Below are 144,179 nucleotides of genomic sequence, written 5' to 3'. Positions count from 1 at the left end.
TATCTACAAGAAGGAAATCTTTGGTGAAATTAACCCCCCCAAAAATGCTGATAGATGCAGAATCCAACATGGTGGAGGCTGGGAAGTCTGGTCACAAAAAATATCAGATCATAGAATACAGAACGCATCACCAATTTGGAGAAGACCCAGATACAGGCAAGAATATTCACACCAAAAAATCTATCACTGTAACATGTCTGTTAACACAACAAAATCAAACTACTTTACACACATTTTGAGAATTAAAGAAAGATTCTGAAATATTTCTAGTGTGTTAAAAAGAATAAATGGAAATTAAAAGCCTAACATTAATTAGTGTTAATTTAAGGTTTGGGTATTACCAACCATGTCATTATTTACTGTGCTATCATTATTATTTTATTGTAGTTAAGTACATTTTTTGAGGGCTTTCAGGGATTTATTCCAGTTTTATTGTTCATGTCAATCATAGATTATTTAACCACCAAATTTTCCACTATGGGAAGTTTATGGAATCTAATCCCCATTGTCAAGGAAAAGCTATAATACCTTAAATTTTCTGTTAGGGGTTGATATCACAGGCTGGGAATATATGATCTCAGTATGAAAGTCCCTCTTATACCGAAAAACATCTTTCTGAGCTCACCTTAATATTATCTCTTCAGGCAATATAATCTCTCCTTTTCTCTAACTTTACCCACAGGTTTGTTTTCTGCTATTATAACCATAATTATTAGCATCACTAAACCATTTATTGGCTCTTACATCTCTCTCAGATTGTGAAACACAACAAATACTTGTAATAATGTGGCCAGGGTTGGTCACTGATCATTGAAATGAAGGGCTGTTCTTGCAGATTTTACATGTCCTCCTGGCAAGGGCTCTCTTTATTTTTGAAAATATTTTTTTCTTATTATTACAAAGGTTCTTTAGAAATTTCATTAAGAAATTTCTTATAATTACAAAGGTTCTCAAGACATTTGGAAATTTTTTAATTTCTAAAATTACCTTCAATCCCACCACTAAGAGGTGTTTGACTACAAACATTACTTCTACCCACATATACCCTCAATATTCTTTCTTCCAGCTGAAGGAGAAGAAAATTGGTTTTCAAATAGGTCATCTCAGAATATCAGTACAAGCTGAAAATGAAAGGGAATTACAGACAGAAAAAGAATAGGGTAGATGGCGAAATAATAATGAAAAAAATAGAAGGAAATTTCCCTGACGTGAAGAAAAAAAGTGAGTCTTCAGATTAAAAAACTCACCAAGTTCCTGGAGAAAAGAAGAACAAAAGGAAATAGAATTAAATCTAACCATATTTTGATGAAAATTAAGAATCTGAAGAACAAAGAAAAAATGTTATTAACATTAGCACAGAAAAAGCAAGATTACAGAAAAAGGGCAAAGAGATAAATTTTGGCATAAACTTCTCCTTTACATAAATTCTTCTGCTTTGAGGATCAAAAATTATGATCCAAGATTTCTACATGTAAGAAAAAACTATGACTCCTTCAAACATGAGGGATAAATGATGCTGTCAGACCCACAGGGTTTCAGAAATCATTTGAAACTTTTGTGAAAAAGAAAATTACTTAAGGACATATTCCAACCAAATGGGAAATGAATCAAAATAACAGACACAGAACTGAGAGAATACAATATAAAAGAAGGAGTAGAAAGAAATGAAACTCATAAACCTTAGGAGTCTTTTCAAATATGCATTGTAAAATATAGCTGTTGAGTATAATGATCATGTTACAAATAATTCTTGAAAGAGAAGATAAATAAAATAAAAATAATTTACCAGTACTAATGTAGATTTCAAATCTGAAATTATCAAGAAGTACAAAGGAAGGAGGAAAATAAAAGCAAGATAGACAAGTGGCACATTTTGGGGCATAAATATTGTTTCAGGATTGATGCTAGTAGGGAATACGCAGGATGTATAGCCTTCTAATTACTGAAGAGCACAAGAAACAGAAAAATGTGTACGTTTCACTAACAAATTTTGATGATTTTTTTCAACATGTATAGATATTCTCTTTGATAATACCACAGAACATTCTATTGAATAGCTACCCCACAGTTTTGTAACCAACATTCTATACTTAATGTAATGAATATGCAGCCAAGTGATAGACCGGAGAATTTCTATTATGTTCCAGCCCCACCAGCAATTAATGACAGCGCTTGCCACCTACAATGCTAGAGAACGTGCTGTTAAAAATAAAAATACATCAGTAGGCTCATTTTAACTCAGCCACTAAATATTTCATTCACACAGGAAGTTTTTCTTGTCCTGAAATAAAATGTTTAATTTTGCTTAAAAATGAGTTAGTGATATGTTTATACACAAAGTGTATTTTTTCCCACAAAATAATTTAAGATCTGTCTTTCAGAATAGAACCAACTGCTAAGTGCTTTCTGGTTTTAGCAAATATTTTGTTTTGGGCCAGAATTATAGTCAAGTACCTTCAAAATACTTGGTAATAATTAGCATCATTCCATTTGATAAGATAAGAGCCCTTTGATAAGAACACTTACAAAAATTAATTGTGATTATGATTAGGTTTGGAGAATGGCTTTGCAAGTGGTATTTCTTAGGTCAATATATAGAGTTCAGATGTTCATTTTTATTTGTACCTCTCCATAGGAAGGAATATAATCATGAATTACTGTATTTTCAAAAGATTTCTTTCTTTTCTTTTTTTTTTTTGGTAATACTTCTGCCATTATTCTACCACTATATTCCCTTTTTTAAAATGGGAAATGTTATAAAATATATGACAGACATGTCAAGAATTGTCAAGAAAAACTTAAGGATCTCAAGTAAAAACTGACTAACCATCCAGCATGAGTGGTGGAATAAAATATAATTTAAGAATCTTTAATATCACAAGAGAATGTAAAATTGTGGATAATTTTTGATTGTATATAAATTTATATCCATGAAATATTAATATAAAATGCACTTTTACTAAACATCACAGATGGAACTGTACTTTGGTGGGCAGTTCAGCAATATTGATTCAAAGAAACCAATGAGCAAAAAATATGTACACATTGATCTAGCAACTCCAAGGTATTGATAATAAAGTCTGAAAAAGTCATGTGAACCATCATTTTTGCATACCGGTTAAATAAGTTGAAGTGTATTCGTCTGATGTGACATTATTTAGCCATTAAGAATAACCAAGTGAAAAGATTATATTTTTATACCACATAGACTCCATATAGGTAACATATATGTTCTATAATAAATATATGAAAGGTAAAACTAAAATTAATGAAAGAAAATATGAGAATCTTTGTGACTCAGAGATATGGAATAACTTTTAAACAAAACATTGAAATCAAGAAGTATGAGAAAAAAATGGATTAGGTACAAGAAAAATAAAGATTTGAAATTACAAAACAGTAACATGCATAAAGATAAGGGATAGGTAACAACATAAGAGAAGATATTTACAATATTACAAACTCACAAAAATAGTACCTTGAATATACAAGGAGCTCCTGCAAATCAACAAGATACTTCAACCCCAAGATTCAGATAGACCATGATCTAGATAGGCAAATTATCTAAGAGGAAATCTAAAAATTTACAAGATAAGGAAATTCAAATTAAAGCAACAATGACATATCACTTGACCTACTCAATCATTGAAGTGTAGAAAGCTGGATGATATTAAGTATGAAGGGCAATGCAGGGATATGGAAACCCTCGTGACCTGCAGGTGGGAACGTAGCCTGAGGATACTGCCATTCTGCAAAGCAATCTGATGTCATGTAGATAAATTAAATATATTCATTCCACATAAACCGGTGGTTCTGCTCTTGGCACTTATACTAAAAAAAATTCTCATTCAGGTCCATATGAGGACATGCATGAGTGTGTTTCTTTCATTGTTATTTGTGGTGTGAGAAGTTGGAGGCAGTCTCTGGCTGCCTCTCACTGAAATGGTGAATAGGTAAGATGTGGTGGATGTATGCCAAGGAGTGCCATGTAAAAACAAAAGAGAGAACATGCAGAAACATGATGCCAAACAAGCACAGAGGTGAAAAAGTAAGGTGTTGAATGGGATGTATAACAAACATTATTTATGTAAATTAAAAATGCATGTAAATCTTAAATACGTTGTTGGCATGCAGCAGTACCAATTTTGCTATAAACTTTCAAACAAAAAGAATGGTTGTTTATGGTTAGAAGGGAGGGTGTGAGACCAGGGGAGGAACTGGAGATGAATGGGATTAAATACACAACTAAAGACAGCCAGTGACTGTTGTGGACCGGCCACTGAGGAAGATATTTAAAGTCCCACCACCTCAGGAAAATAGATCAGTAAAAGTGAAAATGAAGGGTGTCTCAATCAGTTGACAAGAACAATTTTAAAAGAATTTGTTTAGTGAAAATTACAAGTTGCAAAAAAGAATATGGCATGTTCCAGTACCATTTGCACATACAGTTTTGAGTTTATATGTATGGATACATATACAGTACATATCATATGCATATGTATACATTCATATAAATATATAAATATACATATATAATGCATGCATATACATAATTTTGGATTATGTAAATTTTTTACCATTATCATATATTGCATTTCTTTAAAAATAATGAAAAAATAGCAAATATGGGAATATTTAAAAATATTTGGGGAACATTGTTTCCTATAATAGCAATTGTAATGATGCTTTACTTGGCTTTAAAATTGTACTTATAATGTTGTTTGGAAACAATTCAAATGATGGTTTGGAGTGTGAATTGAAGTGGAATTTTGCCAAATAGATTCTGTACATTTTTTTCTTATTTTTTAACAATGAAAGTTATCATCTCACACTGTTAAAATGAAATTAAAATTCTGGATCTGTTTTCTTGAAGTTTTTTCTTTCTTGAAGTCTTTCTTAAATTCATATAAATCCCCAAATTATAAGTGATTACATGGGTAAATTTTTGCAAAAATCACTCATGTAACCATCACCCAGATCAAGACATAGAACATTCCCAGCAGGCAATGCAGGGATATGGAAACCCTCATGACCTGCTGGTGGGAACATAGGAATATTCCTCCTATTAGGATATTTCTTATATGTCATTTAATTATCTTTTTTGTGGTTATCTAGACATACCAACATACATTTTTAATACAAATAGTACTTTTAACAATTTTTGAACCACTCAAGAAACTTAGAATATTTCAACTTAAAATACCTAAAATTTGTAAAATAGGTGACATGTATTTAAATTAGGCCTATATTTTTAATCCAACAAGACATTATTATAATTATTTTATGTAGTTCGTAATCATTTCTGTTTACCCACATATTATCCTTTTTTGTTGTCTTTTTTCTGTATTTCAATGCTCCCATCTAGGCTCATTTTTCTTCTGTCTGAAGAACTTTCCTTTGTATTTCCTTTAGGGCACACATGCTGGCAATGAATTTTCTGTTTTTGTTTGAGATTGTCTTTATTTTGTTTTCAATGGTAAAGTACAGTTCACTGGGTGTGAAATTTTATGTTGTCACTTGAAATATTACTATAGCAATTTGGAGATCTGAGTCCATTGTTTTGTGGATGTCATTGTTTCTGTGGAGAAGTCTGTTCTCAGGCTTATTGTTGCTTCTTTAAAGATGTATGTCCTTTTACTGGCATCTCTTAAGATTATTTATTTGCTTTGGACTTTCAGAAGTTTTGTGATGTACCAAAGTGACATTTCTTTGTATTTATCATGTCTTAGTTTGATTTATTTAATCACATTTGAAAAATTATTAGGCATTATCTCTTCAATTATGGTTTCTGCCCCATTCTGGCACTTCAATTACATATGTGGTAAACATATTTATGTGCTCCATATCTTTTTCACATTAGTTTTCTTTTTGGTTTTATATTTTTTATTCTTTTCCTCTTTTGTGTTCCAATCTAGATATTTTCTTCTAATCTAGCTTCTGGTTCACTAATCTTCTTTTCATCTGTATTCAATTTGTTGACAAACCAATCATTGGAGTCTTAATTCTAGTTATCTTATCCTTTGCTTATAGAATTTATATTGATTCTTTCTTTATCTAATTTTATTTAGCTTTTATCTAATATCTTGACCATATTAATATTAAACATATTAACAGTTACAAGTAGTTATTTTAAAGTTCATGATTGATAACTCCATTATCTGAATCTCCTAGGTTCTGTTGCTATTGTATGTTGTTTTTTCTGTTGGATTTTGGTAAGTTCTTCTCTCTTTGTGCACCTAATAAATTTTTTTATTGAATGCTTAATGTCATGTATAAAAAACTTGGACACAATCTGAAACTTTGGAAGGTGTCGTCTTCTTTCTGTGCACTGTTATCTTCTTTCTTTTGCTCTAGCAAGCAGTTTAAGAAGTGGAATATTTATTACCTTCATTCAATCCAATCATCAATTGTGCAGCTTTAAAGCTGGGCTTAAGTCTTTGTAAGAAATAGTTCCTTTCCAGTTCCTCACTAATGATAGGACTTCTATTTTTTGAGGTCTTAATTGAGAACCCTGGCTGTTAATCACAGCCTGTTTACCTGATGGTCTCTGAACTTCAATAACGTCACCCCAGCTACTAAAGACTGTGGGAAGTTTTGCTCAGCTTCTCAGGTTCTCAGCCTCTCAGTTGTCTTTCTGCTCTGCTTATCAACTGTTCTTGGGAATCAGAAATTGCCTGAAGGAGAAAAGTGATGTCAAATGAGAGGCTGATTTTTCTGTGGTTCCCTTACCTCTGGAATTCTAGCCTTTTTATCTTTGCTGCCTAGACGACTGTTGGATGCTTGGATTATGTGTGTGTGTGTGTGTGTGTGTGTGTGTGTGTGTGTGTGTGTGTGTGTGTGTGTGAGAGAGAGAGAGAGAGAGAGGGAGAGATTCACACTCAAGTAGTTTGGTGTTGGCACACAAGTTCTTCACCCATATATGCATTGCTTCTCAGATCATCACTGGATCAAAGAAATCTTTGACGAGGTATATGGACATTTTTTGTCAATTTTTCTAATGACTTCATTTAAAAATCTAAATTTGAATTTCATTTCATAGCCAACTGAGTTGAAATACACCTATTCCAATTTTTTATGGTTACCGTAGTTTTAAATTCTGCCTCAAAAGAATATTTTACCACTATTTCTTTCAAAAGTGTGATTCCCAAAGTAAGAAATATTAGTGAGAAGAATTTTTAAAAATTTGAAAAAATAATTGATTTTTAGAAAAATTGTCTAATTTATATCGCACCTAATGGTTGATTTAAATATTCTATTAAGCTATAAAATAACTAGATATTACCTATGTAATTTTGTAGTACATCTATAAAATTATCAGTTGGAACTATATTAACATAGCATTTGTCGATTAAATCTCAACTTTTTCCCATATTTTAAAGATATTTTTCCCAACCTATGAGGACATTATTGGTACTTAGGTTCACTAAGTAAAGTTTTGTTCAATCAAGGTAAGTTATTGAAATGTCTATGGAGTCCCACCCTAAATTTATTATCACTTATTTGGCTATAACATTTTTAACTTTTGAGAGTTAAAAGAAAACAATATTAAAATCTGAATTTGATTAAATTAGCCTAATAAGTTTTTTCTTAAAGTAAATAAAAAGTAAAAATTAAAATTAAATAAAAAGTAACTTGGCTTTCAAAAGAATGGATTTACTATTTCCTACAATGCAGTTGAGTTATTGGTGATAGTGGTGTTTCATGGCTGTGTCACTAAACTTGAGTAGCAAGAAAAGTGAATGAGCAGATAATTATGCCTTAAAAATAAAGTGTTTTAGCTATTGGCAGATGTCAAGCCAACCTGAGACTTAATGAATACTAAGCCACATACCTGCCATCCTTATCTGTCTCTAGCACAGTTGACAAAACAAGGTAGTCTTGATGTCAAAACAGATTGGAAAGGAAGAAAGAAAGACAAAAACTTGGGCAAGAGTTAAGAATTCTAGCTTTTTCATTTCAAGTTTTTTTTAATTCTAAATTATCTCTTAAACAAACTCTTAGGGACACCCAAAATAAAGCATCTACTAAACCACTGAAAACTAACCAAAAAGTATTTTGTACTACTAGCTTCAACAATTTGGTAGATAATATCCTATTGACCTACTTTTTGTTCTTGTTAAAACCATGGATTTTTGTAGTCCTTGTTTGAGAGCCAACTCTTCATATGGTGATTGTGATCATCTCTCTCCTTACTGAAATACTCTTCCTTTGACTACTGGTTTTCTTGGCTTTGTGTCTTGTTTTTGTTTTGTTGGTTTTACCTTTGGGACTCATTGCATGTTGGGATCACCCAGGGTTTCATCTTTGGCTTATTCTTCTATACTCTCTTTCTTTCATAGGTGATTATGGTTTCCATGATAATCTATATAGCTATTTATATCCAGTCTAGATTCTTTTTTGAGTGTCAGGTTAAAAAGTTCAATCATACAATAATCATTTTCTTTCTATTTCGATGACTGGCTTATACTCATCTACCCAAGTTAGCAAACTGAAAGTCATCTTAATTCTTCTTTGATCTGAACCCTTCTCTCAGCGCCCACCTCTTTAGTAGGTTTTGTGCTTCTAATCTTTACTTCTTTAAATACCTTCTTCATAAAGAAGCTGCAATGAGCTGATTTAAACATACATCTATGTCTCTATCCATCTCAAGGTGCTTGAGTTGGTCATCACTCACAGGATAAAGGACAAATTCCTTCACAGGATGTTTGAGGCCTTTCCGTGAGCTCATCCACCACCAACTCTCCAACCACCTCTCTCCAGTCTGTGCTGTTTTCCTCTATTCAACAGAGGTTTACTAAATGCTTCTTATGTGCTATTGTGAGCAAAGGCTGACATGATCCCTTCTTCAGGAAGCTTAGATTCTATTGGCAGAGAGCTACTAAATAAATGAAAGCACAATTATAAACCAAGGTGAATAAAATGTAAAAATATCATGAAGAAACCTGACCTGGTCTGGGGAACTATTTAGGTGAGTAAATGTCATCTGATCTGATATCCAAGGGATGTATAGGTGTTATGGAGAAGGAAAAGAAATGGAAACTGGGCAAGGAACATTCAAAGTTTGGGCACAGCCAGTGTTTGCAAAGGCTCTGCTACAGGAGTGACTTGTATTTAAAGAACTGAAAGGAGGCTGATGTGCCTGGAATAGAGAGAAGGAAGGAATATGAAGACATAAAAAGGTGACACGAAGAGGTAAATAAGGACCAGACCTCTACCTTGACCTCATGGGCTCTCTTAAAAATGTAGTGCTTTTCTCTGAGAACAACAAGAAGCCATTGAAATCTTGTACAGCTGTTAAATAACATGATATATTTGAATTTTGAAAAAAGCCCTCTGGCAACAGTGAGAAGTAAAAACTGGAGAGGGAGATGTTACACACATTGTTGATGGAAATAAAACATGGTATGGCCATTGTATAGTTGGCAGTGTCTTAAATTTACATTATGACCCAGAAATTTCACTCCCACGTATCTAAGGCAAAAAAATAAAAAATTAAAAACATATGACTACACAGAAACTTGTATATCAATGCCTATGGTAGTGTTATTTATAATAGCCAAAAGTAGAAACAACCCAAATGTTCATCAGCTGATGAATGGATAAATAAAATATGATATATCCATACAATCAAATATTATACTGTAGTTAAAAAGAATGAAGTACTTATACATACTCTGACATGGATGAACTTCAAAAACACTATGCTAAGTCAAAGAAGGAAAACACTAAATACCACTTATAGTGTGTGTTCATGTATATGAACTATCTAGAAAGGCCAATCTGTGGAGACAAAGACTACTTGTGCTTGTGACTACTTGAACACTCCGCGCTCCTTCCCACCTTTCTGCTTGTGTATCTATTACTGGGGCTCCTCCGGAGTGGCTTTTGCACCATCATCTACCTGGTGTAAACCTGATGGCCCTTAGAGACTCAGATCACATGTCATCTCCCCTTTAGAGCCTTCCCTGCCCCACCTCACCTCTGGTGTGTCCCCGCAGCACTTCGTGCGGATTGCTATATTAACATTTATCCTACACCTTTGTTTACATGTCTATCACTCCCTCTTGATCAAACACCTGGGACTTGGGTCTTCACTTCCGTGACTGCACCCCTGCCAGGCATGACTAGTTGATCACAGCACCTCCTGCTGAGAACAGTGGGTACTGTGGCTACCACAGTACTCAGGATACCTCTCAAAATAGTGCCACGGGTAGCCTCTTCTAACCAGTTGGCATTGACACATCTATAACATCTATTTGCCATATCTGCTCCAGACTGCAATGTCACTGATAATAGACATACCTTATCATGTGTCCCCTGCACTAGGTAATAGAACGGACACAACAAATGGATAAAACCCCTTTTAGGAAGATGGTTACATATATATAAATATCTATACTTGGTATGCAAAATAATTTATTCCTACCTACCATATCTTTTTCATGGAAATGGCTTCTGATTTTTACCCTTGGGCAACAACAAATTGGCTGAATATCATCATAGCTTCTTTCCATTTTTTTATTTCTAAATGCTATGTTTTGTTAAGCTTAGGCACAGTCTGTAGTCTTCCATCATAAACTACCAAACTACAGTCCATAATGGGACTTGGGGTTTACACAATAGTCTTTATATTTTAGACATTATGCCTTTGAGAGCTAAAGCTTCCTAAGTCAGGCATCAAGATAATGATTTTGCTATTTATTCCTTTGAACCAGCTACTTTGGTGACTCATTTTTCTCCCTAACCCATGCTATTATACACTAATCCATACATAACTTCCCTTCAATACAGATGACACAGACTGTTTACTTAGGATGATTTTGCAATATGCACATTAACAAAGACTTTGTGAGCAGGAAGAATACCAGTTATTCAACCAACTTTAAGAAAACAGCTGAGTGGTAGACCAGCTTAGCAGGGTGTTAAACATCCATTAATAATGGCAGAGTGACAAACTTGAAGGTTTTGATTTTAGTTCAGATAAGCACTCCAAATTCAGGGCTCAGCCAAGTATATTTTTGGGTTTCTGTTAGAGAAAACCTGGCCTGAATATGGATGTATGTTCAGCTGCATGGATGTTATAAGGCAGATATTTTCAAAGTGGCATATGTAGTGATTACTATGGTGTAACACATATTAAAATTATAAATGTTGAACCTTGTAGGAGAGTCCAGATTTCAAATATTTGACCTTGTTTTTTTTCCCCATGCCTGCTTTTCTCAGAGTATATGTATTGACTTTTGTTTCAGAAAATACCATCATTATAGTCTAAAGCTTTTCTTCCCATTTAGAAACGTTCACCAGTTTCTTGTTCCATTCTCATTGGCAAATTCACTATTTTCCTGCAATTTTCATCAATTCCCACATTGTTATATGTACCCATGTGTCTCCTCCACCAACCTGTAAGTTCTTTCAAAAAACAAGGACCATGCTGTTTATCTTACATTCCATTAGCACCTCTCCATTTTAAGTGCTCAACTAGTGTTAAACTAAAAATCTGTTATGGAAACCAAAAAATTTATATGTTAACGTTAGGATCATTTCTTCATAGTTTATGGGAAATCACGTCACTGTCAAATGGTTCATTTTCTCTAGTTTCACATAAAATCAGTGTGTTTTTCTGATACATGCTGAGTGGTGGTCACTTTACACGGATTTTCTCAATTAGTACTCACAGCCCCTCTATAAAGTAAACATTATTATTATCACCACTTATAGATAAGAAAATTGAACACAGTTAAATCACGCTTCCATGGTCATGCATGCCACTGAGTAAGTGGTAGAGCTCAGATTCAAAACATTTCAAAATAACTAGAAGAGTAATTCAAATGCTCCTAGTGTAAAGAAAAGACAAATATTTAAAATGATGGGTATCCCAATCACCCTGATTGGATTATATGATTGTACTGAATTATCAAATGTATCCCCAAAATGTGTACATCTAATATGTATCAACAAAACTGAAAGAAAGAAAGAAAATGGCTCTGGACCCTGAAGCCCAGAACCTCCATATTATTTTTATTTCTCTGAAGATATCTATTTTCTTGATTCACTTCCCAAGAAGAGAAAATAAAAATTTTGTTTTGTTTTGGTTTGCTTTTTATGCATCACTTTTTTTCCCAAGAAAAATTAAGCATATTGACTGGTTGCTGAGATCAAAATCCTAGTGTTTTCTCTGTGTCTAATTTTGTTGATGTCAGCAAATCCTATCATTTCCACCTTTAAAATCTATCCAGAATCTCACCACTTCTCATGACTTCGACTGTGACTACACTACCTGGTCCCATCCACCAGTAACTCTCACCTGATTGCTGCAATCCCACTGCCCCTCACCCCCTACCACTCTCTCTCTTGCACCTCCACAGACAATTCTCAAAACAGCAGTCAGAGTGTTCTCTCAAAAACCAAGTCAGGTCATGTCAGTCATTGTCTCTGATGCCATGACTTCCCGTGACTTCCCATCTTACTCATAGTGAAAAAGCAAGTCTTTCAGATGGCTTTATATACAATTTGCCATCCCTATCTATACTCACCTTTCTGATGTAGTTCCTTACTATTCTGTCTAGCATGCACTCTGCCTCAGCCATGCCATCTCCTCTCTGTACCTCCAACTCATGATGTGCTTCCGCCCCAGGGCCTTTGCACTCGCCATGGCCTGTAATTGGAATATTCTTCTTCAGAACAACTGAATGGTTTTCTTCCTCATTTCCTTCAGGTCTTTGATTAAATCTCTCCTTTCCAATGAAGCCTCCTAGGTCTGTGATATTTAAAATTATTAATTATATACCCTTGTTTCATTTTTCTCCATAGCTCTTGTGAACATCTAATGTGCTACAGATTTTTATTATCTATTTGTTTGATGTTGTCTTGTCTCTGTAGAATGTGAGCCCCCTTAGGGCAGAAATCTGTGCTGGTTCCATTCACAGCAGCATCTCTAGGGCTGTATCATTGCTTTGCACCTAGTAGACATTTGATAAATATTGTGGAATCAGTAATTCTTATATATCTCCACATCTAACAGTTTCATACCTATGTCCTTCAAACAATATGAAAAATAAATTTTAAAATATATTGGGATTGTTAATTATTGCTTTAAGTAATAAGGGAGTATGGGTGATTTCCTGTGATTGATTGGTTGATCGTCTGCTGGTGTTGGGTAACTCAGATTTTCTTATAACCCATCCACCAGTCACTTTATAAGACTTAGAAAGAGCCCCCCTCTCCACCAATTGCTTTCAACCTTCTGAGATACAGATTTGAGCTCCAACAAATCTTAGCATAGCCTTAGACTCTAATTATGGCTTTCTCAGAGACATTTACCCTCAGTGTCAGGCAAACTCAATTTTACTATTGTAAAAATAAACTTCACAATAAGGAGAAAACCAATTTCAGTTTTCCTTTAATTTCTACCAAAGGCAGGGTGTAAATTTTTAAAAGAAAGTAACAAAAAGATGTTTATGTTTTTACTGTATATTACGTTGTAGTAATTCAGATGTTGAAGTAGTTCCTTGTGAATTTCACATAAAATTTTTCAAACTTGCAACTTTTTAGTGGATTCCAAAGTATGCATTTTTAAAAGCATAAAATGAGTGATAATTTAGAATACTTTATTAAATATGAAATGATAAAGCCAAATACAAAAGAAATGCCAAAATGTAAATCCTATATACATGTTTCTCCAAGTAAAGCTATTGTCAGTAAGGATCATTTTTTTTTGCTGTTATTTAAAAATTAATTAATTAATTTGTGCATTCATTCAAGCACAAATCTATTTCACAAATACTATATTCAGCACATAATTTGCTCTAAGAGTATATAAAGCATAAAAATCCAGAAATTGCAAGAATTGCAATGGTTTTATAAACTAGAAAGAAAGATAAGTCATTTTCATTATTATTTCCCACTTCTTGCACTAGACATCCAGTACAAAAAAACATTACTGGGGCAAACTGTGAAGGCAAGGAAAGGAATGAGGTGATGCCTTTAAAATAGATGTCTCGATGACCGAAACACACGTGAAGATAGGACACTTAAATGGTGTAAGCTTCACTCAGAAAATTGACTTATCCTCAGCAACATTGTATAAATGAGGTTACAGGTAGATGCATTGGAACTCAGCAACCCTTATTCTGTCTTCCTTTCTTTAGTATCTTTCAAAATCCTTCCTAGCCTTTCTCCATCGTGCATAGCTGATCAGGCTGCACCAAGGTGCTCTGTTCTTCCTCTGAAACACATTGTAAACATTGTAACCCTTTCGCTTAAGCAGAGGCATCATTTCCTTCAGGAAGCCTTCTTGTCTGGTCTAGGAGATGGATCTCAGCAAGCAATCCTGAGACTTCCCTCCACACGTCTTTCCTTCTCCTGTTATAGCATGTATGTACCCTAAATTATTACAGCTACGTGCTTACTTGGCCAGTTTCCCTACTAAAATTGTAAACACAGGAAAAAAAGTCTTCTGGTATTATGGCTACCTTTCCTCCTCTGAGACACCCCGTTAGCATAGTACTTGCATTTAAGTAGCTGTTTCATAAATATTAATTGAATAAATAAGTTGCTTTATATCAAATTATACCTTAAATATTTGATTTAGAGTATTCATCTGCAATGATTAAGAATGTAGTTAAGGCAGTAGTTAATTTTTAATAATTCACTAATGCTTAGGTGAACAGGTTTAGACAGTTTCAAAATATCTTAGTTGAGTAGGGGGTGGGGGCAAGTTAATGCACGCCCAAGACACACGAGGTTTCCAAAGGATTTTGCAGAAATAAGTAATTTATTTTATAATTATTGCTTGTATTGTTGCTCTCCAAATCTCCAACAAGGTGGGCTGAAAGACCTTGAAGAGAATTCAAATTGAGAAGAATTAAAAATATGAACCAAGAACGATGGAAGAAGGGAAGTATGTAAAAATGTACTTGTTCAGTCTTGCTACTATTTCCTGGAGTCAATCTTGGTTTAAAACATAATAAGCAGACCTCAGCTTGTCATACTTACTTTCTCCCAGGGATTTGAAACTGTAATGAAAGCATTTTAACTCAGTGGTAACTGGATTAGAGTAATGCAAGAACCTGCCACCTTGGGACCTCCTGCTTGTGCCTCGGCCTGAATAAATGTGCATGGAAATTGTTTTAAACTGATGGCTGTGCAAGATCACAAGTTAGAGTAATGTTGACAGTCTCAGCTTGGAACCTGGCAAAATAGCAAAAAATGTGGAACAGGGATTGAAAACAGCTCATTTGCTGACATGAAAGCAGCGTGCAAAAGGTTTAGATGTACAACCTTTGCAGGTCAATGGTGACAATATTTGCAAAGTGCCACCAGCATCTCTACTGCAAATTGAAGCAACTTAATACAAATCCTTGCTGCAAATCTAAAGCAACTCGATTTCTTTTCCAGCCTCCAGTACTCATAAGAAGCCATCAGGAGAAGTTTCTCCGACTTAAAGTGTGTGAAAGGATACTAAATCTTCCATCTCCTGGAGGCCGGATAGGAAATGAAAAGGTATAGTTGTCACATTCTGTCACAGCCGAATATCTTGAAAGTAATCCAATCAGTTTGTTCCCTTCAAAAGTAGCCGGTGTTTCACTGTGTTCCACCTTCATTATTTCACCGGTCTGTTGTACTCTGTCACAGAGGCAAAACATCTGTTGGCGAAGACAAGGGAAGAGAAGGAGATTCTCCATCTTCCATATGAACATTCACAAAGAACTCCTCGTGAATTTACTGCCAGGGAAAAGTGGCAGCTTGTCAGTTTCCAATATCCCAGCTGTGGGAGACACCAAATGGTTCCTAAGGGCAAACAAAGAGTCCCTTTTCTACACTGTGTAACTGCACTTTAGTGTCAAATTTGGCAAAGTGGACACACTAGGGATGATTCAGAAGGGACCTAAAATTAGTTTGGGTTCCCCATAACTCAGTGCAACCACAGAAGTCCGTCTCTGCTTCCTGTAAAGCAGGTTGTTTCCTCAAGGAGATTCAATACGAGTCCATCTTTTCATAGAATGTTATTTGGGTAAAGGACGAGCAAAATAGCTCACATCATAAAGCTATCTATTTCAGCGAGAACTCCAAAATACTATGTGGTTCTGTTTTCTGCCTTTAAGTAGGATAGGTAGTAGGATCTCCGTTTTACACATCAGGTAAGTGAGGTTCAGAGATCAGATGAGTTTTACATACGGCACGTGGTGACGTGATTCTAAATTGTAGATCAGGATTATGCCTGACTCGTCTCTCCAAGAGCCAGTTCTCAGGAGAGGGTCCGGTGTATGGTAGTTGTTTCGCTTCATAACTGCTTGTTGAATTGGATCTTACTAGATCAAAAACCAGCTTGAAAAATTCACCTTCCCATAACCCTTAGAAAAGGAGTGTCATTGTCTACAACTACTTCACACATTCATTTATTTGTTTATGAGTTTGTACCTCCCCTCCTTGCACAAGGACTGTGAGACTTTCAGAATCCACACGTTGCACGGCTTCAGGTAGTTTGGAGCTTCAGCCAGCTTTTTCACGTATTGATAGAACTTGATTTTGAATTTTCCTTAATTTTAAAATTGGGATTGAAATAAGTCTAGTACTCAATGTCAAATTGGGAAAGCATGCTAAAAAACCATCAATGTTATTCAGTTTTTAAACAGAGATGATGGCTTGCTTTTGAGTGAAATGAAAAAAAGCAAGAAAGCAACCTTAGGAGTACATCACTTCTATCCTCTTTATTTCTGTTTTGCCATTTTTGTGTGTGTATGTGTGTGTGTCTTCATTATGTTTTTTTCTTCCCTGTTTTACACCTTGTACACCTTATCTGTCTTCTTTTCTATAAAGAAATCAGAGGCTATGATACTAAACCTCTAAATTGGATGCATGGATCTAACCCTTAAAACTTCCCAAATATGCCAAGAATAGGCAACTATTTCAAAATCGTATAATGGACACAGGCAGCTGGTATATTTAGTATCTAAGAAGCAGCTTTTCCTTTTCTTTCTATTTTTTTTTTCCTCTTCCCTCAGTAGAAGCTAAAACTTTATTATAAAACCACAGATAAGTATATCAACTGCTAGGAGGCTGGCACAGCAGAATACAAGGAAATAAGAGATAAGGGAATTTGGTCAAATACAAAAAGTACTGTGGAATTTAAACCAAATGACAGCAGATAAGGCTTTCTCTGAGGTTCTATTAAAAATGTAATAAATAAGAAATCCAAAAAATTTCTTTCCAGCGCTAGCACTTTTGTTCCTATATTGCTCTTCCTAAATGTATAGAATCTTCATCAAGGCAGCTGGTCTATGCACACTTGCAAAAACACACTTTGCTGAGGTCATGTTAAAGATATGACAGCTTCAGGTGGATGCCCCGGTGAGTCTTTCAGGAAAGTTCATCATTTGAATAGACTTTATTTACACCACTTAAGGATAATTCTCTAAGGATCCCAAGGTACTGTGAGTAATGGGTCTTACTGGTATTTCATGTGCTGCTGTGGAATTTAAATCAACCTAAATCAGATAGGTCTTATTAAAGGGAAGCCCCTCCCCCTAAATAAATTTGCATAGATTTATGTAGATCATCTCAGTGCCTTTGGCCCTTCTGACCTCAGGGAAGGGACAGAGATTGAGATCTGGACAAAAAGGGGCTCTAGTGGTTCCCTGGGATGACAGCACCTCTGGGGCCTGCAACTTGAGTGTGATCTGTGGCCTCAGGTGAAGTGGTCCATGGTGTCTGCTCCATCTCTAGAGGGCAATAGCCCTAAGTCATAAACTGTCTCCCTGCATAATACAGAGCATCTGTCAGCCTCAGCATCCCTCAAGCTCAGTTTATATCTGTCTTGGGATGGTCTACGGAAGGAAAAGATCACCCCCTTTGGATAGTAGGTATTCAAGCCATTTTATTTCATTCTGTCTTTTGTTCTTATGTGATATGCATATATATACCTTTCATCTAGTTGAATTTATGTTTTAAAGCATTTATTTGTAGGTAATTTCATAGCATCGTAACTATGTATCTCGATAGACTGAAAAAACATAAACCAAACCTTATATTAACACAATTGTTTATACTGGGGTTTCTGCCAGGTTGGGGGGGGAGTGCAATATTAGAACAATATTATCAACTTTCAGGAATAATATCTATTCAGTGTGGCAACAGCTCCTTCTGGGGCATAGCAAATTTAGTGCCATAAACAGGTCACATTTTACTAACAGCTCTGGGTATCAAACACTGAGTGAATATAGCTATTAACAAGCAAAACCAGAGTCTATCAGGAATAGATTATGTGGATAATTTGACATTTATAATGTCATAATACAATACATATTTAAAAAAATAATTCAAGTTTTGAATATTCTGTTACTTTGTATTATTACATCATAGATTTTCTGGGCCTAAGAAGATGCTGGTGTTCAGAAGGTATCGAAAAATCCAGGCTTGTGTGGAACATGGAAGATGAGAGTCAAATATCCCCAAATTAACTATTAAGATGGTTAGAGAATCATTACTAAGCTAGAAAATCTAACTCTGACCACTTAAAAAAATTGGCCACTTTTTAAACTATCAAGTTCTCTTACTGAAAATAATTTAAGATTTAGTATCTACAGAACATTTCCACTCATTTATAAACAGGATTCTCATAAATCTTTGTGGCTTCCATGCTATGACCCAGAATAAGAAATGAATATGGGCTTGGATAAAGGCTGAACACCTTGCTCTCCGTGTTTGCTACTATTTATGTAAAAAAATCTACTTCAGCATTATCTTTGAATACTCCCATATAGTTCCTTCCCACCCAGTGCAAAAATACTTGATTAATAAGGAACTACAAATAAATTACCACGCGTAAGGTGTTTAGGATAGTATCTGGAACATAGTGCTATTTAAGTGCGAATTATCATACGTATTGTTAATTTATTATTTTTATTTGTCAATTAAGATTTCTAGATTCAAACACAGTTATTAGGGTCATCTAATTTGTCAGGGCCTCCTAGCGAAAGAAGTCTAGAAAACCCAAGACTATTGGTCGAGTATGGACATAGTCCTTACGCTTTCTTTACTTAATTTTAAAATGTGACCATTAGTGTTAAATTTTAAAAATTATTTGTATGTTTTGTATATTTACAACTTTATATTATGTGAGACATTTTCTTTTTACTAAAGAAACTCCTATCACTATGAGAATTAATTTAAAAATAATTTCTTTTACTATATGGATTAATGAAACTGTGCTATAACTTGATGACATCTTGAGTTTTACTTACAGCTATAAACCTCATTTGTGGGTGAGTTTATATGCGTGCATATGGGTGGAATTATGTGGCCAGCTTCTATGTTTGTGAATCTAGAATGCCCTGTGGGCAAACTTGAGCTCTTCCTTCCTGTTTCATAAATTCTGAGTACTATTCACATCTATGAGATTCTCTGTGCAAAAAAAAAAAAATAAAAAAAGATAAGAGAGAGAGAGAAAGAGAATTTTTGTCTTAAACTTTTAGTTATTGAAAGGTAAGTTGTCTAGATGCCTTTTCACATAAATATATGAAAATACCATGTATTGATCCATCTAATTTATTCTGTGGTTATTTAAAAAGCACTTTCAGGGCCAGTTTTAGTTGTGCTAGATAAAACAAAAAATAGGCTTTGCACTCTTTCAAAATGGAAGTATTTTTTCAAATATTTTTGGACTTGAGCATGCTTTTAACTAATTATTCAGGATAATGATGTCTCAGAAAATAATGGTATAAATATTTATTTTTTAAGATAAAAGTAGCATGAATGAACATTTCCTGCTTTAATTTTCAGATTTATTAATATCTACAAGGACATCCTTGTTAAGGTAGTTCAAAATCTACCATGTAGTAAAATAATAATTATGGAATATATGGACAAGGATATAATTGATTTTAAATCTAATTAATTAGTAAATAAAAATTAATTTAATTTTTTCTTCTTACTAACAACATCTTTAGTTTCATATACAAATCATACCTAAAGTCTTGATCATAATCGTATTAAATATAATAGATCAATTTTTTGGTAATTGGCTTTTTACAATAGCTTTAAAAAATTAAATGGTTACCTAAAACAAATAAATTAACAAAATTTTTGTTTGCTTTTATGTCATTAAATTATCTTAATGACATAGTGGAAAGGTTATCATCAAGCACTTAATCTATTATAAAATTGTTAAGAAATATTTCACAGAATTAGTGACATCTTACTGTTCTTTTTTTTGCCTTAATTGCTTCCATATTTAAGTATTTCTGCATTTATTTAAAAAATTCTGTTTTAATTATAGAAGAATGTAGGTATATGATATTGTTTCATAAGAATTCTGCTCAATGAAAACTTACAATAGGCTGTTTGAACTGCTGTCATATCAGAGCTAAAGACACACACACAAATGCTCATTTCATCAGGCTGTTAGATTGTCAATGGACATGTGTGTGTCTTTGTGTATGTCACACCCTCTAAATTCAGGTGGCCTCAAGCTGTGCCATATAATTCCAGCCTCAATTAAACTTTCCAAGGTCAGCAGTGCTGCACAGGTCAGACATAAATAAGGCAGAGGATAGTCCTAGTGTACAGCAAAGCCATATTTATTCTTTACCCGCAGTTCAAGGCTATCAGATGAAGCCTCGCCGAGAGAAAAGACAGAGGAAGAAAGGAGAATGCTCAAAAGGTACTTTCCACCTAAGTGTAACCTTTATTAAAAAAATAAAATCAGTGTATGTATAATTCAAGACCCAGTGTATTAGTGGGGGGTGTATGTATCTTTTTTTTTCTCTATGAATGCAACTTTAACCAGAGCTCAGTGGAGAATATGTTGGTACAATTCCCAATCATTAATGCAGAAATCAAGAGACCAAATTTTTTATTTTCTTTGTGCCACTAACCAGTAAGGTAAACTTAGATACACATCTTATCACTCTCAGTTTCCTCTTCATAAAATCAGGAGTTCAAAGTAGATAAATCTAGTGAGTTTTCAAGTTCTAAATTCTACTTGAGTCTGAATTCCGTTTAAATAGTATTAGTAAACAAAGACTTAATAACCTAAGTTAAAGATAAGAAATAGATTGAGAGAATATATTTGATCATATATAAGATACAGGGATTAGTTTTTAGAATATATAAAGAGCTCCTTTAATGAGAAAAAGACAAACTCAAAAAAATGTGCAAATAAAATTAACAGGTAGTTCACTGAAGAAGAAATCAGGTTGGCCAATAATTACTTGAAAAGATGGTCAACCTCTTTAATAATTTGGGAAATACAAACTAAACTACAATGTCATACCATTTTACATTTGCTGGTTTGGCAAAATTAAAAAGTCTCCACATGTTGAGGATGTGTTAAGGGTGAGAATCCAAAATTGTGCACAAAGATCTGCCAGAGCACTGCAGAAAAATCTCAGGGGCTCCATAGCATATTTTTAAAATTTGAGGAAACCACAGCAAAAACGATAGAGGAGTGTGTTTGACCTATAGGCTTGAGGGAGCTCATAGTTTCAACTTTAGATTGTACTATAGCCCCTTCAATGATGTCAGATCTTTGTGAATCTTTTCAGAGCTTGCTGTAATAAAAAAGAAAGAACTGTGTGACCAATACACAATTGTGGACATTGTTATGAAGAAATCTAGTTTACTGTTCTCCACTGGGATCTAAGCACAATAATCTCTCAGTTGGGTGGAGTCTGATCCTTAATTTAAGCATGGGGCAATGGACTCATTTGTAGCATATGCTAGCACATGACTTCTGTTATTTCTTACAAGCTAAATAATAAATGCTAAATGGAGTTAAATACATTAGATAAGAAATAAAGGAGAGGAACAAGAGAGAAAACAAGGCTGTGAAAGATGGATGGAGAAAAGTAATAGACTTCTGGGTAGATGGCACAGATTTCCTTTGGAAGTAAGACTGACAGATTTACATAAAACAGAAACAAAAACAAAACAAAACAAAACAAAAAAAGAGCACATACTTAATCTAAAAAATTGCTAATTGTTTATCTGAAATTCAAATTTAACCAGGCATCCTGTATTTTATTTGATAGTTCCTAATGAAAATGATCACTAAGTAACAGGGAAAGCAGACAGTAGCAAAGTTAGGGAACTTCTATCTCCATAGCAGGAGTTTTGAAGACTTTCTGTAGGTAGAGGGCAAATGATACCAGAATGAAGCACTTAGGAGAGAGTCAAAGAGCTGAATCACAGTTGTTCTCCCATGAGAAAGGAAGATGCCTCAAGAAAATGCTGCAGTCCCCGTGGGAAAACAAAGAAACAAACACAAGTTCTTGATTCAGACAGGTGTAGTCTGTGAGGCAGACAGTGATCACAAGCAGAAAACTGTGCGTGAAGAGTAGGGAAGCAGTAAAGAAAAATGTCTCAGTTTTACAAACTGAAAACTCAAGTGGAAGAAGCACATTGCCATGATGAAATCAGCAATTAATTTGGTGGAAGAAAAGATAAACTTGAGAGGTAGCTCAGATGACCCAGAGATAAATAAAAATAAAGATCACAATGGGAATTTTTAGACATTAAAAAGATTTCCACTGAATGAGCGAGCATCCATGCCAGAAAACATTTGAAAATATGAAGTATATAAGTCATGTGAAAGTTATGATTTCTTAATTATAAGTTGGGTAAAACTGAAGATTATGTGACTAAAAAGGGATAAGTGGGAAGAGGAATGGGAAAAAGATATGCAGGCATACTGAATTTTTGAATATGTACTCCATGACATGCATAATTAGAGAAAAATACATTCAGGTAGATTTGGGGTGATCGTAATGGTAACCACTAAAAATAACATGACACCACTCTGAACCAGCCAACTGTGTGGACATAAAAAAGAAAAAAGACATAGAAAAAGCAGAATGTTTAACAAACTATAATAAGAACAAATATAATAATGTGACAAATATGACTTCCTTAAACTTTTCCATTAAATGACAAATACTTTACATTTTGAATCAAAGAACAATATTAAATTTTATGTTATCTATAAGGGATAGTGCTAAAATAAAAAAAGAAGTTAAAAATAAAGGAAGACCAAAAATATGTCACATAAACAAGTATAAACACACAAAAGAAAGCAAGTGGAATGGAAAAATGAAATTCAAGACACAATATTACGCAGGTAATTTCATATTACTAAAAATCATAGAGCCAAACGACAAAGTGTGAAAGTCTAGGAAAAAAAATCTGATACATATGTAACAAAAATACAACTGTAGTGGAAGAATTTAACAAATTAATGTCAATTCTTTAGTAGTATATTGAGACTTACTCTGCAAAACCAGAGAGTACCTATTGTTTTTATGTGTCTTGGAAAATTTGCCAAAATGTATCATATTGACTACAAAATACCTCAAAATTCTAAAAAATACAAATTTCAGAGGTCATAGCCTTTGATCATTATGCTGTAAAAGACTCTGCAGAAATTAGAATTAAAAAATGAAAAGTTAAAATACATAAAGTTATATATGGAAAGGGGCTCTGAAAACAGATACTGGGGAAATTTAAAAAAATTTAATTTTCAGTAGTCAATATTATTATATTTGAAAACCTCAATATGACACTTTTATAAGAAAGTAAAAATTACCAAAATTGCAATTGTAAACTTTAACATACCAATAACTTTAGAACAATGTAACAGTCACTCCAAAAAATGCACTTGGTCAAAATAGTTTGAATGGCAAATTCCTTCTATTTATCAGGAAAAATGCAAATGTCATATTATAAAAGAGAGTGTAGCAATTATAGAAAAAGATGAAAAATTCTCAACACATTTTCAAATATAGATAATTCTGATAATGCCAAATTCAGCATGCACATACGTGCACATGCATACTCACACGGAGGATATTAACACTTTCAATATCATACTTGAAAGTTTACTGTATGCCTTTTATTTCATTAATAACATTTTTGAAATGCACACGAGGGTCAATAAATATTTCATTAATTTTATTAGCAGAATTCTGAAATACAATCCTAGTGTATTACATTTACCAATATGAATGAAACACTGATATAATATATCTAGGTGGAATTTAATTAAAAATGCACTTACCTAGTAGAAATCTGCTAATATGATCTGCAAAATTGGTGGCTAAAATAAGAAAAATATGTATACCTGAACATATTGATTAAAGCCAAAAGATAAAAACATTGCATATCACTTACCATATACTTTTTATAAAACTCTTGGCAAATTTGAAGTAGAGAGAATTTTAGAAGTATCATTAAGAATATCAGCTGGGCTCAGTGGCTCACACCTGTAATCCCAGCACTTTGGGAGGATCACTTGGTAAGGAGTTAAGACCAGCCTGGGCAACATAGCAAGACCCCATCTCTATAAGAAATAAAAACACTAACTGGGCATGATGGTACACACCTGTAGTCCCAGCTACTTGGCAGGCTGAGGCAAGAGGATCACTGGAGCCTAGGAGTTTGAGGTTGTAGTGCGCTATGATGACATGACTGCACTCTAGCCCAGACGATAGAGTGAGATTCTGTCTCAAAAAAAAAAAAAAAAAGTAAAAGAAAAAACATCTTTGTCAGGCCCTAAACATATAGATACTTAAGGATAACACACTAAAACAGAGTAGGGCATTACCATCTGTATGGGTCCCCTAGAATTGTGAAAGGCAGTGTACAATCAGGCAGGACTTATAACTGATGGTGATACATGAAGCTCTGTCTCAAAAGTCTTTACATTTGGCTGATGTCACCTACTCATATTGTCCGGGGTCCATTATAGTTTTTGAGTTTTCCAATTAGAGTTTTCCGATACAGTTTGCAGCAAGATAAGAAGAATTACTATTAGCACTTTAAAAATAAAATATTAGCGATCTAATAAACAACATGAGGTCTATAGTTAATAATATTGTATTATAATCAGAATTTTTACTAAATGGGTAGATTTTAGCTGCTCTTGCCACACACACAGAGACACACACACACACACACACACAATGGGTAACTATGTGAGATGACAGATATGTTAATTTGCTTCACTACAGAAACCATTTTAGCATGTATATGTATCCCATAACATTATGTTTTATACCTTAAATGCACACAACAAACTTTATGTAGGAAAAGTATTTCCAGTCAATATTATATAACAAAAAAAATAATTTTTTTAACAAAATTTTAGCAATGGGAAGACAAATATCACTATTTGCAGATAATTTTTGACCATGTAAAGAAAAGAAAATCAACTAAATGACATTTTATGAAATGTATAGTTATATAAAATATAACTAAAACCATAATTTCCTTATATCTTAAAAAATAAGCAGTCAGAAACCCCCAGAACGAAAAGAGCCTATTTATAAAAGATATCAAAATGTAAAAAAAAAATTAAGAACAAGCCTATCAAACATGCACAAGACCAAGACATACAATATTATAAATTTTTTTCAGGAAAATGAAATTTTTAAAAAACCTTAGGTAAATGGATAGTTAGCAAGATCCCTGGGTTGGAAGAATCAATACTGTAAACAGATCAATGATTTGTTTGCTCATTCATTCACTCATTCCCTTCAGATTACTTATTGAATACCTCCTCTTGGCCATACGACAAACTCAGAGTCAGAGACACAGTGGTAAATATTGCAATTGGAGTTTTGGAAATGGAAAACAAACACTTCTGAAATATGAAGGGAAGCATGCATGTGTGTGCTTGCTCTACCAGTAGGATACTAGCAATCATTAAATGAGTGTGACACAGTGCAAGATGACAGAGAGTATAGTAGGAAAAGATGAAAAAGCTCTAAGATAAAAAATGCCCCAAAATTAATGTCTGGTGATGCCAGGTGGTGGCAAAGATTTGTGGGAAGGAAGAACTCATGCTTTGTTTGGCAGAGTGTAAATTGGCACACTTGATTTAAAAAGCCTTTTAATAATACCTATCAAACTTGAAGGTGAACATACTTCATTCACTGCTTTACATTGTGTCTTCTTGGTGCCTTCTCTTTAGAAATGTTCACATTTAGGCACAAAAAAGCTGACAAATGTTCACATTATATGTCATAGGAAAAAAGTGGACAGTGGGGGAAAGGATATGCTTATTTATATAATAGCATAAATGTCTCAGAAATTATTAAATGAATTAAATGTGTCAACATGTATTGAAATACACAAATATTTTAAAAATTGCCCAAAAGAAAGGATACGTACAATATGACAATATTTGTATGATTTTTTAAAAAATCTAAAATAATAGTATATGTGTTTTACGGATACAACCGTGTATATAAAAGCCCAGGAAACAGACATGGACTGATCGCTATCAACTTCAACATGGTAGTTATCTTTAATAAAGGACAGAGGAAGAAAGACTAGGGCTAACAGGCTTTTGGGTATAGTTGTAATATTTTATTTTTATTGATATTTAATATGTGCTTAAGATTGGTATCAATATTTAGGTAACTATTATAAAGGAGGTTACATTTATCCATGTTTGAAATCTTTGATAATTAGGAAGTAAGAAAGTGAAATCTTCCCAGCCACAAAATGTAGTGCTTGACAATTCATGAAAAAAAAAAGAAAGCCCTAACATTAAATTTTATGGGAAAAATAGGATAACGTGCTGATATTAACAATCACCCTACAGAAAATCATTTAATGACATGGATTAATATCTATGGCATATCAAATAAAAATAGCCACATGTAAAAGAGAATGTGTAGTAGGTATGACCCTAGTTTTGTGGTTTAAATCGCATATACATAAACTAAAATTGAAGAGTATACAAGAAAATTAATATGGTGTTTCTCAGAGTCAGAATTATACATTTTTCTTCTGATTCAAGCTTTTTTTTCCAATTTATCAAAATGTGTATGTATATTTATAATCCACATTTTTAAGGTGGGCAGATGAAATTGTAGAAGAGAAACATTATAATATTTGCTAATTACCGACTGTGCTCCAGGAACATTACTGTGTAAATTAGCCCACTTCATACCACAGTCCAAGGTACAAGCCAATTGCTAAGGAGATGCATTTAAAGAATCAAGAAGAGGATTGTGCCTCTAGAACAAACTTAATCATATTGAACAGAATGGTTTGTTCAGTACTTTGGGTCTTCCTTTATTTAGCATGTGTTTCCTCGGACTGCTAATAAACACAATCAAGGACATAGTTGTGACTGGAAACAAATGAGCTAATTCTGCAGAGAAAGCAGGAGTTAGCCAAAAAGTGCTAGACGCTGCATCACAAGGCACAGGTTTTTGTTGTTTCCTTGTTTTGCTTGATAGGTTTCCCTATTGGGGCTTCCGTGTGTCATCTAGAACCTGAGAATAACAATGCCTATTTCACAGGATTCGCTTTAATTTTACACCAGAAATCATTAACAAAATCATTTAGCTCATGACAGGCACTCAATAAATGTTAATCTGATGCTCCAAACATGGCTTTAAAGAGGAAATTTTCTTTTAAAAATACAGCTTCCACAGTTTATTCTTCATGAACGTGTGCTTTTTTTTTATTCTTTTCTCAGGCCTATTTAAAATAACTTGCATCAAGCTATGATTCTTTTCCCCTTGTTTCTCAAAGAAGTTCAGCAACATGCCTTGGAGGCTCAGCCTGATACCGTGAAATCCACCTCTAAGCCCAGTGGATGTAACCTGTCCTCTCCTAAGTATTCAATCTTTAATATTGGAAGGTTAACCTGACATAAAAAACACCCATGTTACTGGTCCCTGTTTCCTCTTAAAGTCATTGTGTTTGCAATCATCTCAAAGGCAGTAAAAATATTAATTAAGGAATAGAAATCCAGTACTTTCCCAAGTCCAAGTTCAATTAGTTACATTTACTGAGTTATTAATTACCTTATAAAGAAAAGAAGATGTGTTCTGGGCTTTGTTTTTTGATGTGGCTCCAGTCTGCTTGAATTTTCCAGTTGATCATCCAGAACTTAGATTATATGTGTGAGAGAACTCAACAGCAGGGGTGTGGCAGGGCCCCTTTTCCCAGGGCTGACTGGGGACTCTGAAGAACAAAAGGACCCACATTCTCCTTGGCAAATTCACATGCAGCATAAAGATTGACACAGATTTCTCAACAATCCTTACATTAGGGTACAGAAGCACAAAGAGGCAAGTAGGAAAGGGGGTTACTTCCAATAATGCCAAAGATATTGTCAGTAACAATCAGGGCTTTTCAGTTGATGAAATTCTTTCTTACATTAAGTACTTTATTTAATTTGATTATTATAATAACATGGTGAGTTCAGGGATAGGACGGCTACAATTTCTTATGGCTGTGCCATTGCCAGATATTCGACTGGGCACTTCACGTGCATTAATCCATTTAAAACCGTGCATGTTATAATTCTTGCTTTCTAGGCAAAGAGACTGATACCTGGATCAGAGAGGTGATGTGACAAAGGCCACAAAGCCACAGAGTGGCTGAGCCAGGACTCAAACCTAGAGTAATAAAGTGGACGTCGTGTTAATATTTTAAGAGCTGGCACTGAAATTCTTTCCAGGGAGAGAATGGGTATAAGGATCTTTTGCTAAATATTTGATACAATAGCTTTTCATCATACCAGAGAAGGATTTAGACTTCTTGATGCCATGGAGTAGGTGGGGCAGTTGATAATGGCATGAGAGAGAAGAGACAATGAGTAAGTTAACCTGAAAAGCTGCTGCATATGGGATGGACATCCCCACCCTAATTCACTATTGTCTATACAACTTAGAAATGTAGATTTTGTTTGCTCATTTCCTTTTGTGGTGGATATTGAACAGCAAATTTTATGTTGGCATAGAGGTGGTAGGAAGAGAGAACAGTGCTTAGAAAGATTAGGGAGACTCAGGATGGAGGCCATTCTAAAGCCAGGATGATGTGAAATAGTTATAAAATGAATTTAATTTGGCAATTAAAGAAACTAAATCACAAAGAGAACTATCCCAAGACTAACAAACCACTCAGTATTTCAACCAGGCTTTGAAGCCATGGAGTCTGAGTCCTAAGTTTGCATTTTAAGTAGTTATAAAATTCAAAATGGTGGGATTCTCATTACTTTTAAGAATTTGAAGAATTTTTGTGCATAAATAGAATAATTTTGGACACAAGAATGAGAAGTCCTAGGCCTCTTCCAAAAAGATGGTTTTCCCTGTCACAAAGAGAATTGTAGTTAAAATTTGGGACCTTAGGATTTGAATTTAAGGTAAGGTAAAAAAGAAATGACTCCAAGAGAATAATTTTCTTTTTAAGAAATATTATTTTTATAGGTTCCAAGGGTACATGTGCAGATTTGTTACATGCAGATTTGTTACATACATTGTTATATGCAGATATATTGCATAGTGGTGAAGTTTGAGCTTTTTGTGTAAACCTCACCTGACTGTTGTATGAAGTACCCATTAGGTAGTTTCTCATCCCATAACCCTCTCCCACTCTTCTAAGCCTCCAATGTCTGTTATTTCACTCTCTATGTCCATATGTACTCATTACTTAGCACCTGCTTATAAGTGAGAACATGAGGCATTTGACTTTCTGTTTCTGAGTTATTTCACTTAAGTTAATGGCCTCCAATTCCATTGATGTTGCTGCAAAAGACATAATTTCATTCCTTTTTGTGGCTGAGTAGTACTCTATGGTATATATATACATATCACATTTTCTTTATCCAGTCGTTGGTTAATGGGCCCTTGTGTTGATTCTATATCTTTGTGAATAGTGTTGTGATAAATATAAGAGTACAAGTATCTTTTTGATATAATGATTTCTTTTTCTTTTGGTAGATACCCAGTAGTGGAATTGATAGAATGATAGATCTGTTTTTAGTTCTTTGATAAATCTCCATACTGTTTTCCATAGAAGTTGTACTAATTTACATTCCTACTAGTGGTGTATAAGCGTTCCCTTTTCACTGCATCCTTGCCAACACCTATTGTTTATTTACTGTTTAATAATGGACATTCTGACTGGTGTAAGATGGTATCTCATTATGGTTTTAATTTGCATTTCCAAGAGAATAATGTTCATAAAACTACAATAAAACAATTATAGCAAAATGAAAAATAACCTGGCTGATACATATTTTCCTAGCATAAGATCTTTAAAAAATTTCTTGAGTGAAATCTACATTTAAGCAGTTGGCTACACATGTTGACTAGACTGGATGCAGCAGAAAAGAGATGGAGGGGCAAGTAGAATACTACGGGGGAGAATTCTTTGCTTCTTGCAATCTTGGCATTCAAAGGCATCCAACAGTCCAGGACGACAGAGTAGGATTTGGTGACTAAATCTATTTTGGAGGATGAGCTCAGCATCCATTGTGAGCAGAATTCTTCATAATGACATTTGGTGTCTGCAACACTGATACATTAATCAGAGGCTATAATTACTGAGAATAGACACTAGAAACTCTAGACAATAAACATAGTATCTCTAAGAAAGTCAGAACGGAACTACTCATAGCCAACATGTGGCAAGACACATCCTTCTAGTGAAGTAGGAAACACCTAAGTATTTCATAACGTTCAAAAGTTTCCTTGATGAGTATTTCTTATTGCTCTGCCCCAGAGGTATGCCATCATATGACCTTCTGCCTACCCCAATCACAATTTAAACTCATTTATCCATGTTCTATTACAAAATAATAAAAAAAAAAGCTAGAAACATCCATTCTTATGATAATTCCACACATTCTTTAAGAGCATTCTAAAACTACCCCTCAGTTTTTGGGTTTTTTTCTGAAGAACAAATAATCTCATGTTCTTTTATCTTTCCTCAGAGGTTCCATTTTCCCATGCTTTAATCATTTTTATTGTTTCCATCTGTACCTACTTTTATTTTTCCTTTCCCTTTAAAAATGTATATCTGTAAATTACATACAGTACTGTTAAAATTGGAATAGGTCTAAAATACCTATCAATCTGTTGTTGGAATTACTCTCCTATTTGGATAAGGCCACATATAGAAAGTAGTGATAAGAACAAGGGAGAAAGATGGGAATAACTGCTACCATATAAGGTTATTTTCAGATCCAGAAGGTAGCTCTGAGTGGTGAAACTTGCCCCACAGAGATATGGGAAAAGGCAGAACAGTATGAGAAAATGGCTAGTATGGAAGCTAAATAAAAAATGAAGAACACAAAAATTTTATCTATAAAATGGTTACAACTGCAAATGTATGCCTGCATGTAAATGGGCAAGCACAAAAAAAGAACATATTCAGGGGATACTTTTTTCTTAGACTAGCATAAGTTTCTGCATTTTTTTCAATTTTAATTTCTTTGATTTTAATAGTGCTATGTGTGCAATAACTAAAACTTATAATTTTAAAAGAACTGTCTGGAGAATAAGAAAGGGAAACTTAGGATACTAACAATGTAATAATACTTAAGAATAGTTAAAAAAAATCCACAAATTATATATAGATCTGTACTATTCTAATGCATTTAGTAAATACTATAGAGGTCATCTACTTTTGCTATTCATTTTTGGAATGAATGGAGAATAAAAAAAAAATACTACTACTTTACTCTGGAATTCCTTGCACTATCCTCCATATTAGAATGACAATAAAAACAAAAGAACAAAAGCAGGTAAACAAAGAAAAAGTAAGTTCACAGTGATAGAATTTTAAACAAAGAAGTCCCCTAATGCATCATGTAGTCTAACAACATAATTTTACAGATGAGAAACTAAGGTCCAAAGAATAGGACTGAATCTTTTGTGGTAACATATCAATAGAGAAACACAGAATGCAGACGTGATCTGTTACAAGGCACCTGTAGTTAATTGCATATTGTACTCTATTATATACCACACATGACCCAAGAGTCATAGAATCCCATTAAATGAGAGGGTTAGGACTTTCTTTGTGATTTCTGTCTTGTTAGAGATGATGTTTCCTATCAATTGATATCCTTCACAGGTGCAGCTGATGCAGTGAATGATTGGTGCTTGATCTTGTTTTGGCTCACAAGGAAAAATAAAAGAATATCATAAATCCATCAAAAATCATGATTTAAAGAAATGCCATACAATTTTGAGATGATTATTAGGATAATTCTGTTGTAGTTGAAACATTGGTGCCCAGTTTCATCTTCCATCTTGGATCTATAGAAAAGCTTTCCTCTTTAACTCTTGTTCTCAATCTAAACACAATTATTATGTTTATGACCATACCTGAACTAATAAATCCAACCCACTGTTTCTATCAGCAATCGAAGATAAGAGCATACGGGAACGAGGAGAAGGGGAAAAGAATGAGGGACTTTTTAAAAAAATATAAACATCAGTACAAATGCTAAAAAATCAAGGATATTTTCTGACTATTTTTACATACTTTCTATGTTATCTTTATATATCTTTATCTATTTATCTGTGAGCAGAGGCTAGTTATGCTGCAGTAACAACCTACCTCAGACTACCAGTAGTTTCACACAACAAGAGTTTATTTTTCACTCAAAGTTTACCAGGAATCTAGGTGAAATTTCAGGGCAGTGTCCTCCATGAGCTGGCTCCACAATCCAGGCCACTTTCTTCTATGGCGCCACCATGTCATCACTTGCTTCCACAGTCACTGTAGCAGGACAAAAAGATGCACCATCAAGAATCAGAAAGTAAATCCCATAGCTCCTGCTACGTCTTGAATGTGTCCCCTCTAAGACTCAGGTGTTGCCAATGTGATAGTATTAAGAGGTGAGGCCTTTTAAGAGGTGATCAGGCCATGAGGGCTCCTCCCTCACGAATGGGATTTAGGTGCTCTTGTAAAAGGGCTTGACAGAGAGAGTTTGATCCCCTCTTGCTCTTCTGCCTTCTGCAATATGAGGACACAGCAAGAAGGTGGTGCTTTGATCTTGGACTTCCCGGCATCCAGAAATGTGAGAAATAAATTTCTGTTCTTTATGAATCACCTGGTCTCAGATGTTCTGTTACAGAAGCACAAATGGAAAAGATCACTCCTAAGTGGTGCACATTATTTTCAATTTTATTTCATTGTCCAGGAATAATTACAGAACTTTGCCTAACTTCCCATGATCAGGGAAGGACAATCCCTTTGAGTGTCTGCATTGGAGGGGAATTGAGCATTGGTAAACAACTGTGAATTTTACCATATGTAGATGTAAATACACACATGATTAAGAAATAGTATCATTTTTGTCTATTAAATCACTGGAGGGCTGAGTTTTTATAGTTGTAAAAACCAATGCCCATTAATTAGAATTAATTAGTGCTGCTGCAGTTTACCTACCCATCTGGGAGGAAGAGAAAAATTATTCAGATTGTGAAATCTTGCTAGTTTAGGATTAGTTGGTTAAGAAAAAACAAAGAACAGATGAGAAATCTACCAAATGTTGCTGAAGATGTCTTTAAAAAAAAAGTGGTGATAATAATAAACAGTCACTTATCAAATTATTTTAGGGACATAAATTTATTTACAGTCTGAAAAATGTTATTTATCTCCTCTCCAAATATGTTCATTAATACTACTACTAATAACAATAATCTCAAATATAATTATTTTTTTACTCTGATTTTTCAAGCAAAAAAACTGATGGCCACATTTTTGGAAAAAAATGCTATATAAACCCAACCACTTAAACTAAAAGTTAAGTTCATTGAGCAGATCGCTGCTGTTAGGTGACAAATAGGTTGTAATTGTGTTTGATTTGGACATAATAACATGACTGATATCTTTCACATTTCCTCAATGTTGATGGAAACAAGCGACAAAAATGCTGTTCTCACATTTGACAATAGCAGCAAAAAGCCTTCTAAGAGCTTTGTCTTAGAAGGGTAGGCTTGCTTCAAGGGACACGGGAATTCCCAAGATTCTTTGAATGCATTAGCAGTTTATTTTGTTTGCAATCATTGAATTCATTTTTGGTCAATTATATATCTTTATACCCATTGGATAATTATCACAAATCCATGTTCCATTGTTTGAATAGATGCAAACTTCAAGTGGACTCTGCAGATTTCTGCTGTCAGAGTAATTGAAAAGAGCCCAGCACTGTATGTGGCACAGAGTAAAATCTCAATAAAAATTTGCTGAATTCATGAAAAGCACTGAGACTCATTTCTGCCTAGCAGAAATTGATATCCCATGCAAAATAACCCTGGCATAGTTGTCTCTTTCCACTCCTAGAGTGGAAGTTGCTAAATAAGCCTGTGGAAGACACATTTTCCAAATAAATATTTAACCATATTGAAGTTATTTATGTCCTTTTATGTTTTCAAAAGGAACTCAAAAATAAGAATGCTCCTTTGAAGTCATCAGAATACTCATAACAGATGGAAACCTGCAGCTTGCTATTAAGAGATAGCAGCTATTTCATTTCATTGAGTTCTAATGGGAAATACCTTAGTTGCCAAATACTCCATGTTTGGTTGGAAATGTTAGAAGAAATGTCCTCAGTTCAAGATGGTAGGCCCTACTTGAAAAATGTGCTACTTTAACATTTTTGTGTTCAAAGCCACACAAAGTTCAGGCATATACTACGTGCATGGCTTCCCAATCTCATGTAGTAAAATTAAAAGCAATTTTGTTGAACACTTCAGAGAAAGATTTTTGTATTAAAGAAAATCTAAGAAAACTTTACCTTCTTTCTCTCTCTCACTCTTTCTCTCTGTTGTTCTCATTTTCACTCTCTCATACACAGCTATACATAAAGATTAAACCATTCAATATATTTTCAGGAAGAGTAGATATCAACTTTAAAATTACATTATTAAAAATAGAACTTGACACAAAAATACTGTGTTTTTTTCCCTCCTACTAAAAGAAAACAAAACTAAGGCTCTATCAAACTCATTTTTATATCTAAGAGCCTAAGATGAAACCCATATAAACCAATATTCTTATAGTATAAATTTATTTTATATATAAGTATATAAAATGTAAATATATAATTTTATATCTGGGCTTATTTCTTTTAATTCCAATCAATGGAATTTGCTGGAATATGAAGATGGTGGTCCATAGTTTGATGTTAGAGAGTAATTTTCTACACCACCAACAGCTTGCTGGGAGTGAAAAATCTTTTATCAATGTGATTTAAAAAGAAAAAGAATGCTTGAAATAAAATCTTCAAAATATTACAAAGGATGTTTACTTGTACTCATTCACTATTCTGTGAAATTCCACAGGTTTTGCAACATGTGGTCAAGGAGTGACCCGTCTCTATTGGCCAATCTCGGCTGCTTAATCACAAGCATCTTCATCATTTCATCCAATTGGTTGCAGTAGACATCTGCTGTAATAAATTGGACAAGTTTCATGAAGCTGTAGTGAATAATACCAGCAATGGACCAGCAGACTGTAGCTTTTTTTGATGAATATTCTGTTTTGAACTGTTTCTGCACTTTATGTTTATACAACCATTGTTCTGAAAGCTTGTGATTGTGAAAAAGAACCCATTTTTTTTTTTTTTTGAGACAGAGTCTCACTCTGTTGCCCGGCTAGAGTGAGTGCCGTGGTGTCAGCCTAGCTCACAGCAACCTCAAACTCCTGGGCTTAAGCAATCCTACTGCCTCAGCCTCCCGAGTAGCTGGGACTACAGGCATGCGCCACCATGCCCAGCTAATTTCTTCTATATATATTTCTAGTTGTCCAGATAATTTATTTCTATTTTTAGTAGAGACATGGTCTTGCTCAGGCTGGTCTCGAACTCCTGACCTCGAGCGATCCACCCGCCTCAGCCTCCCAGAGGGCTAGGATTACAGGCGTGAGCCACCGCGCCCGGCCAAGAATCCATTTTTCAACACAGGTAACAATACAGTGTAGAAACGGTTCCTCTTTATGTGGTGACAGCAAAGAAAGGCAAGCTTTGAGACGATTTCTCTTCTGATGCTCATCTAATTCATGCAGAATCCATCTATCCAGCTTTTTTACCTTGCCAATTTGTTTCAAATGGTCCAATATTATTGGAATAGTAACGTCAAACCTTGCTGCAAATTCATGTGTAGGTTGAGATGGATTCGCTTCCACTATAGCTTTCAGGTCATCATTATCCACCTTGGTCTCAGGTAGCCCATGTGGCTCATTTTCAAGATTAAAATCGCCAGAATGGAACTGCCCAAACCATTGGTGCACTATGCATACATTAGCCACATCCTTCCCAAACACTTCCTTGATATTTCAAGCTGTCTGCGCTGCATTGGTTCCACGACGGAACTAACATTTGAAAATAACACAAATTTTTGACTTATCTGTAGTTTCCCAAATATTGCTCTAAAAATGATTTGAAAGATAATCACAAGCCAAAACATATGTTTGAAAGACTGAGGATGTACCTTCACAACAAACATAAAACAAGAAGTGTCAAAGTGAAGTGTCAGAGATATTAACTATCAAACTTAGTACTTAAGGAAATCAGATTTCATACTTAATAACCTAGTTTTAGAGAAGTCTATCTTTGGTTCTGCAAACTTGCCGAACTACAGCCTTTTTCCTAGTCCGCATTACAACCTTCTCACCTGGGGTGCTCATTCTCAGTGGTCTAGCCATAAATCCAAATGCACCAGAATTATTGAACGGATTGGGATTTTGGTGGGAAAGAGAGGTTCTTCTTAACCTTCTCTCAGATATGAAAGAAAAATAACACTTGGAATTTGAAAAACAAAGTTTTTTATTCTTAATTGAGTTGTTTTTAAATCCCACTTGAGTGAATTTCCTCATTTTGACATCAAAGAATTTTGGAAGGTGGTTTTTCAATCCAAAGATTTTAATAAAATTTTAAATCCTGAAGGTCCCCTTGTTCTGCAGTATCAGAGTCTAATAGTAACTTAGATATGAGCATCTTAGTAAAATAATACAAGAATAATGTGGGGGGATTTTGCTCCTTTATGTGTAAATACTTATCTTTTTAGGGTAGTCTCTTGGTAATAGATTGTCCTTTATAAATGCTTACTTCAGTTTGAATGGACTTTTCTGATAGTATTTGAAAAAACATCATTTTTTTTAAACCAGAAAACATGCATTTTGGAGCAAATGAGAGCTTATGCCTTGGTATCTCTTCTTCTCCAAGGTATGATAGTTTATTGTACAGTGATAGAATACGAAAATGAGTTTATTAAGTTTACTTAGAAATGTTTCAAAGATATCTCTGTGAGCTCCTTGAGCTATGTCAACATTTTCTTGAAAGATACCTGAGATTATTTGATGTTTACTTTTTTAAGTATACTATTTGTAAGTTAAAGTGCACAGAAACATTTTATTACATTTTAAATGTAATTCCTGATCCCCAGATGCTGTCCATATAAATCTGAACAAACCCAAGACATCGCTATCTATATTAGATCAACAAATCCTCTCAGTCCCTGGGCTAGTGTTAAGAATAAGCAGCAAAAGTGAAATTCCTTGGTAATAAAACTTCTATTTCTTGACAAGTGTGATGTAAGGACATTTTTTGCTATGCTGCCTACACCTTTCAAAGTAGGTTACATTGTACGGTACGATTATGTCTTCCTGTAACCTCTATTTCCAAAGTGCATGGCGTGTAAATAATACACTTTTCTAACAACTGTTTTAATGGTCACTGTTTTTAAGGTCATCTTCATGTGAAATTCAAAACTGCAAAATGCTGAAAATCCAATTTTGCTTCCAAGGAAGGGATGTTTTCTTTTTCTTTTCTTTTTTTTTTTTTTTTTCCTTTTCGGTTTTTATTCCTATTTCTTAAAATGGCAATCTCAATGGGAATTGGCATACTCATACATCAAACTTCATTTGTGCCAACATCAGGTTAAATAATTTCTCTAAGCTCTAAGTACACCATGAAATTGAGCATACCTATGTGGGCTATTGCTATTGACTTCTCAAACTATTACATTATACTTTTCTTCTTAAAACCAGACAAATATGATATTTTCAGGGCTGGGAGACACAAATTTATCTCTTCCTATTGCCCCTCAAAGACATTATAAGATGCTGTGTCTTCTGATTCATGCAGGAAAAAACCACCCAATTACTGCCAGGCAGAACACCCCTGAAATGATTTCTAGATCAAGCTCCCCAATAACTTCAGGTCTATGTACGTGTTCCTACATGACATTCATTATTTTTTCTGATTATTACATGTTATTGTAGAAATTTGGAAAATTATATAAAATTACATTGGGAGGAAAAAAATCATTTGCAATTCTGCCCAGATAATCATGACTTATATTTTGAGGTAAAATAATCCCTTGCCAACCCCAGCTTGGCCAACTGAAGTATTGAGATGACACTGTTTGGTATTATTATGCCAGAAATTAAAATTCCACCACCTATTTACATATATGGGATTCAGTTCAATCTCCTTAAGTGCAAAATGATGAGATTTCTTTAAATTCCACCTCTTTGATATAAAAATAAAAGAACAGATATGCAAAATTTTGCCTTTGTACAAAGACCTGGGGAGGGGCATTTAAATTGCTGAAACCTGGTAAAACAAAACAAAGGGGAAACAGGGCCAACAACAACAAAACACTAATAGAGGTTTAAAAAGTTACACTGGAGTAGCGTGTATATAACATAAAATAAGTGGAACACATTGCCTTTAGCAGATAATGGGCACTAAAAATACTATTTCACTGGAAGATTGATGCAGGCAAATCACTAGTATGATTAACTACCAATGCAGATATTTTTTTAACTCCATAGATCTCTTTCATTTTGCAATAGATTACTTTCCATGCTTTAAGTATAATGCATATTATTGTTTTCCAGTAAAACCCTTATTTTCCATAAACTCTTGATATAATTGTAAGTTTGTAATACATTAGAGTCCCTGAAATTTAACTACCATATTGATAAGGATTACATACATACACCCTTCTAGTCTTTAGTATTTATATTATACATTTACGCTTCTTCTTTTAGATAAAAACAAAATCATTATATTTTGTAACTTGTATTTTCTTTAGCAATATAATTTTGTTGTTTTTCTTCTATGCTGCTATATTTTCTTCTGAATAATTTTGAATGGCTGCATAGATTTTCATCAAGAAAACCATAGCTTATTAAGGCAACCAGTTTTTGGACTATTAGGCTCTCCTTCTGTCCATTTTTCTCCCTAATAAATAAAGCCACAATTAATATTTTCGAATTTAAATCTTGGGCATATTTCTGATTTTTGGTAAGTACATTTAGAAGGTCCAGTTAGAAGGTCCACAGGTATGACCGTTTTAAGGTCTGTGATACCTTCCTCCATTTTTCTCCACAGGAATATTGAACTGTTTTGTCTGTTCATTCGTTTTCTATAAATTGACTTTCATGACACTAGATATTATCATTAAAATATTTTACCGATGTTATAAATGAAACAGTCTATCTTATTGTTATATTAATTGCAATTGTGGATTACCAGATATTCTAAGCACTCTTTTATATTTATTTTCCTTTTTTTCTTTTGTGAATGGCCCTTTTTCATGTTTTCACATACTTTTCCATAGAGGTATTCTTTTCTAAGATCCTTTTAGATGTAACGGTTGTTAAATTTTTTTGTTTTATTTTTTCTTGAGGTGATCCTTGACTTTTAGTTAATTTCAAAGTTCTAATTAGGACAAAAAAGTTTGTATTTATATTCAGCCAATCCAACGATCTTTTCTTCAGGATTTCTGCCTTTATCTTTTTGTAATCCAAATATTTCTTGTCTTACTAGCACCTGCATAGAAATATCAGGTTCATGGTAATATTTTTATCAGCACATATCTCTCTAAGTTTCTTTTGAGCTTCTTTAGAGATTTTCCTACACGTACTCAAAAAAAATCTCAAGACTCAGAGTCATCCTTCCTCCTGGAAACACTGAGGGAATCAGTTCTCCTATTGGCTAATGCTGTTTGCGTTTAGTTTCATTTCCCTTCCAGGTAAATTATTTCCTAGGAAGCCTCTAATTTCTTATGCAAATATGTCTCTGCTGGGCACAGACCAACAGTTTGCCAGACACAGTCTGACACATTTGAATGTCTTTTCTGCCCAAATTAGACCCCTGTGACATTTAGGTATTTGCCGCTCAGAGGTTAGGTGCTCTCCCATGCCAGAAGGATTCTTACATGCCTGGAGGGTGAGCAATTATCCCGATGTCTGAAATATCATTGACTAATATTCATTGTTCTGAGTGATGGTGAGATGGACTATTTCTTTATGAGTTTTCATATGGGAAGGTAGAGAAAAAAATAGCAGCCCACACTGTTCTTTTGCATTCCAAACTCAGAAGTTTTTCCCAAGAGGAATTTTAATATTTCTTAGCTGAAATTAAAACTCAAGCAACTGAAACATAAAATTCAACACTATAATGTATGCCAAAATAAGTTCTTTTAGCTAAAGGAAAATTATAGCAGATGGAACTCAGGATCCACTGAAGGAAGCATGAAAGACTATCACAAAGGGTAAGTATCTTAGTGAACATATAAATAAAAGGACTATTTTTGTAGAAACTTTATTTTATATATACATATATTTTAAAAACACTAATGACTATTTAAAGAAAAACTAATAATAATGTATTGAGGGATCTGTAACAATAAAATATAAGAAAACAGAGAATAAGGAGTGGGAGAAGGATACATTGAATTATATCATTGTAAGATTCATATATTGTCTTTAAAATAATATAATATTATTTGAATCTAGACTATAATTACTTATAAGAGAAGTAATGTAATCACTAAAGTAACAAACAAAAATGTAGCTACATATTAACACACAAGAAAAATAGAAAGCAAAAAATGTACACAATTTACCCAACAGAAAGCAGAAAAGAAACAGGATAAACATAAAATAAATTTCAATATGGAAGAGCTAAACTGAATCATATTGATAATTACATTAACTAAGTTGACTAGACAATCCATTAAAAGGCATAGATTTTTTAGACTAGATTAAAAAAGAAGACCCAAATATATTTTTACAAGATATACTTAAAATACAAGCAAACATATAATTTGAATGTTAAAGTGTGGAAAAAGTACAGCATGGTGTGGCTATAATAACATTACACAGAGTAGACTTTGAAAAAAATTACCAAAAGTTAAAATATAATTCACAACATTAGAAGGTTCAAGTTCATCAAGAACAATAGCTGTTAAATATGTACATACCTTCAAAACTTCTGTATACATGAAGCAAAACTTGGCAGAAATAAATAAATGTGAAACATAGTTTGAGATTTTATCCACCTTCTCTAAGTATTTGATAAAACAGGCAAACAAAAAAATGACAGTAAAAATATAGATGATTTGAAAGAGTATTAACCAACATGTTCTAGTGAACACCTATTAAATGCTACACCTGTGTAATATACATGGAACATTTATTGAAATAGATTATAGCCTAGGCGCTGAAACATTAAAGCCTTGAAATTATTTCATTTATAGCCTCTAACCACAATAGTATTTAATTAGAAATTAATAGTGATAAAATATCGAAAAATCCCTAAGTATTCAAAAAATTATTGACAAACCTGTACATAAGCAATGAATCTAAAAATAAATCACAAGTAAAAATTTTAAAAAAATTAGAATATTGAATAATAATGAAAGCACACTATATCAAAACTTGTTGGATGCAATGAAAGTAGTGCTTAAAGAAAAATGTATAGGTTTAAATTCTTATATTACAAATTAAAGAAGATGTAAGATCAATTGTTTAAGTTCCTTCATTAAGAAACTGTGAAGGAAAAGCAAATTAAACTCAAAGTAAGTAAAGCAAAAGAAATCATCAAAATAAGAAGAGAAATCAATGGAGTCTATTAAATATTTAATAAAAAATAAAACCATGAAACAAGAAAGTTGCAAGTCATCTTTTTCTCATGAACATAGACTTACAAAGTCTCAGTAAAATATTAGCAAATCAGCTGGGTGCAGTAGGGTGTACCTGTAGTCCCAGCTACTTGGGAGGCTGAGACAGGAGGATAGCTTGAGCCTAGGAGTTCGAGGCTGTAGCGTGCTATGATCTCACCTGTGAATAGCCATTGCACTCCAGCCTGGGCAACATAAAAAGACCTCAGTCTCTAAAACTAACTAACTAAATAAATAAATAAATAAAATATTTACAAATCAAACCTAGCAATATATGAAAAAGAATAATGTATGTTGTCCAAGTGGGATTTATCCCAGAAACATAAAGTTAGTTTAAGACTCAAAAATCAATGGAATGCAACACATTAATAAATGACAGAAAAATATAATGTACTCATATTGAAAGATTCAGAAATTCATTTGCCAAAATTGAATACCTGTTGGAAAGAGAAGTGCTCAAAAATTTGGAATAGAATAAAAAATTAATCAGATAGAAGGAATATGTACAGAATACCTACAGTTAACACCATATATTTGGGTGAAATATTCAAATATTAGGAATGAGGCAAATATATTCTCTCTTTCTATTTCCATTTGAAATTGTTCTGCAGGTCCTGGTCAGTACAATCAGCCAAGAAAAAGAAGTAAAAAGCATAAAGATTGGAGGAGAAGTAAAACCTTTGTTATTCACAGTGGATATTATTGCATACATTGAAAACTATGAAATCTACAAAAATTCTGGAAAATAAGTGATTTCAGCAACACTGTAGAATGAAATATCAATATAAAATTTCAATTGTATTTCTATTTGTTAGCAAAACACATTTAGAAAATAAAATGTTAAGAACAGGACCATTTTCTTTAGCATGCAAAACAATGACATTGGAGGGTAAGTTTAACAAAATATGTGTAAAATCTGCAGACTGAAACTATAAATCATTGTAAGAGAAATTAAAGAAGAGTTAAATATATGTGGGGATATATCTTGTTAATGGATTGGAAAGTCCAATATTGTAAAGATGTCAATTATCTCCAATTTAATCTTTAGATTCAATGTAATCCCAGTCAAAACCCAGGAAGGTCGATTTGTAGATATCAACAAACTAATTCCAAAATGTATAGGTACATGCAAAAGACCTGGGTAACCAAAGCAATTTTGTAAAAGATAATCCCAGAGCACTTACATTACCCGACTTAAAGATTTATAAAGCTACGACAATCAAGGCATTGCAGTTTTGTCTTAAAAATGGACATTTAGGTAAATGGAACAAAACAAGATTTTCATAAAGAGATCCACATATATACAGACAATTTATTTTGGCCACTTTCAATGAGGGAAGGGAAATTTTTTTAAAAGCAATATTGCTAGAGAAACTAGATATCCATTTGGAGAATATAGCTAACCCCAATCCCTATTATACTCAATACATAAAAACCAACTTGAGATGAAGTTTGAACGTGAACTCAGAAACATAAAGCTTCTCAAAGAAAATATAGTAGAACATCTTCACAACCTCAAGATAGAAGAAGATTTCTTACACAGACACACAAAGCACTAACCATAAAATTGATAAGTATGGAATTTTTCAAAATTAATAATTTCTGCTCCCTGATAGGTAGCATTATAAACTGGAAATATAAACTATACCATACACATGACAAAAAAAATTATATCTGGAATTTTCATAGAACTCCTACAAATCAACTATAAAAGACAAAGAACCCAATTAAAAATGGGCAGAGAACTTTAACAGACACTAACTAAAGATTTTAAAAATGACTAATAAACACATGAGAAGATGCTTAATATATTTAGTTATCAGGCAAATATAAATTAAAAACACAACAAAATATCATTTTTACATACTAGAATGGTTAGAAGTAAAAACTAACAGTACAAAATATTGGCCAAAATGTGGATCAACTTTAATTCTCATACATTGCGGGTCGGACTGTTCAGTGGTATGACCACTGTGGTGAACTGTTGGGCACTTTCTTATGTACTTGAACATTTATCTACCCTACAAACCATTCATTCTAATCAAATCCTAGGTATTTACCCAAAAGAAGTAAAACATACAACTTCACAAAGACTTGTACAAGAATGTTCATACCAATCTTATTTACAATAGCCAAAACCTGGAAAAAAACCCAATTGTCCATCAAACTAGAATAGGTATATAAACTGTGGCATATTCATACAGAAGAATACTAAAAGCTAAAAAGGAATGAAGTACTGTTACACCAACAACATGAATAAAACTCAAAAATAATATGTTGTGTGGAAGAAGACCTAAAAAAGAGTGCATGCTATCGGACGGTATTTATCTGAAGTTCTGGAAGAGACAATATTATGCTCTGATGATGGAATTCTGAACAGTTGTTACTTGTGGAATTTGAGAATTGAGTGGAATATGGCACAAGAAACCTTCAGGGGTTATAAGAATGTTCTTTATCATGTTTTGGGTGGTGATACTGGGCCATATACCACTGAAAGAACTTACTGCACACTTAATCAGTGCACATTTGATTGAATGTCAATTTTATCTCAATTAAAAGTAAATGTATTTTCAAGGGAAAAAAGTATACTTAAAAAGCATGACTAAAGAACTTAGAGGACAATCAAGAAAGTGTGATGTCAGAGAAAACTAGCAAGAAAAAATTGTATATAGTTGAAATAAATCCAAATGTATCAGTAACTGTGATAAATATGAATGAACTAGACTTTCAGATTATAAACAGAAATAGCTAAATTGTATTACAAAGTTAAAATTGGCCTGTATGTTTTTTTACAGGAGGTACCTATCCACTACCCAAAGATTATAGACAAGTAGAAAGTAGGAGGATTAAAGTGTGTGTGTGTGTGTGCATTTGTGTGTGTGTAGCGGGCAAATACCAAGGGAAAACTGTTTTACTTTATCAACATCAGATGAAACAGACTTTAAAGCAAAATCATTATCAGAGGCAAAAAAGGTCATTAAAGGAAGAAATAATTTATCAGAGACAACAATTCTGAATTGGTATACACCTAATGCATACCAGTGTATATAAAGCAATGATGTGTATGAATGTATGTAAGCAATGTAAACAAAGCATATATACATATAGATAGATGGATAGATAGATATAATTACAGAGAAAATGACTTAGTCTGAATCATAGAGGGAGACACCGAATGGCTGTTAGGGACATTACTGTGAGCTGTGCTTTCTGCAGTTTATGTTAAAAGAGTAAATCAAGCTTTTCAGATGCCAGATCACCTGGGAGTTTCTTTGAAGCCACAGTATCCTTTAATTGTCCTGTGTAAGATGCAGTAAATGAAGTTTTAATTAGGGATATTTTTAGGCTACATTAAGAATTTTGTCCTAACTATATGTAACATGTGCATATAACTATACACACACACACACATACACACAGATATAGATGTAGATATACACATAGCTTACATGGTATGTGTATACTACATATAATAGTATGTGTATCTGTATCTGTTTACATATATACGCTATGTATGTGTATATGTTTGCATGTGTGCAAGGTAGGTCATTTAGTTGTTGGCTATTATAGAAGGCATGGGAGAGGTATTTGTTAAATACTTTATTTTATTTTATTGTTTTATTTTATTCTCCTAATAGGCTTCTGAAGTTAGTAATATTGTCCAATTTTACAGATCACAAAACCAAATCATACAGATTAGTTATATAAAATGTACAAAATGCCATTTTCTCTTTATTTTAACTGCTACTATTATTATTCACTTTTATAGACCATAAAAATGGCTAGCAAATGGAGATCTGGATTTTTAATTCAGGTCTAAATCTAAAGTGTAGTACCTTCACTGCTATTCATTCCTACCTCTTCCATTTGATGGTTCCAAAATGGATCAAGGAGCCAGACTTGCATGCTGGAAGAAAAGCTCATACTTAGGGACTGGTCTCAGGAGCCACACTGGGACTCTCAAGTTGGAAGCCAATAAATCTGAGTCATAAAATCAGAATGACATTGAGAGTATATACGATGCTTGATTTTTTAAAAAAACACATTTTGGTATTAAAAAACAAAACAAATCTCCAAGTCTCCCAGTGACACAGGAGCCAGAGGAAGATACTGAAAATTTATAGCAAGTAAAGAAAGGCCAATGGAAGTTAAAATATACAGTACCCATTATTACTAAATCAAAATATATAAAATGCCATTGATATTTTCTTTATTTCATGTGCTGCTTTTATGATTCTCTTTTACAGAATGTAAAAATATTTTAAGGGCTTTCAGTTATAGGTTCATCTGCAACCTCTGTCTTTTAAACCCTTTTTCCCCCCTGGGAGTTATTAATTTCTCAATCAGAACTGATCATCCCCTAGTCATTGAGATTAGCTGTGCAGTGAACATCTGGAGCAGCCACACCAAGCCACACACTTGGAAACTCCCTGCCGCAGACACTGCCATTGACAGGAGTTGGTGACACCATTGGACTTCTGCTCTTACCTCTTAGCCTCCTTGGGCTTGCTTGGTTTCTACCTCTCCACACTATCAGCCGTGAATCACACCGGATGATAGGCAGAGGGCAAGACTGGTTTCCTTTGGAAGAACTACAGAACCAAAACATTGCAGAATGTTTGGGGAAGAATGGAATGGAAGAAACTTTCAGAACTTAATCTTTAGTTTGTTCTTTTCCTTATAACATGATGCCAGGGTTGTCTTTTTCCATTAGGAAATCTTCTAAATTAAAGTGTGGACCCAGGCAACTAGGAAGGCACTGAGCAGTAGGTGAGCCTCTCTACTGAGAAGGTGGGGCCTATGGAAGAAGCATTCCATCTACTCGTATTTAAGAGTGTGGAGGTACAATCTTACCAACATCATTTATGTGGCTGATATAATTCCCAGGAGCCAAGATTGTGCAGCCTCTAAATGTTCCATTATCTCATTGGCCTCCCTACACTGCTATTACTATGATTATATGTCTGCAGTTTGTGATTTTGGCTTGAGCGAACATTATCAATAAATATAGATGATTCACATAAACTGTATTTTAATCTGACTTACATCAGAAAGGTGAGAAAATCACTCTGGGAAAGCCAGTGCTTGGAAGAGCCTCAGTTCAATTTTTCAACAAAAAGATTTGAATATGGTTCAGGTTTGTCTGAAAAGAGCAGTTGATGAAAACGTTTCTTTATTAGTCAGCAAACGTGAAAAGATTTCCTTACAGCTTTATTGTATGTGATAAAAGCAAATTAGTAAAAATTCCACTATGAACAAATCTTACATTCTGAGCTGCCAATTAATAGAGGCATATTCCAAATAACACTGGGATCCTGAGTTTGGTGAACAAAGGAGAAGGTGGAAGAGTTAGAAATCCTGATTCTCAAATCAAAGAGGTGGTTTTTATACAAGCAACATATTATTTGCTGTGCGTGGTAGTGAAGGTGGAGGTGTAGTGGAAAAATAAACACTAGAAAAAAATATCAAAGGTGGAGCTCCAGTTACTTAGGGGTAGTGATGATAATAGAATTTCTAAGTTTGCAACCCTATTGTGCCTTTGGACCTATATGAGCCAGGAAAACACATGCTACATTAATTATAGAAACTGGAATTTTGTTTTAGCAGGACTAAAGACATAAGGGTCCGATGGGCATTATTCATGTTTGTATTTAGGAAAGGAACATATGTGATATGATGTGTAAGACTGTGTGTGTGTGTGTGTGTGTGTGTGTATGTGTGTGTGTGTGTTTACCATGCTACCATTAATAGGAGGTAGGATGTAGAGTTTTAATTTTGGGGTGATATAGAGGTCAAAGATATTTGTGTAATGTATACAGCAGAATGCATGGCCTACATTTAATTTCACATAGGCAGAAATACTTTGTAGCTGCTTCCAACTGGTATGGTCACTGATTCATTGATGATGTAAGATTAAGAAATTACCTTATTGTTAAAAAAAACTAATAAAGAAGAAGGATCATCTATTGTAAAGATGAGAGACAGAGACAAAATAACTCATCTGTAATGCAGATTTATTAATAGTCATTCACTGATTTTCAGTAAAATACTCTTCACGTAACCTTGACTTTATTAAGGAGTCCTTAAGGTGCATTTGGAAGACAGATAATGAGTTTGGGGAATAGCCTTATCTACATCAAGCTAATCTTTAACAGCTTGGAAAGGAACTAGCGTAAAGTTTTCCAATTTGAGTGACAGAAGCATGTTAAGATGAAACCATTTAAAACGTCCTTTTAATATGAAGACTTTATGGTACATGGCAATATTTTCATAAGAATGCTTCATGGAGCAGTGGGAACATAAATAAGAAATATAGAAAACCATGGAGCTTTCATACTATTCTTGAGGGTCAAATGAATTGCTCGTTAGGAGAATAAAGAATTCTACTGTCCGAGGCCTCTGAGTGGCACTTTGTATCTGGGTTAATAAAAGCAAGTCAGACGTCCCCAGGGGGAAAAAAGTGCTTCATTCACGTTAGCTGTCTCCTTTAAAGGGAGGGACAATCTGAAGGGAGGGATTTTGAGTGGCATGTCATTGTCGAGACTGCACATGCCACATTGTCAGGACTTCTATGGAGAGAAATCCGCAGGAACCCTCTGACCCTTCGCAAGTGCAGGGCTGCGTGTGTCTGCGCGGCTGTGCGTAAGCAGGCTGAGCGCCGAAAGAAAGAGGGATGAAAAGAAAACTAATTGAGAAGTATCTTTCTAATGAGACAGCTCATATTTACCCCTGTGCAGATTCCCAAGTTCAGATTTTTCTCCTTTAGTGAAAATGCGAGCGCACTTCTTTAGCATAAGACTAGACATGTCATGAGAAGCTTTTTTCCCTCAGCTTCTATGCCAGAGTTACATCACACGCCAAGCTGGGACAGGCTACAGTGTGCAAAGCTTGAAACACGTTCATTAGCGAAGCTTTTCTTTCCCGTTGTTTCTGATAACCTTATTTTAAGTCTTTTACGTATGTCGTCTGTTTGTTGATTTGTTTTGTTTTCCTTTCCTCCCTCTTGTCTCAATGGACTTAGACTATTTCTTACTTCTGTCTTCAGTTCTTACAAATATAGGATTTCGCCAAAAATATCTTCAGTCCGAAAGACATGACACAGAAATTCAAACCAGGAAATTTCAGCGTGGGTTTTTTTTTTTTTTTGAGAATTCACTTGGTCCAGCAATAGGGCACTCCCAAAATTTGCCCCACAGATTTAAATACTTTTTTGCTATTTAAACATTGATCCAATTTTTTCTAACTTTGATATAAAATCATTTCTCCATCTTTATACGACCCAAAGGGATCATTTGTACGTACAAGCAAGGGCTAAAAAGTGTCATTGCAGATTGATCTGCAGTTGATAAGATGGGAATGTAATAATGAGTAAAACAAGAAGCAACTCCCCCCCTACATTCCTCAGAAATTTCAGCCTTGGGGGTAAGAAAGCTGGGATTTAGTGACTTGACTGAGCTTTTTTTTTTTTTCTTTAAGAAGCAAGTGATAATTCATCTGCAAACACACCTTTTTTGCTCTGTTGTCAATAGAAAAGTTGTTTTGCTAATGGTTATCTGTCTCCAAGTCCTTGACCTGCTTGTAAACACATTTCTGCAGGAAAACCCTGGGCCGTGGCCTCGGGACTTTGCGTCAACAAGAGATAAAGTGACCACAACTTAACCTGTTCTGGCCTGGAGTGCCCTCTCCTGCCCCTTGACCAAGCCTGTCCCTAATCTCTCTGCTGAAGGAACAGATTGCCGGCAGGGCTGGCCGTGACACAGCGTGACCTGCCCTGCTGCGTGGTTTTCCTACTCTATTTTTAAAAATTTGATCTATCCCTGCCAGGGATCCCATTTAAGTCATCTTTCTACTAACTGAAGGGAGAAAAAAGTTCCACTGGCTGATGAAAGTTGGTCAGATCTGTGTCTTTATGGTTCTAAAAGAATTAGTACAAAAGTGAAAAAAAAAAGGGGGGGGGTCAAATTCGTTGATTTGATCATCTTAGTGCCATGGACTCTCATCTGCTGCCCCCAGACATTTTGAAATGCAGACAACTTTTAAAAACAGAAAACATTAAAATCATTCCATGTTCCCTGTGGTCATCCTTCCTAAAATTGTGTCACTCCCTAGATTGTTCTCAGATCTCTCCCTTCACTTTCTTCTGTTGGTCTGTTTTCCTTTCTTTTCTTCTTTCAACCCCACCTTCCCCTTTAAAGTGAACTTTGAAAAATCATAGCTTGAATATTTCTGAAATGTTTGATTTCCAGTGGAACTCTGGTCCCATCTTCCGCTGAGCCTGTTTGGTTAGCTCTTCTCTAGTGTTCACCACATTTTCTCTTCGCAGAGTTTTCCTAGAATGGCCCCTTCATTTCTTTTGCCCCACCCTTCTCCACTGTGACTTTCTTAACTTCTGTCACCATTGCCTAAGTATTCTTTCTTACCTGAGTTTTGCTTCTGACTTAGTTTGTTCAAAAATCAAGTGTACATCAAATTAAGTAGTATCTATTCATGGTGCTTTTGGAGGTAATAAAAGAAATAATGCACAGGTTTTGCCTTTGAGAAGCATATTAGTTTTGACAGAACTAAAGTGACAACCTAACTAATGAATGGAGTGCTTGATAAAGTATTTGCACATCAAAATAGATTAAAAGCATGCTTTCTGTGATTTTATTTTTTTAAGTTAAATTAATAAGTTTAACTATTAAATATAGCAATTTAACTAGAGGTTATCTGCTATGGTTTTATCTGCTCCATGTTTGAAGCAAGATTCTCAAAGCTGTAGCATGAGCAACATTTTTGTTATATTTTCAGTGGCTAAAGTCATTATTCTCTAAACTGTGAAATGTCCAGAATAACAACATGATCTTAAATATTAATTTGGCTTCATATCTGACATAGGTTTTACTTTTTGTGTGTCTTTAAGGTGATTTAGCCCTTGAGGGATAAGTAAATTATAAAGGATGGTCAAAAAGTGCTGCTTTGCATTTGTTAATTTGAGTAATTAGAATACTGATTGGTTAAATACTGTTTTTTCACATTTGTGATATGAACATCTGATACTATAATCTGTATCTTTTGTGAGGGGAATATAATTGGCAAAGTCTTTTTTATAAAATATAGGTGATAATTGTGTGGAAAATTATACTAAAGATATACAACACAATGATTATCACAAAATGTACATCTAAAAAGTTACCACCTATGTCAAGAAAAAGGACATGATCAGCATCCCAGAAGCTGTTTTCTCTCAGTTACTACCTCCTAAAGATCTTTTCAAAAGTAATCATTATCTTGATGCTTATATAATCACCTTTTTGTTTTTCTTTATGGTTTTATCTCCTAAGCAAGTATACTAAACACTGTGGTGTAATTTTTTCCCACTTTTTATAAATTTATAAATGGAATCATTTATTCCTTCGTGCCTGGCTTCTTTTGATCAACATTATCTTTGTGTGACTTATTCCTTATGTGAGTAGCTACAGTTTGTCCATTTTTATCACTGAATAATATTCCACTGTATTAATAAACCACAGTGAATTTATCTATTTCCTATTGATACATACTTAAGTGGTTTCTAGATGCTTTTTCTGCATCTGATGAGATATTCATAAATTTTTCTTTTTCATTTCATTAATGTGAATGTGATGATTTTTTAAAAATATTAAAGCTACCTTGAATAATTAAATTAACCCAATTAGTTACTGTGAATTATCGTGTTTCTATTTTGCTGTATTCAGTTTTCTAAAATTTTCACATTTAGGTACTATACTTTTATATTCTTGTTATCAGATTTTGGCCACAAGACTACGCAGTCCTCAAGAAAAGAGTTGGAGAATAAGTTCCTCTTTTACTCCTCTGTGTAGGAGTGTAACTAGGACTGACATAATTTCTTCTCTAAAAGTTTGATGGAATTCAACAATGGACCTTGACGTTTATTTCTCCCTTCCTTCACCTTTCTGCTTCCCTCCCTTCCCTTTTCTTTCTTTTGTGAGATGCCATTTAATTATAATTTTTTTCATTTCTTATTGTGTCTATTTTGTTATTTGAAGGAATTTATTCACTTAATTTACATTTTAGAGATTATTTGCATAAATGTTCATAATATTCCCTACGTTATTTTAAAAGTATAAAGTATCTGCAGTGATGTCTCTCCTTTCTGACACTGATAGTTTTTATGAGCTTTTTCTCTCTTTCATTTTAATCAGTCTTGCCATGAGTCTTTCAATGTTTTTTTAATGTATCCAGATAACATACTTGGGCTTTCTTGGTCCTCTTCATTTTACATTAGTTTTTCCTAATTTAATAATTTTTGCACATTATTCCCATCCTTTTCCTTTCTTTGGTCTTAATTTGCCAATTATTTTTCTAAATTTTTTGAGATGAGTAGCTAATTAATTGGGTTCTAGCGTCCTTCTTTTCTGATATATGTGTTCAGTATCACACATAACATAAATATAAATACCACATTAGTAGCTTTCATTGCACATTCAGTACACAGTATTTTAAAAATTTTCTTTCAATTGAAAATATTTTCTAATTTCTATATTATTTCTTTTCTGACCTATGGATGAACTATAAATGATTATTTTTAAATTCTCAAACATATGAGTGTCTTCTAGTTATCTTTTTATCATTGGTTTCAAGAATAATTGTATTGCACTCAGAGAATATTCTCTGCATGATTTTAGTTCTCTGAAATTTGTGATGATTACCCTGTGCTTTTTAGAAATGTTCCATATGTGCTTAAAAAAATATGTATTCTGCAGTTATTGGATGTAGTGTTCTACAGAATTCCATGAGGTCAATTTTGTGGATCTTGTTATTAAAAATTACCATATCTTTAATACTTTTTAAATTAGTTTGTTGTTTTTGTTTTTGTTTGGTTTTAGCTACTGAGAGTTGTATTTTAAAATCTTCCACTAGGATTGTTGATTTGTCTTTTTCTTCTTTTAATTTTGTCCACATTTTTTCATTATATTTTGAGGCTATGCTATTAGTTGCATTCTAGTTTGAATTCTTGGTAAATTGAACCTATTATTATTATGCCACTTGAACTTTTCTTACCTTAAAGTCCCCTATGTCTTCTATTAATATAGGTAAATGAGTATTTTTTCCTCTTTTTGGTCAATATTTGCATGGTATATCTTTTTCCATTCTTATTTTCAATTTTTCTATATTTTTTAAAGTATAGATATTTCACTTATAGCATTTAGTCAGGATTTGTTTTTTATACAGTCAGAAATTTATTTTCTTTTATTTGTATCACTTAGTATGTTTATATTTTATCTAATTGCTGATACAATTGGGCTTAAACATATTCTTTTATTAGGTGCTTTCTATTTTTTTATGATGCTCTAAGTTTCTCCTCTCTTTATATGTCATCTTTTAAAATACTTTTATTTTCTCATTTCTCTTCTATTAGCTTGAAAGTCAATACTCTTTCACTATTTTATTAGTGGTTAACCTAGAGATTAGAGTATACATTTTTCAGCTTATCAGGTATATATTAATTGGTACTCTTACTTTCTTTTCAGACAATTCAAGACAGTGCACTTTAAATCCTTATGTCTCTCCTTATTAGTATGATATTGCTGAAATTTATTTTAATTCTAAATACATAAACACAATAAGACATTATTATCATTTACTATAGTTAATATTAATATGTACCTATCCATGTTTTTCATTTCTGTCTGGATCTCTGATCTTTCATTTTATATTAGTTTCATTCTGTCTGAAAATATCTTTTAGCACTCTCTTTTGTACAGAGATGCTGGTAATAAATCCTCACTATTTGTCTTAAAATTGCTGTAGTTCTCTTTTATTTTAGAGAAACAATTTTTGCTGGATACAAAGTTCTAGGTTGGCAGTTGTTTCTTTTTAATGTTTCTAAAATATATTCCATTGCTCTCTGCCTCTTATATTTCTATTGAGAGTTAGATGTATATCTTACTGTTGTTACTTTAGAGAAAACCTGTCTTTTCTTTCTTCTAGATTTATTTTTCAGAAGATTTTTCTGTTTGTCTCTTGTTTTCACCAATAGTTAGATTTTTATATTTTATCCAGATTTTCTAGTTGTCTTCAGCAGAAAATTTGGAACACATTTACAAGTAGAAATTTACTAGTAACTGGAAGCCTGGACACTAATATTTATTCCTCATTAATGCCTAATAATTATGAGATAATTCTACTGCCTTTAGGCCTTCCCTTTCAGAAGAGGAAACTTATTTTCTTTACTCCAGTTAGGAATTTACACTTACTTAAACCTTCTGTATTCTGACAGCCCTTAATTAATTGCTTTAATAATTTTATATCTGTCCGGTCGAACATGAATTATCTTCTATTTTATGAGTGTCAGTTAAGAGTCTTGCATCTCTCCAATGATCTAAACTGGCCTTTGGGAAAGTCAGTGATTTTTTTTTAACAGCAATTATATTATTCTTCCCATTTTCAGAAATGGGTGCATTTGGGACTATACCTTTTCTGAAATTTATTTGGAAAATATGCCCTTAGACATTAATTGTCAGGCAAATGTTTATGCCCAAGAGAGAAAAGATTTTCTAAAAAAATAGATCCTTTTTTAGAAATGATTTTAAAATATTCTAAAGAATGGCATTCAATATTCTTCATGATTTGGCTCCTGCTCAACTATTTTAGGTGTTGTAACTGCTGATGAGCATGTCTCAGAACATTATATTTAACTTAAAGACACATTTGAAATGTTGTCTAGTGTATATATATTTCGTACAGAAATATTGAATACTGAGTAAATGTATACTGAAAGCTAAAAAAATCCTCTTACATTTATATTTTGGTAATTGTTTTGTTATAAGGAAAAAAGACCATTCAAATATTAGCAAAGCAAAAAAGATAATGTATTGAAAGAATTCATAAAATTCAAGGTTAGATATAAAACCATATTTCATTTCCATATTGGAACTGGGGGTTGGAAAATCAGAAACCAAGATAAACTAACTGCTTCTGTGGGCTCCATGATATTTCACCATTGCTTCCTTCCCAATTGCTTCATTCTTCTCTTTCTCTTTTGTGGAATAGCTTCTCAGCATAGGCAAGCAAATGGGTAATCGGTACCACCACCTGTCTATTTTACATCGCTTCCCAGTTCAATTACCAGAAGCTTACTCGCATCTTTATGTCATATTTCCATACTTCTAAGAAAAAAATCTTATTGATTAGATTCAGCCAGTTGGTCGTCTGTACCTCAATGAGCTAAGGCCAGAGTGCAAAGATGACAGTCTATACGCGGCTCTGGACCTTGGCATGGAGAGAAGCTCTAGGAGAATAAGCTTTGAGACCTGAAATTGTACATTGCAGTTTTCTGTTCCAAAATTGCTAATTCTAAAAGAACTAAAAAATGTATTATTTGTAAAGAAATCAACTTTATCCTGAATTTGTTCCTAAAATTATGTTTTTATCCTTTAATTCCAAGATTCTTCTTTCTCTTTGTCTTTATGAGGCAATCACTAGTCCAAGGCTGACTACCCTTCATGTCGCTAAATAATTCATCCTCTCCTGGACCCTCTGCTCCAAGCTGCTAACATTCCCTCCTTGTCAGTGCACTTCACCTGAGCTGCATTCATTTCAGGGTGACTTCTGTGCCCAATTATGTTTCCATTTCACCTTTATGTATTCTCTTAATGAAAAAGCTTGCTTGCTTTATTTATTTATTTTCACTTAACTCTTTCCTCTAGGTAGTTCCTTCATGATAGCTAAAGATGGATTTTCTAGTGTGGTGAGTAAACTGTATCACGAGAAAGATTGAGAGATTAGAGACTGCACAACTATGAGATCATTCTGATGACTCCACCTGAAACAAGAAGTTATCTCTTGCACTATTCCCTAGTTATTAGGCTAAAGAAAATTCATGAACTTGGCAGGATAAGGAAGTTGCAGCAGAGATTTTTGGGTTTTAATGGATTTGACAGGGGGACACAATCATTCTGTAGAGATGTCACTGTGCTTCCTGGGGGTCCACTGGGAGGCAAAGAAAGAACACAACCAATTTATCCGCTTGAGATATGGCTTCTCCACAAACATCTCTCAGGATTATTCCTCTCTGGGAAGTTTGCAAAAATGGCCACATGATGAGTTAATACTTTTATTAAATTTTGGCAATTCCCTCACAATGTCCAATGTTGACTACCTTCCCATATACTTCACAGAGGCAGAGTTATGGTATTAAGTGGGATTTATTCCCTAAATTATGAATAGGTGTTCCTAAGTGGGTATTCACAACTTAGGCTTTGCCATGTACACATGAAATCTGCATATAGGGATATTCAGAGCATCTGTTTTGTATATATATAAAGCAATCTGTGCCTCTATTTTGGCTTATAAATCAATTCAAAAATTAATTTACATTTAGGAAGCAAATGAATAACTTAAGAGATATTATATTTAATTATAATATGCACATATTAAATTACAAAGTCTTATTGGAATTTCTGTTTCCTTAATTTTTATTATTGTTTGACATTCTTGATAAGGTTTTTTACAGTATTTGCCATTGGTTTGCACTATCGGTTTTGATATTATTTTCTTTCATTGCCCTAATCTACCCAAATATTTATTAATATCTTGTGCAACTGATTTATGAATCTATTTCTTATTTCCATATCTGTAATTCAGAGGCTGGCATGATTTAAAGATTTTAAAATCTTTGATTTTTTAATCAGATTCCATATTCAATATTATATATTTAATTTATTTGAATGCTAAATTTCTGGGTCATTTGAAAGAATTTATAAAGCAAAATATGAATTTTTCCATGTTGGCTAATGCTGCAATTCCTGAGCTAACTACAGTGGCTTATTTGACTTTGATGTTTCTTAAATTAGACACATCTCTAGACTTCCAAATAGTATCCTTATCCTCATTTCCAAAGCTTGAAAACTTAGATTTGGGCAGCTTCTGGCCCAGCTGAATGTCATAATATTTAATGAAATAGGGCTTTTGTTTTTGTTGTGTAATAACTCTAAGGGCTCCCTGACCACTTGACATTTATTTATTTATTTATTTATTTATTTTTCTGTGGTGAAGTCTCTCTCTGTCACCTGGGCCAGAGTGCCGTGGTGTCAGCCTACCTCACAGCAACCTCAAACTCCTGGGCTCAAGCAATTCTGCCTCAGCCTCCTGAGTAGCTGGGATTACAGGTGCGGGCCACCATGCCCAGCTAGTTTTTCTATTTTTAGTAGAGACGGGGTCTTATTCTTCCTCAGGCTAGTCTCGAACTCCAGAGCTCAAGCGATCCTTCCACCACCCAGAGTGGTGAAACCATTTTATACATAGATCTACGTAACCAGTGTATCACTAGTTCTCTAAAACACATAGGAAAGCAAGACACGTTTCAAGTTGGTATCTAAATCATTCCCTGTACGCATAGATCCAACTGTTGCTTTCCTTTTGCCAAAAAGAAAACATTGCTATGGATGGAATTAAACATAGAAACATAGTTTTCAGATGAAAGAGTATGATCTTATTTACTGATTAAATAATGCCCTTTTACAAATGTGTGTACATGTATGTATATTTATAGGCATTCATGTTTAAGCTACAGATAAGCCACAGGCATTTGAATGCAGTTATGTTTGTAAATTAAACTGAGAGGAGCAAACATATCATTAGCTCTTCAACTTTGTGATTATATGGTTTTAGCATGACTCATGGTGAAATATGACAGCTTGTATGAACACTAGATATTCACAGAGAGTAATGTGTAGAAGACACTTTTCTGTAATTGGTCTCAGGGCAAAGGGCTGATCACTTGTATAAAAACCTCCAGATATGCATTTGGTCTGACTTCTAATTAGTGAAACAAAAAAGAGCTGAACTTGGGAAATTGTGATGAGTCCATGATCTTTTTTCCTTTAAGGAAATAATCATTTTGCCCTTGAACTCCAAAAGGGCTTGAAATCAACTGATTCTCCTCTTAAGCTCCTTAACAAGCATGGGGATTAGAGGCAAGCAGTGTAGAATGGTTCATATTAGATATAAATGATAATGGACAATAGAAATTCACCTATGAGTAACGTACAGTCACCCTGGGCAAGTTCATTTCACTGAGTTTATTTATTTATTTTTTATGAGATATTGTGATTCCCTTGTTGCAAAGCCACGCATAATGCAGATGAATGATAAGACCACTGGAGAGAGCGAAGTTGAATGCAGACATCTACTTAAGAGCAGTTCTTTATAAAATGCTATACGAGGTAATAGTGTTTAATTAATGACATTAAGTATATCATGAAAGTAAAATATAATTAAAATGACTGCTCTTCTATGCATTTATTTATCAAGATAAATAGTTCAACTCCATGACTTCTTCACTATTTTAAAGAAATAAAACTGGATGGAGACAAAAAGGCACCACAGCCTCCCCATTTTAATTCCAGAATCTTGTCTATGTCTTCACATCTATTCTTAAATATATCAGAAAGTAAACAAATGCTATATCCAAGTGATCTTTGTACTTGATCCATTTTGGTCACAGTTCCACTGATCTGGGTGTATAATTCTTTTGCAGACTGTTGATCCTATTCTCACCCCTTAAATGAAGAATTTGACTTAGTGCCGTTCACCTTGAAGGCAGGCACATTCTGCACACAGTCTGAAGATGCAGCATGAATTACCTCTCCCTCTGCCACCCACCCCCAAGAAGAGAATAAAGTGTAATGGACCAAGGAGGAAGGTGGGGAGAGGGAAGGACGGGGAAGTGAAATACAGCAGGTTTGGGAAAAGGATATAGCCTTTGTGATTAATATTAAAGTTCTGAGCTCACAGACATCAAATTTTATTCCTTCTTCCTGAGATTTGGATGAACCATACCATACCTGGCTTGGAGCAAGAGTCTCATGCTAAGTGATATTAAATATCAGGAATAATAATGTCCTTAAATTTTCTGCTTTTTAAAAACCTTTGAAGTTCAACTGTGCATTGGAAGACACTCTATTGGCTTCAGAACTTGCCAATAACATGTATGTGTTCCTTTAATCTCTCCAGTCCCCAGTTCTGTTCACCCCATTTACATATACAGTCACCCCTTGAACCACTCAGATTTGGACTGTGTGGGTCCACTTATAGCCAAACTTTCTTCTGCCTTTGCCACCCTTCCTCCTCCTCCTCTTCAGCCTTCTGAATATGAAGATGATGAGGATGAAGATCTTTATGATAATCTACTTCCACGTAATGAATAGTAAATATATTTTCTCTTCCTTAGAATTTTCTTATTAACACTTGCTTTTCTCTAGCTTACTTTATTATAAGAATACAGTCAGTATCACATATAATATACAAAATATGTGTTAATTGACTACGTTATCAATAAGGCTTCTGGTCAACAGTAGACTATTAACAGTTAAGTTTTAGGGAAGTCAAAAGTTATATGTGGATTTTCAACTGCACAGGGGTCCGTGCTCCTAACGCCTACATCGTTCCAGGGCCAACCTGTATGTTCTCTTTAACATTTGTTTGGATTTAATTAGTATTTAGATAGATTTATATACCAGTCACTACAAAGTAAATTTGGAGCCTAGTTGATTGTTAAATTTTTAACTTTATGGAAGCTTCTATTTACAGAGTTGATTTTCAGTTATGTATCTAGCCAACATATATTGAGCACATCTTATATTCTAAACACTGTGCTAAGGCTGGAGAGGATGCAAGGATGAGTAGGCGCAATTGTTAGTCTCAAGAATATTACTGACTAAGTATCCTTATGTGGTGCCCAGCAAGGGAAAACCTGACGTGGCAGATGGGAAGGAAAGGCTCTGGGGAAGTTGGTGGAAGACATTTGCCCTTATTATGTGAGTGGAAAGGGCTGTGGCAAACGGGAGAGTGGGTACCACATTTAAAGGGGCAGTCAAGACTCGGCTTCAGCCAATCCTTGCTATGGCAGAATGTTAGGCAATTGGGCCAGATATGCTGAGATATTAGGAAAGCTAGCAGATCTATATTTTACAAGAAATTTTGTAAAATAATTTTGTGTTGGTTTGATTTTTTAAACATGTTTCCACAAAACATGTTTTGTCTCCTCTGTTATATAGTTTGTCCATCCATTCAGTTTGATCTCATACTATTGCTGACTATAATTAGGAACCTTCTCAAATCAATGTAGACTATAGTTATTCCTCATCAACAGTGACTTTTCCAACAATGATATATCATGTTTGAACAGGGAGGTTTCCAGTTTATTAGTCAGGATAGGCTATGATAAGATGTAGTAACAGTTGACCCCCTAATTACAACAATTATGACAACAAAAGTGTATATTTTTCACTTCCATTACATATTCATTACTTGTATTCTACAACTCTGCTCCAAGTTGTCTTCTCTTTAGGCCCCAGGATGATAGATTCGCTTCTATCTAAAACATTTGTAGCCACTATGGGCAAGAGAAAATCGGCACAACCTGGCGTTAAAGTGTCCGCTTGGAATTGACACCTAACATGCTGAAATGCATTTTATTGACCAAACCAAGATGTTTGGCCATGGGATGGGGAAGTATAATCTTCACCCACTGAGATGTGAGGGAGTAGTCTTGCAGCAGTAATGTTACTGAAAACTATTTTCAATCAGTTTAGTATCTTTAGGAAGCTGACATTGGGGAATAGCTGCTACTTCAGTTTCCTTGGAGCTCTTGCTCCAAGCCAGGTATGGTATAGTTCATCCAAATCTCAGGAAGAGGGAATAAAATTTGATGTCTGTGAGCTCAGAACTTTAAAATTAATCACAAAGGCTATATCCTTTTCCCAAACCTGCTGTATTTCACTTGATATGGTGCAGTGAAAAGAGAATGCTTATACACTGTCAATGGGAATGTAAACTTATACAACTGCTATGGAGAGCAGTATGGAGATCCCTCAAAGAACTAAAAGTAGACTTACCATTTGATCCAGCAATCCCACTACTGGGTATCTACCCAAAGGAAAAGAAATCATTATATAAAAAAGACACCTGAACCTGAATGTTTATTACAGCACAATTCACAATTGCAAAGATATGGAATCAACCCAATGACCACTAACTGATGAGTGGATAAAGAAAATGTGGTATGGGTGTCTGAGTAGTACACCATGGGATGTTTTTCATGAATGGAAAAACAGATACCATTTGTTCTCACTCATAAGTGGGAGCTAAACAAAGGATATGTATGGTCATCAAGAGTAGTAATGGATGTTGGAAACTAAGAAGGAAGGCTGGGAGGAGGGTGATGGATAAAAATCTACCTATGAAGTACAATGTACACTATTTGGTGATGGATACAATGAAAGCCCTGACTTTAGCATGATATAATTTATCCACATAACAAAAAAAAAAATACTTGTACCCCCTGAATATTTTTAAATAAAAATAAATAAATAAAAGTATTCTGGAATCTTGGACTATATTGTGCACAATCCTCATGCCTTCTTCTCCCTCTTCTCATGCTACAAAACAATCAGTTATTTACTCTGGAGTCACAGCCATCCTTAAAATGCAAATTGGATCATGACTCCTCCATGTCATTCGGAAAAATAGCAAAGCCGTTAATATGGCCAGTGAGGCTTTCTCTGTGCCAGTTGGTGCTTTTTGTTTCCTGTTAACCTCTTTCATGCTATACACATCCCAATTTTCTCCACTTCACCTTCTTCATCGCTCAAAGGCACCATAACCCAGCCTGCCTCAGTGCCTTTGCATAGGCTCTTCCCTTTGCAGGGAATGCTCCCATCCACATCCTAATCTCTGGAACCTGTGAATATGTTCTCTTACATGCTGAAAGGGACTTTGCAGAGGTGATTTAGTTAATAGTTTTAAGATGGGAGATTATCCTGGATTATCCAGGTAGACCCAATGTAATAGAGGTTCTTATGTGAAGGAGGCAGGAGAATTGGAACAAGAGATAAAACAGGTAAACATGGAGGCAGAAGTCAGAGAGGGGAGAAGATGCTACACTGCTGGCTTTGAAGATAGAAAAAGGAACCATGAACCAAGGGACCCAAGTGACCTCTAGACACTACAAAAAGCAAGGAAACAAATTGTCTTCTAGAGCCTTGAGAAGGAACCTGCCCTATAGATACCTTGATTTTAGCTCAGTAGAACCATTTCTAACTCTGACCTGAGAATTGTAAGAAATATATGTTAAGTCACTAAGTTTGTGGCAAAGTTTTATGGTAATAACTCGTACACCTTCCATCCTGCATCCTTACCTAACTAACCTCTCTGTTCCTTTGTTGTTCCTTCAGAAAATCCTTTCATGACATTGCTTATCCGATTATATCCTGCCTCCCGTTATATATCCTCAACTACTCAGGACTTTTCCTTCAGAGCTATTTCTCCATTTGACATTGTGCATTTGTAGGATTACTTGATTACTGTCTGCCCTCACACTGTCTGTTAAACTGTTCTGGGGCAAGACCATGAATGAAGGAATGAAGGAAGGCATGAATATTGTAGAGGTAGTGGTGGTGACTACTTTTTTTTTTTTTTTTTTTTTTTTTTTTTTGAGACAGAGTCTCACTTTGTTGCCCGGGCTAGAGTGAGTGCCGTGGCATCAGCCTAGCTCACAGCAACCTCAGACTCCTGGGCTTAAGCGATCCTACTGCCTCAGCCTCCCGAGTAGCTGGGACTACAGGCATGCGCCACCATGCCCGGCTAATTTTTTTTGTATATATATTTTTAGTTGTCCAGATAATTTCTTTCTATTTTTAGTAGAGACGGGGTCTCACTCTTGCTCAGGCTGGTCTCGAACTCCTGACCTCGAGCGATCCACCCGCCTCGGCCTCCCAGAGCTAGGATTACAGGCGTGAGCCACCGCGCCCGGCCTGGTGACTACTTTTAAGTACTAAAAAAAGTGCGGGTTAAGAAAGAAAGGAGGTGGTTGTATTTTGTGTTATCCAGTTCCATTTTTTAAACTCTCTGTCTTGAGCAATGATCCCAGGAGAACATTAAAAATTATGACAATGTAAATGTCCTTTTCTCACCCCTGATGGAGGGTGTGTAGGCTCAGAAGAAGTGGGTGCAAAGTGCTTGCCTTTATCCATGCACGTATTGAGTGGCATTCCCGGGGGCAAGATGCAGTACAGGAATGATAAAACTTTAAATGTCACTCTGCAAACTCAAAATATTGAAATTCTCTTTATTCTACAAAATGTAGCAGCCTCAATTATTGTGCTGAACGCTAAAATAAATGAACATATCATATTATCATCAAGTGTTTACCAGAGATCTCAGTTGCAAGCAACAAACCAACTCTGGTAGTTTTAAATAGGAAACACATTATTTTTAAGTCACCAGAGAAATGGGGAGAATGGAGAAGCAGGCATTAAAAGCACAGAAGCTAAAAGAAGTCAGGCTTGAAAAGACATTGCTCTTGCCCTGATGAGCACAAATGCTACAGCACATTGCCATACCCCCCACCCCCAACTGTCTGCTGCCCCTCAATGCCATTGCCGGCACCTTGGCTCCCTCTACCCCAGGAAACTGGTTGTTGCTGCCACTGCGTCCACTGCTGCCAACATGAATGGTCCTCTGTTCCCTCTGTGAGTATCACTGCCTCACGACTCAAGTCCCGGATGCCATTGGCTGGCCCCTAGACACATGCCGGTGCCCTCGCTGCAGGGAATGGTGGGGAAATGAGTAGCCAGTCTCTCCAGCTTCCAGAGTGAGAGGGGGATGCTGTCTCCCAAGATGGGTTCCATCTTGGAAGAAATGTCAGCAAAGGGTAAATTAAAAAAAATAGTAATAAAAGGGGAATGTCCACAAAAGCAGCATCTTTCTTGGTCTGAAGAGAGTAAATTTATCAATTTAGAATTTAAGTGCTCCTGTTGTAAAACATAACTTCCTTGATTTGAATCCTTTCTCTGTGACCTTGGGCAACTTCTTTAACCTTTATCCACAAGTAAAGTGCTGAGCCCAGGCCTGGCTCTTAAGACATATCACCTGTTAGTATATAATATAAGCTGTGCCTATCCTTTTTGTCAAAGTCAGCATAAACCAGGAATATCTCGTTTTTGGAAAGGCAGTTTTTCTTGGAGAGAGGGATTAAGTTTCTGTTATTCTGTTGGCCTTGCAGGGAATTGGGTACTATTAGTATATTCAAACAGGGTTTCTAGTTATTTTCAATTCCACCTGGATTTTTTTTTTTTTTTGTAAGCAGCACATAAAAGAAATCTATCAAGTTGCGCAATCAATGTGTGTTTATTATTGCTTACCCAAGTGTTTAATAAACCCATCCTTATCCTGGGCATAGCCTTAAATACTTCATTGACTGTAACAAAGCTGCTCTTTTCTTTCTGGCCAAAGTGGCCATATAAACTATAATTAAGTACTAATTACGGGCTCTACTGGTCAGATAGGAGAACACGGAGTCCATTTCGCAACCTCCAGAACAAGCTCTCGGAGGAGACTCTTGCTGTGGAAAATATTATCAAATAAACTAAATGAAACATGGGAATAAAAAAGAAGTGGAAGGTTGAGTGTTCTTTCTCTTCTCCCCTCCCCCCTCCCTTTCTATGATGTGGCCGCTGACCTCATATATTACTTTTCTGTTTTGTGAAAAATAATGATAAAAGGAAAATAATTCTTTAAAGGATGACTCATATTTTTCATGATCAGTAAAATTATGAGGCTCTACCTTATGGATAACAATGGGAGAAAATGATTTTTTGTTTTTGCTATGTGAGAAAACCCAATATTTAATTAGTGCAATGGATGAAAAGTAAGTATGAAAAAATCACTCTTTGGCTTATAATTATCATTAAAAAATACAACATGCATTTCTTTTACTAGAAGTTTTCACTGGAGGGAAGTATGTGATTTGAGAAGCAGAGAAGTATAGCTTATTTTGAACACACACACACACACACACACACACACACACACACACACACAAGCACACCCCCAGGGCCACCTGCAGGGCCTTGCAGGCAGCTTCCAAACATCTCTGTGACTGCACCCTGCTACTTGTCAGGGAGTCTCTTGGCCATAGCCATGTGCATACTTTACAAGAGCTTAGCCTAGAAAGGACATATTTAACAGTTCGTAACTGTCTCGGTGACAGCAAGTTCTAATTTAAAACTCCTGTGTAATACTTGTTAGGAAGTTTTAATATCAAAAGGCCAGCCAAGGTCTTCCATGAAAAATTTCTAGACATTGAAAGAAACTAATCCTTTTTAGTGATGTTTGGCTTCTCCTCTGCAGTAGGTGATCTTGACTTCATATTTTATATCCATGGTTTGTTAATGAAATTTGCTTTTTTGAAGACCACCTTGCAAAAGAGGGAAGAAAAATCTCAATCCTCTGTAATACATATTCAAAGTGAAATTCACTTTGAATGCAAAATCCACCCCTAAAATTTTAGGATGCTTTTTAAAAATTATATTTTTCTTTCTTGAGGGACTTCTGCTGTTTTTATTCTTTGATTGGATAAATAAGCAGTGGATTGGCAGTGGATCACTTTGTATATCTACATTCCTTGTAAAGGTATCAACTCCATCTCCATACTCCTTGCTCCTTTCCTCAGGTGGCATGGATAACCTCCCCCTCACACCTTTACCTGTAAGGAATCCAGTGCTTGTTACAATTACCTTGGGGTGTGGTCACAGGTAAGGACAAATAGCTGCCACACAGTGTTAAAATCCTCCTTGACAAAAATCCACTCGTCTAGTTGTCCTGGGGCAGTACTGGCTTGCACACTGCAAGAACTGAGAAATGTGATAGTCTCCTTCCATAGCTACCTTCTGGGGAGATCTTTGTCTCTCTACATGAAGCAAGTAAACATGTATTAAATATCTATGCATACTGAAACACAAGCATATGTATATGTGTGAATATATGTGAATATGTGTGAATATTACTGGGTCTAAGTTGGCATGCACAGACAATACTCCAGCTAGTTTGTTGTTGTTGTTATTAAGTAGTATTACCATAATTCTCACTTATATGCACCAGCAAAAATATCAGTAAATGGTCTAAAAGATAGAAAACTGTTTTCTAGAATATTGCTTATTTCTATAGCAATCTCAAGTTACTTGATATTTGGCTGAATATTAATTTTCTCTAAAGCTAATGACCTGGGAAAATATAACAGGACTATTAATAGGGTCGTATCTATAGAGTACATTTAGATTATAGGATGAAAAGCAGCCACCAAAGAACATGATATATGAATTGTTCCTTTTATCATTTATATGACATATTATTTTTAATAGTAATATATGTCTCTCTGATTTTTTTACTTATCTATTTTGTCTTAGTATATTTTATGCATATTGTATAAGCTATTTTAATATTCTTTGGAAAAATTGTGTCTATGTGGGGCAAGAATTGCTGAGAAGAAGGGTAGTAAATAAATAAATAATGTCTGATTTGTATGGGACATTTAAATTTTTTAGACAATGCATTTAACATCATGTTAGTTCAATGGATGGCATGCATTGATATGATTATCATTTTCTTTCTTTCTCAATATAATGAAAAATGGGAATAATCTTTAATACTAATGAGTTTGTGTTTAAAAGCATTATTGATTTCTTTTAGCTAAGACATTGCATTTCTTTATAATTCATGCTTTACTAAGATTTATTAACAAATATAGCAGAGAATGGATTTTCCAGACACCTATTAATAGGTGGATGTTGGTCCAGAAGCACATAGCCTTTTGAAGTTTCTGTTAGGAGAAACCACAATGGCATTTTTGACCTAGTGGTGGATAATGTGCATCTAAGAAATTAAACAAAGTATAGTTTGGCTATTCTCTTCATCACTGACAATTTCATAAGTGATAACCATTTCTTGTGTTAAAACTCCATCATAAGGTCCTGTGGCTGTGCGTTCTTCACTGTAGTTCACCAAACACTGGGCTTTGGAGTCAGGCAGCACCTTCCCCTCTCGCATTTATGTGCTTTCTACCTGCTCTACTCCTTAGCCTTCTCTGACCATACAGCCCAGCCTCTTGCATATGGCTACTCCATGTGTAACTAAAAGATTTCAGAATCAAAGATATCACATCACGAGTGATGGAATAAAGACCTCATGTTGTGGCTCTTGAGATCAATTGGTACCTTCATCTCAGCTGGTCAAAATACAGATGGATTCTGACGCAAGACGTTTTTTCCCAGTGTTGGGAGTTGCTGGTCATGGAGTATAAAGACAAAACACCTTCATCTTGTATCTACAGCCTAAAGGCATCATACCTTTCCAACATTATCTTCCACCATTCTCAATGTTATACTTTCTTTCAGATAAATCGCCTACTCCTTGTTCACTGAGTATCTTCTGTTGCTCCACATGTGGACTCAAGGTGATCCTCAACTCTCCTGTCCTTACCTGCTGCTCTGAGGTTTGCAAGGTCCTGGAAACCAGCCCTGGCAACTCCAGCATGGCCACGCTTTTTCTATTGAATTTCTCCAGAACTCACTCCATGCATCATTTGATAGTTAGCAATTACTGTGGTTCATTAACAGTGATCTGTCCTGCTACTTTTCCGCATTACCTGCCACCAAGCTTGCTGGGCTGTGAGTCCTCCCAGGGTAGGAAGTGAGATCCCCTAACCTCTGCAATGACCACAAAGCACCTTGCCTATGGTAAAGGCTAACTATCCTTGAGTAACAGAATAATTGATGGAAGAGTCTTGAAGTGAGGAGCAAGGGGGAATTAACATTTTTGAGCACCTACTATTTTCCAGACACACCACCAGGCATTCCACATATGCCCTTCATTATATACTCAGAATAGCCCTGTTAGATGGGCAGTCTTCCTCCCAATTTATGTGTGACAACACTGAGCCTCAAAGATTGGTATCTTGCCTAGAGTTGGGAGAAATGTCACTGTCATGCTTACCACTGAATCACACTGCATTGAGTAAACAATGCTTAAAGTAAACAAAGCTTAAAACAATGCTTAAAACAATGCCCACTGTTGCTCCCTGACAGTCAGTTCTACACAGGGTGGGCAGAGTAATTTTTGTAACATATAAAACAGATAACAGCATTCTCAGTTTCTGAACCTGGCAATGGCTTCATCTCACTGGATAAAATCCAAACTCTAACCCAGTCTACAGCACCTGACATTCCCTGGTTCCTGATGGCCTCTGAAACCCACATCCTGCTTGTCTAATATCTTCTCCTCCTACGTTGGCTCTCTCAACCTCCAGCTTCTCACATGTCAAGTTGGTTTGCTCTATCTTTCTGAAATATTCTCCTCCAAAGTGTTGCCTGGATCTCTCCTTCAGTTCATTAAGATCTCTGCTTAGATACTTTAGCTCCTCAGAGAGGACTTCCTTGCCCCTTCCTGCCTATAATAGCCCCTTACCTCCTTTACTGACTATCCCATTACCCTGTCTTGATTTTCTTCTGCGAATTTCCTCACTACCAGACAGTGTTTCATGTAGGCATTGGTAATTAGTTTGCTTCCATCACTCACTGGGATATGAGCTCTGAAGTTCAGGGACTTTTCACATCTTCTTTGCTTCTGTATCCCCAGCATCTAGAACAATGTCTGGCATTTTGTAAGTTACCAATAAATCATTAAATGAATATTCAATAAACTATCATTCTGTTAGGGCTATGTGCACAATTGAGGGCTGACTTTGGTCTTGACACTTAGTTGGATTGTTCATTTTCATATACACAACAAAGGGTGTCATGTGGAATTCATAAAACAACAGAGTTTGAACATCCAATCAGGACATGTGGTCTAACAAAGTGTAATTCTATTTAATGGGAGAGAAGGTTTGCAATGAATTCTCTATGGGAAAGCCTATGGGTGAAGGAGGCTCTCACATCGCTCAACACTTTTGTAGCGGGAATAGATATCACATTGTCATTTTCCCAGGTGCAGTTCTATCAGGGTATAAAGTAAGAAGCCACATCATTAAAAAGGGAAACCAACATGTATTGCATAATGAACAGTCACTGCCCCATATACTTTGTTTATACTTCCTCATGTAGCTTCCTTGACATATATGTTCTTCTCCCCTCTAGAGATAAGTCAAGGGCCTCGCGGCTGAAGTACTTGCCCACAGTGAGACGCATTCAGATTGGTAGAGCTGACATTGGTCCATAGGACTGTCTAGCTCTGAAGCCTGAACACAAAAATCAGGATTTTATCGAAACCCACATATCTCTTTATCAGGTGTCCCAACTCCATTCACTTTTTCCAAAGTCCCACAGCATTTCTAGCACCTCCCTCTTCACCACCAATACACAAAGATGTACACAAAGCAAAGCAACCTCAAATCTATGGACGACGGCCAAGGATTTGAGGCTGAGGTTTTCTGTGCCAGGCTCTCTCTCGCTAAGCCAGGAATATAACACCTTCTTTTGGCTTCAGGAAAGCGTCAAGACAAATCTTAAACCAGATACACTCCTTTTAATCCTATTGTTACTGTCTTGTGTGGTGCCAAAGTAAAGAAAGGAGGTGCTTTTAAAATGGGAACTCTAAGAAGCTATAAGTAGGATACACAAAACCCACACTTAGAGCAATTCCCAATGGGGTTAATGCATGATCTCTCCTAACCACACCTCCTCCTTCCCGTCTCCCTCTTCCTGTGCAGTAACACGTAAATAAATGAACCAACAAGCAGTGTTCTACTCTGTTTTATGAATTCAAATATGATGACTTCAACATGCAATTTTTTTTTTTTTACTTTCTTCTAATATGCAGTAAATAAATAAATAAGCACGTGTGGGTAGAGGCAGAGAACGTTGACTTTGGGAATTTGTATTATTGTAACAAAACTCAAGCTACGGTGAAAACCAGAGGGAGGCAGGGAGTAGTAAAGATGGCTGCATTGGGCACACATGGGTGTCAACACAACGCGTGCTGAGATGACATGTACTTGTTGGTAGGCGAATATTCCTGTATTTTACCTGCCGCCTGACCACTCATGCAGGTCAGCAATAGTTGACATGATCAAGCATTAAACTGCCTGACAGGATGTAGCTTCTGTGCACTTTTGTGCTCTCTGACTAGGAGCAGAGACTTCCTGGTGAGTACAGCTAACAGCAGATGAATTAGTGCTTTTTACCAGCAGGAGTTCGGGACCCTGTCGTGCCTGAGGTGAAACCACCAAATACCAACTCAATCCTGTCAGTGCTGTGACACTTCTTTGTCACACGTTGACATGGGATTTCTGAGGAGAAAGCTGGGAAGAAGCGGATATGAAATAAATGTTTATCAAAGCACATAGGAGAATAAAAGCGTCGATTCTGTCTTTTTCAAAATTACCTGAGGTGAGTGACCAACAGGGGGCCGAACTGTGCAGAAAGTTGAGAACTTGATTGACTCTATTGCTTGGCTTGTTAAAACTCATACACCTCCCTCCAAAGAACCAAGCAGCCACCAGTGGTGAAGTTCTCCTTCTGAATGGTTGGCATGAAACATAAAGGACATTGTGACATGGAAAAGCAGAGATGCAATGTACAGACCTGAATGCCCCCAGATTCGGACAGACAACTTGAGAACATAACTTACAGATTCATTTCTATCTCAATTTTAAATAAGGGCTATTTGAGACATTTTTTTAAAAAAACACCCATTTTCCCTTCCCATATTTCTTATGAGATGAATGAGTTTAGTTCTGAACTTGAATTTTATTTCTGGAATGGAGAGAACCAAGTTCAACTATGTCTTAGAGTCAACTTCAGGGTCGATTCTTTTCCTTCTCCAACTTCTTGCAATATATTTCATCATGCTAGAGCTTTAAAATATGATTTGATACCATCATTTGCCATAACTATTGAATCTGAGTTATTTCTTGGATTGAAGACTGCATCTTTCTTAATACCAAATGTAGAGATGCTAAAATGACAACCCTCAGGTCAGATATTAAAATGTACAACTTCTCCTACTCTTGTAACGCTTGGTTGATAAGCAGTTATTGTCCTGAAAGCCAGTCATTGGAGTTGAAAGATAAATATTATTTCATATCTTATTGAATAAAATATATTATATCACAGGTGATGGAGACAGATTGACTCAATAAATTCTAATAGTGTATGCTGAGAAATAGTGGCAATAAAAATGCTGATGACTTGACACAGGGAGAATATTGAATGTCATTAACATGCTGTTTCCTCTTTTCTGATCTCCCTGTCATGTTCTTCACACTGTCAGAATCTCTATCAGCGGATTTTTCTTTGGTTTTATCAGCGGGAGAAAAGTGGCATTTTTTAGTGCTTTAAATTATCCAGTACTCGACTGATTGCAGAAATGATCCAGTAGCCTAAAATACAGAAAATTATTATAGGATTTTATATTTAGCAATAGCATCAGCGTGTACTTGAGCATGCTAGAAAAATGTGACATGCCACTGAGCTCTACAGTTTGGTCTCGCCACAAAATTTTGCCCAAACTCTCATTTTTTGCTCATTTTTATTAATTTAATCAGTTTGGAATAAATGGAGAATTTTTAAAATAGCCTAAAGAGTTTATTAAAGAATTGAAAGAGTTAGTTTTAACAGGGTATTTTAACAAAGGCTAGTGACATGGTTCTTATTTTCAAGAGGTGCAGTAAGATACAGGTGATCGAACTTTTTAAAGTGTTGTTTAATTCCCATTGTTTTTGCATATTGGTTGGGATAGATAATGAACACATGCTGACAGAATTTAACATTTAAGTTACAACCTCCAAATTGATATAAAAGATGACTATTATGTCAGGAGAGTAGTGACAAGCTGCTGATGAGTATTTCATATGGTGATGCTTCACAGGCTTCCAACCTCAGATCCTCAGATGCAATGATTCCCGGTATTCTCTCCAGTGTTCTGGAGAAAATCCCTTAGGGGATACAGCTCCTTGAATTTATCCATGAATACCCCAAACTGAAAATACCTCAAACTGAAATTATCTTTCCCTACAAAAACCTATTTTTCTTCCTGTCTTCCTTATCTCCATGAGTGACAACATATCTAATCTGTGACCCATACCAGACTTTGAGATACTCTGTGTCCCCTTCCTCACCCTTACCCTCCACAAGCAAGCAATCGCCAAAGACATAGGTATCCTTTCCACAATGTTTAGAATCTGTGCAGTTCTCCCAGTCCTCACTGTCCTATCCTAGTTCAGGTCATTACTGTCTCTTCCTCAATGTTGCAATAATCTCTTAATTCTCCTTCCATCTTCCAATCCATCCCTGTCCCCTCACCCTGAACTTTCATCCATTCATTACAATGTGGCAAATCTGATCATGCCTTATCCTGCTGGAAATTCCTTTAAAGTTTCCCCTCCATCTTCTGCAGTGTATCCCAGGGGTTCACCAAAGGTCACCAAACGCACCCTGCCTTTACAGGCAGCAGTGAGGTCCGTTTTAATGTCTACTTTAAAGCAATAACTAAAATATCAAAATATTACCTCTCTAAAGATGGCATGCTTAGAGAGCCTACCACAGTGACTTGAAAGTCGAGCATTTCTGGAATTGATGGATCTCAGATAATGCTGCATGTGAGTTGTCACTTCACCTCCATGACTTAGATGTCCTGAGATACTTAGGTGGTTATAGTAGGCAAGCAAACTGTTTTTATTCTTAGACTAATTCACTTTATGTCTATCAGTGATTGATTAATGAATGTACTATTGATTAAAGGGAAGAAGCTTAAAACAGCGATGTAAATATGTAAGTTAATAAGCAGTGTGAAAATATAATTATGCAATGAGCTTCAATAGATTGGTAAAGCTGTATTCATCCCATTATAGTTTGTATACATTAGAGCAAGTTGTATCTACTGATTCAAAACCCAAAACTAGAAAAGGAAAATACAGGAAAAATATCCCATTTGTCCTGTTTAATTCTTCTTTAAGTTTATTGGTAATAAAATAATCTATCTGTACCCATAATATTTTATTTGTGGAAAAGTGCCTGTCGGTAACATCCTGTAGCTCATAGTTTAGAAGCAAATTATAACATTCATAAAACAAATTAACTAGTTGTTTATTTCTGTGTGTGCCTGTGTTTGTGTACGTGTGTGGGAGAAGGTCAGACAGAGATAAAGAAAGATTACAAATCCCCAAACTGCCAATCAGTCCATGAAAGCATATTTTTACCTAATTCTTATATTGTAAGAGATAATTCATTTCCAATCTACATTTTATTATACATTCAGTCCAAAAAACCAGATGGGATATATATCATCTTGGAATTATTTGTTAACAATTTTTTATATATTAATTCTCAAGTAAATAACAAGAGTGGCATTTGTTATAGAAAAGAGAAGACATTTTCCTTGACATATAATTGTTGTTAATGATAAATGTAGCTGGGTGTCAAAGAGGGACTTTTCTGTCTCTTTTGGGGCCAAGACCCCAATTGTTGAGAAAAGTAAAACATTCCAAGAACTCTCCTAGCATAAGAGGAAAAGTTGGACTGCCATGGCAGGATGTGCCAAAACATGTGCTGCCAGCATTACTGAAAAACCACTACCAGACCCCGAGAATAGAGATTGCCCAGGCAGAGGAGGAGCATGTCTTCAGAGAGTGTGGACAGAGGCATTTTTCTTATCTTTGACCTAGTGAGTAAAAACCTTCAAGTATCTTGTTTCTTAGAATTTGATGGGGCCTCACCATGACCTGGAGATGTCTAAGGCAAAGACAGGGCTATTCTGTGACTGCTGCAGACCTCTGGGATGAGCCCTTTGTGGGGGAGTTTTCTGGATCCTTCTGAAAGGAATACCACCTAGGGAGGTAAGAGGACTCAGAGGAAGGATGACCATTTTACTTACTAAAATAACACTTTTATGACAAAAGAGAACTAGAAAACCTAAAGATCTGCCTGATAGTTCATCGAGGAGTGAGCAGTGGCCAGCCTTCAGAGCAAATGATTAGAGAGAATTAAGTTATTTTCTGCTTGGAGAAGTCCAGTTTTCCCAATTATGTAATGATAGCTAGTAAGAGTGTAGTGCTTATTCGGAGCTAAATATTATGTCACAAGTCAGGGTACCCAGGAAGGTGACTCTGAGTCAGAGATTGTGAGTTGGGAGTTTTCTGGGGCATACTTTTTGTGGAGTGAAGGAATCTGGATTTGATACAAGGAGACATTAGAAATTAGATGTGTTCATAACCTAGGCCTTAGCCAGGTTGGAATGACTCTGTAAAGTTGTCCCCAAGTGGGGTAAGGGACTAGGCTTTTTACATAGACCACGCATTCCATGTGGGTTACTCCAGGGAGGGACACATGACCTTGGATGAGGTGACACACTTCATTCTAGAGAACTCGCCAGGAGGAGAGAGGCTCTCAGCTGCCAGCTGTGAGTCACCAGGATGCCCAACGACTGGGAGAGTATGGGAGTCTCAGTCCCGAAGGGTGTGGCTGGCATCTCACAGAACCCAATACAGTCCGTCCCTTCTACTACTAAGATCCACTCACTTCATATGAGTTTGGGGATCAGCTTCTCCAGACTTCTGGTGGGCCATTTTTCCTGAGGAAACTTACAAGAAGTTAACGGGACATACAGAAGCCTCCACCCCTACAGCTAGTCGTGAGGCTGTACCATTTCCTTCTCCTACTGTTTCCCTCATCCTAAAACAACCCCTTTGCAGGTCCAGGTAGCTTACCTGTGGATTGGGATGACCAAGATCTTTATTTGTGAAGAGTTGTGAGACCTGGGCACCGTGCACTTCTGAGGCTATGGGTGCTGCACTTGCCCATTACTATCAAAATTTGGCACAAGAATAGCAAGAGGCACCCAAATGGTTACTGAACTTAATATTCTCTGTTCCTATTGTGTAAAAGTAGCCTCTACCTCTTCCTGATGGTGAGTGCCAATTACCCCTGCCTGGTGGGGTAAGGAAGGAAGCATGGTGGGGCTTCCTTTCCTTACCCACTGCTTTATGGCCATCTTTCCAACCCCTGATGCATCTAAAACCATATTGCCAACCAAGTCTCATGGCCCAAGTGTTGGGCTGCTCACACCACAGCCTGACTCTGCTGCACCCTCCTTTGGGTATTTTGCCATGCTGTTTACAGTTCTTTCTTCCTTCACACAGTAAAGTGAAATGGCACCAGAAGAAAGGCTTTTCTAATAGTTAAGTTGAGGGAATTTGCTGTGGGGGGCTATCTCCAGAACTCATCAATATCATGGTACCATGCCTATATACCTCTTTGATCACAGGCTTGTCCTCTTCAGTTATAACAGCAGTGGCTTGGGTCCACCAGATCCAGAGCTTCAACTTTGATAGAAAAAAAAAAAAATGGAAAAAGAGTGGATATCAGTTAAGTAGTGTCCAGAGCACTTTCTTGTTGGTTTATAAATTTTCATGTTAGTATGAGTGCAGAAGTCCAAAGCCATATTTGAGATGTCAGCCCAATGTAGCCTCAGCTATTCAGGGTTGATTGGCAAGGATCTGACAGGCTCCAGAGCATTCTCAGTGGACTGAACTAGCTTAGGATTATGGAGCAGGGGGATAACAACTTGAATAAAAATATCTGTCTTCATTCTTTTGCCAAGAATAATTGTCCATGCAATGTCTAAATTAATGTCATTGCAAAATCCTGTAATTGGTTTGGGGTTATAATTGGTGAAGCAGAATTTGAGAAAGGACTGGGAGTGTACTGGGCCATCTCGAGGAGTCCTTCATTAAAACATCCTTCTCTTGAAATGGTACCGTAATAACAAAGTTGTTTTTGAGCAGAGCTCCATGTTGGATTTCCATACAAAATCTGAGCCTCTAATGGAATAGGTTTACACTTTGTTTGTAATACTCCTATTTACATATTTTCCAGTATCAGATTCAATTCTAGAAAATAAGGCATAACTTCTACCAATCTTAACCAATCTTATATTTAAGGGAACCAATATCACATTCCTGTGCTATCCGTAGTGTTGTCAAGATAATTTGACAAATATGTTCTGGAAGAACAGTATGATAACTCCACCAAAGACATTCTTTATTAGAAGACAATTGGTGGACATGTTATTTAGATTCTGTCAGCATCTCTGCCTGTGAATCACTCCTCTTTGCTCAATATGGTCCTGGAGGCCTCATACATGCCACTGCACAACCTCTGACCACACTCTCTGACCACAGGTTTTGACTATCACACCCCAGGTTGGGCCAATGATAGCACTCCATCTCCTTAGATACTAACATTTGCTCTGAAATGAGAATATTACATAATCCAGGGAAAGCAGAATCTTCCCTTATATTGGTTCATGCTTATTGGAAGCAAAAAATACTTATTTATGTTGGGACTTTAAAGATAAGAGGAGGTAAGCCAGAGATGGCCAGCGGTGGCTGGTGGCTATCTTACTCACTGTATGTAAGAGACCTTCCCTTCAAATAAAATGAGAGCTTAGAGATGGATGCAAAGGAAGACCTCTGACACATTCCTTGAGTCCATGGATCTGAATGAACATTCAGCTAGACATTCTCTTGGACTTTTCAGTTAATAAGCCAATGAATTATTTTTCTGTTTGTTTGTTTGAGTTAGGTTTTTGCCACTTTAAACTAAAAACATTCAGTGTAATATAACAAGTCATTTGAATGAATTGTGCATGAGTTCAATCTGTTACTGCTTAATTCCTCCTCCCCAACTTATCGACATCTAATTTAAGTCAGGCTCATCTAGGACCACTGCATATCTTTGTATTATTTCTATCTATTTGGAGACATGCACCAAAATGGCTTTTCTACACCAACTTTTTAAAGGAGAATCTGCTGTGGCCAGTAACTCATAAAATACCCATTGAATCCAGTTCTATCAAGTTCATGAAAATGTAAAAGGACTAAGTGAATAATTCCATTGTCATGTAAGCAGTGACATAGTTAAGAATATGGGATTCTGCTTAGTATAAAATTCCCAAAGAGGAATACAATAAACACCAGTTGTAAGGACATGACTGTAGAAAGAATGAAAATAGAAAGAATTCTTTATGTAGTGATATCCTTTCTTTTTTTTCTAAGTACTATGCAACTATTGGCTCTCTGCTATTGGGAATAGCTAAACATAGATATAATCATATAAGGTGGAATATCAGTGACTAGGAAGTAACACTTTATATTTATAATACACTCCTCCAGAGTCAGAAATCTGTAGTAACTTGGAATTTTAGAATTTCTTTTCTTAGTGGAGGACAAGAATATGAAAATGACTTAAGCTGACCATAAGAATTTGCATATATTGCTTATATTTTACCTGTTTTTTTATGAAAAAAGTGTTAATTTCATATGGTTCAACATAATGGTAGCTTATAATTTATAATGTATCCTAATAATAATTTATATTGTATCCTAAAATATGGCTGTATTTGCAGGTGGTGAAAGAGTATGTCATACAATAGGGAACCTGAGATGATGAAAATGAATCCCACTTAATGTAATGGCTAGGCACTTTCTCCTCTCATCTCATTACCTAGGCTGCAGTCGCTTGCAGTCCCTGTGCCTTTGCAGTCACTCGAGGACTAGGGGGAGCTGGGCATCTCTGGCTCAGAGAGGAAGCTCCGAGTCCTTGAAACTGGACCTGGCTGGGATTTGGGGAAATGAGAAACCTTTGGTCTAATCTCTCCCTCACTTCTGCAAGAGAGCCTGGGCAGAAGAGTCTTCTAAGGTCCATTCTTTTCGGTTTCCCAAGGACAAGGACACAAAGTTAATTTTGTCACTGTTCCAACTAGTTTTTGCCGCCCATCTATCCCATGGGACATAAGGTATCAACTCCCCTCCCTGCTCTTTGGTTTGCTTAGATTAGGAGTCAAGATAAAGCTATAGTAACTGAATCGGCACGGTATTGGCACAAAAATAAAAACATAGACCAATGGGACAGAACAGAAAACCCAGCTATAAAATCATCCACATACAGCCAACTGATCTTTGACAAGTGCAGACAACAATATACACTGGGAAAAGAATCTCTAGTCAATAAATGGTGCTGGGAGAATTGGATTATCACATGCAGAAGAATGAAACAGGATCCATATCTCTCAGCAGTTACAAAAGTTAATTCAAGATGGATAAAGGACTTAAATGTAAAGCATGAAACCATAAGAATGCTGCAAGAAAATGTTGAAAAAACTCTTCTAGATATCAGCCTAGGCAAAGAATTTATGAAGAAGGCTCCAAAGGCAATTGCAACAACAACAAATATAAATAAATAGGACTTGATTGGATTAAAAAGCTTCTGCACAGCCAAGTAAATAATTAATAAAGCAAATAGACAACCTACAGAATGGGAGAAAATATTTGCAGGTCATACATCCAATAAAGGACTAAGAACCGGAATCTACAAAGAATTCAATCAAATCAGAAATCAAACAATCCCACTAAAAAGTGGTCAAAAGACATGAACAGAAGTTTTTCAAAAGAAGATAGACAAATGGCCAATAACATATGAAAAAATGCTCATCACTTATCATTAGTAAAATGAAAATTAAAGCCACAATGAAATATAACTTTACCCCAATCAGAATGGCCTTTATTAAAAAGTCCAAAAACAATAGATGCTGACATGAATGCAGAGAGAAAGGAACACATATACACTGTTGGTGGGACTGCAAATTAGTACAGCCTCTATGGAAAACAGTATGGAGATTCCTCAGAGAACAAAAGTCTACCTACCATTTGATCCAGCAATCCCACTACTGAATATTTACCCAAAGGAAAAGAAGTCATTTTATCAAAAAGACACCTGCATGCAAATGTTTATCGCAGCACAATTCACAACTGCAAAGATGTGGAATCAACCCAATAACCACAAACTGATGAGTGGACAAAGAAAATTGAGGGGAATTTTTTCCTCAATTGGATAAAGGACATCTATCACAGTTTTTGAAGTAAGATTAAAAATTTTCTTTCTAAGGTTAGCACTGTCCATTCTTGCACTGTCTATTCAACATTATACTAAATTCTAGCCATTCAATGAGGCAAAAAATGAAGAAAACTAAAGTAAAAGCATTCAGATTGAAAAGGAAGAATTAAAACAGCATGCGTCATATGTATAATACAAATTCACTAAAAACAATTGAGTTGTACAATTGCAATTAGTGAAATTTATGGCATATAAAAAGTAACCTTAATGCAAATGAAAAGGCAAGTCACAAACTTGGAGAAAAGATTCACAGCACATATATGAGACAAAAGATTCAGGTACAGACCATACAAAAACATTCACAATTCAATAATAATAAGACAAACAACCTAATTAAAAATGGGCAAAATACTTGAGCACACTTCACTAAGTACAATATAAGAATGGCTAACACATGAAAATATGCTCAAAGCCATTAGTCACCCAGGAAATACAAATAAATACCACAAGGAGACATACATTTCACTGTCTGGAAATAATCACATGGCCACACTTGGATACAAGGGAGGCTGGGATATGTAGAATTCATATAGGATGACCACATGTCCAGATAACAGTCTGTTCCATCACTAAGAAGGCAGGAGGAGTAAATAAAAAGGTCTCTGCTACACTCTTCTAAACATAATATATATATATAAGCCATAATGATATGAAGGAAGCAAAAGAGCATATAAATTTTCAGACAGAAACTATAAACTAAGTTTTGTTTGGATAAGATATTTGCTTACTTAAAGAAAGTAAAATTTCCCTAATGACAAAGAGGCAGTATTGCACATTGGATTCAGATAAGCCTGGATTAGAATTCTAGCTCTATCACTTACTCTTTATGTGAAAGTTAATAAACATCTCTGAATCCTAGTTTACTAGCCTATGTAAAGGACAGATTATTTTAACATATTCATAGTGGGATCAGGAGAGTGCTGTTTATCCATTTAACACGGTAGTTATGATACTACATGGTTTTGCTTTGCTCTGCCTCTCAAAGATTGTATCAATTTATGAGTGATTGATTTCTAGTATCTAGGTTTTATTAAGTCTTCATATGCAAAGCACAGAGGAATCTGAGGATTTGAGGAACTTAGGAGTATCAGAAATTTTTAAAGTTCACACTGGATCTGCATAAATATAAGTAACAGATAATATCTCACTTCCATCTAAAGCGAACCACTCTTCACGAAGCCATTCCTGAAACAAACATGCCAACAAATCTCCACAAAAATCCTGAGGTTGGGAGTCTGAATTTTGAGCCACTCTTTCTTATCAAGAAAAGTGACTGCTATTACATATCTAAATGAGATTATTAACAGTTTGTGTTTTGGAAATAATTTGTGACTCCAATTGTCTTGTATTTTTAAGTATTTTAGTTTGTTAACCCCTCCTTGAGATGTGAAAGAGCCACAAAATAGAGCAGTTACTAGCTTCACAAGGATCAGCAGACATTTATTGCTGAAGACTATTGCCACTGTGAAAGTATAAGACATATAAGAGATAACTGATCAATCTGCCTTCAAGAAATTTATAAGGTCAATTTTACCACCTTGGTATTAGCTAGTCAACACTCACCTCTACAGTCCAGCAGTCTTAGATGCCGGATAGCTTAGTGGGTACAACAGTGGGTTTAGCTCTCAGCCACATCTGCATTCAAATTCTAGTCCTGCCTCCTCCTCTCATGCAATGGTAGCTAGAGGACCTATAGGAACTATCTGCCTCCTATGGTAATTTTGAGGAGCAAAGATGCTAATGGATAAAAGTTCAATGAGAGGCATTGTTGCAACTATGCCCCCAGGCTGCAGGTTGCAGACCAGGGACAACATAAAACCTGAGCCAGTGGACCAGACCTCCATCCAGTCTCTTCTGCCCCCACCATATGTGTGACCTCCAGCTCCGTGGCCAACCATGACCCTTCCCTTTGGTTATATCAGCCAGGTGCTCATGCTCACTCAGCAGCTTGGCTTAAGTCTAGCCCCAAATTTAAGTCTGCAAACTTTTATTGATAAAACATCAGTTCTTGGCCTCTGACCAATAAAGTTTCTGATTTAATTAGACTGGGGTGGATCCTCAGTGTGGTATGTTTTAAAAGCTCCTCAGATGTTTTTCATATGGAGCCAAGGTTAAGAACTGCAGTTTAGAGGCTCCAAGCTGGGACCATGGGCTGCTTTCATTTTCCAGCCTCTCCCTTGGTGATGCCAACTTGGCATTTGCTGTTGGTGTCCAGTTTGCTCTGCCTGAGCATCCTTGGCATTTCTCTGTTTCTCTGTCTGCCACAATTCAGACCTCCTACCTGGTTCTGCTCACCCTGGTGTACAAATATTCTTGTTCATTCTTTGTACCTCCTGAGCATCTGGCTGCCCTTGCCTCCAGGTATATCCAAGTTGGATCCTGGCTTTGCCCCAAACTCCCCTACAGGCTGGCTCCCTAGTCCTCGTCCACAGCCATGACCTGAAGATTTGCACAGTCTCCAAACCCTACCTCCTTAGGGACCCTTTCTGGAGGGCTCTGCACCAGGGGCACCCTCAGGGCAGAGCCAACAACAGGCAGCAGGGTTGGCCTGCTAGACCTTCCTTGAATGTCTCTTTCTTTTCTCCTTTTCATTTATTCCAAGGCTTTTGGTGATGCATAGTGAGATTATGCATATATAACCTGTGTCTATATGGATACCTTTGGTGCTCTTTTTTCATCCAAAAAAAAAAAAGATGACAAGAGAGAGAAAAAGGGGATGGGAGAAGGGATTTCCCAGAACACATTTTTCCCATGATTTCCCCATCACTATTAGACATAAATATTCACATTTAATATAGTTTATGTTAAAGCTAATGTATTAGCATTCTATAAAACCTAATGTATTACTAATACTCCATTAATATTTAATATTTACTAATAAGGATTTAACAGAAATCATTTAATTCAATTTAACTAACTACTACCCATAGGTTCGATAAAGTTAAAAGAAAAAAAAAAAACTATTACCTGTACAAAACTCCTTACTTTGAACTTGGGTTTACTGAAATTTGGGTCCCTGTGACTCACATTGTTGTTTGAAAGGGACTTACGCATTTGACATGTGGCTGGAGTAAGAAAACGAAGGGGAGAAGAGGTTGCTTTGCAAGGACACAAAAATTGAAAATCATGTTCTATTTGTTCTACCGATGCTCTCCCACAAGTAAGAGCTAGTTAAGAAGTTCTATAAAGCTACAAATTAATAATAGCCACTCCTTTCACTTCCCCTTCCTCTCACACAGTATTTCCCAGATGAAGTTAACTGGAAATCTGAAGATGTGGGAGGGAATGGCTTAGGAACTCAGGTTACTATCACCTGCATCGCCTGTTTTATCACTATATGGGAAATATTAAGTGGATAGAAACATTTATTATTTCATCTCCATATTAAATATCATAAATATATAGTGTGAGTCCCATTATGCCAATGACTGATATTTACTCAAAAATTTTGAAATAATAACCATTTACATAAATCTAAGAAAAATAGTCCTAAAATAGTCCTAGAACAGAATGTTCTGTTTACTGTCAAAAATTGGTCAGAATATGAAAATATCACTTTATGGTTTTAGTTGATGGACCATAATTTACTTAATCATTTATCTATGGATTGATATTAAGTTTATTTTTTATTTTATTTATTTTCTATGCTAAAATGGGTAACATAGGCATAAATAACATTCTGCAATGTTATTTCATATTTTAAATTAATTCTTTGGCGTATGGGTCGAGAATTATAAATGTTGGTTAAATGCCATTAAACTTTTTAGTCTAATCTATAAGCCCACCCAGCATAGCCTATTTCATAAACTTCTTAAGCGAAGTGAGAGAGATTTTAAGACCAACATATACTTCGATAAAGAGTGTTCTGATTGAGGAGAGGAAGGAAAACAACATTCAGAGCATGTCTGCCCCACTCCATGGTGGGTTGGTCCCTGGTCCTCTTTTGGAGTACTGTCTTGTTAAATCCAATAGTTGGCAATTTGGGATGAAACTTCAGAAAAGTCCTTTACTATATAAAGAACGCATTAGGAACTTTGAAGGTGATTGATTTGCAGAGTAAAATCAATGTGTGGATGCATGAATGAATGAATGACTACATAAATATGAAAGAGGGAAATGTTTGGGGACCTCTCTCATTTGGCCTCTTCTCACTGGTCTCTGCTCCCTGTGGCTGGTTGGGCCCAGGCGGGTGGCCAAAAACAAGTCTTCCCCACACTTGTTCTCTTACTGGTGCCTCCAGAGGACCTTATTTTGTTTCCAGTTAGGTGCACATCACACTTTTGTGATTAACTTCCTTCTCTGGTCAGTCTTTTAGCCGTAATCAGCAGGTTCTATACTACCCTGTGGAACTTCCAGAAGGAGAGTACTACGGAGCAGGCAGCAGCTTCTTTGCTTGTCTGGGCTACAGAGTTAACGTTTCAGATAATTTCCTGGCAATTATTTTATTGGATCTGAAAAGACATTTGATCCTGGTCTTAGTAACCAACTAAGATGTGTCCCTCTTATAATTTTAGATTGTTTAATCCATAACTAATGATAGTTTATCTTTTATTGGGAGACTATTCCATGTTTTAACTGTCATAAGAAACTGCCTTTTTTTTTTTTTTTTTTGGTCTCAACACATTTGCTTCTTTTGTTGGCAAAGGTTGTCTCTCTGCATACTTCAATCTGGAGAGTTTCTACGTAGGTGATCTTAAGCATGAGGTTCTATATAAGCCAGTATTGCGTTATTGAGTTTGGCCAGAGTAGCCAAAGCTTGTTTTGTTGTTGTTGTTCTCGCAAATTCTTTCCCCCTCTTTTCAAAATAAAGGATACAATCACTTAAAACTTTTCCAATCAGGCTCCTCATCTCCACAATGACATTCTTCATGCCTGGGGTGGGGGTAGAGCGCGCTTTATTTTCCCTCTCCACAGCGCATGGTCCCAGCTGTGTGGCTCCCTTCATGAATATGCATGAAATCAGATATGACATTGCCCTGCTCCCATTAATAATCTTGTCATCTGACTTGTGCTCCAGAAAGCTCCAGTCCATGGCTTCTCAGAGCAAATGTAGCCTGAAGAAAAACAGGGCAAAACAAAACAAGATGGAAAAAAAAAAAAACATATCTTTTTGTTCATCTTTTTTATGATCGGGATTAAGTATTCCAATATTTGTCCATGGGTTGGTGAGGGGAGCCGAGGAGGGGTGGAGAGAGAGGGAGCGAGGCAGGCTGAGGAGACAAGTCAGCCCCAGTGTGAATGGCCTGGCTTGTTGGGAGCCTAAAGCGGTGGGTGTAATGGTATGCGAAGTGACCTTGAATATAGGCGCTGTGGGTAGCCCCAGCTTTTTTGTAAAAGAAGCATTTGCAGTGAAGGTTTGGGTTTCAGGCCTCCCAGTCATCAATCATCTCAGCCCATTCTTCTCTTTGACAGCTCAGTACAAGGCCTGACATTTGACACCCAAGACCCGGGGACTTATGCACAGACACAAACTGAGGCCCTAAGGGAGGGGAGGAGGGGAAGAGGAAAAAAAAAAAAAAAAAAAGAGCTGCTATTTTTTTTTTTAAAGCAGCAAACTGAAGAAGATACCTAACAAATTCTAACAGCCACAGGAAATGGTTGTGTAGGAGAGCATCGCCTTGAGTTCTGACTGCTGCTTTGTGATTATTTGTGCTGCTCAGGTTGCTTAAAATAGTTTTGTGCAGATAGTCTGGGGCAAGTATCTGAGCCTGGCCGGCCACTTTCCACTTGGCCAGATTGAATCCAACCTCAGCATTCAAGGATGGATTGGTGGACACGAAGGTTATCACTTTCTGGACAATGGCTCATGACACTGTGACCTGCATGTCATTACATCATACTGTCACCTCAGAGGAAGGCCACCCTCAGGGTACTTTCTCTTTGGAAAATTGAAAAAAAAAATAAAAAAAGACAGATAATAATAACTCAGGTTCAGATATGAGCTCACTGAAGTTCGAGGTCAATGAATGCAAGTGTTTCAGGGATCAGATAATGGTAATTGGTGTTAAGAAGAATTAGGTAATTTATGGTTCTAACATTGAAAGAGTCTAAAAGGTTTACAACATGCAAGTCCCAGAATTTCATGGGTGAAGGTCCAGGTGGCTCTGCCTCAAGTCCCTATTCATCTAAGGCCAGTTAAACTGAGTGCCCAGCTCTGAGTACATGAGGCCAAGGGCGTGTGATTAAATTCTTACCCAAGTCTGAGACCTGACAGATCAATCTATCAAGTATTTTTTTGACACTATATGCCTAGCGCAGTATTAGAGTCATAGAGGATGCAAATACTCTCACAGATGATCCCAGCCCACACAGACACTACCGTCTATTTGGAGAGATAAAGCATTCATTGATAAGATAGTGCATAATAGGATGGTAAAAACAAATGTATTCTGATTTATCAACTAGGTTGTCTCTAGGATTACTCAGCACATCGTTCATTCTGGAAGCACCGGCATCCCACACACAGACTTGAGAAATCGCGTGTTTTTTTCTGAGAGGAAATATAGAAAAATATTTGGGTCAGTTTAGGAAATACAAGAAGGCTTTCTAAGAGTATTTACAGTATAGGCTTAGAAGTACAGAGGTAAATATTAGTAATGTTTTAGAAAAAATTGCACAGAGAAAATACACAGTATCAGCAGTGAATGGGGAGGTGGCTGAATTAGAAGTGAGTTTTATTTTTATTTTTAATTCCTTTGCCAATAATCTATAATGAACATATGTAACTTTTTATTAATAAATAAATGATACAAATATTTTTAAAACTGGGGAGATTTAGTGGCTACCTGGACTCACATACCACTTTCATTTCATTCTGTAGTTTTTCTCTCCGTGTAGAAAATCTGGTAAGATCTTCTTTTCACTACTCTTCCACTAATAGTTAATAATGTTCATGCTCCTGTAAGAGCAACAGTGGATGCTCCACACCCTATGGGATTGGCCTCTGAGCTTGAGTGAGGCTATTTATAGTAAATTGTGCTCCTGGTCTGTGTTCTCACAATGCCCCGTGTTCTAGCAGAGAACTGGCATGCTCTATTAATCTGGGAGCATCTTTTCCATCTCACTCACTAAACTGTAGTTCCTTGAGGGCCAGGCCCTGTCTTTGTCTCCAGGCTGCTTCCTCATTTTAATATTCCTAAGGGTAGGTCCTTGCCTTGCAAAGGAGGTACTCAATGTCCTATTGAAGGATTAATCGGTATATGGGTGAATATCTGCTTCAATATATTAGACAAGCATCGTCATTATTTGTGCACCTTTAGACAGGCTCACGTTTATTACTCATTGAGTTCGCTTTGTTGTCACTCCTGGCAATAAACAAATTCATTCCTCTGACTTTTCATAAAAGTCTTATCAGGAACAGATGGATAAAAACTTGCCAGACTCCCATCTTTTTCTATTGAAAATTGTCTTGTTTGAGGCTTCTCCAGAGAATTTGCTCTTTCTCGACCTTTTTTTCTTTATTCTCTATTGCTTTTTATTATTATTATTATTAATTATTATTATCATTAGCTTTTCTTGTCCTTTTAGACTTTAACTCTCTGAGGAAAGACATTGTATTTCCAACTCTTAATTCTTCAAAATTTAGTGCCATCTGTAATGCTGTACACATTTAAGTTACAGGTTGTTAATGCCTGTTTGAAATGATTCGTTTTCAAGTAATTTTATTTGCTTTGGGGACTCATCTGTGTTTGGAGAAATCTGTGGTATTTTTACCTGGCATGTTTCTTTTTCCCCTGGAAAACTCCACCCACTGCTTTCAAGGATTCTAAGTCCAAATCATGGCTTTTCTTCCTCTATTTGGTAGAGAAATACAGAATTTGCAATCTTGCAAAATGAAAGGTCTTAATCTTGAGGGAAAGCCTTTGATCCATAAAATAAGAGTTATACTTAGCCATAAGCTTTTTGAAACAGAGTACTCTTCATTTAGTGCAAAAAATCTACAGTCAGAAGTTTGAAAATGTCACACAGTAGAGATGATTCGTTTTAATATAAATAGAATGGTGCCATTGAAGGCAAACTTACAAGTGCTCAGTTTTGTCTTGAAAATTAGACATTTTTCTACTATTGAAAAAATAATGAAATTAAACATTTGTAATTTACAATGTTGAATGCTACAATTGTGACACTCGCCAAGTCTAATATGAGCGGATTTTGGTTCACACAGAGTGACGAATGTATTGTTCAGCGGAGGAATCCTGTGGCTATTTTTCTCCCCTAGGTTCACTGCGTGTCACACCCCAGCACTGGAATTCAAGAGATGAGCCTGTATTTCTAATCATGTTGATATTTCCCATGTAGCTTCTTAGTCAGCTCCTTGGATTCTTCACACAAAACTATAAAAGGTCATCAATTATAGGGACCTTATGTAAATACTGGGCTGTTTTGTGATTCTATTCTAAGCAACGTTTATATACATCTGCTCAAATAAATTAATTTTCTTGTCCCAAATGACTCATTTAGTGGAACTAGAAGTTCTCATGCCAATGCAAATAGAGAAGGGGAGAGAGGGCATAGGGAGATGGGGAGGATGGGAATTCATTTTATCATCTACCAATTTATGAGTGCTGGCACATAATTTTTAAATGGAAAAGCACTAAGAAAATATTTATATGGGGAAGGAAGAGAAAGAGAATTATGACTCTTGTCTTCTCATGTGGAATATAACCATCTTGAGGGTGTGGAAATGGATTCAGATATCCTGCATTTAAGTCTTACTTGCACTATTTTCTAGCTTGATGACCTGAATCACTTTCAGAACCTTATTTTCCACATCTATAAAATCATAGTATGTTTTTTCAAATTGTGATAACTGGCAACAAAATTGCATAGCAGTTTTATCTTCTCTAAGGGCCAGTGCCATCTTCACAGACATCAGGCATGCTATAGTGGATGAAGAAATTCTTGCAGACTTTGCTCAGTCGTGGTAAAGTCAGGCTCAGCTGGGCCTGACAAATCCCTGATGGTCCCCCTCAGGCCTGAGATCATGGCCTTATGGGATTCAACTGTAGTTCCTTTCCTTCCAAGAAAGAGGGTTTCTTTACAAAACTTCCACTATGTCTCCGACAACCTTTTACAGGGTATCACATATATTGCCTACTCCAGAATCTATATTGACGCCCTATCACTTATTTGATGCCAATAAACTTCCTCTCTTGGCATTTGTACCCTCTCACTCTCATCTGGCATCCTTCAGCCTATTTTTGTAACATTCATTGGTACTGTCGTCTCATGATTCTGCCACGCCATACCTTATTGCCAGCTCTTTAAGAGGACTTGGCATTTCTGTACCTTCGCACAGGGCCTTTCTCTGGTGTTGGCATTCCACCTTGTGCCCATAATTTTCTTCAAGATTCAGTTCATCTTTCTTCATCCAAGAATTCTTCCAGAACTAAAATCAACTTCTTTAAATTGTGGCATCATTTGGTGTTCCCACATTTTTATGCAGAATGGGTGAGCTCCTGCTTCTAGCACTTCCTTTTTTCTCGCCATTTCTTATAGAACTTCTTTCTTTTCCACCTTTATGGAAACTCTTCAAGAGAGGGTATTTTTAAAAGTTTTATATTTTATTAACTATATCACCTAGCAAAGGATCTTATATATGATGAATGCTTTAACAATGGCTTCATGACAAAATTATCATTGATTAAATCTACTACAGACTCCCCATTAGCTATTACAATTCTTTTTGTATAAATTTCATTTTTCCTATATCCTGTCTCTCGATAGATAGATTGATTGATTTGGATGTAAGTGTTGATCATCCTCTATCTGTATTTTTAATCACTTAATGGTAATGTTCCTTGAAATAAAGGTTCATTTTTAATTGTTGTATTTCTTGGTCCTCGAATAATCCTGACATATATATAAACCCAAATAGCATATTATTAATGTAAACTAATTTGAGCAGTTTACTATCAGGACTTTGAGTTTCACTTCATTTTCACATCCTAGTGCTAAACCCTGCTGTATCACATATAATATTCAACAAGACTTCAATCCAGGTTCAAGAAATAAAATGAAGACGCACCATTTTATTTGTATTCTTAAAATTGTTTAAACCATTTTGTTAATATATAGATTTATGATTGATTTGATTTCCACCCAACTAAATAAAATAGGCTAATTTACATAAAATCACGTTGTCTTTGATTCCTGCATGTACACCCAAGCATAGGGGTAACAAAGCCTACCTTACTGGATTATGGTGAGAAAATATACTTAAAAAAATACTTAAAAGAGGGGGAAGTGTGAAAAAAGGGGTAGTGTACACTTAAAAAAAGGGATGTGTGACCAAGCAGAGGGTTAGAAATATGGGCTGAAAAGCCACGATATTTGGTTTGAATACAAACCCATACTCCCTAGTTGTGTAGGTGGTCTATGCCTCAGTTTCCTCATGTATAAAATGGAAATAAAGTGCAGTCTCCTAGGGTTACTGAGAGGAACCAATGATGCATGGATACAGTGTGCTTATACAGTATCTGGCAGACTGTGGCTTTTACACCAACACTACTAGCTATTATTTTTATGATTGTTATTATGAATTAATCGGTCTGTCTGCACTTGCTGTGGGTTAGTTGACTCTGGACCAAGCCACAGTCAAGTTTACACTTATTTCACCAGCATAACTGCCCAGCGGCCAGCCTACGTGTTTCTTAGTTACGTCTGTGTGGGCTGGGTGTGAAGGAGCGTGGCAAAGTTGAAGGGGAAAAAACAAGGCCCCTGAGCATTAAACAGAGTAGATTCCCCATGCCTACTCCACGAGATTAAAGAGATGGATTTTCAAGCAGTCCTTCAGACTGACTAATTTATATGTATATCAAGGATTCAACTGGAGAATTTTTTTTAAAGGAGCTAGGGGAAAATATGATGCTCTCACAGTCCCAGTGGTGTTGCCACATTCATTTTACTAGCGTGTTGATTCTTTAGTACTTTCATGGCTTGACATGAGGGAGGAATTCGCATGTCATGGAAGATAACATCTCACTGTTGCCAAAGGAGTCTATTCAGACATGCATGTTAGTGGGTTGATAACTTATTCGGTATTGCAGAGGACTCAAAGATAGACATTTCGCCTTTTATCTCCATCTCTGTGCTCCCTGCATACTAAAGATAGTGCAAAACAGCCAGATACATCTTAACTAACTCACACAGAAAAGAGAGACTTTTGCTAGCTGGCTGCAAAGGTTGCAAAGTTAAAGGAGCAAGGTGTCACGTGGCCTAATGACAAATGAATTAAAGATGTTTATGCACCCCATTTGAGCTGTCTGTGAATGTAATTTTAAAGTGCAAATCTAGTGATGATTTGGCAAGAAGAGATGTAAAATAAATGGAAATCTAAACATTTTGGCTGCTGTCTGGTGGGGGAGGGGTAAAAGAGTGAATAGTGAGGTGGCAATAATTTTAAAAAGTAGGTTAACTCATAAATGAATATTTTCATGTTAGTTGACATGTATTTTGAAGTGAAGACCTAATTTGAACAATGGGTGTAACATGCGTTAAAACATAGAACATTCTAATTCCTTGTGCATTCTCAGACAGGTAAGAGTACAGGACTATTAGACACTGTATGAAAGCAGTGTCTATCCTCTCTGTAGCACCAATCATTGACTATTCATCCTTTGTTTTGATAGCATATTTTACTTACGCGTGGTATTGAAGTGAGATCATTCAAGATTATGCACAAAATACATTACTTGTAATTACTTATAGGTGGTACCAAAGTGAGATCATTTAAGATTATGTGCAAAATACATTTCAGATATGCAAGTGAAGTTGACCATGAAGACAGTGATGCAACCATTTTAGGTCGAGAAAATCTCAATAACATTGACAAGAACAGAAAATTAAAGCCAAAAATTAACATTTTGGGTCAAAATTTCTAATTGACCTTTTGTATTTACTTAGAATTTGTATAATAGAATGTTAATAATCTGAAATTGTCATTATATAAATGACAAATTAATATTTTTAGAAAAAAGAAAAATTTTTGATAGCCATCTCAGTTTTGTTTACAGTGGTTGAAAAATGACAGAAAGAATATGAACCCAGATGAAGGAAAGTGATTCATTGGATTAGAAGATTGTAAATATTTTCATTTTGTGCTTTCAATTTTTGTCCTACATATTTCTAAATGTAGGTTAACTTTAGATTTCTAAAATTAACATGTATTTTTATAACCATGAAAATGTGTATGTGTATCTTAAAAATATTCATATTTACTATATTAAAACCAATTATCTACATGATTTGTATTGCTCCCAGTTATATATTATATTTTATCCTATATTCTACTTAACATCCTTGTATATTCCTTCTAAACATGTTTGAGACCAAAAAATGCTACACTTAAATAAGTTTGCCCCAGACACCATTTAGAAGAACACACAGTGATTTTCATGGCCAAGTGGACCAAATAGACTATGTATTTTGAAACCTCATCAGTCCCCAATGCAGTAAACTGAACTGTAATGTTCTTATCACTCAAAATTGGGCTCTGATTCTTTCAAATGAAATTTAAAGCTCAGTAGCTGAAAGAAAAGTAGCACATATCACTAATACCTAAAACTTAAAACATTACACGTTAGCAACAGGCAATCTGTTCATACTCTTTAAAGGGTTTGTGCTGATGTTTCTACTGTAACTTTAAGAAATATATATTAGCCATACCTGCCCTGCCCAACTCCCTCTCTAGCTTTCACTGGCTTTTATAAGCTATTTGTACTCTTGCAAATATAATAGACAGTGATGTGAAAAACAAGTATTTAGTTTGTCAATAGGGAGAACTAACCTGAAATATTCAGGCATTGTGTAAAATTGTATTATCCTGTTTAGCTGTTCCATGATAAGGTAGAAAAGCTCACTCTCAACCTTTGTGCCATGTAGAACCAGCTGTCCTTTAGAGGAAAGTTCTTTGGCTGTAGCACCTTCTATCATTTTCCAGATGGGCACAAGAATCCTTTCCTTTCATTTTCCAGTCCTGTGGTGAATGAGTTCTAATTGGTCAGGAACTTCATTGAAATCCTTAGGTGCACAGGGTACCTCACTAATTCAAGAACTATTTAAAAATAAATTAGAAGTATAAATGCATTTTTGTAGCAAGGCCATGTGCTTTAAAATATAAATCTATAATATTTATATATAGACTGCCATTGCACAGAAGTCATAACCTCCTATGAGCATGTCTGAGGTTCTATGCCTTTGCATCCCACCTGGAATGATTTTAACTTTCAGCTTTTGTTCAAGAGCACCTGGCTTAGTTCCTGTGACTTACGGCTGCATCAGTTCATTCAGAAATGTGTTGTGCCACACTCCAAAGGAAGCCGTTCATCTTCTACATGACAACACCTGCACATCTCTAAAAGCTGGAAGAACTCTAGACATGCAAAGCTAATACAACTTTCGAAGGAATCCAATCCCCTAACTATAAACCCAATAAGCAGGTAACTGCAGAAATAGAACAGAGTCATTCTAAGCCATCTGTATTTGCTGATTTTTCTATTTATAAATAGATATTGGGTTAAAATCCTGGGTAATTTGACCCACTCAAACGCATGATAATACAATGTTAATAATTCAGAAATCAGTTGATTTGAAAAGAGTTGGTTAATAATCTTTGGTTCAGTCAAATAATCTTTGATTTTTCAAATAAATTTGTGGGCTTGAACACAATAGTGTCAATACATTCAATATTTTAGTTTCTTCTTTAGAATTAACAGTAAGTTCCAAAAATATAACATTAGAAATGTTTCCCCTGTATACTTATTCCTATTTCCTAGTAACTATTATTCACTGTTTATATTTTTAAACATGTAGAATCTGAATGTATCTAAATACACTAATTCAAGAGACATCTCCTTTCCTTGATAAAGTATGTATGAATATCAATTATATGGCAATTTCTTAGATGTTTCTGGTAAAATCTAAGTGTATTTTAGGTCTATAGTTAGTGATATCAGGATGAAAATAGCCCTGGGTTATGGTCATCTTCACATCCAATGGATTGTGTCCATAAATTTGCACTTCTCTAATACCTCTGGCTGTAGAATTGAGCCCGATAAATGTGACACCATTGGAGGTCCATTAAAAATGTGGCCCACATTAAATATACCCATCAGATAATACTTTATTCATTGACAGCTTATTGTATCTTATTTTAAATCTCTTTTGCCTACAATTGAATGAGAAAGCAAGCAAGCAATACTTGCATAGACTCTCATTTATAGTAGGTGCTTAATAACTATTGTTAAATACTATCAGTAAAATATTTTTAAAAAGTCATTATCCACTAAGAAAATAAGCCACATGACTTCAACTAGAGCCTCTGTGCAGCTGACTTCTAAAAATAAATCTCCAGCTGCCATATTTTTAATGAGTTGTTTGAATATAACTGCCCTTGACCAGCAATATCATGTCCATTACAAGGTTCTGGCTTCTCTTCTGTGCCTTATTTTTGTGAAAATTACAATCATTGCCTATACCACACCCTTAGAATCTTTGAATCATCGTTGGTTTTTCCCTCTTCCTTCTCTTCCTCCTATGTATCCTGAGTTGTGAACTGAGCCTGTTCTGCCTTTGTAGTTCTTCTTATGTCCATTGTTTTTGTCTTTTTCCACTCTTGCTACTAGTGTTTAAACTGTCAGTGTTTACTGCAGAGATATCAATAACTTTCCACCTGCTTTTCCCATTCACTGTCTCCACTGACCTTAGTCCACTTAAGCACTACTATCCAAGTAATAATTCCTTTAGAATACTTGTGCTAAAAGGAGTCTGTTTTAAACCTTCAGTGTTCCTCAAACCCAAACTTCTTTAATAATCCCTTCCATATTTAGTCTCCAAATGTTTTTTTTAAGGACTTTTAGCTTTGACCCATGTAAAGAGCTTGGAAACAGTCACTCCTGTGCTTACAAGAAAACACTGGCTAAACTAAAAATCAACAACTATCCTTAGACCCATTAGAGAACTGATGTGGCAAGGCACACTGCCACCCTGAAACCTGAAGACACAGAAGCAACCAGGGAGTTACAGCAATGGAGATCTGCAGAAACCCCCAGAGCCATAAACTGGTAGGAACACTTAAATGGTAATGTTGACGCATTGCTGGAGGCTGAGTGTGCATTAGTGTGAGAGGAAAAATATTGCTGGAGGCTACAGTCTTAGAGGGCCCTCTCACTTTTGGGTGCTTTCTCTGGAGGAACCCTACCATGGGGATCTCACCATGGGGATCCAAGAAAGACCCTCTCATGGCCAGGTACAGGGAGGAAAGGAGTAAACATTCTGACACGTGGGTGGGACCTTTTTCAAAACAAAGTCCTGCTCTTCAGGGAAAAGGACTTTGTCAGAATATAACCTGAAAACTTATGCCAGCTGGGAGAAGGGAATTTCTCTCTACTGCAGCCCTTTATACCCTTTCTGTTTGACTTAAGGGTGTGGAAGAATAGTCAATGAGGGACATAGCTTCAAGGAACATAGATTTGGAATGCTGCAAACAGAAGGGCGGGGAAGAGAGGGCTGTGTATTGAAGGAGGGCCAGAAACACAAAAGAAGAGGGAAGGCACAGCCCTGAGACAGAGGCCCACTGAAAGACTGAGAGTCTTCAAGGAGACATTCATAGGAAAGCTTCCAGAGCAAGAGGGCAGATAAACACAAGACTAGAAAAATTGAAACTTCTGGTACCTACAGCTACAAAAAACATCACACATAGCTCAACTCCTAGTCAGATTAACACAAATTCTCACAATGAAGGCCTATCTACCTTAGTTCCTATTACCCAGTACATGTCCAGCTTTCAAGCAAAAATAATAAGATATGCTAAAAGGCAAGGAAAACACTCTAGAAAAAAATCATCAGAGCACTGACTCAGATATGACACAGATGTTAGCATTTTCTGATAGCAAATTTAAAATCACTATGATTAATATGTTAAGGGCCTTATTGGAAAAAGTAGACAACATGCAAAGAAAAAAATCCAAAAATACCCAACAAACACAAAACTCAGAGATAGAAACTCTAAGCAAGAATGTAAAGGAAATGCTAGAAATCAAAAAGACCATAATAGAAATGAAGAATGCCTTTGGCAGGCACATTAATAGACTAGAACCTGTCAGGTAAAGAATTAATGTATTTGAGGATATGGCAATAGAAACATTCCAAACAGAAATGTAAAGAGAAAAAAATAATGAAAAAAGAAGAGAGCATCTAAGAATTGAGGGATAATATCAAAAGGTACACAATTGGAATACCAGAAGTAGGGGAAAAAAATAAAGGAGCAAAAGAAGTATTTGAAGTAATAATGGCTGAGATCTTTCTAAAATTAATGACACGCACAAAACCACAGAGCCAAGTATACTCTGAGAACACCAAGAATCCTATATTCAGCCAAGTTATCCTTCAAAACTGGAGGAGAAATAGACTTTCTCAGATAAATAAAAACTAAAGGAGTTCATTATGAGCATACCTTTCTTGCAAGAAATGTTAAAAGGAGTTTTTAGGCAAAATAAAATCTATTCAGGTCAGAAATTTGGATCTACAGAAAGAATAGAAGTATATTGGAAAAGTAATAAATAATAATAATTATTACTTCAATTAATCAAAAAGATTTTAAAATAGCTAAAGAAATAATAGTAATAATGTATTGAATGATTATAGTGTACATATAAATTAAATGAATGACAGCAATATCTCAAGGAATAGGAAAGAGGAATTGGGAGTAATTTGCTATAAAGTACCTATATAATACAGGAAGTGGTATAGTGCTATTTGAAGGTAAACATAGCTTATTTAAAAATGTATATTGTAAACTCTAGGATGATCAATAATTTTAAAGAAATGTATAACTGATATTATAAGAGAGAAGAATGGAATCATATAAAGTGCTTGATTAAAACCAGAGAAGGCAGGAAAAGGGGGTGAAGAATGAAGAAAAAATTAAATAATCAGAAAACAGGTACAAAGATCATAGATATTATTCCAACCATATCTCTATCCACTTTTAATGGGAATGATCTAAACACACCATTTAATTGTCGAGTGGATTCGAAAAATCAAACTATATATTGTCTCCAAGAAACCCACTTTAAGCATTTATATTTAAATATATAGACTTGATCTTTAAACTCAGAAATTTTAAAATTAAAGGGATGGGGAAAGATATCATACTAACACTAATCAAGAGAAAACTAGAGAAGCTATATTAATTTCACACTTCATAGCAAGGTAAACTATCAAGGGTAAAAAGGAACACTGCATGATAAAGAGGTCAATACTGCAAAAAGGCATAACAACCTTAAACATGTATGTGTCTGACAATGGAGGATTAAAATACAGGAGACAAAAACTGATAGAATGGAAAGGAAAAATAGACAAATCCCCTAATATAGTTGGGGACTTGAATACTCCTCTGTCAGTAATTAATAGATAAAGCAGGTAGAAGATCAGTAAGGATATAAATGACCCAAATAGCATTATCAATCAACTTGATCTAATTGGCATTTATAGAGTACTCCATCCCACAACAGCAGAATGCCCATTCTTCTCAAGCTCATGTGGCACATTCAGAAAGTTAGACCATGTTCAGGGTCATAAAATGTACTTTAGCAAATTTAAAAGAATAGAAATTATACAAATTTCTTTCCCAAGTTTTATCTTTCTCCTTTTCATTTACAACTAAATTAATCAAAGCCAGAATACTCCTATTTACTGCATATATCATATCCTTTCCTACCTCACTTCTTTCATTTACTTGCTGAATACCTCCCTAAGGGCATTGGACTAAATATTGAAATATATTCTAGTCTCACTGTAGACCATAAGCACCTTGAAGGCATATCTATTTCTGTTTAATTGGTTCCTCCGCATTCTGCCATTCTAATACCTAAAACTCTAAGTTTTTTTAAAAAAAAATAAGTGCTCAAGAAATATTTTTTGAAAGAATAGGATTGGAAAAAAAACAGTTTATCTGAAGGGATTAGTCCCTTTAGGAATAGAATGGTGAGACCAACTAGATTATAGATCATGTAAGCAGACACCACTAGATGAGATAACTCAGATTCCTGGGAGACCTAAAACATGTCCTGAGGCACAGCTCTCCAAAGAGAGAATAAAGCTTTGAGAGATTCAAAATACAGTTGAGCAAAACAGAGTAAAATAAAATGCACCAAAAAGAACAAAAAGTGAAGCAAACTAGTGTTGTCCAAAGAGCAACAGCAATATTGAGAGAAGCAGCATCCAAAAAGGAAGATGCTGGCAGTGAGTGTAGCACAGCCACTGGAATGTGGTGACTGGAAAACTCACTAAATGCAGAGGAAACATGTCAGGCTGCTGAAAACTATTAAACAAAGAAACCCAGTGGACCTAAGTAAGAGAGAGTGAAGACTTTGAGAGGATTTATAGTATCAGCTCCTGATAAAGGGGCAGTGAATAGTTGTTCAAACCAGGAAGATGATTCCATTACTACACGGAATTAGTTGAAATATTTATGTTTCACTATTTGATAATTCAAAAATAATAATTTAGTGCAATGTGCAGTTCAATAATTCCTAGGTTTTAAAGACATAATTACATCCAGCAATTTGAGTAGTGTGTTAGTAGGATAAGTACATCTGGACAGACCCTACACATCATAGAGTGAGTACATTCTTTGTATTATGAAAGACTAGAGCCTTTGGTAGAGTTTGGTTTATGAAATAGAATTTTTCCTGGATCATCTCTGACTGGTTCCACCTTCCCAAATTTGTAGTAGGTAGAAATAGGAAGTTGTTTCATTTGCAAACAAGATGATCTTTTAAAAATCAGTCACATAATGTTAAGAAATAAACCCCAAATCAACAATCTAGGAAAGAGAAGAGCTAAGATTTGTCTTAATTTTTGACCCTGAAATCCATATTTTTATTAGTGATTTTTCTACCTGAACAAACTAGCTACAACCCTCCTAAATAACCATGCCCTCAGAAAATCTAAAGTGGAGTTGCACTCACACCAGGAGATGGACATTCCTTAATAGTTTAAATAAATCCTAATGTGGGAATAGACATCTTCAATACAATTTTTACTCTCTAGGACATCTTCTTAAATCTTATGTTTCACTTAAAGTATTAGCAAAGCACTATTTATTTAAATTTATGACTCCCCAAATTACTTTGGCCTTCTGGTTCATAAACAAGCTGCTAAGAACCAGAAGCCAGTAGGGCCAAGCAAGTGTTTTGAATCTGAATCAAAAACTTTTTAGACTAGAAATTTTGGAAGAATCTTTGCATTTTATGCAAAGCCCTAATAAATAAAGCCTTTTTTCCATCTTTTGGACTTACTGTATTCCTATTTTAAACATAGCATGCTATGATGTTAAAAAACCAAAACCACAAATGGTAATCTCCCTCAACTCTACCTACAAATCAGTTGTAACATAGAGATTCCATTGAATTGGTTTGAGTAGGCACATTATATTTGGAAGCTTTTATGAGTAATGATTTCTCTCTAAGGTTAAGAATTAGGTAAATAGGAAAATTAAAACCTATAAAAGCTGTCCATTAGAGATTTTAAAACTTTATCAAACTGTACTGGGTGAAATATGTTTACTATAAATGATAACTAAATAAAATATCTAAAAATGCTTTCATCCTCATACCAAATTTTATCTTTTTAATTGATATGAACAATGACCCCCTAAGACATTAATTGCCTATAAGTAGATTGCAGATATAATTTTGCCATTTGTTATGGTTCTTCCAGAAAACATGAGTAAGTGAACTATAGTATCATCCCTGAAAACTTCCTTCCAAACAGAGGTGATACAGCCCTGGATCCACAACGTTCAAAAGATATATATGGCTCATGTTCAGAACACCTTGTCAAGCCTTTAAGAAAGCAATGATGGCGTATGAAGAATTTTATGGATGTGCTTCTCCTCCAGGTGTTGCCTGCTAACTTGTCGGAGAATCTATCTATAGTCAAGCTACCAAGATCCTCCTTGGCTAACGTAAGTGTTATTTATTTTTAAAGCAAAACAAAAAGTGTCACATCATAGATTTTTTAATGCAAATAAAAGTACTGTTGTTATAACTCTATTCAATACATTTTTTCCCTTCTAAATAGGTCATTACATTTCAAGCACTTCTTTTAGCAAAAGATGCTTAATTCCTTTTTTTAAAAAAGGCATAATCACTAGGAATTTAAATCACTTTGTTATTTGCATTTCAAATTATAACCAAAGAGAGAAACTGAAGTCAATCTCAGAAACAACAGCTACAAAAAGGAACTGATATGAAAAGCACACTTTTACCTGAGCTGGTTCTCTACTATTCGTTTTTAATCTGCTACACTCAATGTAGTCCCTAAAATGCACATGTTTATTTCTTCTTTTTCAATGTAAAAAAGAATGAATAAATTCTGAAGTCAAGTTGGAGTGTATGGACATGTACATTCCTCCACAGAAAGAAAATAAACACTAGGTGAATATTAGAGCACAAATAGATGAATATAGCTACTCATTTCAAAAATGCTAAGTTTATCTGTGAACAGCAGATGCAGACAAGTGTGTGTGCCTGATAACACGGATACAAGATGGATACAAACGCTATCAGCAGGCTTGTGCATTAGGAATGGGGGCCTCAACAGCTGAGTTGACATCATCAGAGCAAATGCAAAATTTCCTCTTCCAGAAAGAAGTTTAGTCAAACTCAGGGTTTTTTTCTAGATATCCCAGATATCTTTCAGAGCAGTGTTTTCAGACTTTAATGTAGATACGATCACCTAGTGATCTTGTTAAAAATGCATGTTCTGATTCAGTAGGTCTGGAGTGGGGTCCAAGAATTTGCATTACTAGCAAGCTCTTAGGTAATGTTGATACTCACTTTGAGGACTGTACTTTAACTTGTAAGCACTACTCTAAGCCTTTAAGAGAAGCATAACAACATATATTGTTACAAATTGTTGCTTTGCATTAAATAGCAGTTTTTGCCTATGTAGATACATAATGGAATATAGTTCACAATTACATTTTAATTTATGTTCTGGTAGATTTCAATACCATGTAGATAAAATCTGTTTGCTTTGGGGACTCAGGATATCAGCTTTTGGGTCCTTTTGTAGTGAATCAGATTTGGGATCTCAAAAGTGAAGAACAGTATTTGTCAGAATGATAATTCTTTTCTATACTGGTAAGAATCACATTTGGTTTTGTTTCTTTATTTTTGCCTTAGGTCACATGTTTGCATCCGCCTCTACATGTGAACAATACAAGATGTTCTAGCAAGTAGGCACTTGTTGACTTCAAAGTCAACACCTCACTATATTAGATATTAAGAATATAAAAACAAACAAGGCATTATCTCTGACTTTGGAGAGAGAAGATGCATTCAAGTAATTCCAATGTGGTTACTACAATGTGCAGAAACATACGTAGAATATTCTAAGAGTGAAGTAGTCATCTTGGTTAAGGGAGAGTCATGGAAAGCTTTATGGAAGAGATGACTATGATCAAGCATAGCTCAGAGAGCTGAGAAGGATTTGGACAGCTAGGCAAGTTTGTCAATGATATTGTAAAGAAAATCCATGCAGTACTCTAGAAGTCTATGAACATCTGGCTTGTTTGAGGTAGCACAAATCATTTGGTACTGGTGGGAAAATCACTACAAAAGAGGGTGAAAGGTAGAAGAGAAATAGACTATGGAAATTATATTAGGCAGACTCAAGGATTTATAGTTTATCCTGGCAGTGTAGAATCACTGATGACTTTAAGTAGGATAATGATATGATAAGATTATTTTTCCCATAGGTCCTTTATTTGCCTGCACTTCAAGGTTATGTAGAACAAATCTCTTCCAGATAATATACATTGGTATCATAGCCCTTTCAGAGGTCAGTTTTTGCTTGTTAGATTCTCCATTATATATATATATTTTTTACTGTGACAATGTGGCACACAAATTGTAATTTTTGCCTTATTTATTATATTTCTTTAAAAAATAATTATACTGTCTTTTGCTTATAGGTGTTTTAGCAAAAAATATAACAGTGTTAACTCTTATGGGAGTTATTGAAACCCTATATTTAACTATGGACTTCTACCCATGATCTCTTTAAGTATTGTTTCTCCCAAGTTATACTTTCATAGATCATTTTCTTTGGACTGAATATAGACCTTCTAATACATCCTCTTTAAATTTTACTAATTAAAAAAGGTATAATAAATGACTCTATTGTGTTCTTTAGAAATCATTCATATTAATTATAAAAGATTCTAGCAATGTTCCTACAAAAATAAAAGTTAGAAAAAACCTTCCCCAAGCATTTTTTTCAAACAAGTTTAAACCTACATAAATTGTAAAGACTTGTACAATAAACACCTCAACACCCTTCATATAGATTCACCTACTGTTGTAATTTTCTCATGAATGTTTTCTCTATATACAATTGGGACAGGCTGAAGCATTTAAAAAGAAGTCACTAGTCTTATAACACATTTGTTCAGGATGTATTTTCTGAATACAAGGAAATTATCCTTAAATAAGCACAATAGCCTCATAACAACTAAGAATAATACCAATAATAACAGTACTACAATAATATTATTAACAATATTATTTAACATACAGATAATATTCAGTTGTCTATAAAATGAATTTTATACCATTTAAAAAATCAAAATTCACACATACAGTTTTGTATTTTATACATATTTAATCTATAAATCCCCATGGATTTTTTCTTTTATAACATTAAGTGTCTTACTTTTGCATATCTTATTTGTTTAGATTGAGAATTACCTATGCTTTGTAGTGTCTGGAAATTCTCTATTTGTAGATTCTTACACATACTCAAATGTGGAATTTGAGTTTTTAGTTTTTGTTGTTATTTCCCTGATTTCTGTGTAGTTTCCAGACAAGGAAGTAAAATGAGTCAAAACTAACTTAATAGTGGAGTTCTTCTTCAACTCAGGATGTAAAAAGTCACACTAGAAAGTCACTCCCATCTTAACTACCAGAAATAGCTGAAAAATCTACAAAATCACAGCTTTTTTTTAACCCTTTTGAAGAGCTGAGCTCATTAGGCCAATGAGTGAATTGAATTTCAAAGAGTAATAAAACCCTCCAAGAAGTGATAGAACAAACTAGCTCTTTCACCTTTGGTTAAACACAAGTGGAAGAAAAGTAGGTAAAAATAAAGTAGTTGCAATTTTAATAAAGTATTAAAGGCCACGTGTGGGCTAATGTGACACTTTTGAATAACTGAGAACACCAGGCACAGGGGAGTCTGCACTAACTTATAAGTTCTTTTTCATCATCCTAAACTGAGTGCTCACAAGAACTATGGGGAAAGATAAAAGACCGAAAAGAACTAATGTACCATCCATTGGTATGTTAGGGGTTAACAGCTGCTGGTGGAATGCACAAAATTCCTTTTAATTCCTTGAACCATTCTGTAATATTAAGTCAAAATTTTAAGTCACTGAGTGAGGGACAGGAATCCTCCTTACCAGCCACTAGGCCTAGGAAAATGTCTTGATTCTGTTAGAGGAGTAGAAACAAAAGCCATATGTTCCTGAGGGAATGGCAGCAAATCACTTTGGGCCCACGATTCTGTACAAATGACAATAATGACCAGATGTTGGATGCTACTGGTATGGACAGGACACTCTCCTGACTGGGACTCTCCACAGATACAAGACAGAGTTTGGTTGCCATGGGAGAGAGGCAAGAATGCTGAAAAAGTCTCACCTACAAGGTACACAGGCCCTACATAAGACTGAAGCTGGACCAGGAGAATCAGTAACCACCATTGTGCTCCTACAATGAGTGAAACACTGAGTAACAGCCAATAGCAACCTACTACTGGATGACAGACAAGAACTTGGAGAGACCTGTCTGTGGCAATTGTGTCTATGGACTGTTAATAGCACTCCACAACTGCAAGGCTTTAAATCTGTAGTGCCTTGAGAGTAACTATAGCAACAAATGCCAAATACAGCTTAATGTCTTACTAGATTTACTCAATATCTCAAACTAATAGCCAGAAAAAAGGTGTGCCTAATTATGGTCCTCAATACTATTTATTTCAGTCTCTATATTTGTTATTGACCTGTAATATCTACTATTTAATAAAACATATTAGACATCCAAGTAAAACAAGAAAAACTATAATAACCCATTTTCAAAAAATAAAGCAGTTAACAAAAATGGGCCTAGAGATAGCAAGAACTTTAAAATAACTTTGGATAATATGTTAAAGGATCTAGAGTAATGATGGACAATATGAATGAAGAGATGAGGTACTTTAGTAGACATATAAAACTATTTAAAGTCAAATAAAAATGCTAGAAATAAAAAAAATAGTTGTCAGAAATGAATACAGTATCAGTTGACTGGACACATTTGAGGAAAGGATTAGCTAATGAGAGGTCAATAGAAATTGTCCAACAGGATTACAAAGATAAAATAGAATAATTAAAAAAAACAAGGAGAATAACCCAAAGCCATGAGAAAATATCAATGACCTCATATATATGTAATTGTCTTTATAAAGAAAAATGACAGAGATATTGGCCTGTGAAAATAATTGAAAAGATAATAGCTAAGAATTTTCCCAAGTTAATGAAAGAATTCAAATCACAGATCAAAGAATCCCAGAGAAGCACAAGCAATATAAATACAGAGTATGAAAAAAAATAAAAGAAAAAAATTGGCACTTTATAGCCAAACTGATTGAAACCAACAATGAAGTAAAAACCTTAGCCAACATACAGAGGAACATATGTATGCATTACAGCAGACTTCTCATCATAAATTATGCATGTCAGAAGACAATGGAGCCACATCTTAAAAGGAAAGAAAGAAACTAAAATTCTATGTACAGTAATAAGATCTTTCAAAAATGAAGACAAGATAAATACTTTTTTACACCAGGAAAGGTTAAATTTTTCACTAAAAGTTTGCCCTACAAGAAATGCTAAAGGAAGTTCTATAGACAGAAGACATCAGATGGAAATTGGATCTATAACTAAAAAAATGCCAGAAATGGTACAAGTGAGGTTAAATATATACATACATTTTATTTTATACACACAAACACACACACATATACACACACAAACACACACATATATACATAATAATGTTAACTGAATATCTAAAGCAACTTGACGATGCATTTGATCACCCAAGAGCTCTCATGGAGATGCACAAGGAGATTAATGTTGTTATCATGCCTGCTAACACAACACGCATACTGAGGCCCATGAATCAAGACATAATTTTGACTTTCAAATCTTGTTATTTAAGAAATACATTTTTTTTGAAGAAATACATTTTTTAAAGCTATAGCTGCCATACATAGTAATTCCTCTGATGGATCTGGGCAAAGTAAATTGAAAACCTTCTGGAAAGGTTTTACCATTTTAGATGCCATTAAGAACATTTGTGATTCATGGAAGGAGGTCAAAATATCCATATTAACAAGAGTTTGGAAGAAGTTGATTTCAACTCTCATGGATGGCTTTGAGGGGTTTAAGACTTCAGTGGAGGAAGTATCTGCAGATGTGGTGGAAATATTTAATAGCAAGAGAACAAGAATTAGAAGTGGTGCGTGAAGATATGACTAAATTGGTGCAATCTCATGATAAAACTTTAGTGGATGAGGAGTTGCTTCCTAAGGATGAGTAAAGAAAGTGGGTTTTTTGAGATGAAATGTACACCTGGTAAAGATGCTGTGAACATTGTTGAAATGACATCCAAATATTTAGAATTTCACATAAACTTAGTTGACTAAGCAGCAACAGCGTTTGAGAGGATGGACTTAAATTTCGAAAGTTCTGTTTTGGGTAAAATGCTATCAACAAGATGATACAGAGAAATCTATCATGAAAGAAAGAATTAATTAATGCAGCAAACTTTATTGTTATCATAAAAAATTTCCACAGCTACCACAACCTTCAGCAAACACCACTCTGATCAATCAGCTGCCTTCCACACTGAATCAAGACCCTCCTCTAGCTAAAAGATTACTACTTGTTGAAGGCTCAGATGATTATTAGCATTTCTTAGCAATAAAATATTTTTAATTAAGATACATACATTGTTTTTTAAGGCATAATGCTACTGCACACTTAAGAGACTACAGTACAGTGTAAATGTAATTTATACATACTGGGAAACCAAAACATTTGTGTGACTTTCACTTTGTTGAGATATTCACTTTACTGCATTGGTCTGAAACTGAACCTGCAAGTATCTCCAAGGTATGCCTGTAATTCCAACATCTGGATCATTTGGAGGTTGATGTCTGTTGATTATCTTTTTGTTGGTTGTTGTTAATTTGTCAAATTGTCCTAGTTTTTTGTCTACTGAAGAACTTTGTAGCTTAAGAACTTTGAATATTCGTTTGTGAGACTTTGGAATTTATTAAGATCCTCCGGAGAAATTTGAATTTTTCTTTAACCGTCAATCAACCCAGTCTGCTTTAGACCACATACTCTTTTTTACCCTCTGTGCACAGTTTTTCCAATATTAGTTGAGTTTTCAAAGGCTTTGCTGTCCTCTTGTCTGTTCCCTTGGATGTTAACACTCAAAATTGCAGCTAGGACTTGGATAGCAGTTTCTGTTACAGTTCGGTGCTCAGGATGTGTCTGCTATACTTCCTGATTGTGTTCTGGGCTTCTGCACCGTGGGAGGTAAGCTGGGGATTTTTGTCAATTTATAGACATAATTAGAGTACTTCCTCTGTCCTTGTCAATATTTCCTTTACATTTTCCAGCTTTAAAAATCCACTTTTCCCAGTCTCTAGCTAGAAAGGGTTTCTCTCAGAATTGTAGTCCCTGCACTGCTGTCAATGGGGAGAAGATAAGGCGAAGCAGCAACAAAGAGAAAGATAATGCGTATTTTCCCTGCGTTCTTCATACAACGTGAGCCTCTTTCCTGGCTCCTCTATCCAAATTGATGGGTTTTCTCTCAGGATTTCAGTTTCCCTATAAACCAGCTATTTCACTCAAGGGAACAGGGAAGGAGAGTGATTCATATGAATATTTACTCTCTTTTCAGTAGGAAATCAAAATAAAGGAGGACTCTTCTTCACCTATCTTAAAAGAAGTTGACCTCAAAGCCACTTATAGGAATGTATTCTCTAACCAGGGAATTCTGTCTAACCACTAATTTCCTACCCAAACTATCAAGATTTGCCCCCATATTTAATACATTCTTCCTTCTTTAGTTATCTAAAAAATACGTGAAATATTGAGGGGTTTTTGCTAGAGAAGTATTTAGAATTGCTTAATACATTTTATTTTAGGTGGCTTAAAGATCAATATACCATTTTAAATTAATTGTTCATATAGTGCTAAAGATTTTCCATCATATATTTCTTATGTTAATATTTATTTTTGCTAATGTAGACCAAAGGTTGTGCTAAAAAGCAAATTTGGATGCTCTTATCCATCATGCTAGAGTGATGCAAGAGCACAATTTTTTTGCTACTGAAATTAAAATGTCTTATTATAGGGTATTTATGCTATGAATGTTCTTAGTAAAGTGGAATTTTTATATTATGTCATTAAAATGAATATTAAAATGGTACAATGGCAAAATATAGATTTTCATATTTCTTTGGCATAAAGAAATTCTAATGTGGAAGTACAAACGGAGTAAGTAGAAAGATAGGCCCATGAAGTTTTTAAAAGACATATTTTAAATTCCCTTAACTCTTTCAATAATTAAAGCAATTAAAGAAATGGAATAGAGTTTCTACATACTATTTCTATCTTTTATATTTTTTCCAAATCTTATGTTTATGAATAAAATTGAACAGCTGACTGCTGAGCTTGGATATGGAAGGGGACTAGTCCAGGATTCATGCCTTATTTTATTGCTATCCTAACTACTTCTGACATACACTGTTAGCTGACCATCGTGCATTCTTCTCCCTTTCTGGTAAGAACATTCTAGATTTCCTTTGGGAAACCAATGTTCACTGTTATGGTGTGATTTGTTTCTTGTCTAGGGAAGTTATTCTCAAGTTTTAAAGCAGAGCAGAAATGCTTGATGTGCTTGTTAAAGCACACATTGCTGGGCCCTACCCACAGAGTTTCTGACTCAGTAGGTTTGAGCTGAGACTTGAGAATTTGCCTTTCTAACATGGTCTCAGGTGATGCTGATGCTACAAATCCAGGGACGACACTTGGGGAAGCATTAATCTAGTATCAATCACTTTATTTTCTCATCACTAGGCAGTGGTTTCCTTCTGTATCATCTGTGAACCATCACAGCCCAGGCCAGTGTAACGTTTTCCGTGCTGAATAAGAAACACACAACTATATACTGAGGGTATGGAATTGCAGTTTCGAAATGTAGGTGGTTGTTGGTTAGCAGCCAATCTTAGTCATTTGTGTGCTGCAGTCAGAATTACAATGATAGCAAATAACATAAGCCAATTTCTAATGGGATAAGCAATGTGTTCCTGTCTTTGTAAAATGGGTAAGTCAAAGCCCCTCTCTTTGGCCAATATCACTTCAGTCTTCAGGATACAATCTGGGTACCTCGGCCTCCCCGAAGGCTTCCCTGATTCATCCCGTCCCCAAACTAGGCTATAGATCACTTCTTAGTGCTCTCAAGATATTGTGAACATATCCATCGTTGCATTTTGCTCATTTTTTAAAAATCTTTTTATAGATCCGTTTACTGCATTAGACATTTGGTCCTTGAGGGCAAAGGCCATTTCTTATGAATCTTTTAACCCCAACATTTTGGACAGAATCTTGCGCGTGGTTGGCAATTGATAATATTTTGTAGAATAAAAGAAGGGATTAATGATGGGTGACGTGGGAAAGGGGAAGTCAGGGAGTAGCCCATCCAAGATGATTTCCTGGGACAGCGATTGTTTGTACCAGCACTTCATAAACTCATGCGAGTCTGCACGTGAGAAGTTATTGTCACCACGGCCCTTTTTACTCTTTTTAAGAAAGTGTCCATGTGCTTTCAACTTGTACAGAAAATGACAAATAAATTGCTCAAGGGGGTAAGAGGCGATAGACTGGAAAATTTAAACGCTAGCTGGAAAGACACAAGCTGAAGGGGAACATGTCAGAAGTTTAAAATTCATTGAGCACATGGATAGGGGAAGGTGTACTTATTTAATAGTCCCAGTAAAATAAGCCTGAATCAGGAGTTTCTTTAGGGATTTAAGAAGTTACATTAGTGTGCATTTCTAAAAAGAAATGCTACTTTGCATAATGATGAATACAGGACACAGCCATCCACTACCTGCATTTTTGTTCTTACTGTTGTGTTTTGTTAAATCATTCTCCCCCTTTAAATTCTAAGCCAGACTTCAAGACCAAGTGTCAGACCAATTACTTGAATTCACCTCTATTTCCGCTCCACCCTGCAGTGACCTCTCCCTCCACTGAACTCACATAGCCCACACTACTTATCAAAACCCTGCCTCATCAAAACATTCATGGACTATGTACGATCTCCAACTAGACTGTGCATTCCTTGATGTCACAGATCAGAATAGATAAATTAGTTGCATTTTGCATGCAACTTGCCACCAAATGGTTGTGGCTGCCTGCAGTCCTGTGATGAGAAGGATGCTGAGGGCATGTCTGAGCTTGATGAGAAAGAGTGTAATGATCTCACAATTGTATGTGGAAGGAGAATATGGCATTACACATGCCAGATATGATACTGTCATTAAACTTGTACCCTCAAAACTTGTAGGACAGATTTTGGCACAGAGAAGGACCATGGATATGTTTAATGAGTGAATGAAAATGAATGTAACACTTACTGAATTATTTCTATAAAATATATTTTGATATTAAAATATGTAACTTTATAAGTTCAAAATTTAGTATCATTCCTGCATAATATAATAGACTTGTAAGAGATATTAATGAGCTCCTGTGTATACCTAACTTTTTGAGAATATATTTTCCCTCAAAATATTCTATTTCAGACACCCAAAATAGAACTATCATGTCTTTACTTAAATTCCTAAGGTAAGCAAATATGAATCTATATAAATATCAAACATTAATCTGGAATCTCTGGACTTTATCTTTCCCCAAATGTTAAGTTTCAATTTTGTAGTATGCATTATACAACTATCTTTAGAATGAGGGATTTATATTGTAATTATAGAATATCAGGGTTTAAAATCTGAACGAATGAAATAGCCCGTCTCATATATATGTTTCTGTATTCATGCAGGACTTTACCTAGTCAGTTCAGGTACATGAAAATTTGAATCTATTTGGTGATCTTAAAAAACTGGACAGTGTTTGACTAGTAACATAACTGTTAATTCTTTTTTCTCTCAGTAACATTAATCTAAATTGCTCTTACAGCACAAATATCTGATTTCGTATATATTTTCAGTGATGAAAATTGCTGCTTCTCATAGATCTCAATAATACCTTGATTAAAGTATGGCTGGAGTATGCTTTTAAGTTCATTTTTCCCCAGAGGTGAGAATGACATTTCTATCCATGGGCTTGAACTCCAAAGCCCTGAAACTTTCAAGCATCTCATATGTTTGTAAAGGATAACTTGATTGCTTTTACTTCTTCTGCATGGCATATTTTTATTTATTTATTTATCATTAGCTCTCATTCATGACATTGTGTTCCCAACTCACATTTATTAAATTTCTTCATTTCTTCATTGTGCCAAACACTTCACTAAGTGTGTGGGGGGGGTGGGGGGTGGAGGGTACATGGATGAAGATGATATAGCCCCTGCACAGAAGAAATTAATAAGACTATTGAAATGACAGATAAACAAACAGGCAATTAGACCAAATTATAAGTTTTAGGATAGAAGTAAATGATTTCTAATGCTTTATTTTTTATCATTTGTGTCTGTCAGGATTTAGGGCCCCTAATATCAGTATATCAGTACACAATATCTATACCTAGTTATACCCTTTTTTTTTTTTTTTAGTTTTTGTAGCTCAATAATTTTCATTACCATGTTTCACAACAATCTCTTATTTCTTGCTCGGAACCACTAATTTTAAAACCCTTTAGCTATTCCTCATGTATGGAACACACTTTGATGTAGTGATAACAGCTATAATGGGGCAATAGAGGAAATCAAGACAAATGGGAGATATGTTCCTTCCAGGACTTGGAGAAATTAATATATTTAAAGTAAGAAATACCTATGAAGGAGAGATGCATTTATGGGAGCTTGGATGGTTGGTTCTGATTTAAGACTACTGTAAGCAAAATTATAATCAGTCAATTTCAACCTGGATGTGTATTGTCCCAGCCTCCCCTTCCTTGATTTTGCTGCTTGTCTTTCATTACTCAGGACCTGCTTTGTACTCACAGTAACTCAGAATATGAGGCAGATCATGTTCAAAGGGTTAAGAAGTGCACATCTTTGCAATTGTGAACTGTGCTGCTATAAACATTCAGGTGTAGGTGTCTTTTTTATAAAATGTCCTTTTTTCCTTTGGGTAAATACCCAGTAATGGAATTCCTGGGTCAAATGGTAGTTCTTCTTTCAGTTCTTTGAGGTATCTCCATACTACTTTCCGTAGAGGTTGTACTAGTTTGCAGTCTCACCAGCAGTGTATGAGTGTCCCTGTCTCTCCACATCCACACCAATATTTGTTGTTTTGGGACTTTTTGATAAAAGCCATTCTCACTGGAGTTAAGTGATATCTCATTGTGGTTTTGATTTGCATTACCGTGTTGATTAGAGAGGTTGAGCATTTTTCATATGTTTCTTGGCCATTAGTCGATCTTTTTTTGAAAAGTTTCTGTTCAAGTCTTTTGCATACTTTTAATGGCATGAGTGGATTAATAAAATGTGGTATATGTATACCATGCAGCACTACTCAGCCATAAAAAAAATGGTGAACTAATACCTTTTGTATTAACCTGGATGGAACTAGAGTCCATTCTTCTAAGTGAAGTATCATGAGAATAGAAAAACAAACATTTCATGTACTCCTTAAATTGGAACCTTAAATTATACACCTTAAATTGGAACTAATCGATCAACACTTATGTGCACATATGGAAATAACATTCATCAGAAATCAAGCAGGTGGGGGGGAGAAGGGGATGGGTAAATTCACACCTAATGGGTACAATGCACACTATCTGGAGGATGGGCACACTTTGACTCACACTGTACAAAAGCAATTTATGTAACCAAAACATTTGTACCCTCATAATATTCTGAAATAAAAATAAATAAATAAACAGGAATTAAAAAACAATAACAAAAACAAAGGGTTGAGAATTAGTCAACCGTCTGTCCTCTCATCTCCCCACTCCTGAAAAATGCACCATATTTATTTCAAAATCTCTGATTGCTATAGAAAATGGGGGAGGGTGGAATAATATTCAGAGTTAATGTATTCACAAAAAATATGTTGATCTGAATAATGAAAACTTTAGGCAGGCCAAAGGGGTGGATATTTTGTGCTGACAACACACAATATGTACTGTTACATACTATGCCTATAAATATAGGTACTCCAAATCTAGGAAAAGTACAAAGTTGAGAGCAGGCTATACTTACTTTTTTTGTAAATTTCTTCCTTCTCTCAACAATGTTTTACATTTTCTATTGTCAAAACATTCTACATGATGGATTTGAATGCCTACAGAATAATCAGTGCATCTATCCCATACCTATTTACATATAATTGACTTAAGCTATCCTCTGTTGTTAGACATTGCATTCACTTATATTTTATAGTAGTATTTTAAAAAGGGACAGACATTTTGTGTGTCTTTGCCAAATTCTTTTGGATAATTCCTTTATAAGGAATTACCTTATCAAATAATACAAGTGTTTTTCAGTTTTTGGTTGTTTATTGTCATATTTCCCAACAGGAATATCACTTATACTCCCAGTAACTGTTTATGAGACTGTTCTAAAAAGTCAGTTAGCCATTTGTAAAATATTTTGGGGGGATTTAGGATAATTAGAGTTCCATATTAGGTTCTGGAGTGCTTCAATAATGTGTAAGTCCAGGAAAGGTTTTTAATTACATGTTCAATTTTATTTAGTAATTATAGGACTTTGCCATGTGTCTATTTTATCTTATGTCAATTTGAATGTATTAACATGTTTATAACATCATTTTATTATCATTTTAATGTCTCAGGATCTATAGTGATGTTCTTATTTTTATTACTGATAGTTGTTATCTTTGTCTTTGCTATTTTTATTATCTTTTCCCAGAGTCAATTTTTGGCTTTATTCATTTTCTCTATTGTATTTCAGCCTTCTGTGGAATTAATTCTGCTGTTATATTTATTGTTGTTTTTATTATACTTTATTTGGGTTGATTTTTTATGCTTTTCCTATTTTCTTGACATAGATACTTAGCTTGTTGATTTTCAGCCTTCTTGTGGGTTGCAGATCTTAATTTGAAAGATTAAACAATAAAGTTTTAACAAGATAATATAGGAGAGATGGAAAATAATTCTTTAATAGGACACAAAATAGCCTTAACTAAAAATAAAAAATTGATAAAGAAAAACTTAACACAATAATATATTATTCATAATAGATACACTAGTGAAAGTGAAAAGGAAAAAATGCAGAAAGGAAGAAATCATTTAAAATAGACATAACTCACTGAAGAATCTTATTTGAAATACATATACACATATATAAATCCACTACAAATATTTTAAAAAGACATAGTATCTAATATAAAAAGTGGACATGGGACTCAGACAGGTACTTCAAAGGACAGTCTATTGAAATGACCAATCATCACAATGTAGAATTGCTGTACATGATCAGAAATCTGAAAAATGTCAATCAAAATTACAATGAAATGAATAGTATACATTCATCAGAAAGGCCAACATTAATAAGATTGATAATTTTATAATAATCATAGTAACAAATGATTTCTAGAAGAATAGTCAGTGGATATTAAAATCACTGGACAGAAGATCACTGGGATACTTACCTGCCAGGCGAGACGCCATGATCACAAAGGTGGTTTTTCCAGGGCAAGGCTCATCCATTGCACTCTGGATGTGCTGACCTCTGTGATTTCCCCAAATGTTGGAAACTCAACTGCACAATTTGGGGCAATGGAGGACTGCATTTGGGCTCTCCCCTATATGAAAAAAAAGAAAAGAAAAGGAAAGAAAAAGAAAAGCACTGGGAACAGGATATTTTCTGACTCTCTCATCTCGCTGCTACAGGATGCTGAGTCAAACACATGGTGCTTTTGCAGAGAATGACGTGCACGATGAGTGCCATAACCCCAGTGATCTAGTATTTCATCAGTATTCCTGTTTCTTTGCCTGTCATTTCCTGGAACTCTGGAATGTCAAAAGATGGAAGAGTAAACATACTCTAGTGGCCCGAAAAAGTACCACTTATGCAGAAAAGAGATAGCTGTCCACCTTCTGGCAGAGAACAAACTCTGGGTTTCTGAGATAGGAAATAGATGGTGTAGCATAAGAAAAAAGTCTTTGACCTCTTTTAGTACATCTATCTTGAGACATAGGATGAATTGGTCACTGGTTATTTTTCCCAGTTCAACTCAATTAAATAGAAATTCTTTCCAAAATACAGTAATAAGTTTTTGTTTGTTTGTTTTAGTTTATTCCCAATTCAACACATGCATTAGTCTCTGTTTGGAGGCATCTTTTTTCTCTTATTATAGTAATCATAATGCATCTTGTAATTAGTCATATTTTTTTACTAGACTTTAGGCTCTGTGAAAGTAGAACTATGTTTATTTTTATCATTATTTCTTGGCACAGTGTAGGTGCACAATATAATTTTTGAAGGAATGAATGGAGCAATCACATATTCCATTTTATTGTGAAGTTTAAGAGAATGAAGCCATAATGGCTAGCTATATGTAATTCTATTTTAGAAATTATGTTATTAACATTCTTGGAATTCAAAGAAGCACTCACTGATAGCTGCAGAATAATGGGTAGCATTGCATTGGGTGGCTAGATTGGGGCAAGAACATTCTAGGTTGGGTAAGGTGTAGTTGAAATGAGAACATGTGCACTGTTAGACAGATGACAATCTAGCTATCTTGGCTGGACCAGTAAAAAGACTCAGAAGATATACAATACACCTTACAGAGTGCCTTGAACTTGGGGCTACTGAGTTTGGACTTATTAGGTATGATAAAACCACCAAACTCACTTTGGTAGGAAATGTTATAGTTTAAACAACATTGCAAGGATAATTAATTAAATGGTCATGTACATGATGCATTGTGATTAGGTAGGAAGATGGGGTGAAAACACTGGTAAGAAAAGAAAAAGCTAAACATCAGAGAGGATCTCAGTAATTAGTGAGATGTAGAGGAAAAGGAGGTAGAAGGACTTAAAGATGGCTCTTGACAAGTAGATGGCTGAGATTTAGAAAACGTACTCTGTTTTGGGGCTCTCCTTTCAATTCCCTACTGTCACGTGTGTGCTCTAACTGTGGGACTTTCTCTTTAGGTCTCTTTTGTTGTTTGTCCTCCTCTACTTCTCTCCTTTCTCCTCCATCTTTCTTGTTTTCTCACTATTTCTCTCACACTTTCTTCACCTCTTTTCCTTATGTTTCTTTATTTTATTGTTTATTTTTCTCCTTTACTGTTCCCATAATTAACCAATTTAGGATTGAAGTTCACTCATTTGTGCATTTGTACAACAGGTCCAGAAAAATGAATTGAATATACACTACGGTGTGCTGATGCTCTAGTTAATTAGAATGCAAAGATGAATAAGATGCAATATCTTGCCTCAAGACATTTTAGCATCAAACAGCTGTAAAGATTCATTCATTCATCTGTTTATTCAATCATTATTTATTTACTGAGGTTATATAGTTGAATAATACATGATATATGTTTGCAAGGAATTCCAAGATTGGTCTAAGAATTTTTAAAACATTTTTATTGTTTGTCAAGAGAAGATGTGGAAGGATACACTCCACATTGTCAGCACTGACTACCAAAGGGAGAGGGGTACAGATGGGGAGGGAAATAATATTTTTATTTTCCTATATAACCTTGACTTCTTTCAATGAGATGAGAAGGTGTTAATTCATAATTTAACAAATCTAATCAATCAAAAAGCATCAAATATGATGTTACATTCATATACAATGTATATTTTCTTGATAAGTTTGTCTTACATTTTTCAAGATTCCCTCACCTTCATAATAACTACCCCCAATTATTATTAACTTTACTTCTATGTACTTTAATTTACACTTTTGGATCAGGGGCTATTAAAAGGAGAGAAAAAAAGGGTTTCTCAGGCTGTTTTAGTGATACTGCCTTACTGCACTCATTAAAAAATAAATGAAATCTGAGTGAAATTCAAAATCTGAATAAAATTTTCAAATCATACATCTATCTTCTTGCTCATGTGTTTTATTCAAAACTTCTTTAAAAACCTATTACTTTGGTGATTAAGTCAATCTTATTTATTTATTGTATCTTTGCAATTCTCTGAAATACAATGTCCATTTTCACTAACATCTTAGTAAACAATTAAGAAACTTCTTTTACATTATTCTCTAAAGTCTAAGCAGCCAGGAATAGTAAGCCTCACTGAAGGGCTCTGCACATTCTCTTCTCTCCCAATTACCTTCTATCTTCCAGAAAGACAGAAGTGTATCTTGACATATTTAAGCTCTTGACAAGAAACCTGTCTCAGCTGAATATGCTATTTCTTGATCACATCTTTCCTTTTCTTTTTTAAGCAGTTGTCCCAGAATTTCAAAATTGAAATGAAAACCATCATAATAAAGGCATACACCTCCAGGTTTCAGTGGAACTTCATGGCAAAGAATGGGTCCTCATAAACTTACTTGAGAGAGAAGAAGTGTTGTGCTTTGATTGACAAAGCATTGCCCTACTTGTCAGACCTGTAAGTTTCGCTGGCTCTGTCACCTCCCCAGTAATGGCTGCTGAGTCAAGCATATGGTGTTTGCTGCTGTAAGTGACACTGCACTGGTTTTCTTTACTCCTCAGGAGGATCCTCCCATGCCAAGTCAATTTGCAATGGCTTGGATCTTTCAACAGGCCTTTGGTCCCACTCCAGAGTCCGTCTCAAATAAATATCAGATGAGGATGACTTCTTTGTGTAAACTTCAATATCTCAGAAACTCAACCTAAAATCTAAGAAGGTTTTTCAGTTTTTGAACTTTAATCTTGGGCCTCTATATGCTGCCCTTTGAATCCACGAAAGGATGACTTTGGTAACTTGCTAATATGCCATCCAATTTGTATGGAAACTTTGGCTTATAGCCCTGCAGAAGGATAGACACAAAGACTTGGAAGCTGTGAGGCAGATGAGAGCTGGCAATGCTACTGCATCCAATTAAGATTTGTAAGTGAGGAGGCATGAAAGAGGTAAAAGCAAGAGAGGTATGATGCCAGGAGTGGAAAACAACAAACAAATAAACAAGAGACAAAACAACAACAAAATACTTGGTTGTAGTTAGAGTACCTCAAGTGTTAGTTGGAAGAGTGGTACTAATGTGTGCATGGCTGGGGAGGGGTAGGCCAAATGTAGCAACCATGACAACAGAGTAGTTCTAGCAATATAGAAGATAGAAACTTATTATTAAAAATTCATAAATTATAAAATGTCTTTTCTTCCTTCATTTGTTTTCTTTTTTACCATTTAAATTCTCTTTAGGGTAAACAAATAAAAAGACCTTAATATTAATCTTACCCACTGTTTGTTTATTTGTTTCTGGCAAACTTTTGGTTTATTCTATGTAAAAATGAAATTGATTGGTCAGAAGTCATAATATTCATCCAGATAGCAACATTAATGACATTAATATTTCTCTGTTTAGGCTGACTAAAAACAAATACAAAGTAAGAAAAGCCTATGAGCTCTCAAGAAGCTTACCCTTTAATTGGAGAAAAGGTATGTTTTTAATGTAGATTAAAAACAAAGAAAACACAAAAAATAAAAAATATTCACTACCATCATTGTCTGTGGATTAACATAAGCACTTCTTTTTTTTCTAGATCATCCCATTGTCAGCATTGTCATTGTTAACAACATCATGCTTCAAATAGGGTTAAGGGTTCCTCATTTTTTTCTTTTTTAAAAAATGAATAATCTCTCAGAGCAGTTTTTTAGGTTTATCAAAAAACTGAGCAGAAAGTATGGAGTTTTTATATCCAACCCTGACCCCATCTACCCCCGTGTCCCCAATTACTAATATCTTGCATTAGCATGGCACATTTGCTAGCGTTGATGAACCAATATTGATATGTTGTTATTCACTGAAGTCCATAGTTTGTATTTAATATTAGGATTCACTCTGTGTTGTAAAGTTCCATGAGTTTTGACAAATGCATAATGTCATGCATCTATCATTAACATATCATATAGAATATTTTCACTGTTCTAAATATCTTTTTAAAAGCATTGTTAAACATATCTCCTGAGCAAGGTATAAGTATATTTCTTGGGTGGGAAAAAAAAAAAAAGGAAATGTCTGGGACACGGGATATGCAATTTTTAAAAAATTTAATAGAAATTTGCCAAATTTTTTTCCAAAATACCCATACCAATTTACACTCCAACCAGCTGTTTAACAGTTTCTGTTCCCTTTGCCATTGCCAACATATAACCCAATTTTAAAATTTTTGCAAAAACAGTACCTTATTTCAACTGGCATTTCCCCCAGTTACCGATAATGTTGAACATCTTTTCATATGCATAATTGACATTTGTGTTTTTGTTTAGGGTAATTGCTTTTTCAAGTAATTTGTCTGTGAGTTGAGGGTGGGCAGTTTGTCATTATCTTATTGACTTTTAGGGTTTTTACATATTCCAGATATTTATCCTTGACTGCTGGCGATGTTGCAAATATCGTATTTCAGTTTGTTTCATTTCTCTTACCTTTGCTTATGAGGTCTTTTATTGAACACAGTTTGAGTTAAATAAATAAATAAATAAATAAAAACAAAGTTCAGAAATAAATTACAGGAAAATGATATAGTGGTATCAGTGTGAGAAATAATAAACATTTCCTATGATCCCAGATTTTCCTGGGGCCTTTGTTCTGATGACTAATTTCTACTTGCTTTCTTGAACAGCAAAAGTTGTATTTTTTTTTCATTTTCTTCAATTGTCTGCAAATGAATTTCGTTTTGTTTTCCTGCCACCCAACCATGTCTCTTCATGAAAAGTCCCTGCTATTTAGATTTTCTCATTCGGAGCCCTTGTCTTCTGTGTTTGATGCTCTATAAAGGGCTGTGTACACTCGTACCTCTCTATAAATAATTGAAAGAGTAATAATTTGCATATACAGTGGCCTGTAATTGGTTGTGATATACTCACCAGTAATTTTGCATGAGGGATGCTCCAGTAAAATAAATTGTGCTTGTCTGTGTTTACTTTGGACAGGTAAAGTACTACATGGCATGCTGAATTTTTATATCAAGTTTTAATTGGGTCATCATGCTTGAGTTACCAAAATAACCTGCTCTCCCCAATAATGAGAATGGGATTTATTTAGAAATGAATATCAAGGACTCATCTCTATATTTCAGAATATGAAAGATCTCTTCTCTAATATATGCAAGTTAAATATTTTGCATCCTAATCTAGTCAGGCTTTGATTGATTCTTTGCCAAGAAGAGTTGCTGCCAAGGAAGAGAATGGAGATATTGAGGTCAGGGCTCCACTGCACACCCCAGAGAGCACTTGTAACCCTGTCTTTGGAGAGGCAGAGAGAGATCAACCTTCTCCTCTCCTGTGATTCTCCCTGTGGCCAAGATCCAGTCGGACTGAAGGGGGACATGCTCCATCACTGTTTCACATTTGGCAGCAAACATTCATGCAAGCTGAGCGCTGTATTTCAGAATGAGAGGACTGAGACTTTTGTTTTTCTTTTTCAAAAAATGGGCCTTTTTACAAAGCAGGTGGATTTTTTAAAGGTTGGAGTTTTGGTTTTATCAAAGTCAAGACATGAAGAATGATAGGAAGAATTAGTTATGAATTATACTAACACTTTATTATTATTATGCTTTTTAACTTCATAGAGGACTTTTTTAAAATTCTTACTCCAATCAAAGAAAACTCTTCCAGAGAAAGAATGCTCATGATGCTTCCCAAAAGGCTATGGTACAATTTGCACATGATCTTAGGTCCAGTCTAATCATTTCATACACACAAACATGCCTTTACTAACTTTGTATTTATGTACAAGACACAGTCCACACACAAAGGAATAAGGGAATAGACTTGCACAGTCACCCAGAGAACATGCTCTCAATAGTTTACAATCTACTTAGATCCTTGGAGATGAGATATACACTTTTCTAGGTACAAGATAGGAAGACTGCAACCAAACAATGACGACATTGTACCCTAGCAACCTAGACTTACATCAATGATTTTGCCTTGAGAATGTGTGTTTTTGTGGAAACAACAGTCTATATGGAGAGTTCCTAAGCTTTGCTGGAGTTATGTCTTCTTTGGAACACAGCCATGAGCTAAAGAAGGTGCTGGAGGTAAAGTTCTTAAACTCAGAAGTGTTTTTGTGGATATTTGTGCTGGGAGTTCTGGCAAACACTGATCAGATGGAAGGAAGGGTGTGGGGGAGAGAAAGATAAGTAGGGGGGAAGCAAGGAGATTAGAGGTAAGCAAAATGTGGGAAGAAACAATAGCAATAGCCAGATTGTAGACCACTTTCTGAAGACTCCTCATAGAGGTCTTAGCTTCCTTACTGAGATCCTTCATGTTGAGATGGTTAGTTTGCTTGGCTAGGCCACAAAGTCCTATTTCGCTCCCAAAACATTTTGTAATTCCTCCCCCACCCCAAATGTAATTATGTTCTTCCTTGCGAAAGCTTGAGAAAAAGAAAAAGAAAGAAATCCTTCGCTGGCCTCGATCCATATATTCCTTATTTCAGTCAGCACTAAGTAATGTTGAACTCACCACTTTGTTCCCATTCTATACTCCTCTTTCAACATCCCATTAATTCTCTTTCTCAGAAGGACAATGTTTTCATGGAGTTCTAAACATGACTGGGATTTTCCTTCTTTCCTAAACTAACATTTCCTTCCATGGATCCCCAAACAAAAAACAGGTAGCCTTAGAGAGTTAAAATCCGATCTATGTTAGAAGAAAAGCAGTTGCTTAAACCATAAAGGTATAAATGACTGGGAGCCAATTGCAGCCTGCTCTTTATTGGTTTCAAGTAGATGTTTGTTAATCTAAAGATTCTGTAGATAATGGAATTTCTATAGGTTAATGAAGTAGATTTTAAAAAAATGGATTATGTGGGGGAATTTCTTGAAAGGGGCAGAAAGTCACTGCTAGATTAACTCTCACCAGGACCTGGCCACTGGTATTTATTCCTTTGAGAAAGTTCAACTTTTCATAGTTGGTTTTCCTTTCAGCTTTCTACGTTCACGGTTCTGTTAAAGTGTGAAGCTGATTTTGTTGTTGTTGCTTTCACTGTCATTTTATGTTTCACTTTTTCCTCCAAACCTCCGCATCTCCAGGCCATCCGGTACACCCAATGTGTGCTCCACCACCGCCTCCTCTATCTCCTAACCCAGACCTGGAAGTCCATGCTGGGCTCTGTACACAGGTGACATCGCAAACTGGGTCTAAAGTACGAAGCCCATCCTGTTCTGAGACTCCCACTGTTACCTGCACGGCCTTCCCCCTTCTCCTACAGCACTCTCTGGCTCCTCTTTCTGCTGCCTGGACTTCATTCGTTCCCTTGCCAAGGTTCGTTGGTCGTTCCCAAGCTCATTGGTTTAGTGAGAGTTAGCCTGACTAGTTTTCTATCCTTTATTCCATAAATATTTTATCTACTTTTCTAAAATCTCACTTTGGAGAGCTCTCAGGGGAGAATCATGCTGAATATCTGCCCCACAGCAGTAGGTCTGGGTTCTTCCTATTGTATAAGTTGGCCTCAGGAAGGATCCGGAGAGACGGCCGCCTTTTACCCGCCCCGTGCCTTGTAGGAGCACCTCCGTGGGAAGTTGGAAATAGCATCTGGCAACAGTAACAGGGACTCCAAAAGGAGCAGCGGATGGTGGTGGCTTTCCATATATGTAATTACTACTAAGAAGGGTGTTTCTTTATGGGCGCTAACAACCAGAGACTTTTTCATACATGTTCTTACACATTTTCTTATAAAGGAAGAATAAGTAAGAAATTAATCTGACAGAAAATATAGATACACACATAGTTGGTCTCAAGATAGGGAAAACTTTGCAAGCATCAGAATATGAAAAAAAGCAGTTGAAAACTCAATAGATTTGATCATATAAACATTTCAAACTGTAAAATGTGTAAACATCAAAAACTAATAAATTAAGAATCCAAAATAAATCACTAAATATTTGGCAATATATATGACAAAGGTCGTTCGTATATCTTAATTTATAAAGTGCATTTATACATTAATAAAAAAATTACATCATCCTAATAGATATAAGGAAAATTGACAGATAAATCATAAAAGAAAAATAAAGCTGATAAAAACATGAAATTATTCTACTGAGTAATAAAAAAAGACAATTTAAGTTACAATGAAAGGCTATTTTGCCTATTTAATTAAAAGCTTTTTAGTGTTAATATTCAATGTTAGGACACATTAAGATGACTCCTTATATATTGCCACTCTGATACTAAGTATAGAATTTGCTAAACTGTATTAGAACCTGAAAAATGTTCACGCTATTTGACTTAGAAATTCTACAAGGAATTTAAAAGTGAAAAAAGTGGTATACAAATATATTCATCTCAGCCAAACATGAATAACAACTTCGAATCTTTAGGGTTCTTAGATTAAACAAACAAACAAAAACAGAACCCACTTTAACGTGTTTAAACAAAAAGGAAGTGGATTACAAGTGCCTTACAGAATTCAGGGAGTGCTTGTGTCAGGTTTATGGGCTCTATGGACACACTGTTGGACCACTCCACTGAAAACCCCAAAACTGCTGTTTTTTGTTACAGAACCCACAGTTCACACCACTGAGGCTGGATCCTAAATGCCAGAACTTTAGCAATCGTGACCCCTAAAAGCCAGACACCAACATGCTATTATCAACAGATATAGACCTGCCCGTTCCCTCCACATTTTCTTCCTAAGTGAAGGGTCCTGTAGGGGTGTCTGATTGGTAGGGCCTGGATCACATGACTCCACCTTTGTTGCAAGGGAGGCTGGGAGAGTGAATTCAGGTTTCTTAGCTGGGGAGTGAGGACATGTGTATGAGAAATTCCTCTGATACAGAAAGAATGTTCAAAAGTTGCTGGGTAGCCAAAGAATAGAAAATGTCCTCCACAAAACTATCCCCAAACAGGAGAACAGTTAAATAAATTTATATCCATAGAATGGTTTAACCTGGGGCCAACTAAAAGTCATATTTTAAGAACATTTAATAACATGGTACATAAAAAAATACATATGAACTATAAATCCATGATGGTTCTATTTTTAAAATATATGTAGAGAAAAAACTTGGAAGTTAACATTAGATGTTAAACATGGATAAAAGGCGTGGTTTTTATCTTTAATTTTTGAAAATTTTGTATAATTAATACCTATTATTTTATAAGAAATATCTATTAAAATCCTAATTCCTTATTGTTTAACTATAGATATTAATAAGTTATCATTACATCAGGGCAATATAGTTTGTTGTGCTTTGTCTGGCCAGGTGCTCAGCTCCATTCATAATGGAGAAAATAGTTAAAAAAGGAGAAAAGGATCCATTGTGAGTCTACCCACATGCCTTGCTGCCGAACCCTTGTTACCTAAACACTTCTTGAAAATAAATTCTACATTCAATAGCCTAACTTCTTGCATTTTTCAGCTTTTAGTAATCCAGTTTCTGTTCTCACCGCTGTGCTGAAAGATTCCTTAACCAATCACCAATGACCTCCTAACTGGCAAATTCAATGTCTATTTTTCCAGTCCTTAAACTACCAGTTCTCTCTGCTGTATTGTATTTTTAATATCCTTCTTTGTTAAGCTCTGCTTCCATATTTCTGTGGAATAGGAAAGGGTACCACACTCTCTAAGTTTTCCTTTTACCTATCAATTCATTTTTGTTTGAAATAAATATTTATTTGGTGTTGTATTATGTTCCAGATATATCTGTGATCATGACTGACAAAGTCTTTGCCCTAAAGGAACTTACATATTGGAGGTTGTGGAGAGGAATTCTAAACAAACAAACAAACATATAAACAAAGTAATTTTATTTTTTACTTCTTAACTTTTTTCTGCTTCCTATATATGCTTCTTTCTTCTGGCAATCCTTTAACCTTAGTGTTTCTTAGGCTTCCCTCTTAATGTCTCTTCTCATTTTGCATGCTTTTCTATCCTTTCTCATGGCTTCAACTAATCTGTTTAGTCTTGATCTCACCCCAGAATTCATGTATACAACTGCCCATCCACAGATATATCTCCACAAAGCTGTCTGGCAAGCATCAAATTCAAGAAATGTCAAGATAAATTTATTATCTTCTCCTTTAAACCTGCTTCTTCATGAGGGATCTTCCCCCTTAAGGGGTCTGCCCTCACCTAAAACCTATTATATAATCATGGAAAGTGCAAGTCATCGATGATCACTCTCCATGTCTGCAATCTCCAAAATCAAAGGTCTCCATTAACAAAATAAAAGTCTCTTGGTGGGGGTATTTTGGTTTTTGTCTCTGGTCTTGCAGAACAACCCATATTCTAAAAATATAGATAAATAAAATAAATAAATAAATATAATAAAATAAAGTGACTTCTTTATGTACAGGGAATCCTTGGAAGTCAAGTTAAAGTCTAGAGCTCCAACTAATTATATTCATTTCTGGAAGTAGGTGTTCAAAATAAGATGTTAACATCAAAAATCTTGACTTTTGTTTCCCCATACATCCATCTATAATGTGTCCAGTTCCTATCAGGCTCTGAGCATCATGGCACCTTACTGAGGACCCTGCACTAGGCCCTCAATAAATGTGTGTCCATTATCTCTTGTATTTACTTAGAGACCAATTATCTCAAGGCTGCCAGTCGCTAAAGAAAGAAAACAAGAAAATGCACAAAACTAAGTACCTTGTTTTCTATTTTGATGTAAGCTTTTGAGTTTGTTGCTGGGAAGTAGAGGATAGATGTATACCTTTGATTAAATGTTCTGTGATGCATTTTCTGTACTTACTTCTTGGCTTTGGTATTGTCAAAGATGATTTAAGGTCTCTTCTCTTTTGTTGGGTTTTTTAAAAAATGTATATTTGGCAATCAAGTAAATCTATTATATTTTCCATAGTGTATTTTTTTCCTTTCTCTTTCTTAAAAAAAAAAAAAAATTCTATCTCAGCACAGCAGCCTGATGTGAGCTAAGCTGACCTACTAACACTCCAGTCCAGCTGGGCACAGATTTCCTTCCTGTTCACCCAGCAGCCGGGGATGCAAGTTGACTATCTGGCTGGGCTGATGTTCCCTCCCCCAGCTGAGCTACTAGCCCAGGGGAAATGTTATCCTTTTCCAAGAGTGCAAAGGCAGCTGCCACAGGCCATGGTCCTGGCCCTGCAGAAGGCATCTTGGACCCGTTGGTTGGACACTATCTATATTCTCCCCTGAAACCTCTTATTTATTTGCTGGAAAACACTTACAAGGCAAAGAGTGAAGTCCATGCATATTTTATAGAACAGGTTTATTACAGCTATTAGAATTCAATTCCAATCTATATCATCACCTTCTAAAAGCACTTATGCTCTTCCCTCAAAACTTCGGCATACCATTTTTATTCTGACCACGGTGAAATAAATGCCTGATGACTCCCACAAACCCGAGTCTTCTCTCTCTCTCTTCTGTCTGTATGTTTTTGTCCCTGTCTCTCTTTTCCTCTCTCCTCTCTCCCTCTTTCCTCCTGCTGCATCCAGGAGAAACGAGGCCTGGGAAAGAAGATGTGAAACGGGTTTCATCTCCTTTAACTAATTCTAGGACATTAAAACCACAAATAACGACAATACTTACCATAACGAATAAACAAGGCCAAAAAAACCCAGAAAACCTCTAACTTACAGGCAGGCTGTTGAAGCCCCAGCACTCACAGGGGCTCGCTCATTAAGAGAGACGGTGCATGACGATGATACGCACAAATGAGGACGGGAAGTTTTGAAAGCATTTCTTCCAAACAGAGGGAGAAAGAAAGAAAGAAAAAGAAATGCACAGCACTCAGACACGGATGCAGGGGACTGGAGAGGGAGCAGTTATTTGCTAAAGGTGTTCTTCTCCATCCCCTTTTGGGGATCTTCGTATACACACTCCAGCCCCAGACAAAAGGCACAGGGCAGCTTTAGAGTCTTCAGAACTGGGGGCTGAGGAGGCGAGGGAAGAGAGGGGCATGATTGATGGAGTTCTGGTTGGCTTATAAAGGGCAGCCGGGAGTGCAGGGAAATAATCAGGGAAAAGGGCGTCCCGTGCTGGCTTTCTCAGAGGGGCGAAATGAATCCTGGTCCTCTGCATTATTAAGTTGTCAGGCGGGCTGATGATGAAAATCTGAAGGTCAGGCATAACAAGAAGCACCTTATGGGGGGGTCACGACCTTTCTGAAAGTGCTACACTCATGTTTATCTGCACCTAACCCTTATCCACAATTCTTCATTTGATAAGAACATCGGGAGAGGGGGAGGCAGGGAGGGGTGTCTGCTCATAAGTATAAGCAGTGAGCGAAATTAGGCTGCCCGTGAAACTGATTGTGGAGGCTCAATTCACAGTGAAAGATAATAAACCAAAAGGACACACGAGGGATGCAGGCAGAAATTGTTCGCTACAGTGAAACTCAATAAAGGGAACAAGAGCTTCCCTAAATGACAAATTTGGTACAGTGGTGCTAAAATCAGGATTCTCCCTGGAATTGCCGCAGCAATTCACTCTCGGCAGTACCACTTTTTATTTACTTTGGAGATCCTAACGGCATGGGGAGGAGGTGGTTTTGGGGAATGTTTATTTCTTTATCTGCTTGTTTTAAACCAAAGACTCAAGGTGAAGGACAATCAGGCAGAAATATTCTATTCGATTTGTATTTTTGTTTGTTTTTGAACTGGGAATGGAACAGCCATTTTCAGGCAGCTTGTTGGTGTATGTTTGGGGTGAGAGTTTGTATTTTTCATTTGAAGAATCCTTTTCCAGGTGTTCTCTGTTTCTTGGGGACTGAGGAAGTGCTTGGGATTCTCAGCTGGGACTCATAGACCAAATCTCTAACGGATCACAAAAGTAAACATATCACTTGTAAAAATAACACTGGAACAATTCACAACCTACAATGCAGGCTTCTAGTGACACTTCCAAATCTAGTTGTTTATCCCTGTTTGTAAAAAGAGCATTCTTCAGATTTTGACGCTTTGGCAGTACTGTAATGTGAAAAACAGCACTTGCAGAATCATCTACTTCTGAAGGTGAAGATGTGTTTGAAATTGCACAGAAAGGGAAAAGTTTGGCAAAATGAGGACAGAAAATAATTCACCTATAGAATTAAAAAAAGAAAAATTCTTGAAGTCAGTTAAGGATTTTCCCTTCCTGGAAAGGGATTCTCCAAAATCTGGAAGGAAGGAAGAATGTCATATAACACCCCTTAGGTTTGTTTAGCTTATTTTTCTTTGAAAGGGTAAAATCTGATTTTCAACATGATACTTTGAGATAGGCTCATTACCTACAGGAGTAGACTGCTACTTGAGTGAATGGTATTCAACGTGGATTTATACGCTTTTATTTACTAAGACATTTTTCATATTCTCCTCCAGTTCTTAAAGTTATCTCCGCAAGCTGCTTGCCATCCCTTCTACCAACTCATATGCACAGAAACATTATCCCAAATAGATAAGCCACATATAAACTAAGAAAAAAAAATCCCATTTTAGTTTCTCGATTCTATGTAGGAATAAAAATGCAATATATATTACTTGACCTACCATCACTCTTGCCCTATACATTTGAAGATCACATCTGTGCTTTTTGCCTCACATGTATCTCCTGTGTGGCTGAGATAAAATCACTACCTTTCTATGGTGCTTGTATTTGTAATGTTTGTTTAACAATTGGACTCCTGCTATAAAAATAGCACTGGGACATAAAGCGAAATAAAATTCACCAGCAATATTCCACTCAAGCATTTATTTATTCTTTTTCTCTTATCTTTCTTCCTCTTTATTTATTTATTTAGCCAGAAGACAAGAAAGCTTTATAATTGATGAGATTCCCCAGTTTAAACTGTGTTGACCCAGAAGTCAGGACTAGAGAGAGAGAGAGAGAGAAAGAGAGAGAGAGAGAGAGCCCATTATTGCTAGTGTGGCTGAGAAGTCGGGCACACCGTGACTGACTTGTCACATAGGGTGGAACAGGTGCTGAGACACAAGTCCACAGGAATAGTCATTGTGCAATTGTTTTTGAGAATTTTTTTTAAAAAAATCCTTTTTGTTCTTTTATAGGCTAAAGTAAGAGTATCATTTGGAATACATTTTATTTAATATCCATTGGAAGATATTAAATCCATGTCTTACCCAAACACATCTTTAAAAAGTCTTTAAAAACCTTGCCACTAGCTTCATGTGTCCAACTGCATCCATATAATGGGCTGAGATGTCTTCAGGACTTAAGGGTGAATTTTCCAACAATGTAGTATACCATCAACTACCCAGCTACATCTTAACTATATGTAATGTTATAAATAATAACTACCCTTTTGTTATCCAAGGAGTAAGAATACAATTTTATTTTTTATTTTGCTTATTTAAATATATAGATTTCTTTTTTAAAAAGTGGATTTGAACCTGATCCCAACAAAAGTTGTATACATATTAAATAGATTTAGATCAGCAATTTACAAACAGAATTGAAGACAGGAAAAGTGATGCCATTGTCAGCTGGTGACTTTACCAGTGAAAGGTCAGTTCCTGGATCTCTACCTGCTGGCCATCGGGTGTTTGTTAGGTGTCTCAGCTCTTTACTTTCTCAGTTTAGCTGCGTGTCTGGAGTCTGTTGTGTGACCTCAAGAAATTCCTGCAATGAGATTGTGTCTGCGGTTCTAGGGCCAGGACTTTCAATTTTCCTAGGCTTTGGCCCAGTTTTATATGATATCCAGACATTTGTCTTAAAATACTGATAAGACTTGAGTGGAAGGAAGGGGCTTGATCTACTCAAAGCTTGACGTCCAAGTTGTGAACCACAGACCAGCAGCCTGTGTCCCTTGGCCGACCAGCAGTACTGGGGGCCCAGTGCAGATGCTCAGGTCCTGCCTAGCCTGGCCCCACTCAAAATCTTCATTTTAACAGGATCTGAAGTGGTTCACATGCACATTCCAGCTGGAATGAACTAGAAGCCATTTAGCATTTTCTTGGGCTTCATTTGACTTAGTGGAGGGCAAGTCTGCTCTTGGTTACATGGCAGTTTCAGGTCCCTGCTACCTCTCTAGTGTAGTTTTCATTGGTGAGTTAACAAATGCATAACCTTTCTCTGCTTGTCTTCCTCTTGGCTGAGCAGAAAGCATCAAAGAAAAGTTGGAAGATACTGGGGCTAGTTCTACTGGAAGCAGAAATCCATAGAGAAAAGGAGGGCTCCGATTCCCACTAAAAGGATTGCTCAAAAGGTGATAATAATAGATTGTCCAAGACCGAATACCTGTGTACCAAGTTAATTTTAAGTTGCAATAACATACTCTTTTTTTTTTTTTCTTTACATCAGCTACGCCAAGAGAAAACTGCATTCTATTCTCTTGGCACATTTTGTCAGCTGCTTTTTCTTTTCTAGTCTTTGCGTAGGGAAAAAAAAAAAAAAACTACTACTTGTATTTTTAAAGGTACCGGAAAGGTGAACACTACCTATCTCAATATCCTTTATTTTCAACTCTACAAGAAAACTCTACTGTGACTTTTTACTGCCATCTTTTTTCTATACATTCTTAATTTCATAGGGCAATCGATTCAAATCCATTTTAAATCTCAACGGGCTAGAACTTGGCATGCAAGTTGGTTGGCCAGGTGCAAGTCCCTCTTCAAAATATGACAGAAGTCATGGCTGAAATATAGAGCGGCAAAAATGTTGGAGAGTTTTGCCAAGCTGTGGCCAAACAAGGCCGACTGTTATTAGCAAGGGGCACAGGGGCCAAATAGGGGGAGGGAGAGAATGTGGGCAGTATGCCATTTGCATAATGATCAACCTAGCTTTAAAAAAAGAAAAAGAACACTGCTTCTGTTCATTCCTTTTTGAGCTTTTTATTCATTTTTTTAAGGTAGTTTAGAGAACTAAGAATGCAGAAAACAAATGAGACAGAAGAGGGGACACTGGAAAAGTTTTAATGATCTTAAGCTCAATCAAAAGCCCCCTGAACTTCTATCCCAATGACGCCTCAAAATTCAGTTTCAAATGCCATCGCATGAAACATTGCTGTAGTACACACAGTTTATGTACCAATGAGCAGATGCTGCAAAATAAGGATGAAACAGTTGCTGGTTCGTCTTAGATAATCACAGCAGATTACGCAGTAGTTTCATTACAGTGTTTTTACTATGCATTATTTTTACTATGTCGCGTCCTTTGAAATAATGGGAATTGATTTCACAGATCTTTTGCATATTACTGATACTGAGTAATGTTGCCGAGTAAAACCTTTTCTATCCCGCCACTGTGAAAAGGCACTAATTGGGGAAGAAGAAGGTTCCCCCACGGAAGGCTCTCTTCCGCAGATTTGAGGCTGGGAAGCAATTGAGCCAGGGAAACTATATATGTGGGCCTTTGTGGTTTAGCAGCTGTAGCTTTGTGTCCTGATTTAGCTGACCTACAATTCACGAACTCCCAGATCACAGAGCATCGCCGCTCTGCCCTTGGTTTCCCCTTCTTGGCCTTCAACTCACCCGTTCCCTGACCCCCACCACATTTCTCCTGCTGGATAATGCAATTGGAAATGTGCTGATGAAGAACAGAGAGTTCAGAGAATGAATGCCGAGGCAGAGATTACTAGTGTCGTCTGAAATCAGACACAAACCTCAAAGTGCATTGAATTTTTTCCCTTGACTTTGAGTCACTTTGTGCATGGGACATCTCCCCCTGGCTGCGTGGCTTTTCCATGACTAGCATACCTGCAGACGTATTTTCTGATAGACATGTTAAGAGAAGACAAACCTTGTCTCTCTCTTCTCCAAAGTTGCCTTTACCACTGATTGACTTGGCTATAACCTCTTCATTCCTCTTAGCAAGATTTTGTAAAGGGAGCTTCTGTGTTTTTTCTCAAGGCTCCATTTCTAAGTCAATGGGAATTTTCTCTTGCTGGGGATGAGAAAATCTTCAGTGTTGGGAAAGTACAGTGAGAAAGAAAATAGACAATTTGGAATGGATTCCAGCTCAGTGTCTCGTCATGAATTAGCTACAGGGTTTAGGCAAGACGTTTACCTTCACTGGAAGCTCCCTTCATATGTAACTTTGGAGTGATTAAGGAAGCTTTCACCTTCACCACTCTTACCTTTGGGGAGTTCCGCTATTAAAGGTAAACTCCCATACGATAATTCATTACCATCACATTATCAAGACTGCAAGCAAGCCAGGCAGTATTGAGCCAAAAACATTAGAAAGAGGCTGGAAGATTTGATAATTTTATCTGACAAAGTCTGAGAACAGGACGTGGCAAGGTTTTTCCTTTCCATTTAGTATGTGAAAATACTTGGACAGATAAAGTCCATATAATGCACTAAAGTGTTTTAGATGATAAGGGTAGATGGATTCAGTAGTAATAGTCTAGAATTATTTTAAGTATAATTTGGATGGGAGCAATCTGTTTAAGTACACTTCAAGGATAAACCCGGAAGTATCATATCTGTTGTTCCAGAAGGCTTTCCTCGGAGTTCAAAGTCGATTGGTTCCATCCAGAATTACAATTGTGAAAGCTCAGAAATTGATCTGGAAATTTCCCAAAATGTGTTCCCTAAAATATTATGTCAGTGAGATGTCAATGATTAGCACCACACACACACACACACACAGACACACACAGGCACAGTAAGTTTTTGTGGTGAAAAACAGTTTGTGGGTTTAGGATGAAATATAGTTAAACTGGTTTTTCAATTGCAGGATGTTCAGAGCCTTTTATCTGAGAATGAGCACCATGAATCTCCTAGAGAAAGATGGCTTTCATAGCATCTTTACAACCAATAGGACCATAGAAATCTTTGTGGGAGAAACACCAGTTAATACCTTATTAAACTGCTGCCTCTCAGAACACAATTTGTTAAACACTGATATAAATTCAATCTGTTGGAAACAAGTAGAAATAGAGATCTAATGGTGACTTCTAGAAATTGCTTTTAAACAGATAAAATTCAAACACTTTGGACAATGATTTTTAAGAGAACCTTTAGTTACCGTTTTATATATCATTGTCTCTTAAAGCACCAAGACTTCAGTAATGAGTGGTTTTAAGAGGTAAGTAAAGATGGTACATGCATTAACTTTTTGGCTTAACATTTTATGAGGCATTGTGGTATTCATAGCCTGTCATGAGGAAACCCCAACATACCATTTAAACTAGATCACCCATTACACATAGGCTAATCTAAATTTTAGTAACATTGAACTATTAATAGTTCCCATTATCCAAACCAACCGTGTGCTTCTCTGCCTCCTGCCTTGGCTCACACAGTGCTTCTTACCTAAAAATTCCTTCACTCTATGGCCACTTTGTAAATTCTATTCATCCTCGAAGAACCACATCAAATGCTTGGAAGCCTCCTTTGATCTGCTTAAAACTAATCTTTTCCTTTTTGGTTCTTACTTAGCAGTTTGTGCTACCACTACTACTGGACACACATTTCCTCTTATTCTATGTAGCTCTTATTATTATTTTAATTCCCTTTCTATACATTTATTCTGAGCCAGTCACAGGGCTAAGTTTTGCATACATGATCTTACTAATGTATAATCTATGCAATGATGAGTACCTGTGTGTCACCCTCCCACATACCCTCTCCCCTCCCCACGTAATTACTATCTCTTTAACAATGATGGAAGCTTAATGAAGTTTATTGAAATCACTGGACTATACTAAAATTGATTTTATATTTGATGACTAAGACTAAATGTGTGAGATAAAAGTATGCCATCTTTCCATGTTGCTTTGGTCTATGCCCTAAAGATGTCCAAGATGTCCTGCATTAATGTCTTGCTATGTTCTGTGTGTGTGTGTGTGTGTGTGTGTGTGTGTGTGTGTGTGTTTACTGGAAACTTTCTAAGCCTTAGAAATCATGAGAATTAGAGGGAGAACATCTCATGCTCCAGCATGACACACTTTTTTTGAGGACCAATGGTAATTCCTGGGGTTGCAGGAACCTTATTTGGAAAAGTGGCACTCTATGTTTTATCTCAAAGTGCCAAAGATGCCATCACTTGGCTTATATTAGCTGGATTAAAATTATCATTTTAGTTCAGCACACTTTGTCTGAGCAACTATTATGTTATATGCCAAGACTTGTGCAAGGTATCATGAACACAAACTTAACTAAGACATCTCAGCGCACACTTATGGGGAAGGACATAATTTCAACTTCATAAAAGTTATCTACCAAAAAGTTTTATTCTATCCTTAGTTTTGTAAGTACTTATACCATAAAGAGATCCTCTCTTTGGTCTATTAAAGTGGAAATTACATTTAAAAAGATGTAATTTCAACAAAATGTAGTTAAGTCCTAAGGCTGATATATGCACTAGGAGCAAGGGAAGTTCTAACAGAGACATTTGCCCTAACATGAAGGCTTAAAAGCCCAAAGTAATCCTGGTTTCTACCATTCTTGGACTTATAGCCAAGAATTCTTGTCTATGTTTATATCTAAAGTTAGGAGAATTAATCTTCTGGCTTCTTACGTGCCTTGCTGAAAAACTTCTGCCTTGGTAAAATTCAGTATGTCTTCAGTCCTGGAAGTCTGTCTTAAGTAGGTTCTGTGTCATCCATGCCTGGGTCTCCAACTAAAGGGGGCAGGGAGCTGGTCTTTCCTTCAGCTGGAATCAATTTTTTCTACCCAAGTCCACTTACTAGAATTAATCATTTTAGAGGAAGCTCAATTTTGCTGGAAAATCCAGAAAAGATTTTAGTTACAACTCCACATAGTAAAGCAATTGTGTAATTAGTAATACATTTGTCACTCTTTTACTGAGTGGGGGAAAAAAAAAAGTAACACATGTATTGCTTTAGTGTAAATCCTGACAGTGGAGATTTTTTTTTCCAGGGAATTATACCATTATACCATAAAAATGTCAAGGCGCAAGTTTACTGTTCCTACTAATATTCTAAAATATTCTCTTAAGCTGACATCTCTGTCAATTAAAATTAAACAAAATTGCATTCTGCCATATACACTTCAAGTAGGAAGCTTTTGAGTTTATGGCTGCTCTTTGAATTGATTTTTAAGATGGCATCTGTAAAACTTGGCTCGAACAAGATGAGGTGGGATGTATTTAAGGACCAGTCAATTTAAAAAATGTTTTTAAAGATCATAAATTGACAGCCGGAATAGACTGCACATGCCTCCAGGTTTCTCAGCTATTAAAATAAATCCAGCAATTCTTTTGAATTGAATGTTTGTGCTGACATAATTCAATGCCAACACGCTTCTGACTTGTTTTGGGTTTCCAATATTTTTACAGAGAATAACATAAACAAGGAAGCTTGTGAGTGTTGCTTCCAGTTGCTCAATTTGAACAGATTTGGGAAAAGTCCTTCTCTTGGCGTTTCCCACACCAGCGGAGCAGTGGGAACGTGCTTTCTCACGGGACATTGGTTCTCAGGGAGGAGAGAGACAAGGGCAGTGAGCGCTTTTGGCAGGACTGCACTGCCGATAAAGTCTTCAGGGAGATCACCCTCTGTGATAGGAAGATGAGCAAAGTAAATCTCTGTTCCAATTCCTCTAAAAGGAATTTAAGAAGCCATCTTTGGGCTCATCCCTCCGATTGCCAAACCTTAATGTACAGTGTTTTATTGGTGCATTTAAGGCAAGTATTATTTAATGATCCAGAGTTTCTTAGGGCCAAAGTACTTCACTCATTCTTTGTTAAGCACCTTTTGGAAGCTCAATGCGCCTTTTTGGGTCACCTGGCTACCACTTAAGGGAAAGAGATAATATCCTAAGTAGCCTAAAAGGGTTTGTGCCCTTTCAAGCAAGTTCACAAATGATGTTCTGGCTTGGCCACCATCCTGAACAATTTTGTGTGTGTGTGTGTGTGTGTGTGTGTGTGTGTGTGCAGCTTTGGTGTTCTGAAAGGGATGATGCTTTGTCTAGACATAGAGGGAATAGTATCCCTGAAAAAGTAGTAAGGATTGGAGAGAACTTTCTTCTTTGCTTTGAAGCGTGGAAGCTGTGCTGCTGAGGGTCTATCTGATGAGGAGCATTGGGGTCTTGCCCAAAAGGATGGCATCTTCCTTAGTGGTCATGTTTAGAGTCCTGCAGATTCTGAGGGAGCAGCTTCCTGTCCAGCTTTTTCCCTGCTGAATCCCTCATCCCTGGCATACAGCTAGTGCATAGTAAGAGCTCTATAAATACTTTTGAAATTGTACATAAATAGAAAAGTGGATTGAACCCTTGTGCCCCAGTTCCTTAAATATTTCTGCCGAAGAAGTGGAATAGCTGAAAATGCCTGGGCAGAAAGTCACATGGAGGAAAAGAACCACCCATGGGAGGTGCGTATTGGGTCTTACGGACTCATGGAGATCACATGGGTATGTGACACTCTCTGGAGGAGAGACCAGAGACAGGCAGACATTGCTTTCATCCCTGTGGGTTTCATTCTCTCTCTTCTCCCTCTCAGTCTTGAACACTCAGCAACCATGGTCTCTGTGTTCTCTGCCTCTTTTCCCTAGTTCTGCTCTTGTTTGGTTAAGGTGTGTTTTTAGAGGATGCCCAATGTGTACTGCATATCCAAATGACATTTGCAAATGGTGGTCATTGGAAGGGCTGAGCTCAGGAGTGGGATGGAGATACAAGGTGAGGGTCCAGACCTGAGTGTACAGGTAGCTACACAAGGTGCACAGAACAGTGTGAACAAAGTGCCAGGGAGAATCTGACATCCATTCTTAGCCACGCCACATGGGTAGCCTGAAAGTGGTCCACCATAGAACATTTGATTTATGAGACCCTCCCCTGCCCAGCCCTCAATCTGGAAATACTAAACAGGCTCATTTTTTAACATAAATCTGTGGTACCCAAATACCTGAAATATCTGAAATAGTAACAGGGTTTATTTTAGTCAATTATTGATGCACTCCACATGTTTCATTTTAATAAATATTTACTAGGCTCCTACTATATGCATAGGTACAGTTTTAAGCATCTGGGATATAAACAGGAACAAGAATAAAACCTTTTTTAATGGAAATTATATTTCAGTGGAGAGCATGAAAAATAAGCAAGATAATTTTTTTAAAAGTATCTACGTATGTACGTAGAGTATGAGAGAGAGAGAGAATGTGTGTGTGTGTGTGTGTGTGTGTGTGTGTGTGTGAATTGTGCTAGATGGTGCAAGTATTAAAGAAAAAAGTAAAACGGAGAAGATGATAGAAAAATTTGGGGGTATGTGGAGTAAGGGACAGGGTGCAGGAGGCAGAAATATTTTCAAAGGTTGTCTGGGGAAAGCTTCCTAGGAAGGTGAAGAATTCAAGAATTCAAGAAGGTGAAGGGGTGAATCTTGCAGATTCCCTACCCACTACCTTACCTCTCTGCCAGTTCCTGGTGAATGGCATCACCATCCAACCTCCTAGGTAAATCATACGGCAGTTATCCTGGGTTCTTCCCTCCGCCTCATCCACTTACCCCATCCAAACCATCTGTATGTTCAGTGGATGTTTATCCTCAATGCATCTTTCAGATCTGACCCTTCCATCATTTCCATTGCCCCCGGCTACTATCTCACCACCTACATTTTTTCACCTGAAGTCACTCTTGGTCTCTCAAATATGTTCTCCACACTGTAGTGATCTGTTGGGATCTATACCTTAAAAACATATATTTGATCATTTCACTTTACTTAACAATTTCAGTGGCTTCCCATTGCTCTGAGGATCAGGAAAATAATGCCTCCCTTGGCCCACAAGACTCATAGTTCCCCCTTGCCTGTGACTAGTTTATGCCTGTTGGACAGGTGAGGTGGCTCATACCTATAATCCTAGCACTCTGGGAGGCCAAGGTGGGAGGATCGCTTGAGGTCAGGAATTTGAGACCAGCCTGAGCAAGAGTGAGACCCAGACTCTACTAAAAATAGAAAAAAATAGCCAGGTGTGGTGGTGTGCACCTATGGTCCCAGCTACTTGAGAGGCTGAGGCAGAAGAATCACTTGAGCCCAGGAGTTCAAGGTTACTATGAGCTAGGCTGATGCCATGGCACTCTAGCCTAGGCAACAGAGCAAGACTCTGTCTCAAGAAAAAAAAAAAAGGAAAGTTATGCCTGTTGTCCCAGTGTAATTCTTATTAGCACCCCCTTTCATTCTCAAAAGAATCTAGGTTTGGACAATAAATTATATGGTCACCTTTCTCCTCACCAAGTTTTTATTCTCAACTGGTGGGCCCCAAAATCATTCTCAACTTCTTAAAGAAATATTTTCTGAACAAGCAGACCCGTCTTGATTGAGACAAAATACAGGTGCTAGCAGGTCAGGAGCCATGTTTTCTAAAAAAGTATTTTCCAAAGTTCCCTAGAGAGGAAAAGAGAGGCCATGGGGCCCTTGACCCAAGGAGTAGGGGGAAAAAGAGGCTGGTGACAAAAAGACATTAATTCAGGCATTGTGAGTTTGAATAATGTAGTGGTTTTTTTTTTTTACACCTTCAATTTAAGAGCAACTGGAAGACTAAACTATGGTTCAACCTTCCTTTTATCTTATAAACCATGGACGTTATTCCAAGCCTCTGGATTTCTTTTAAAAATTCAATGTCTTACATTACACTGAAATCAAAATTTGTAGTTATGTCATGGTAAATTTAGAAAGATGGCATGAGCTTTTGTTTTCAGTTGAGAAAATAAGAGAAATTTTCCAAATACATAGACATTATTTGTAATGTTATTGAATGTTGTTTGAATGTTGGACTTTTCCCAAATTTAAATTATTTTTTTGTGCTGGAAGCCTGCTAACATTTCGGAAGATGGGCAAAGGAGTTCAGGGAGGTGATGCTGCATAGAGGTTTCTGTTTCAGATTCTGGAGTGGGACACTGGGTTTACATCCTAGCCTTAAGCATCCATGTGACCTTGGGAAAGTCTTCATGTATTAGTTTCCTCATCTGCGACAGGGGGATAATATTGCTTTTATCTCTCAGCATAATGATGAGGACTAAAAGACATAACTTGCCAACAAGGTACAAGTGTTCTGTGGCAGATAGATCCACGATATTCCAAGGATGAAGGTTAACTGTGTCACTATTTATTGAGCCTCTACTATGTAACAAACCATAGTGCACTCACCCTATGTTTCACAATTAAGTATGTTTTTCATATTTCCTTGGGAAATCCACCCATCTAACTATTAAGTACCACCACTGGCAAATATTTAAGAAATAGTCAACACAAATAACAGTACATTTAGAATTCTGAAAAGACAAACCTTCTATCCATTGACCACAAACCAAGAAAATCATAAAAAAGATGTTTCTGGGTTTCTCCTGATTGGCCCTCATCCCTAATCTTTCAGCCTATTTCACTCTGCTCTATGACTAATATACTCATTTCTGCCGCACACATTCCTCGAAGTCATGTCCCTCTCTCTTCTGAGACATTACTTCACTTACTTACTGGTGGCCATGAACTCTGAAAGATGTATAAGTCACATGTACATCTCCAAAGCACTTATGTGATAGTTCCATAAAGATAAAGTACACATAACACCATAAATAAAGCAAACTTAATGTGAATAACATTTTTTCACACTTTAAAAATCATTATTGTCTGCATATTCTTTACTTGATTTGGCTCTTGAAAGAAAAGTTTGATTGGTTATTCCTATCTCTCCAAATTCTTTAGACTTACTGACTTTTATTTGCCTCACACACAGATTTGGTTAATAGCTTTGCATATTTGGGGCCATCTTTCCTGAATTTTTTGTCCATCAATTTGAATTATTTATTTGGTAAACAGCCAACTCTTGATGTTCTGCATATGCTTGGTTGAGAACACAAACATCAGCATGTTTATATCAACTTGAGATCCCTAAAAATTAACTTGGACCGTCATGTAATTTTGAAATGCACTTTGAGACTAAAGTATGTCTGTCTAGTTTTTTATTCTGAAAAAAGATCCCCAGAGGATCCTGGCCTGACCCCAGAGTGTTTTTCTTCATTGCTGGAGGGGGACACGTTCAGTCCAGTCTTGAGTCTGCCCCCCCTGGTTACTATATAATTGTTTATTATGATTCCCAGGCAGACCTCCATGATAAATAAAGAAGATTTGCTTTGCATGTAGATATTTATATTTTATAAATGGAGTCCAGGTTTCTCAGCTCACACCATTCTGCAGAGAATATAATCAAATGAGGGAGGATAACAATAAAAATGTCACTGAAATACTCCCATAAGCAACATGGCTAGACTGCTCACCCTAATTCAAGCACTTCCCTGATTTGGACAGAGGTCTAGCCAAGTTCAATATCCTTCACCATTATGACTGGAATCCTTCTATTACAAGCTAGTGCTGCTCGTCCCTCTGTCATTCCAGGGGCAACATCTGTCCTCTACATTCTCTGTTTTGGCCTCCCACTTTCTTTCCTAATTTGTTCCTGGTCTCTCCTGAGGACATGGTTGAATCTAAGGTTTGCCACGCTCTCGTGGTCTCATTCCTTTCATTACTGTCATCTTCACATACCCTGTCCCCCATGTGGCCACCAGCACTGTGGCAGAGAAATGTGCTAACCAAAATGCAACCTTTACTACTAGGCAGAAAACTCTGGGACCTTGTCTCTTGGTTTCTTTACAACAGATTTATTTGACAATTTTTTCAGTTAACGTTTCCACTCTCTTCTAGAACTTGGCAGAATCTGTTAGAAAGTCCAGACAGAAGATAAAATGAGCATCAGTAAAGAATTGACAGTCGAGTCCACCCATCCTTACTGACATTTAAATAGCCCAATACCAGATGGAGAGCCTCAACTCTCTCTCTGCTAGAGCCTGCTCATCCAGCTACCTTAGAAGGCAAGGGAGAGCTGCTGCACATCACTTGAGAGGAACTGTTCTGGGCATAGCTGATAAGGTCGATGTATCCTGTCAGTTTAGGTTATGTAGAGGATTGGTTCTAGACCCCTTGGCCATGACACACAGTGCACTGATACACTATCAAGTATCAAACATTTTTGATATGTGAAGTTCTTTTTGCTGTAAGTACATATAATTACCCATATTTGTTGGTGTACAGGCTAAGGTTTGCTGATAAAAGGAAGCAAAAACACAATGACTCAGACAAGATAAAAGTTAATATCATTCATGGAGTAGTCCAAGGTAGGTTGTACATCTGGAGTGGTGGCTGATTCTGCTACAAGAGATTGTAGGACCCTGGTATCTTCTGTGATGTGAGCTCTTGCTGCTCAGCAATTGCCTGATGTGGAGCCCTTGACTATGTGGTCAAACCTGGCCAAAAAGTTCCTTGACTGTGTCGCAGGCCACAGGAAGGAGAAAAATGAAGTCACGGAAGGCAAGAAAGTAAAAGCAGGAATTATACATATCACATTTTGGTTGCATTGGGAAGAATATGCACATGGCCACAACGAGGTGCAAAGAAGTCTGAGAAGTGTAGCTTTTAATTGCGTGGCCACTTGTTAGCTAAGACTCAGATGGAGGAAGTTCTATTACTAAAAAGAAGGGAAGTCTAGAGACTAGATGACAATTAGCAGTCTTTATCGCAATACTGTTATGATGACATCTATAGGATGGACACTGAGCTGAACAGCTCATGTGGCATAAGATCCGCTGGGCACAAGTGTTCCAGGTTAGGAGAAATATGTCCAGCTGAGATTAGAACTGTGCTTGCTTAATCTCTGCGTAGAGCCATGGCAGCTCTGGGACAGCTCAGTACACAATGTAGAAATATAAAGACACAAGTAAAGGGATAATGGTGAATGTCTTATGGATGTGATTAGACACTCTGAAGAATTTTTGAAACTTTTAATTTCCTTTTCACATGCTATGAAAAGTTCTAGAATTCCAAAGAGTGCCAAGGACATAAAAACATCATGGATGACTTGTGTCATAAGCAAAACAGAGCATAACCAAACCACGTGGCTGCAATGACAAGCAGGATAGACATGGTGATTCCTCCCAAGAAACATAACGGGCAATAAAAAGGGGAGAGAGAAGGAAATAATTACAGGCAATTAAATGAATACAAATGTGTGAAAGACTGTGAAGAAGATGTATAGGGTGCTAATAGCGTATGTGTCTCCAGAACTCTAATCCAGCCTGGGATTATGAAAGGCTTTTCCAAGGAAATGATGTTTCAGTTCAGACCTGCAGCATAGGAAAGATGAGTGAGGCTAACCTGAGAAAGGTTAGAGGGTGAGAAAGTATAGGTAAATTTAAGGGAAGCTGTGTAACTTTGATTTTTTTATTCTCAGTTTTTTCATCTGTAAAATGGGGCTAATATGTCTGTCTCTAAAGACTGATGTGAGGATAAAGTGAAATGATGCAGGTTATGCTTAGTAACAAGCATGGCAAGAGAGAAACTGCAATAACTGATAGCTTTTATTTTTATTATCATTAATATTATTTCTATTCACTTAGGAAGCTAAAGGAATATTTATGTAAATGAAACCTCTCACTTGATTCTGGAAACATCCTGACTTGTCTTAATTACTCTTATTTCCTTTCACTGGTCAGGTAGACTCCCTGTGCAAATATATACACAGCAGATATCAATATTTATATCTATATGCATATCCATATCTATATATCTGTGACACATCATTTACCAGCAGGAACAAGAAGTCAGAGAGCTACATTAAGCAAATAGGAGTTTTAGAGATATATAGTTGTTCCAGCTGAGAGTAACAGAATATCCAGTTAATGGTGGCTAATGCAATAAAGATGTTATATCTCCCCATCCAGAAAGTCTGGAGATAGGTGGTTCCACTGTTGGTGCAGTGGCTCTGTGATGCCATTAGGACTTCTATCCAACACCCTGCTCCACTTCCTTGGTATTGCCTCTTGGTTGCAATATGGCTGCACAGATCCAGGCAACTCAGCTTTCTCTAAACACATTCAAGGCAGGAAGTGAAGACCATATACAAAAAGGACCTTTTCTTTTATCCATGAGAAAAATATTTCCCAGGAGTCCCCTAAGAAATTTTTTCCTTGTATAGCTGCCCATTTCTAGCAGAAAGTGACATTGGAGAAATTACCAAGATTGTTGTGATAGTTAGGCTGTTATCAGTGGTCTGGGGTTGGGCATATCACTGCACTAGAAAAAATGGGCAAGAGAGGAAGTGAGTGTTGAGTATTGAGTATGTAACTAGCAATGTCCATCACAATCTTTTAGAGATTATTCAAAGACGCAATGTTTGGTTGATTTCCTAGGCTAACACGAGAAGAACAAGTCTGAAAAAAGTGTGCATGTAAACAGTCAGTACAGCATTCAGCTTTACTCACGGGGAAGGACAAAGCCGATTTCAAGTCAAGTAACATTTGTTAAGTGCTGGGAGTTTTTCATATATCATCTCATTTAATTCTCACAAAGTCCTGGAAAGGGAGGCTTTATGCTTTTCTACAGATCAGAAAACTTAGCTCCAAGAGCTAAGGTCCTGGGTTTAAAATCAGATATTTGGTAAGGGACCAATTGGAAATCCCAATTCATGTAGGTCTGACAATAATTCCAGGTTATTTGTTTTAAGCTTGTTTCTCCAACTGATAGGAGAGGCTGTGTAAAAACTGTGTGAATGTGGCTCAGAGAGAATTAAACCAGTGTGAGCTTGAGGTGAAATTACTAACGTATGCTAGTATTAATAGTGTTTGAGCACCAAGCAAGGGGCCAGGCACAATGTGAAATTCTTTAAATATAGGTAGACATCTTAAAAATAAATGCTACTGTATATGGTCCCCATTTTATGGATCAAGTCACAGACAATTAAACCATGTGCCCAAGCTCATAGAGCTGGTACTCTGAGTGGCAAAGATTTACCTTGAGGCCATCTGACTCTCGGGCCCAATCCATTAACCACTACACAATTCTGCCTCTAAAGAGTCCCTTGTCATCACTGTGAGTTCTGGAATACTTTTTTCAACCATCTATTCTCCTGGGAGCCCATTTGGCGTATACCCCAGGCAAGTGAACAGTGGCTCCATAGCACCTATGTGCGGGAAGGGCAGCCTCCCTCTATCAAGAAAGAACCCACACTAGGAAATGAGAGCCCTTATTAGGATGAGCTGAGGAGGACCAAAGTTTGTGAGGGGAAAAAAAATAATCAATAAAGGAAACTCTAACAATTGAATAGTTCATTGGAACAAACAAGCCGTCATAGAATTTTTCCAGTTAAATTACTACATCTAATGGGAAATATAATCTCTCACGTTTTTAAAATGCATCATCGACAACCGGAAATTTGGGGAGGAGAGGATGACAAATCCTTTCAGTTTTGAGGTATTGAGGGCTCCCATTTGCGTTCAGTTCCAAGAGCTTTCAACTAGCACTGTCTCCTCAGAATGATTGTTTGGGATTCTGCGTGAAGCTGGTGTATTTCTCAGCTGTATCTGGGTGAGGCAAGGCTGCTGTAACAGAGAACACACCGTAATTCGGAAACTTAAGAAAGATAAGTTAGACATGTTTACAAGAAAAAGGGGCAAATGTTTTTTTTTCGTTTCACTAGAAAGTAGTAGAAGTTACTAATATCAAGGTTTAAAGGACAATGACAGTTAATAAATCGGTCTGTCCAATGTGATCTCTAATGCTGATACGAATTTTATATGTAATTTTCTTAAAAGACAATAGCCTACAGAATGGGTAATCACTACCATGAAAAAAATGAAATAGCAAAATAAGTAAAGAAACAAAAAAACAAGTATATAATCAAGTAAAATTGTCCTTAAAACTGGGTCTGTGTCTTTCTGGGACAGGAAAAGAAGCAGCAAGAAGATTTTGAGAGCCTCTGGGATCAGTTTTGGCAATCACGTAGTGAGTGAGCTGAGCAAGGAGGTAAATTGTGTTGGGGTGGAAAGGTGAGTTTTTCTCTCATCTTTAAATATGAATTCACAAATTTAAAGGGCTAAGAAACAGTGTAGGATGGATAAAAGTCCAAATTAAGAGCCTTTTATCAGACAGTATTCACATTATATTCGCATCGTTTTTTTCTTTGTGAAGATTTTGGCCTTGATCTGCCTCTCGCTAGAATAGCAATTCACAATTGAACCGTTTGAAATAATCCAGATCAAAATAAGGCACAGAGTGTCACTACCCAGGCCACACAGAGCCAGCACTCGGTGGCATTAGGCTGAGGAGTCCAGCCCTTACGTTGCTGCTCTCAGCTGATTAAACTCATTCAGAGCTGGGCTGCTGGAAGAAAAACAGAAATGTAATCTCCTGTCCTTGGTCTTGTTTCGTCTTTTTTTGAAAAAGTAGAAACATTTCTACTCTCAAAATAAAGAAAGGAATTAGTAAGAAGACAAATTATATATATATGTGTGTGTGTGTGTGTGTGTGTGTGTGTCCCTGCAATATGTACCTGTACATATGTATATGTGTGTAAATAAGAGATTAAAACTAAAGAGAAAAAAGAAAGTAAAAAGCTAAATATTTTACTGCTTGAAGTTAATAGTATAATATAAATATTAATATTAATATTGATAATTGTTTTTTAAAACCAGCTGTCTTTTTCTTTCAAAAACTAAATTGCAGCACTGAAACTATGAAAATACAATTCAAATAGTTTTGCAATAATTATCAAGGAAGGAATAAATATTGGGGAACATTAAATTGACCCAGTAGTTGTTATAATTCTTACCTCTAGTGGATGTGGCAGGAGTTTGTATAGAAATAGCTCATTTTTCCAGTTTAAAATGTGGTTAGAATCAATTTAGAGTTAATTTGAAAAAATTACCATTTTGGAAAAAATACACCAAGATATTAACTGAGGTTATTTCTGGAAATGGAGATTGTGAATCTTGTTTTCTTCTTCTTGATACTTTTCTGTATTTTATAAGTTTTATACAAGGAAATTTTGTTAGTCAAAAATTAAGAAAAGTAACTTGAAAATAATAAAATGTACGTCATAATTTCTTCATGTTGAATAAAAACAGTTGTACTCTAACAAATAAAAGATTAAAGAAAAAAGTTTATTTTTATTCCATAAACTACCTAGAGTCAGAAAACACACAGATAACCGAATCAGATGATGTGTCATAGCTGGGATTGTTTGAATAGCTGTCTTTATGAATTGTTTAATTCTATAAATGTTTTCTACCCTCAAGAAAGTTATTTTTTAAAATTTTTTGAAAAAAATGATACATTTTATTAAAACATTTTTCTGAACTTCATCTTTTTTTCATAGAAAAAGCTAGCATTTCCTTGTTCTTTTTTAAATGTACAAGATTTCTGTTTCCATTTGACAGGCAATTAGTACATTCAGATTTAAGCACATATTTTCTAGGTTTAGTACTTACAGGGATTTTGGAAGATTCTCACATACTGACTTATAAATCGTAGAGACTACTTCTGTCCTATATCTGTGGATCCCCACCACCAATCTGTTTTATTATTTTCCTATAATTTGAAATCTC

General features: G+C 35.9%; 1 long non-coding RNA gene and 1 other non-coding gene across 2 annotated transcripts; one reads left to right on the top strand and one right to left on the bottom strand.

Annotated features, from left to right (window-relative positions):
- Positions 1-27,941: 27,941 nt before the first annotated feature.
- Positions 27,942-112,547, bottom strand: LOC123644639. The gene is made up of 4 exons (XR_006737200.1): positions 112,424-112,547; positions 74,794-74,865; positions 32,420-32,526; positions 27,942-27,975 (listed from the first exon to the last, which is right to left on the bottom strand). It is a non-coding gene; the product is annotated as an uncharacterized LOC123644639 (long non-coding RNA).
- LOC123645255 lies at positions 112,416-112,579 on the top strand. Its single transcript, XR_006737465.1, has one exon. It is a non-coding gene; the product is annotated as a U1 spliceosomal RNA (small nuclear RNA).
- The last annotated feature ends 31,600 nt before the right edge of the window (positions 112,580-144,179 follow it).

The sequence above is a fragment of the Lemur catta genome, chromosome 9 (assembly GCF_020740605.2).
Source record: "Lemur catta isolate mLemCat1 chromosome 9, mLemCat1.pri, whole genome shotgun sequence".
Taxonomy (NCBI): domain Eukaryota; kingdom Metazoa; phylum Chordata; class Mammalia; order Primates; family Lemuridae; genus Lemur; species Lemur catta.
The sequence above is the reverse complement of the archived record's forward strand: the minus strand, read 5'-3'. Positions and strand labels throughout refer to the sequence as shown.